This window comes from Heloderma suspectum, chromosome 3 (genome assembly GCF_057233095.1).
Source record: "Heloderma suspectum isolate Gila_16-S chromosome 3, 16-S_ref, whole genome shotgun sequence".
Lineage (NCBI taxonomy): Eukaryota > Metazoa > Chordata > Lepidosauria > Squamata > Helodermatidae > Heloderma > Heloderma suspectum.
The window spans coordinates 33,022,768-33,129,041 of NC_139460.1; the positions used below are offsets into that span (position 1 = coordinate 33,022,768).

A 106,274-nucleotide genomic window follows, 5' to 3' on the forward strand; every position below is an offset into this window, starting at 1 on the left:
GATGGCTGTCCAGCCTCATCTTGAATGCCTCCAGTGTGGGAGAGCCCACCACCTCCCTAGGGAATTGGTTCCATTGTCGCATTGCTCTAACAGTCAGGATGTTTTTCCTGATGTTCAGCCGGAATCTGGCTTCCTGTCACTTGAGCCCATTATTCCGTGTCCTGCACTCTGGGATGACCAAGAAGAGATCCTGGCTTTCCTCTCTGTGACAACCTTTCAAGTACTTGAAGAGTGCTATCATATCTCCCCTCAGTCTTCTCAGGGCTAAACGTGTCCAGTTCTTTGAGTCTCTCTTCATAGGGCTTTGTTTCCAGTCCCCTGATCATCTTCGTTGCCCTCTTCTGAACCTCTCCAGTTTGTCTACATCCTTCTTAAAGTGTGGCACCCAGAACTGGACACAGTACTCCTGATGAGGCCTAACCAGTGCTGAGTAGAGGGGAACTAGTACTTCCTAGGATTTGGAAGCTATGCTTCTATTAATGCAGCCCAAAATAGCATTTGCCTTTTCTGCAGCCACATCACATTGTTGGCTCATATTCAGCTTGTGATCAACAACAGTTCCAAGATCCTTCTGGCTTGTAGTGTTGTTGAACCACGTATCCCCCATCTTGTAACTGTGCATTTGGTTTCTTTTTCCTAGGTGCAGAACTTGGCATTTATCCCTATTAAATGTCATTCTGTTGTTTTCTGCCCAGCGCTCCAGTCTATCCAGATCACTTTCTTTATTTATTATTATTATTTATTATTGCATTTATACCCCGCCTTTTTTCCTCTTGCAAGGAACCCAAGGCGGCTTACATTATCCTCCTCTCCATTTCATCCTCACAACAACAACCCTGTGAGGTGGGTTGGGCTGAGAGTCTGTGACTGGCCCAAAGTCACCCAGTGAGCTTCCATGGCCGAGTGGGGACTAGAACCCGGATCTCCCTGCTCCCAGTCCAACACTCTTGCCACTACACCACACTGGCTCTCAATTTTGTTTCTGTCTTCCAAAGTATTGGCTATCCCGCCCAGTTTTGTGTCATCTGCAAATTTGATCAGCATTCCCTGCACCTCCTCCAAGTCATTAATAAAAATGTTGAAGAGTACTGGGCCCAGGACTGAGCCCTGTGGTACCCCGCTCGTTACCTCTCCCCAGTTTGAGAAGGTCCCATAGATAAGCACTCTTTGAGTCCGATTCTGTAGCCAACTATGGATCCACCTGATCGTTGTTTCATCTAGCCCACTTTGAGCTAGTTTGCTCATCAGGATATCATGGGGCACTTTGTTGAAAGCTTTGCTGAAGTCGAGGTATATGATGTCTACAGCGTTCCCACAGTCCACAAGGGAGGTTACTTGATCAAAAAATGAGATCAGATTTGTCTGGCAGGACTTGTTTTTGACAAATCCATGTTGGCTTCGAGTAATCACTGCATTGTTTGCAAGGTGCTTCTAGATGGATTGCTTTATCATCTGCTCCAGAATTTTCCCAGGGATTGATGTCAGACTGACTGGTCTGTAGTTCCCAGGTTCCTCCTTTTTACCCTTTTTGAAGATAGGGACAACATTAGCCCTCCTCCAGTCATCAGGCACTTCCCCCATCCTCCATGATTTTTCAAAGATAATAGACAGCAGTTCTGAGAGTTCTTCTGCCAGTTCCTTTATTACTCTAGGATGCAGTTCATCTGGCCCTGGAGATTTGAACTCATTCAAAGTAATTAGGTGTTCCTTGACCATATGCCTATCGATCTCAAGCTGCAATCCTGCCCCTTCAGCCTGTACTTTGCCTTTGCCAGGGGGGTCATAGACCCTCTTTCAGGAGAAGACTGAGCCAAAGTAGGTATTGGGCACCTCTGCCTTTTCTTTGTCATCTGTTATCATTTTGCCATTCTTATTTAATAGCTGAACAACCATTTTTTTCCTCTGTCTTTTACTATTCCCGTAGCTGAAGAAAGCCTTTTTGTTGCTTTTAGCATCCCTTGCTAACTTCAGCTTGTTCTCAGCTTTAGCCTTCCTGACTCCATCCCTGCAATTCTGTGCTACCTGCCTGTACTCTTCCTTTGTTGCTTGGCCTTCTTTCCACTTCCTATATGTGTCCTTTTTTGTTTTCAGGTCATCCCTAAGCTTTTTGTGAAGCCACATTGGCTTCTTCTGTTGTCTTCCACCTTGTTGGAATTGGTTGTAATTGTGCCTTGAGAATTTCCTTTTTTAAAAGCTCCCACCCATCTTGGACTCCTTTTCCCGTTAGAGTCGCTTGCCATGGGACCTTACTGATTATTGTTCTGAGTTTATTAAAATCAGCTTTCCTAAAATCCACGGTACACGTTTGACTACACTCGGCTTTTGCTTCCCTTAGAACCAAGAACTCAAGTATAACATGGTCGCTTTCTCCCAGAGTTCCTGTAACTGCTACTTTATCCACTAAGTCATCTCTGTTGGTTAGGATCATGTCAAGGCTAGCCGATCCTCTAGTTCCTTCCTCTACTTTCTGTAGGAGGAAGTTATCCTCCACACAAGTCAGGAATTTCCTGGAGGGGCCATGTTTTGCAGAATTTGTCTCCCAGCAAACATTGGGGAAATTGAAGTCCCCCATTACTACTACATCATGCTTCCTTGAAACATTGGCTATTTGCTTTTCAAAAGTTTCATCCTTGTCTTCTCCTTGATTGGGTGGCCGGTAGTAGACTCCGACCACCAGGTTACTTTTATTCTTTGCTCCATTTATTTCAACCCAGATGCTCTCGATGGGGCTACCAAGCTCCTCCTCCTGTATTTCTGTGCAGAGATATGTATTTTTCACATACAGTGCAACCCCACCTCCCTTTCTGTTCCTCCTGTTCTTTTTTGAAGAAGTTATATCCTTCAGTTGCTGTATTCCAGTCATGAGAGTCATCCCACCAAGTCTCAGTTACACCTATCAAGTCATAATTTCCCTCCTGTATTAAGAGTTCAAGTTCGTTCTGTTTGTTTCCCATACTCTGGGCATTAGTATATACACATCAAAGACCATGTGCTTCATAGTCTGGCTTTCTTCCTACATGTGTCTGAAGACTATTATTGGGCGCTATCAGAGCTGTTCTCTCCGTTGCAGTGCATGCGCCTACGTCCATTGTTACCCCCAACATTACATCTCCCTTCCCCGTCGGATTCAGTTTAAAGCCCTCCTGATGAAGTTCTTCATGCTGTGGCCAAACACATTCTTCCCATCCTTTGTGAGGTGCAACCCATCCCTTGCCAACAGCCCATCTTTCAGGAAGTATAGCCTGTGGTACCAGAATCCAAATCTCTCTTGTCGGCACCACCTTCGTAGCCAGTCATTCACCCGGAGTATTTTTCGTTCCCTTTCTGTCCCTCTTCTAACTACTGGAAGGATGGATGAGAAAACTATCTGGGCCCCAAATTTCTTGTTTCCTTCCCAAAGCTTCAAAGTCTGATGTGATTTCTTCGTAGCTCCGCTTGGCGGTATCATTTGTTCCCACATGGATGAGAAGAAAGGGATACCTGTCAGTGAGCTTTATGAATGCAGGCAACCTTTCAGTCATGTCTCTAATTCATCCTCCTGGGAGACAACATACCTGGCGAGTCCACGGGTCTTTGCGACATACTTGGGTCTCGATCCCACGCAGCAAGGAGTCTCCCACTACTACCACTCTTTTTCTTGTAAGCCTGGGTTTCATCGCCTCTGTTTGACTGACCTTCAGCCTCTTGCTCACTCTCATGCAGGTTCCCCTGTGATTCTTCCTCTGCAGGCTGTCCTCCAGTCTCATCCGCAAGTACCTGGAATCGGTTCCACTGCTTCCACTGGTGCAGAGTGGCGTCTAGTTCTTCTTCTCCTAACTGTCACCCTTTTCCAAGGAGTATCCTCTACTCCATTTTTCTTCACCTCAGCATTTCCCACTGCCTCACCTTGCTGTTGCTCTTCAAGCTTCTGGTCTGCCCTTTGCTGCTGTAGTTCCCCCATTCTGTCCAAGAACTCTTCGTGTTCTCTTATTCCCCGGAGGGTCGACAGTCGCCGCTCCAGTCCACTTACTTTTTCTTCCAGCAGCTTGATCAACTTGCACTTGTTGCAGGTGTAGGCCATGTTGTTCTCAGGCAAGAAAACAAACATGGCACACACCTTGCAGGTCACCACCACTGGAGAGTCCTGTCCTTCCATTGCCTCTTTTCCCTTTTTGTGTCTAGCTTTGTGATTGTTTTAGACTAGCCTGTGCCTGCTCCTCTACTCAGTAGAGGTTAAAAGCAGAGTCCCACTGGTGTGGAAGTGTGTGTTACAAGACAAATGAAAAAAAGTTAGTCAAAAAATAAAATGAAAAAAAGAAAAAAAATGTTAGGGGCCTCCCCCTTGACCTCCCCTGGCCAACTCCGGTTTGCTCCCCCTGTTCACTCACTCTGTTCACTCGCTCTCTGGGAGCTTGCTTGCTTCTGTAGTCCCTGGACCAGCTGGAGCAGCTTGCTCTGCTCTGCTGGGAGGCGGGAAACAGACTGAAGCTTCCCGCCCACTCAGCTGCTGGGAGTACTCAGGCCACACACCCCCAATTCAGTTGGAGCTCTCAGAAGCACCAGGTGAGCTCACAGCCACTCAGAAGGATAAAGGGCAGCCCCCTGGGCTTCCTGCAGCCCACTTACCTCTTAGCCTCTTTCTCCTTTGTCTCTTCTACCACTGCAACTCCCCTGGCCAACTCCTGTTTGCTCCCCGTTTGCTCGCTCTTGTCTTCAGCCCTACCTACCACAGTCCTCAAGATCTTCTCCAAAATTGAATTTTGCCCTTGGGCTTGACATTCCTGCCCTAGTTGGTCATATCCAAGTTTGAGAGAGAGCTTTTATATCTACAATTTACTGATGTTCATCAGTCAAAAAATGGGGTGTACAAGAAAGAATGGAGCTATTTTTGTTTCTACTCTGTATTGCATGTCTTTAGCTGCAACTCCCCCAAGACCTAGCCATGCTTTAATATTATTGCTTCAAATGAAAATTCCCCCCTTAAATCAGGTGGGCAACATGCAGGCCATGTGTACCGCCCCCCCATGTGGCTAGCGGTGCTGAACTTCATAGCTTCAAAACCGATTTTTTGTTTTGCTGGTGCAAATATTGAAATTCTGGATCTTTTTAGACAGCCTACTGCACAGTCTCTTGCTATTAGTTGAGAGTCTGACATAATCAGGCAAGTTTATTTTTCTTAATTAAGAAGCTTGTAAGAGACCTATAAAAAAGCTTTGCCAAATATGATCATGTTTCTTGACAATGACAGAAGCAATAAACTGTCAAAAGCAAAGAGAAACTGAAGTTTTACTGTTGCTCGCTTGCCTTTTTGCCCTTTTGTCTAGACGTTACAGCAGATGATGTAGTCTGGAAATGTGACTCTCTAGTAACAGGCTGCTTCCCCTTTGCCCATAACAAAGCTATGGCCAATTTTAGTTTTTCATGTTGAATATGATTTTAAAAGCTTTCTACCAATAATGCTTTTTTTTAGCCCAAGCTCCACATTACAAACTTACAAAACATCTAATCCTCTAAAACCGTTTTTACCACTGACAGTAAAGAGCATCCTTTTATCTGCTGCTCTGTCAGCTTTAGGATGGCCTTGGTTTAACAACTAGAAAATCCACCTGCATTTATAACTTTGTCAGCAGCTATTTTCCATTAAGTAGGCAAATTAGTAACTGCAGCTTACTTGAATGGCTTTTTTTTTTTTTTTTTAACACTAGAGTCAAGGGTAGACCAGGAAATTTCACATGGATGTTTATAATTGTTATCGTTAGTAACTTAACAATTCCAATCAAAACAGGGTATTTGGGCAGGGTTGAGGCATTCACTTTTAATGTTGACAACTGGGAGTTTTTAAAGAGTCGGTTCAGTCAGAATAAAGCACCAAGGCAGTGCTGGTTTAAATATTTGTTTTGTACCTGTTAAAAGTAATGTTTTGTAATTTATCAATGGTGCACATTCTTCTTGCAGGGCTACAGTTTGAATCAGTTTCTAGGAAGGGCTGGCTGGTATTATGACTTGAGAGAGCCACTTTAAAAAAAAATAAATAGGAGACTACAGCTTCAGTTGGTATAGATCAGCAATTGCAAGGTATGGGTTTAGCACCACACATTTCACATGAATGAAACAAAAAGCACAGGAGCAGAACAGCTATGAGCCAGAGGCAAAACAGCAAATCAAAAGCTTCCTTAACAGAAAAGTTTTGCTGGCACATTTAAAAGTAGATGAAAGGGAGTCTAGCAGACGACTGCAGAGTTGTTGTCATTAAGTCATGTCCGACTCTTCGTGACCCCATGGACCATAGCACGCCAGGCCTTCCTGTCCTCTGCTCTCTCCCGGAGTGTGCTCAAATTCATATTCATTGCATCGGTGATGCTATCTAGCCATCTCATCCTCTGCCGTCCCCTTCTCCTTTTGCCTTCAGTCCTTCCCAGCATCAGGCTCTTTTCCAGTGACTTTTCACATTAGGTGGACAAAATATTTAAGCTTCACATACCAATTGTCCAACTCATTGTTCTGGGCTCTTTCAAATCGAATTCCATTATAAGCAAATACTTCTGCTATCTCCGCTCTGGATGTAATCAGATCAATCACTTCTGATGTAGGAATTGAAGATTGTAGTGATTATATCTACATGAAACACTGCTCTGAACTTTCCTACTTCCAATCAGAACATATCAATGACTTGTAAAGAACTGGGGGAGGGAAGGATGGACAGTTTTCGCTCTTCCCCACTAGAAAGTATGCAGCAAATTTTAAAATGGAAAAGGAAGCATCCTAGTAGTGGGAAACACAGGTATAAATACTATCTAGGTGTTGATACCAGGTTCCTCCAATATATTCTTCCAGCTCCTGCCATCCTTATTTTTTTTTAGGCTAGTAAGTAGAATATAAGCAGTAGTTTGATCACCATGGTCCAAAATACTAATAATGTATGCATGCATTATACATTGGGCCAGTTTGCATGATCAAACAAGCCACTGTGGCTTGTTTTGATTGTGTGAACCAGGTCATTGACTTCATTCCTGATTTCTGTGGGCAGAACTCTGCTGTCAGAATTGAGATTTCTGACCTCTCCCAGTTGCAGCTCTCTCCACCCCACATTTGCTTCTGAGAGTTGGGGAAATGGTGCAAAGCCACCTGAGATATGATGAGACAGCAGCAGAATGGGGGAAATAATCAGGGAATAGCTCACCACCTTGCACGAGTGGAAGTGGCATCCAATCACATAGGGCTTTGGATCCAAACTATTGTGTATAGATATACTGCCAACAGCCAGCTTAGCCAATGGTGAAGGCTGATGGGAGTTGCAATCCAACATCTGGAGGGCCACATGTTCCCTCTTCCTGGTATAGGCAGATCTCATCACACAGCAAGAGCGTATTGTCCTGTCATTTATCTAGGACAGCAAAAGGATAAAGATACCCTTCAACATAATCAGGACAAGGCAGGAAATAGCAGAGGATTGTAGGGAAGAGAGTGTTCAGGCTGACTATAAAGGGGTACGCCTTATTCAATAGAAATCTACCAATGCATTCAGAGCCAGAAAAGTCCACATTTAAACAAGTATTTCCCCCCCTCTTCCCCACTCATGTAAGGTTTGAATTTTATACACAGGACCCCTCAGTTGATCAAGGTGAGGGTTTTGGAATCTTTTGAGGTGGAGAAAGGACACACACTACCTATGTAGGTGAAAGAAAAAGATTATTTGACAATGAAGAAACAAACAGCTGAGCCTCAAGGAGTTGAAAACTGAGGTTTGAGTGGCAGTTCACTTCTTCATAGAATACTAGGGTTGGAAGGTGCCTATGAGATTGTAGTGGTTAGTTAATTACAATCAGTCATTAATAAAAATGTTGAAGAGCACTGGGCCCAGGACTGAGCCCTGCAGTACCCCACTCATTACCTCTCCCCAGTTTGAGAAAATCCCATTGATAAGCACTCTTTGAGTCCGATTCTGTAGCCAACTGTGGATCTACCCAATTGTTGTTTCATCTAGCCCACTTTTAGCTAGTTTGCTAATCAGGAGATCATGGGGCACTTTGTCAAAAGCTTTGCTGAAGTAGAGGTATATTATGTCCACAGCATTCCCACAGTCCACAAGGGAGGTGACCTGATCAAAAAATGAGATCAGATTTGTCTGGCAGGATTTTACCTAATACCATAAGGGTGCAATCCTAAGCATGTTTAGACAGAAATAATTACATCTGCATAAAGAGGCCTAGAACTAAGCTACCAGTCCATCTATTGTAGTTCCCACCCACTTTTCCATTTTGAGGATACATAACCTACTTGTAGAGATGTCCTTGGGATAAAGGTGCAATTCTCTAACCAGACTACATAAGTTGATTGCTAGTGGATGGGTTTCCATAGTTGTTTAAGAAATGAAGGTTTACTTCAAGGGCCATAGCTATTGTTTAGTACAGATAGTTTTTCTTCAGTTGATTATGTTCAGAGTCTGTTATTATAATGAATGCTGTCCAAAGACACTGTAGACAACTTGTAACTTTTTATGAGTTAGGAAATTGATCAACTGTGATTGAGGTGATTATGTAGAATACGAATGTGCCAGTATGTTAGCTGACAGCATAATGCTAAGCTTGAAGAATGCAGCCATTTTTATTATATTTATATTCTTTATTAAATTTTAACAGTTGAGAGTAGTGAGGAGAGAAAATCATTTCAGTTGGACCTATTGTCAAATTGTTTAGAAAGAAGTAACTGTTATATTCAGGTATTTCCCCATGTAGTTCTTTCTTCCTATTAAGCTTTCTAAACTTTCCAAAACAGTTTTGGATGTGGTAGTCCCAACAAAAACGCAAGTGTTCTTGCTCAATTCACCCAGAATATTCTCTGCAAATGGAATAGTGAAAGAAATCAGTTACATTATAATCTTGGTCCCATCTTCAGCAAAAATTGTGACATCTCTTGAAATATGCCTAGGCACACTCATTTTGTAATAAACAGCCATCTTGGTTTCAAAATATGTTTAAGAGAGCAATCCTGTGGTCCCTGGGAGACACTGCTATGACCTTGGGAGAGGGACTCTTAATTTCTGAGCCCCCCCACAGTGACTGCAGAAAGAACCGCGCTGGCTGCTTCCTGAGGTCGGAAATGTGGCCTTGGAGGGAGGAAAACGGGGGCATTCCAGTGGGCGAGAAGGAGAGAGGAAAGGCCAGGATACAAGAAATCCTATGGCCTTTCCAGCCTCGGCCAAGCAACCTGTCTAGATGGGCTGAAAGATCCATCTAGAGGAAAAACATTTAAAAGGAAGATGGAGAACTGAAAATGGCTGCCGTCGTTCCTCCTGCTCTTCCAGAAGCTGCTCAGCAGGGCATTGGATGCATGGAAGCCTCCAAGACCAGAGGCTTCCTTCTAAAGATACCTTTTCCGGACTTGCAATGCAATCTTATACATGTCTACTGACAAGTCCGGTTTGTTCAGTGGGGATTACTCCCTTTTGGGGATACTGAAATACTTCACACATCTATTCTTTACCCAGCCACTCAAACCCCTATTCATCCTTTCCTGCAAGAAAACTGGATCAGTATCTAGGCAACAGGGGCTAATTTGGATAATGAGGTTTTCAGTGGCCACATCTCATCCTTCTGCTGCCTTCTCCAGGGGGAACTGCATTATTAAACCTTATCTCTTAAATTCCAAATGACATTAGCAGTAGATACTAATCCAAGTAGGGCTTCTGACAACTATGTCTGGTGGCAGGAAAGTATCCAGACAGCTTGCCTTTCTTAAATCAACAGTAAATATGCCATGTGGCAAGGTGGGTGAGAGCCCACACACAGCAAGACACAAAGATAAAAGAAGAGAGCACTGCCTCTGGGTGCATACCACAGATGTACTCACTAACAGGCCTTTGCAAGCAACCGAGTGTCTCAGATGCTCTCATGTGAAGCGGGCCAGCCCTAATATATCTTGTAATATACTAGTTCCACCATCTGTCTGGAAGAGCCAGCCATAGAAGAAGTGAGGGAAATACACCCCTATGCTCAAATCTCACCTGTTTTCTTTGTTCCCAATACCAAGAATAGGCCCTCTTTCAAACTGTGTAGCAATTCTTTCATTAGTCCTCTTTTCCACTGATAAAGGTGCTTCTATGTTTGGATTGTATTTTGATAAAATCTAAAAAGGAATTTAAAAAAGAAAATGAATTACGAACATCCACACTTCCCCCCATTTTACACTTTTTTCACATAAGATAAAAAATATTTTTGCTAAAAAAAGGCTGAATTCCAGTGTGAGTTACAGGTAAGTTCAAGTATCCAACCTGAAAAATCTGTTTTGGGATCACAGTTATTTCAGGAGGTGGAGGAGGAGTACTGAACAGGTTACTGTAGTCTGATATTGCTGGAGGAGAGGGTTCTTCAACACATTCCAGATACCTGTCTGAGTGCAGAACAGATGCAACAGTGCTTTTTATAAGATCTTTATTTGACCTCTGAGCAACACACATTTGCTGTAGAAAAGAGAAAAGAATCACAATGTTCAAATACTAAAATACTATGGTTACACTTAAAAAAAAAATCAAGTAGTTGTCATTTGAAGATCCTCACCATTAAGGCAGGCTACACAAACCTTCCTATGAATTCAGGATAGGACAGGAAGTCCCATTAAGAAACTCATAACATCTACCAAAGAATTGTTGAATGCTTACTTCAGATTCTATTTTCAGAGATTGTGTATTTGGTAGAGGCTTTTCTGTTGTATGATTAGATGCAACTGAATGGTTACTCTCTGGGGATTTTGGTGAAACGGTGTTCTTTCTGTGGGGAATTTTCACACCAGGTGTGCAGAATGCAGGTATAGCAGGTGAAGCCATATAATCATAATCTGAAAACACAATGTTTGATTGGCAATTTTACATGGATGTACATGAATCTGAGAGTTCAGTTCTGTTAGAATCTAGCCTGGCATAATAATTAAAAATATTTCTTGGCTGCCTTTCAGGGCAGATGCCCTCCCAAGGCAGCGTATAACAATAAAACACATAAACCAATACAATATTAAAAGCTACAAAAACACAATAAAACAGTAACACAATAAAAACTGTAATAAAAGCCGCAATAACAAACAACAACAAAACCAGAAGTAAAAACAGCAACAACTAAGGGATCAAAATGCAGGTCTGAAGACCATACTTCCACAAATGAGAAGTTTTCACTAGACCCAGAGCTTTAATTAGAACACACTGGAAATGTCAATCAAAGATGGCTATCCATTTTTGATCCAACAGCAGAAGCCTGCCAACCTGCCTCTGAACAGCTACATTTACATTCAGGTAATGAAATCAGATTGCCAGAAAAGTCCCCTGTCCCTCATCCCCCATCTCCTCAGTTCTGAGGCTCCTTAAAGCAATAGCATCTCATTATGGAAAAATAAGTAGCTATTCCAATTTTACTTTTCTGCAGTTGTACATGGACTGTCCTATGGCTTGTGCACGTTCTCTTTTCACTGAAGGAAATAATAAGCAACTAGAACAAGAGATGCAGGATCTTTCCTGACCCCATGAGATTAAACTCAGACTTCTTGCTTTGGTTATTCATTTCTCACCACAGCAAAAAAAAAAAAAGGAGCTAAGGGAGGAATGTGCCAACCAGAGGCTCACTTCCTCCTCAGGTAAAATAACTGGGATGGAAAAAGAGTGGTGTTATGTTTGAGCAGCGCTCAACAGATTTGTATACAAGTCAATCGCCACAACTTTTGTGATGAGGGAGACCAAGAATAAAGTTTCGTTGCAGCAGCAGCTTCAGTTTTGACTGAATCCTGTTTCAGGAGCACATGACTCCCCTTTTATGCCAGCTTCACTAGTTTCTGGTCCATTTCTAGGCCAAATTCAAAGCACTGGTTATGACCTATAAAGGCCTAAACAGTTTGAGGCCAGACTACGTAAAGGACTGCCTCCTCTGCAAGAGGAAGAAGCCCTCGTGTGTGTCACCACCATCTGAAACTCAGCTGGCAAGTACACCTTCTCTGTGGCTGCCCTTAGGTTGCGGAAATGCCTACTAAGGGAAATCCATCTGGCCCCCTCCCCAATGGTATTCAAAATACCTTTGCATTCCAATAAGCATTTGGTTTGTTGGATCTGCAATTACTTTGTTATGGGTTTGGCTGTTAAAAAAAAATTCAGGGAGACGGCTTGGAGTATCTCTGAGGATATCATGCTTTTACAGGCCCCCTTTGGGTCACTCTTCGTTGTTATGAAGAATGTATTTCATTGAAAAAAAATATCTACTTTTCAGTGAGTCCTCCTGGAAGTAAACATATCACAGTTCATTCTGAAAACAAAGGACTTACCACACAATTTATTTGCTTGCTTAGGTGTAGCAAGGTTCTTGTTTGGTACTGATACCACTATTGAGCCACTCAAACAGTGCCTAAGAAAGAGACAAAAATATTGTCATATCCATGAAAGTGTATTTAGCCTTATAACCAACAGGATACTGTGAGCAGCGTTCAAGTCGACATGAACGTTAACATAAATTATGTTGTGCTAGCATAGGGGATCTCTAGCACAACACTAATAGCATTAGTCGGCACACTGGGTTTTCTTGGGAAGTGTTGTTCCTTACTCTAGTGCAATGTAGTTTACATTAGTGCTCATGTCCACCTGGATACTGCCCTGTGTTTATGTTCCCACAAAGCCCCAAGTAGAATGCTGTGGTAAGCTAGAGCTGGTTGAGGTTGTGAAGAGGAGATCCTATCAATATGTGTCTTTTATCCATCACTTCTTTCAGTAGCTGTCGATGGGCGGGTGGGGGAAGCCAGGCAAAAAGCAGATTTTTTTCTCACCGTCTCTAGCACAAACGTCTATTCCCTGTTCCCTACTTACCCAAGCCTAGGTACATGCAACTAAAATAAACACATATTTTTCCTTTTTACCCCACCTCCATCACCCTCCCATCTCTCTGCTGCCTACCTGGTACTGGATTACAGATTGTAGGCCCCGCAGGGCAGGGACATGTATTCTTATACTTCATAAAGTTCTACGCACGCTGATGACGTTATCACTGAGCGCAGGAGCAGGCAACCAGCAGCCCTCCAGATCTTGCTGAACTCCCAACTCCAATCAGTCCCAGCAAGCATGGCCAATGCTCAGGGCTGACCCTTCTACTACATGAAAACAACTACCTTTCAGCTACATGGTGAGGGCGAGCCTATGCCCCCTTGATGATGTCTGGGGGACGCAGGATATTTTGGTTTCCTGAGCTTGGAACCAGGAAGTTGCAGCCCCTACCACCTCCCAGCCAGTGCAGAAAGAACTGCGCTGGCTGCTGCTACGAGGTTGCAAACGTGAGTTTGTAGGCTGTGAAAGGGGTGTTCCTGGGGCAAGGAGGCTGAGGTCAAGGGGCTACGAGGTATCCCCAGCCTCCTTCCCTCCCCCTGCCTCCATTTGACAGGCAAAATTGCCCATCTAGCTTAAATGCAGAGTGGAAGGGTTACGAGTATCCAGGGTGCATCCCATAGGATTGCGCCCTAAATTGCAGGGGGAGGACATCTGGGGGCATGGGCTCAAGTGCCCATCAGTATGCAAATGACACACGGCTTGCTGTCTTGTTTCCTTCTAATGATCCTAGTGAAGCTGTAGCACTCTTGAATGAGTGTCTGGAGGCAGTTTTGGGATGGATGAGACTTAATCCAGAGACAAGACAGAGGTAACCGTGGGTAGGGAAATCAACCAGCCCGGACAGAGGAATACATCTCTTCTTAGATGGAGTTGTACTCTCCCTGAAGGAGCAAATGCACAGTTTGGGAGAGCTTCTGGACATGACCCTAACTGGGGAAGCTCAGTGGTAAAGGATCACAGCTGGTGTACAAGCCTATCTGGAGAGGGCTGTTCTTGCCTTGGTTATTCATGCTCTGGTGACATCCAGGCTGGACTACTGTAATGTACTCTATGTGGGGATGTCCATACAAACAGTATGGAAACTTCAGCTGGTACAGAATACAACCACTGGGCCATCAGCTCATATGACACAGATATTGCACTGGTTGCCAGGGGCACTTCAGAGTTCAATTTAAAGTGCTGGTTTTAACTTTTAAAGCCTTAAAAGAGTTGGGCCCAAGTTACTTGAGGGACGATTTCACCCGTATCAGTCTGTCCAGGCTCTGAGGTCATTAACAGAAGCCCTTCTCACTTGCCTGTCACTAAGTGTGGTTAGGCTAAGTGAGTACAAAGGAGGGGGCCTATTATGTGAGTTTTACCGTTGTATGCTGCCTTTCAGGACTCCTGCCCTGAAAGGCAGCCAAGAAGTATTTTAAATATAAAAAAATAAATTTGGTAGCGGCCTCAAACCTCTGAAGTGAGCTTCCACAGGGGGTTCATCAAGCCCCTTCTTTATAGGTCTTTTGGAAAGCTACGAAGACCCACTTGTTCTCATTGGCCTTTTCTTCATTTTGAGGCTTTGGGTTGTATTGAATTTTATTGTTTTGTATTGTTTCTTACATGCTGCCTTAGAAACATCCTATCCTTAAAGGCTACCTAAAAATAATGTTAAATAAATAAATGTCAGGAGCTAGAGTCTAACACCTGGAAGGGCCACAGATTGCCCATTTCTGATCTAGAGGTTTGCAGCAAAAGTCTCAACCCTTCACCCACTAAATACCTCTGCATTTAACAGTGTAACATTTGCAAATACCACCCATCGATTACTTCAGAGATGGAGGTGCAATGAGATAAATTAAAACCCCAATATTCTTACAAAGGTTCCCAAGGATGCTACTTACTTAATGTTTTTTGCATTGTTAAGCAGGAAGATTGTTTGGTCTTCCACTAAACTCATGGTTTCATCATTCAAACACAGGTCACGTCCATGGATACGGAAGTGTTCTGTCTTGGGCGATACACATGCAGAACCACTGACCCTTGGCTCTTCTTTCAGTGCGTGTGCTTGGGGTGGAGGATGCACTGTGGCTGAAGTATTTGGGAGCGCATATTTTGAAAGCCCAAAATCTGAAAGCTGTGGAATTCGCAGTGGACTATGAGGTCCAGATGATTTTCCAGGACAATCTAGGCTTTTTGGCTCATCTTGCTCATGCATGGTAGACTCAGGGTTGATTTCAGCTTCATCCTTTATTGCTTTATTAAGAAGAAAGTTTGCTCATAGTCTGAGAAATAGCCAGTATTTTAAAATACAGAATTTGTAGTTAGGCATATTACAAGGAATGGCCCAGCACAGATAACACATTGCCTATCTCCTAATTACTGGTAAAAGAACAGAAACATGCCTACAGGCATGGGGGCTTCCTTGTCTTTACTTCTCCAATGCAAGTTCTACCCTTCTGTCCCTACTATAGCTTGTTTTAACAATGGTATAGGATAATTTCTGTACTGACACTGGCTATGGTTAACATTAATTAGATTCCCTTGTAGCTAGGTTTTGCAAACCCTGGTTCAAACTTCAGTATGAGGGAAAATCTGGTTACTGTTAACCACAGGTTAGCATTGATATATACTATTTAACTATGATATAGTAAAGTATAGTAGGGAAAATACATGGAGGGGGGGAGGACAGCAGTATGAGAATCTAAAGCATGTTCCCTTTCTCCTAAATGTAGTTAAGAGACCAAGAACATTACTCTACTGAATTCGATTTAGCAATGCTTAAAAACAAACACCTGACTACTTGTGCAAGAATGGTCAGGCATACGACTGATTTTATTTCTATACTGCCTTTCTGAAGCCAGCCAAGATGATTAAAAAAACATTCAGAAAATAAAAACATAGCAAGACATTAAAAACCAGAACAATGTCAAAAGCTATGTTAAAAAGATGCAACCTGACCCCCCCCCCCCCGTGAATGTAGAGAAAGTGGGTACCAGTCACAACTCCAAAGGGAGTATGTTCCAGAGTTTGTAAGCAATCCAGAGGGAAGCCCCTTTCTGCATGCCCAACATAGAGGGCTCTGCAAGCGAAGGTGTCTTCAGAAGGGCCTGTCCTGCTGATCTTAATAACCAAGGTTCATACTGAGATAGGTAGTCCCTCAGATAGCCAGGCCCTATGCCGTTTAGAGCTTTAAAAGGTTGAAACCAACCTTTTAAACCAATTAGGCCCAGAAAACAACTGGTGACCAGTGCAGATCTTCCAGTATTGAGATGATACCATCACAACACTGTGCATCAGTTAGCAGCCAAGCTTCTGCATTTTGCACCAATTAAAGTTTCCAGATGCTTGTCAAGGGTAGCCCCATGTAGACCGAATTGCAATAATTGCATGGTGTATCCAAGGCATGGATAACTGTTGCCAGATCAGACTGATTCAGCAATGGTTGCAGCTGGTGTCCTAGTTGCAGTTGTGCAAAGGCATTCCTTGCTACGCCTGCCACCTAAAAATCCAAGAACATAGGACCCAGGAGTGCTCCCATGTGACAAACCTGAACTTTCAGTGGGAGTGCAACCCCATCCAAAACAAGTTGAATCCCAATCCCAAGCCAGATGTTCTACTGACCAACAGCACCTCTGTGTTTGTGCAACTCTAAATCCAGCTAGCAATACATGTGCAGAAGCCTAAAAAGTATTTTAAAGCATAAACTGAAGTGTATAGTTTACATAGCTTCAATATTTATGCATACAGCTATAAAAGATGTTAAACTCTTCATTAAAAAAAATCCAAACCCACTCCACCCTGGAATCTTAAAACCAGCAGGATGATTCTGAGTGCTACAGAGAACAAAGCAAAAATACTAGCAATTTTGAAGCTGAAAGCTCTATCTCTTTCTATTTGAACATACCTAATATATACTTTAAGAAATGCACACAAATAGATAAGCAAAATGCGGAATATATTCAAAAATCAACAAGCTGCTTAGATTTGGAAAAAAGTTACCTGCATCTTTGTCAACAAGTGGTTTGTAACCATATTTCTGGAACAAGTCTCTTATTTTCCCAAGGTCAGTTGCATTTCTTTTCATCAGAACTTTACTGGCTTTTATGAAGTCATATGTAGTATCTCTTTCTGAAGAACTCTTACAAACAGTATTATCAGCATCACCCTTGGATTTAAAAAAAAAGTTGAGTTTTAGCTAACACTGAACAGTCAATTTAAGTTAGCAAGTGTTATGACAGTCTTAGCACACAAGGTTCTGTTACAAGGTTGTTTTAATTATTCCCAACACAAAAGCAGCAACAGAACTCTCCCCATGCCCAACTGCAGGGTGGATAAAAATGGGTTTTTTAAAGTAGTGTTTAATTTAAATTCAATTTTTTTAAAAAATATAAAATCTTTTCTTTAAAAACTAGGCTAATATTAAATAATCGTTAACAAGTTAGCCCTATGGTTAATCTCTAAACCAAATCAATGCCTCTACCAGAAAAATTGAAAAACACAGTTTTTCTATGTAAATTAAGAACCAATTTGATCCTCTCTCAAATTTGAATATTTACACTGGTCTAGTCTACTCAAGGAGTTTCCTTACTTCAACCTATCAGTCATGGGCATTTCATTTTTGTTTGCCACTTTGTTTTTGTGAGAGTTGGGTTATGTTACAGAAAGAAACCTAGAAAGAAAAAGACAAGTTTGCCCAGTGCAGGTTCCTGTATTCCCATATTTAATCTCATAAACTGTGATGTTGATCATAAAACCAATCCTATATGGGAATATTTAAAAGACATTATTCTATACGTTAAAAAAAGAGAAAAGCATATAAAATGTACAGAGTGTGACACAGAAGTACAAGGACTGGTTGTATGAATGAAACACTGTATATAATATTATAACTCTAAGTTAACATGGTTTAGTGGTCACATATACACATTGTTTAGAAAGCTTATGAAGTAGTATCAATTGGAAATATGATTAAATCGGCCTTTTTTCTTGCCAATTTAAATCATGATTAAAATCACCTTGAATTAAATCAGTATACCATGCCACAAATGGTACTTTTTAATTCCTGTACAAATCTAATATATGAATGAATGATATACCTCCAGGAGGATCAGGGGCAAAAGTATACATTTCTGATGAACTGATTATTTTGGAGAGGATTAAAAATATATTTTCCTACATATTTAGGGTCATAGCTGACCCCAGATGGGTATAAAAATAATGTTTTCCTTACTCTCAACCACTTCACAAATGTAGATAAGTAAAACATCAGTTATTGTGAGACACCCATGATCCCTCTGCCAAAATAGCTTGAAGGTGCAGAAAGGGCGACCAAAATGACCAGAGGAGTGGAACAATCCCTCTGAAGGACTGTTAACAGCATTTGGGGCTCTTTAGCTTAGAAAAAAGGCAAGTAAAGGGGGACATGATAGAGGTGTGTAAAATTATGCATGGTGTAGAGAAAGTGGATGGGGAGAAGTCACACAGCTTATCCCTGTCTCATAATACTAGAACCGGGGTCATCCAATAAAGCTGACAGAGAAAAGAAAGTACTTCTTTACACAGCACATCGTTAAACTATCGCCAGCTTGGATGGCTTTAAAAGCGGATTAGATAAATTCATGGAGGACAAGTCTATGAATGGCTACTACACATAACAGCTATATATTGCCTCCAGTTATCAGAAGCAGTATGCCTCCTTATACCAGTTGCTGGGGAACATGAACAGGAGGGTGCTATTGCACTCATGTCTTGCTTGTGGTTTTCTCATAGGCATCTGATTGGCCACTGTGGGAACACAATGCTGGACCAGACAGGCATTTGGTTTGATCTAGCATGGCTCTTCTAACCTATCTCTTTATTTCAAAAATCTGCAATGCTGACTCTAGCTCCTCCCTTGGAATTTCAATTTGTATTCCTGACAGAATTCCAAGATACAAACTAGTTTAAAACTCTCATCCTATTTTAGAGAGAAAACAGATATGCAGAAACCTAAATGCAATCTTACTGTGCAGTGAACATTGAAATAGAAAACAAGCACTTATTTATAAGTAATTGTGATACAACATGAGGGGCTTACCCAGCTTCCCAAGTAGTAGGAATTTACAGGGTTGGCTTCTTTACAGAATCTGTTCCTTAGACCCATTCACAATAATCAAGACAACTAAATAATGCTGGATACACATATAAACAAATAAAATCTTTTCAGATTTGGATTTTGTAAATAAAACACTATATGGTATCCACTGTAAACATAAAAGTGGGCTATGCAGACAGAATGGGTCATATCCAATTATGGCTTTGTGCTAGTGGAAAGCAGTTCTGTTTGTGAAAAGTGGATGGCTGTGCCTCCTGGAAAGTTGATTCCGAGTGTTGGGGAACCCAGAAGATATGGCAGGGAGGGCTGCAGTAGGTTGGGAAGTTCAGCAAAACTCAGATGTCCTGCTTTGGGTGACTAGAAGAACTTTCCACTAGTGCAAAGCCACTACTGGATACCACACAACATAAGTTAAAATTCACATCTATTGACTTCCAGTGAAGTGGAACTTGACGCACCTAATACATAGCCAGTGAAATTACAGAAAGAAAAAACATGTCCCATAATAGAATAGAAGAGGAAGAAGAGGACCAGGTAAGATGTACCTTTAGTGTCCTGACTTCAGAGTATAGTTCGTGTAAATATCTCATTGGAGAATCATCTTCAAATTCTTTGTGACATGTTTTCAAGACAAAAAAGATTTAGAAAGAAAGCACAATCCAGTACCTATATAAGATATTCTATAGCACATGACATCAATACATTGTTAAAGCTGAGGTTTCAGCCTAGCCAGTGGCTAGATGGGACACTGCATGGGAGCCCCATGGAAGCCATGATGAGCCTCCCAAATGAAGGGCAGAATGGAAGTATTACATAGAAACACAACCATTCTTATATTTAAGACACAGTTATCCCTGGTGCAGACACTGTTCTTATCTAACCATGGTTTGTTGCCATAACTCTGGTTAAAATCCCAAATGCACAATGTCACTATGATTTAGGTTGCTAAGCTAAACCCTACCCCTGGAGCCATGCATACATAGACATCAGTGAGACTTACTCATCTTCTTGCAAGGACAGACTGGGAAACTGCCTTAACCACAGTTTCCTCCCAGCAGATGTAGCATGGTTCGCAAATCCACTTTAAACCATGGTTTCACATCTTAATTTGCAGCCAATCCTTAACCATGGCTTAGGTATTCAGATATAATATTTAACAAGTTTATTTACCCACAGTTGTATTACATCTGCATAGGTCTCATTTTACATCTCATTTTTTGATCAAGTAACCTCCATTGTAGACCGTGGGAATGCTGTAGACATCATATACCTCGACTTCAGCAAAGCTTTCGACAAAGTGCCCCATGATATCCTGATGAGCAAACTAGCTCAAAGTGGGCGAGATGAAACAATGATCCGGTGGATCCACAGTTGGCTACAGAATCGGACTCAAAGATTGCTTATCAATGGGACCTTCTCAAACTGGGGAGAGGTAATGAGTGGGGTACCGCAGGGCTCAGTCCTGGGCCCAGTGCTCTTCAACATTTTTATTAATGACTTGGAGGAGGAGGTGCAGGGAATGCTGATCAGATTTGCAGATGACACAAAATTGGGCGGGACAGCTAATACTTTGGAAGACAGAAACAAAATTCAAAGTGATCTGGATAGACTGGAGTGCTGAGCAGAAAACAACAGAATGACATTTAATAGGGATAAATGCCAAGTTCTGCACCTAGGAAAAAGAAACCAAATGCACAGTTACAAGATGGGGGATACGTGGCTCAACAACACTACAAGCGAGAAGGATCTTGGAATTGTTGTCCATCACAAGCTGAATATGAGCCAACAATGTGATGTGGCTGCAAAAAAAGGCAAATGCTCTTTTGGGCTGCATTAATAGAAGCATTGCTTCCAAATCCCAGGAAGTACTAGTTCCCCTCTACTCAGCACTGATTAGGCCTCATCTTGAGTGCTGTGTCCAGTTCTGGGCACCACACTTTAAGAAGGATGCAGACAAACTGGAAGGGGTTCAGAGGAGGGCAACAAAGATGATCAGGGGACTGGAAACAAAGCCCTATGAGGAGAGACTGAAAGAACTGGGCATGTTTAGCCTTGAGAAGAGAAGCCTGAGGGGAGATATGATAGCGCTCTTCAAGTACTTGAAAGGTTGTCACAGAGAGGAAGGCCAGGATCTCTTCTCAGTCATCCCAGGGTGCTGGACATGGAATAATGGGCTCAAGTTACAGGAAGCCAGATTCCAGCTACACATCAGGAAAAGCTTCCTGACTGTTAGAGCAATACGACAATGAAACCAATTCCCGAGGGAGGTGGTGGGCTCTCCCACACTGGAGGCCTTCAAGACGAGGCTGGACAGCTATTTGTCAGGGATGCTCTGACTTGGATTCCTGCACTGAGCAGGGGGTGGGACTCGATGGCCTTGTAGGCCCCTTCCAACCCTACTATTCTATGATTCTAGGTCTAAAAAACATGAACCAAGCCAAGTCCCATCCAGAGAAAGTTAACTGCAAACAATTATCACTGATTCCCAAAGGAGTTAAGTGCAATTAACTTTTCTAGATCAGGGCAAGCATCTATTCACCTGGTTCCCTATTTTGCAAGTGGCAACTGTGCTGCTTGTGCAATCACAGGCCAGGGAAAAAAGAAAAGTCGCATAAGTTTACAAAACGATATGGATTCCAGAAAATCCTGCAGAATGGGTAATAACTGGTAATTAACTAACCACTACAATCATGAGCTGGTTATGTAAAACTAGAATCCTAAAACATGTTTTCTTTTAACCTAGCTATAGGGATGGACCTGACTTCCACTGATGATGACTAATCCTTCAGAGGCTTCGACACTTACAAGAGCTCTCGCAGAACACTCTGTGTGGAGCACTGTAGAAGTCCAGCGTGCCTTAGGATTTAATGGGACACGGTGGCACAGCCAAGTCTGGAGGCAGAACAAGTAGTGCGCGGGAGGGGGCACCATTTCAAACTGTTAACAGTCCATACACAGAGCTGGGAATAGAAAGCCGAGCACGATGCTTTGAACACTTGATACTGACACATCCCAACTACAGCTTTCTGTGTACTTGATTCTGTAGTGGAAAGCACAACTAGCAGGGTGGCCGGCGAAAAGAACCTGTATGTTCATTTGTCTGGGGAAGCTAGCCATATAGTTATACTGGAGACTACTGCAGCTGAAATAGCCCATAGATCTGGACTGAGGCAATGGTGATCACTGGGACTGCAAACGTCCCAATTTCACAGTCAGAATGCACCCTGGCTCCCCAAAAGAAATGGTACATGCTATATGTCTCATGAAACTAAGCAATTATTTACGGCTATCTTACCTGAGTCATCACCGTGGAAAACTTGCTTAAACTGCTCAGCCTGTTTCTCCAAAGTGACAGCTACGCTTCGCAGTTTGTTGAAAAAGCTTCCTGTCACATCCATACTGGGAGAAAATATACCACTTCTTGCTGCTATCAGCATAATTTGCAGAAAGAATATAAAGCAACTTTTCAACGAAATATGTAAATGCACAACAGTTCAGAAACAGATCTATCTGGTTTGTAGGGGCCTTCCCCATACCATTTTATCTGACCCCTATACATTGTATGAGCTTAGGTACACCCAACACTGAATCCTCCCTCCAAGCTGCGCTTCTATCATGGGGATGCTGCATTTCCCCCCCAACCCTGGACAAACCATGTTTTGTACCCAAGAAAGTGAGAGAGTTCCCTAACACAGCATCACTATACTGATTACCATGTAGAAGGCAGTTGTGTCATGCAAACCACCAGATATTATCTGTCATCCTTTGTTATCATTCACATTATACCATCTCTACCTCCCATCAAGAAGTCTGTGACATTTTTGTGACAGTCAAATCTAAGGCCAGTCACAAAAATATACCAGCTACATCTTTATCTGGACAGAGATCGCCTAGCTACAGTTATCCATGCTCTGGTAACCTCTCATCTGGATTAGTGCAATACATTATACAGGGGGCTGCCTTTGAAAATGGTCTGAAAACATCAGCTAGTCCAAATAGGGTAGCGAGATTGTTAACGGGGCCTGGTTAATATGAACATATTTACACCGATGCTTGGTGATCGGCACTGGCTGTCAGTCCATTTCCAGGCCCAATTCAAAGTGCTGGTATTAACTTTCAAAGTTGTAAATGTCTTGCGGCCAGGCTACCTGCAGTATCGCCTCTTCCCATATATACCTGCCTGGATCGTAAGATCATGAGGCCTTTCTCTGGGTGCTCCCACCAAATTAAGTGAGGTGGGTGGCTACTGCCTTTTATGTTGTGCCACCGCAGTTGTGGAATGACTCACCTGGCACCTACATTGTGGCCTTCTTTGGCATCAGGTGAAGATCTTTTTATTTTCCCAGGCATTTTAGTCTTTCAGCTTCTGTGGTTTTTAAATGTTATTGTATTTTAAAGTCCTTACACTGATGCTGGTTTTTATTTTGGTTTTATACTGTAGCGTTAAGCTTTTAAAAGTGTTATACTCTGTTTTACTGTGGTGTATTTTATGGTTTTAATTGTTGTGAACCACCCAGAGAGCTTCAACTAATGGGTGGTATAGAAATGTAATAAATAAGTGAATTTGGGGGGGGGGGGGTGAGAGAGAGAGAGAGACAGACAGACACACACACACACACGAGAGAGATGGGTTTTCTTCACAGGGAGCTTTTATCATGGAGCTGTGCAGGCTCTTTACATGACCGCATGACCCGCCAGGGCATCTCCCGCACTAAATGCCCTTTGTTCCGTTTTTTATCGCAGATAATGAGCTATCAAATTACCCCGTTGTGGTTGTGTTCAGCTTGCCTGAAAAGAGGAACAGAGGTAAGAAGCAAACAAGAGGAACAGAGGTAAGAAGCAAACAGCTGTAAGAAGCAGACAGAGATCAATATAAGATAACGGAAGACTCAGATTCACTCAGATATGGTGAGAAGTGGAAAAGGAAGCAGGTGAAAAAGGGAGTTGTGAAGCGGAAAGCCCCCTTTTAAATGCAGAATTTTAGGCTGCTGCAGAGATGCCCACGGTGCTGTTATATCACTGATAACTAATGATGATTTTGTACCAAGTGTAGTTGACAATATTATTTCCCCTTTGAAAAAGAGTTGCAGAGAATACTGTAAGCTTATGAGAAGCTCTCACTCCTAATGAAAGCAGAGCAGTTGTAGCTACAACTCTGGTAGTGTTCCCCATTGGAGACTTTGATGCTCCCTTTGTGCCACATACACATGTTAACGCAGAATAAAACATGGAAGAAAAGTTAAATGTATATTATAGCAAATATAAGTTATATACTTGCGTTGCAGACCAATTTGTGAGCCTTGGGGCAGAGATTATGCATTTCACTCATGTACAGCAGACTTTAGATCTTTTATAAATAATAAATTATGATGATTTAAGCAAACACTGACCTAAAGTATGCCACAATAAATTAAATTAAAAATAAAATTATAACTTCCTTTAAGAACCTATGACTACAACCTTATATACATTTTCCTGGGAATAAGCCCCATTGAACTCTACTTTAGAGCACACATGTATAGGTGTGCATTGTAAGAATTGCATTGCTCGATCAAGCCAAGGCTTGTCCAATCCAGCATGAGGAGACCAACCAGAGAGCCGAGAAGGTCTCAAACCAGCTTTCCCTGTTTATCCCCAGCATGTATCTGGTACCCAGAGATGCTGATTAGATTATAATTACTACTACTACATTTATATCCCGCCTTCTTTTTCCTCTTGCAAGGAACCCAAGGCAGCTTGCATAGTTCTCTCCTTTCTATCCTCACAACAACCCTGTGAGGTGGGTTAGGCTGAGAGTCAGTGACTGGAGTTTCTATTATTGTAATTATTTACAGCATTTATGCCCCACCCTTTAGACAAAAAGGTTCCTTTCTATATAACTATCGTTCTCTGAAGAGTCATTGTTAGACCTACCCTCCATGAATCCCTCCACTCCCTACAAAAAGCCAATATAAACACCTCACGCTTTCCACGCTGTACTCTAAAAAGAAGGGGCCACACGCCCCTGCCCCAGGCAGGGGGCAGAAGACGAAAAGATGCCATGGTGACCACCTACACCCAAGACCTCCCCCGCTGCTACCGCTTCCCTCCATACACAGGATCGTTCGCTAACACGGATTACGGCCCCCACCCCGCCTGCGAACAGGCACTGAAAAGGTGGGGGAAGCCCACGGCCGTACCCGGAGGCGCGGCGCCCCCGCTTCGCAGACCTCCCCGCGGGCTTGTCCCTCCGTCAACTGCCGCCTCTCTCTCACAGCGACCCCGGCGCCAGCTTTGAATCCCTCGCGAAGGAAGGCCCCGATTGGCCACTCGGACAAGGGCCCGCCCGGCCGCTTTTTTTACCGCTCCGCTGCGAATTTGTGCTCTCGCGAGAGCCGCGACTTACGGCTCCAAGCCCAGCCGACTCTGCGGCGCCATTTTCCTCTCCTGGAGTCCGCTGAGGCGAGGCGAGGCAGAGCGGAGGGTCGTCGGTGAGTTCACAAGCCGTGGGAAACGTTCTGAGAGAACTGTTAAGGAAAGGGATGGTAGCTCTGGCAGCCCCTTTCCCTACGTTTAAGTAGGGGCACGGAGTATCAGAGGCAGTGTGCCTGTGTGCACCAGTTGCCGGGGAACATGGGCGGGAGGGTGCTGTTGCGCTCATGTCCTGCTTGTGGGTTTCCTGTGGGCAGCTCGTTGGCCGCCGTGTGAACAGGATGCTGGACTAGATGGACCCTGGGTCTCATCCAGCAGGCCTCTTCTTACATTCTTAAGTAGCAGGAGAAGGACTTCCTGCTGGAGGAATCAGGAAACAAAGCCCTACGAAGAGAGACTGAAAGAACTGGGCATGTTTAGCCTTGAGGAGAGAAGACTGAGGGGAGATATGATAGCACTCTTCAAGTACTTGAAAGGCTGTCACAGAGAGGAAGGCCAGGATCTCTTCTTGATCATCCCAGAGTGCAGGACACGGGATAATGGGCTCAAGTGACAGGAAGCCAGATTCCGGCTGAACATCAGGAAAAACTTCCTGACTGTAAGAGCAATATGACAATGGAACCAATTCCCTAGGGAGGTAGTGGGCTCTCCCACGCTGGAGGCCTTCAAGGCGAGGCTGGACAGCCATCTGTCAGGGATGCTCTGACTTGGATTCCTGCATTGAGCAGGGGGTGGGACTCGATGGCCTTGTAGGCCCCTTCCAACCCTACTATTCTATGTTTACGGCAAGAACTTGCTTTGAGCCTCTGTCCTCCAAGCTCGCTCGACCGGTGGGCTGTAGGGGCAAAAGGAAGCTGATTTCAGCCGTGTGTGGGTTCCTTTCCCCCTGGTAGAATCCCGTGGGAGCTCAACTAATTTATTGTGCAGTGCCATTTTATGTACATTTATGTGGAATAGGGGGACTGGAGCAGGAAGAGGAAACTCCAGTTGGACGCCCCCCCCCCCCCCAGCAGGGCCATTCCGGCAGCCCCGGTCTGCTTAATTTTTTTCCTCTCCATTCCCTTTTCCTTCTGTGTCGAGTCTTTTTAGATGGTAAACCTACATGCAGAGGCTTTCTTTTTTTGCTGATTGATTCCAAGCCCTTCTGGGAGCCTTTCCCCCCCCCCTCAGGAGCAAATTTAAAGATAGAAATACTTTAAATAAATAATAACTTTTGTTTACTTTTGTTTACTTATAGATACCTTTTATACCACTTTCATTAAAAAGTCCTAGGGTGGATTTCATAAAATGTAAAGGGCGGATTAAATAGCTCCAAACCATGGGGCTTACTCCCTAGTAAGTGTGCTTAAGTTTGCAGCCTTAAATGTACAAAGGAACAGTTGGGATATTTTAACAGTTGAGCACCCAACTAATCTGAATTAGTGATCCTGAGTATGCAGTCTTGCTTGAGAATGTAAGAAGCATGTTCTGGATCAGACCAAGACTTACATAACTGAACCATTCGTTGCAAGAATTCCAGCTACTGCTGTGCATTAACTAGTTGGCCTAGAAACTAGTGGTTTTATAGTAATTTAGTTTCTTATTTCCGCTTCTCCGAGTGTTCCTGGATGTTCAGCCTGGCTGAGCAGGTTCACATGACCATTTGACCAGGTATAGCTTCTTAATACTGTCCAATTACTCTTATTTTCAAGCATCTGCATCTATTAAACGTTGCTCCTATTTTTGAGTTTGTGCACTAAGAAAAAGGTGTTTTCTTCTCCATCCACCTATCCAGATAGTAATTTTTTTTCATTGTAGCTATTGTGTTTTTTAAAAAATATAATTGTTATGGCCAGTTCTCTGACATGTTTGGAAGCTGTTGCAGAGCAGGTTACTGTAGCTGAAATTATACAACGTATAGAGTGTTAAGAAATAGGGGAAGGTGAGCTCAGTAATTCTTGGTGTAGGGCGAGATGCATTATATAAATGATCAGGGAGAGGCTGAGCATTTTCTCTTATGGCCAAACTAGATGACATGCCATTCGTGAAATTAGTTGTGTGTTTTAAAAATGAAGGGGGTGGCCTGATCCAGATAGGAGCCCTGGCATGAGAGGGGTAGTGTTATGGATATGGCCTTTGCTGAGTGTTTTCAATCTATAGTTCCAGTATTTAGGAAGCCTTTGGCTGCCAGTTAACTACCTATAGTTGATCAATACACTTCAAAGAAAGCATACACCAAAAAATTGTTTTACAAGGATTCAGTTCTGGTTTTGTACTAACAAGAGTTTGTAAAGGAAAAATATTGTTTTATCTATTTTCATTTTTATTAGAAATATACTTGTAGCATCACATCAAATGTAACTTGCATAAAATGATATAGAAACATTTTTGTTGTTAAACAGAACTTTGCTAAGATTCTTAGATCTTAGTAGCTGAACAGGAAATAGAATTTCCTAAACATTTCTTGTTCTTAGGCTTCTAGTCCTAATAGCTTAAAAAGGAGAGATCTCAATCTAAAGTGCCAAGGCCTGATGAGCTTCTAATAAGCTTTTGCATTCTAAAATCAGCACATATTTATACCTTTTTGTGTAGAAATAACCTCATAACTAATATTATCTACTGTCATAAATTAGGGCTCACAGTTTTCATTGTTATTAAACATTCCTGAAAAATTAGAACATACAAAAAAGGCTTACAAATACGTCTTTCAGGCTAGACACAATAAATTTTGAGTAATACCTTTGAGAAGATAACTCCTTATTCAAAATTTGCTTATTAAACTTAAGTGTATAAATTTTGCTAGACATCTGTACATCAAGCTTTTTGATGTGCATACCTTACAGTGTTTTTGCTCATTAATAGGCAAAAACTTTAAGCACACTTTTGACCTAGGATAATACATTCTCACACCTGTTCATCACTCAAATAACTTTTTGGTCAAGTGATAGGGCTTTAATACAGCATTTTCTCTTTGGATACCATCCAGGTCAATCTGATCATTACTTTTTATGCCAGGTACCCAGAATTCATTGTGAACCTGTATCTTCCATTTAATACAACTACTACTTTTTACTTTTTTATGTTTTCAAATTCTTAATTATTCCTCATTAAACATTTAGCATTTGCATTTCATAATGCATTTCATAATAAGGCATCCTACATTGTTTTAAGATAGGTGCACTAGCATTTTTTCAGTAGTCTTCCCAGCAAGTCCAATAAAGCAAAATCAATGATTTCCAAAAAATCCAGGATAGTAGGAGGCTTTAACCCACCCACCCACCCCCCGTGTGGTTCCACTGTGGATTGCACTCCCATTTACTCCAGTGGGAGCTTTTTTCTAAAGCAAATAGGCATGAACTGCAATGGGGGGCAAAGGGTTAAAGTGCCTCTGTCCTCACACCAGGGTCTCAATCCAGTTTATGGGCCCCATGCCTACAATATACTTTTAAAGAGCCATTCACTCAGTTGCAAATTGTGCAAATGGCATCACATCCAGTTTGGCCCTTAATTTCAGGAATCCCTTGTGCAGCTTCCTATGTCAATAGCTAGAAGTTAGTTTTTCTAATTCATTACCACCAGGGCCTTTAACACATCATTCTGGGCTCTAGCTGCTAACTTGTTAATAGAATACTGACTTGTTGCTTTTAATAAAATGTTCAAATACTCAAAGATAATCTTGTTTATTCTAAAAGATATGTTTCTGACTATCGTGCTGCTTCGGAACAGAATTCCTGGGGGACAATGGATTGGTAAAAACAGACGACCAAGGTTTGTTTCTGCTCTAGTGAAGCGCAATATGATTCGGAGGCTGGAAATGGAAGCTGAAAATGAATATTGGCTGAGCCAGCCATATATGACGAAAGAGCAGGAGTATCACCATAATGTGGAACGCAGATTTGCAACACGGCAAGCACTCATGACTGCCACAACATCCAAGTTTCCAGACCACAAGTATGTTACAGAACATCTAGAACATCTTAATGTGACCAAGAAATGGACAAGCTCTTGAAGTACATAGACTGGCTTTTCTAGTGGACTGCCTGCATCCACTCTACTATTTACATCTGACTGTGGCAAACATCAGTTATAGCAAGTCCTTGTAAATAAATGCATTGCTCTTCATTTCATTTGTTATATTTCTATACTGACAGCCAAAGCTCTCTGGGCAGTTCACAAAAATTCAGCTTTATCTCTTATTGAATCAATTTTGTTAGCGCATAATCTTTCCAACTAAGTTATGCATGCGCTTTTTCTTCTAAAACTTTAGTAATAGTATTCTGTTTGGAAAGGATCCCCCTCTCTTCCAGCTGGGAAAGAAAAAAAGAATGTGCATTGTTCTGGTGGTGAGGTTTGCTCTAGCGGCAGCTGCATATACAAGGCACTATCCAGCACTGCTGCTCAGCTTATGCTATTGATGTACAGCTAGCATAAATCACCAGTGGTATGGCAGTAGTATACACCAGTGCAGTGGGTTTTCTGGGGAAATGCATCATGCCAGCTTATGCTATTGGTGTACGAATAAAGGTCGCTTATGCCAGTGGCAAGTCAACAGGCAGTGTTGGATGCTGCCTGCAGTGCTCTTCCTGCCCGTAATATAGCTATCAGTCTCTTTAGCAAGTACTGTTTCATACCAATTGTAGGATTGTGATGGGGGGAAAGGAGAGTGGTAGTTAACCCACATAGATGGGGAGAGCAATCCTGTGGCCCCTAGACAGAGTCTCGGGGGGGCCCATAGGATACGTTGGATTGTTGGATCTGAGGCTGGAGACAGCGCTTTGATCTTGGACCCAGGAGTCCGAGCTCCCTCCATGGGAGCTCCCCCTCACAGCTGGCATAGAGAGAACTGCACCTGCTGTAGAGGCAGAGGAGGGAAAGTGGGTGATTCTGTGAGTGGGGAAGGGAGGAAACCTTTGACCTTTTTACTCCAAGCTGCAGCTGAGCTTCCCCCCCCCAATTTTTGATGACAATTAATGATGTATGTTCAGATTTATAGGGGAAGTCTGCCCTTCGCTGAAGTTTTGAGCAGCGATTCAAAAGTTAACAAGCTTTTTTCTGCCCCAGGAAATCCTATGGCAGTAACTATTGGCAAAGTTATATCTGGCATACTCAATTTAACTCTGAAGCTAGAATGTTGCCAGTACTCCAAGGAAGAAGTTCCGTTATAGAGAGCTTCTGTATGTAATGCCTATTTCTTTATGGAGTGTGACCTCTTAAGGTCAGACTACATGTTACTGCATGGATTGGGATCCTAGAATGGGGGCAGTAGGGAGACTTTAATCCTTCCTCCTGCCCCTGCTGTGGTCCCAATTTGGATCAGGCCCCTGATGGTCTTACAGGCCCCTTCCAACCCTACTATTCTATGATTCCATGCCTCCAATTTGCATTGTGTAAAAGGCATCCTGTTATAATGTAAATTGCAAGCAAGGGACAAAGGGTTAAAGTCCCTACCCAGCACTCTATGGTCCTGAGCCATATGAGGTCCCCTAAGTTTACTTTTGAATAAAAAAAAACTATATCTTTAAAATAACATGCAGTTTGACCCTCAGAATTTGGGAGGGATGGGAATGCAGGGAAGGGGTGTGTGTGTGTGTGTGGAATAGAGCCTCACACCACTTTTCTGAAAGCAGAAATGCAGCACAAGGGCCCCAATCCTTTCTCTAGCTTTAGTAGGAAAAGGACATGCAAGGATTGTGTCTCATATTACGAGTGTATATTACACTGAACGCTTGTTTCACACTATGTGCACTCTGTGAGAATCCAGCCCTAATCAGTCAGTCATTCTCATTGTGTGTAAACTCTACATGCAAGGAAGGGAAGTGGGGATGAGCTCACTAGCTTCACCCTCTTTCTTGCTGATCGCATTGCTTTCTACACATGGTGACTGTCTGCAAAGGACAGCTTCCTCTATCTGTGGAAGTTCTCCCTGAGATTTTAGAATCTTGATTCTTGAAATAAAATCATGGTTATCATTAATTCAGTATTTATAATCCCATTTATCATATAGGCAAACTTGCAAGAAAGCAGATTCAAAATCTTGGGGAGAGGATGGGATCGCCTAGAATATAATTGTAAAGAAGTTTTTAAAAAACCAAGGAAATACAGTGATCAAAAGACCTGCTTGTTTAAGACCAGAATTAAAGCTTATGTTGGCTCAAGCTCCACAAAGCTAGCAAATTGGAAGCTAAGGCTAATGTAACAGACGTGCCCCATGTTCAATGATGTGTAATGTCACAAACTGTGCTTGCTTACAACTTATTCTACAGGCACCTGCACTTTTCCTTGGTCAGCAAAGATTGTCCTGTATTGCCTTATAAAGCATCTAGCCCTATTGCTAGAAGAGGGCTCCCTCTCACTATTTAATCCATCCTACCAGCTAATGTCAGCAACAACCTGGCATGGGTCGACTCACCGGATTCCTGTAGCAAAACACTAAGGCAAAGGTGCTTCATAAGGTAATACAGCACCAGGACATCCGTGTGGGTGCACGGAAGCTAAGTCATAAGAAAGCTAAGACACCAGCCTTGGCTTCCAATTTCCTGGCTTTGTGGAGCTTGAGCCAACATGAGAGAGCCCGATTTTGGTTCTAAACAGGCAGGTTTTTCTGATAATTAAATACCAGTTGAATTCAGATATCTACTGCATCTATTGTCCATCTGGGCTGGTGTGTTCTTCCCCTTTCCCCCTTCTGCTCCGTCTCTTGAGTTTAAGCCTAATCTGTTTCTTCTCCTATGCCTTCAGGGTAAGATGTTTCTCAGAAGCCCTTCTGGTGACAGTTGGGGAGGGAGGAATCGCCACTGGAAGCTAGATGTTAGTTATGAATACAAAAAGAGCAGCTATGCCAATCTCAGTTCTTCCCGCTGAAGTTATCATAACAGCATTAATTAGCTTCCCAATGTTTTCTGTGCTAGTCCAGCCAAATCCTTTCTGGGATGAGAAGGTTGTGTGAAACAATTTCTCCATATGACTGTAGTGCCGCCTAGACCAACTGTCCTGCTTACCATAAAACCCACATGGCAAGTATGACTTGGACAAGTCAAGATTGTTGACAGCAAGTGAAACAACAGCACAATCCACCTTGCAGGATCAGACATTTGGCCCAATCAGAGTGGTGCTGTGTGTCACAAGAGTATTTTCTTCCTTCATAGGTTCCACAAGCCATTAACTCCTTCCAATAACTTTTTTCACTTTAGTAGGTTGCTTATGCTAAAGGTAAAGGTGTCCCCAACCAGTCGTGTCCGACTAGGGTGCGGTGCTCATCCCCGTTTCTAAGCCCAAGAGTCAGCGCTGTCCGAAGACGCTTCCGTGGTCATGTGGCCGGCATGACTGAACACCGAGGTGCACGGAATGCTGTTAGTGCAATGTAATTTACATTAGCAGTAGTATTGAATTGGACACTGCCCTGGGATGGTAACTGGAAGGAAGATTTCAGGAACACAAAAGGGAAATAAAGTCTATCCTTCTTGACAAAGGTGGATGTTTGACTCTAGGCGGGGGTGTCTTGGTAATGGAAGGTCACAAAAGACCTCAGGGCTCCCATTAGCCAATTATTACCTGGTACAGTGTTCCTTGACTGAATTAGGAAGTGGAGGAAATGTGACTTGAAGGGTTCCCAGACCAGTATAGAAGGCTGAAATACTTTTCCACATTCAGTAGATGTAAAATTTCCAGAAATCTTGATGCTGTGGGAAAACCCAGTTTTGTGTTTTTTTTCCAGGAAAACATGGAAAAATAAGCAATACTTTTGTGTGCTCTTTACAGATCCAAAGTCACTTTGTTGCTTTTAAGAGTCTTCCACAACCTGGTGCCCTCCAGATATTTTGGTCTTCAGCTCCCATCAGCTTCAGGCAGCATGGGCAATGGTCAGGAACACTGGGCATTGTAGTCCAAAACATGGAGAGCACCAGGTTGGGGAGGGCTGCTTTAGGAGCATAATGCAGCCTTTCTGTACCTAAAGTTATTTTATGTATAACTATTCTGTTTAAAAACTTTAAAAAGTAAATTCAGTAAATGTATAACTATTGTTTGAATAGATTAGAAATACATTAAATGACTGCTACATCAGAAACACTGAACTCTATAGAACAAAACCCAAGCTGTCAAGAATGCACAATGGTGACTACTCACATGTTGGGAAACTGAGCATAAATGTCTGTCAGTTAGATCATAGAATAGTAGGGTTAGAAGGGGCCCACAAGGCCATCATATGCAGAGTACATCATGAGAAACGCCGGGTTGGATGAATCACAGGTCGGAATTAAGATTGCTGGGAGAATTAACAACCTCCGATACGCAGACGATACCACCCTAATGGCAGAAAGCGAAGAGGATCTAAAGAGCCTCTTGTTGAGGGTGAAAGTGGAGAGTGCAAAAGCTGGTTTGAAAGTCAACATTAAAAAACTAAGATCATGGCATCTGGCCCCATCACTTCCTGGCATATAGAAGGGGAAGAAATGGAAGCAGTGACAGATTTTATTTTCTTGGGCTCCAAGATCACCGCAGACGGTGACTGTAGCCATGAAATTAAAAGACGCTTGCTCCTTGGGAGGAAAGCTATGGCAAACGTAGACAGCATAGTAAGAAGCAGAGACATCACCTTGCCGACAAAGGTTCGTATAATCAAAGCTATGGTTTTCCCAGTAGTAATGTATGGCTGTGAGAGCTGGACTATAAGGAAGGTTGAGCGCCGAAGAATCAATGCTTTCGAACTGTGGTGCTGGAGAAGACTCTTATGAGTCCCCTGGACTGCAAGGAGGTCCAATCAGTCCATCCTAAAGGAAATCAACCCTGAGTGCTCTTTGGAAGGACAGATCCTGAAGCTGAAGCTCCAATATTTTGGCCACCTAAATGCGAAGAGAAAACTCTCTGGAAAACACCCTGATGCTGGGAAGGACTGAAGGCAAAAGGAGAAGGGGACGGCAGAGGATGAGATGGCTAGACAGCATCACTGATGCAATGAATATGAACTTGAGCACGCTCCAGGAGAGAGCGGAGGACAGGAAGGCCTGGCGTGCTATGGTCCATGGGGTCACGAAGAGTTGGACACAACGACTGAACAACAACAAGGCCATTGAGTCCAACCCCCATAAGATCAATAGTTTTATTAAGGAATGAAATAAATAGCTGTTGGGAATCTTACAGAGAGGATTAAAAAACATTTTTTCCCCATGGCTTCATTATTTCTACACATTTTACATCTCTAATATTTCTGTAAAAGTGTTCTTATTACATCGTTTTTAGAAATCATTTTGGGTGGAGGAAAGGCTCGGTAACAATATAGAAATACTTTGTCTTAAATTCTAAAAGAAAATATTTCATAATTCAAAGCTGTTCTAATTTTTTGGAAAGACATTGACACCCCCCTGTAATTTTCTGGGCCTTCACATCTCTAGGATTGACAGAACCTGCAAAATGCATCCTGTCCTAATCTGTTAGCCTTTGTTAGCTAACACTTAAAGACAAAACAGAGACCTTTGAGCCAAGGTGATTGTGTGGGGACGTAATAGTGGAAATGGTGCTGTTGCAACACCTTCCCTCAGCTGTCTTCTTTTGAAATCAGACACATCATGTAAAGAGTCCAAATTAAAAGCCTTTCTTTTCAAGTAATGTTCCCACTCATTTGTACCAATACAAAAAAACGGATTAATTAAAAGGAAATGGTATTTTGATTACCACCACTGATTAGAAATATAGTTCACAACAGCCAGCTTATTTTCAAGGTATTTATTTAGTTTCTTTTGCATTCATTGTGTCATAATCCATTAATGTATCACCACTTTGGCAAGGAAGGGCTTCAAGATGATGCATTATTTTTCTTTATAATTAAGACATGAATGGAAGTTTGCACTTTTATATACAAAATACTCAACATGACCTAAAATTATTACGTTGGTGGAAAATACACATGAAAGATAATACAATGCAGTTAAAAATATGAAAATTTCAGGCAAAGTGATCTGAATTCTTCTATATTTAATTATTTATAAAAGCCCATTTAAAAAGTCACTTTGAAATATTAAACTATTAATGGCAACATGTTTTCTTTGTGCATAGGAATATTCCTATCTGCAACATAACAGAGGCATCATTCACATTATACTATATCTTCTATGTAACCTCGTACCAATTTGAACGTGAAAACTTGCAAGCTTGCTTTTAGTACAATGGATATAACTATATTTAAATAAAATATCTCCATACACCTTTGTCATAAATACAGTGCAGTGTATCTGACATACCCACTGGCAAACACAGGTTGTGGCAACTCTAGATAAACTAAGGGCACCCCTCTTATGGTCATACAATTTACACTGGGCAGGAAGGGTGGTGGGAGATGCAGTGGACAGTAGTTCTGTTATACACTACAACTTGCAATCCTAAGCTATGTACTTGTAAGTTATCTCCACTGAAATCAGTAGGACTAATAGGTAAATTTAGGATTGAGGTAAAAAAGTCTGCAATCCTTAAACCACTCATCCTAAGGTTTCCCTGGCGTAATTCCAGAGTTCTGGGAGTCCTCGGAATGGCAACATAATGTAACCTACAGATCTGATATAATTTCCTAATTGTTTGGTACCATGAAACAAGATCCTGATGCTGCCTTAACATGTGATCAGGTTATGAGCCATTCATCTCACTGCTGGATGATCTTCTAAAACTCATCTAGTTTGTAAACATGTCAGACTCTTCTTACCATTTACAAGATTCAAGTAACATCTGGAAAACACATCGGATAGTAAGACTAACTGAAAACATGCTTTTACAATACAGATGGCAAAGGAGGCCTTGTTAGGTAGCCAAGATCTACCTTCACATTGTATATTACAGTTGGCATTTTATGAGAAGATGCTTAGACCTTCTTGACTGACTGACTCATTCAGTCACAGGAGATACCAATTGTTAGGGCATTTCTTCTATAGAGAAAGCTGGAGATTTGATTTTTAAAAAGTCAGTTTTAGACTTTTCTAGTTGTTACGGTTTCTTTGAGTAAGAAGCCACAATTACTAAAATATACTTTTTTTCCTTACACTTCTCACTCCCAAACTGCAACATAAAATGTAACTTGTAATAGCACTCAGCAAGTACCTTGATAAAATTAGAACTCAAAAACAACTGGTGAGGGACTTCCCATAGCAGCAAGGAATGTATCTACGCTTGCAAGATGCAAGATTTATTTACTAGTATTAAAAAAATGTGCATACAGTAAACTGTTTCCAAGTACACTGATCCTCAAATCACCAGCAAAATGCTTTGATGAGAAGGGTTTGAAATAAAACCTGTAAACATATTTTAGTATAATCGGCAAACTTTACACAGTATATTCTTTGGTATAATGTTGTGATACTGGTAAGATACTCTATGTATTAAATACATTTTAGATACTGTGAACAAGTTCTTCTGATCCAATATACAGTTTCGCAAGTCATTTATGGGACCTTTTCAAAGTGGTTTAAGGACTGCAGAATAATCTAAAATATTAAGTATTGACAATTTTTAAAGTTACTCCCATAACAACAATGAAAAAAGGGAATGTGTTATCAGAAATGTGCAGACATCTAACATCTATATAAGTGCAGATGGGCCTTTATTCCTATGTACACTTTACAAAGAGAACCCTGTCACCCATTCAATTTCATGTACTCCGTGTTTGTTTATTACAAGAAAAAATTTGCTGCTGTAATTGGGTTATTGACAAATACAGCTCATAAGTGCATGATTTGGCTCCCAAGATTTACACAGTCCCATTCTATTCCCTCTTGAAGCCATTGAGGGTCCAGGCATAGGTATTCAGAACAGGACAAGCAAAGCAGAGTACTTGCCTGAAAATTTAAGAGGCCGAGCATTTGTACCTAGCTGGTACAAAGAATTGTGGGGTCACTATGGGCCAGATGGGTCATGTGGGCGCAATCAGCAGACTCACTGTCTATTCATCCCCATTGGACCCAGAGAATCCTGGGTATGGGCCCAAATCCCATTATCTGAGTAAAGGAACAGGAGTTAATGTTAGCACTGAGAGTCCTGAGCTTGATCATACATTTAGTGCATGAGAGCATAGGATCCAGTGCTTTGTGACCAAGTTCAGGTTAGTCACAAAGGCAGCATAAACATTTTTAGCTCTTCCCTTGTTTTACAAACTAATCCAGAACAGCCAAATCTATGAAATATGCAACACTTTTGCAAACTGAATTTACTTCGCATATAATCCCTCTTCCACCACCCCATTTATGTCATCTAAGATTTGCAGAGTGGGCCCAATTTCTTTCGTATGCATCACACATCAGAAAATTTGTATCAAAAAGCTTAGAGATGTTTTTATGGAACTTCAACAAACTGAGGAGTCAATACACAATTTATGATAGGGGAGTAAAATGTAAACATCAAGACAGAATGATACACAATCACCCCCATACAGCCAAGGAAGAATGTCATAGCCCCCCTCAATCTCTTCCTTGGAGTAGAGGTAACCAGAGCTCTGCTTGGAAGGTGGGTTGGTGGGGAGGGAGAGGAAGCCTCATGCACACTCAGCTCTTGGCTGGATACTTATGAGTCAAGCATAAAATACTTTGCTGCCCTTACGAGAACTGACCAAGATAAAAGCCTCCACAGTTGTTTGTAGTATTACTGAAATTATTTGTTCAGATAGTGATTTCTGTCTAAAGAACAAGACTTAGAGCCGAGGGTCAGTGAGAATGTTGGAGGGATAGTAAGACCCTGGACAAGAAAACAGGTGCATTAGAGAACAAGATTCTCTTTCTCCCTTCGATGCCTTCTTCCCCACCTTACTCCTGGTAAAGATCCTTGTGAAATCCAGCCCCACAAAGAACAGTACATAATCTGCTTCCTTTCTCTTAAAAGAAAAAGAAGCAGATGATCTCTGGACTTGGTCTGAAAGCAGACTTGAGGAATCAACTGGCTTCAGAAATGATTTGTAAATTGGGATTATCAGTCAAAAAGATTTAGAAACAATATTCAGGTAAACATTCCTAGGATGGGAAGGGAAGAATTCATTTTACTGATATGGCTTAGATTAAATACTTTTTAAAGAAATTAAAAGGCTCTCTTTAAAAAAAAAAAATCTAAAAAAGAACTGAGAAAACTAATTCTCCAGACTAATGTACCAAGCTGCCAGTGGACCCTAATTCTGAAGCAAACAAGCAAATGGAAAACCTTGTCTGATTCTGTATTGCAATAAAGCAAGCCTGAAGGAAGAGAACTTCAATATCAGAGGGGACTAAAAAGCCAGGGTGTTAGGTTGCCTGTTTAGTAACACCTACCAGTACCACTTGTTATCTGATAATGGTAGTGGAGAAAGCAAAAACACATCATGCCACTAGTTCACCACATGGTGTTTGAGCCACACATAACTGTACTGTGCAGTTTCAAAGGCCAAGTGCGATGGTCATATAGCATACTTACTTCCCTCCCCGACCCAACCTTCCTCCCCCAGACTTGCTATGAAATAACTCCTGCATGACACTGGCATGCATTGCCTCTCATGTGAACTTTGCAGAATCGGTTCCCTCCACCGGAGTGCAGTTGGAATGCATAGTTGCTGCACTTTTAGAGTCCTGTGCACCCCTGCAGGGCATTTCATGATTTGGCCCTTGTAGCGGCTTAAGTTCATGTTGCAAAAATGCACATCAAGAATCTTAAGGCATCAGACTTCCTCTTCTGCAAGTGCTTATCCAGTGGATACTGTCAAGGATTTCATTTTTCATATCCTGTTAACATGCTGGCACTGTTCCATTGATATATCAGTGTCTTCCTTACAAAATTAAGTAATATCCAAGCACAAATGTATTGTAGAAACCTATTTGGAAAACAAATTAGTGTGATATTACATAAAGGTAGGCAGAGAGAGGAAAAATACAAGGCTGAACTACCTATCCTCCATTCAAAATCTATGCATTTTCCTTGTATGAACTGTTGTCTATAAAGAAGTCTTCCCCCCCAAATACTGAAGCACATGAGGGACATGTACTTGCCACACTCACAGCCTCGATCAGCTTTGCCTTGACAAACCAGCAGTTGCATTACAAACTAATTTCTGTCCAGACAGAAGCTGCTTCCACTCTGTGACTGAACACTTGGCAAATAAGAGTCTTCCACCTCCTCTCGTCTTCCCAAGTGTCCTTGCAGCTTTCTCAATCTACTTTGTGCTTTGGAGATAGCTGTACGATCAGTGTCATGTCATGTCTAAAACCAGTGCTTTCTGATGTCTCAGCTAGCCTGGTAAAGCCTTCCCCTTAATCCTAGAAGTGTGGGGACCGATTGTGGTTATTGCATGCTAAGTAAGAAGCAAAGGGGACAGTGTACATGCTTACAGGCACTGACTGTGTTTGCATGACACAACAACCCATTGTGGGTAACAAGCCACAGTGGGTTGTTGTGTCATGCAAACCTGGACTGCTTCCCACGGGGTTGCTTGTTTGTGGGCAACAAGCCACCCTAAGAACCCATGGCTTGTTTTAAAGGTTGTTCGACTTACCCACTATGGTTTGGCATGTCATCCAAACCTGGCACTGCCAATCCATTGTGGGCTGCAGGCATTGGCGAGCGAGCCACTTGGCAAGAGTGGCAGAGATCCCTGCCGGAGTAATCTTGGCCGTGAATGAGTGACAGCCCCTCCAACACTGCCCAAGCGGCACTTTGGAAGGGCTGTCACTCATTCACTAACCCCTGCCCCTTTTAAAATGTTTCCCTGGCAACATTTGTGCTAATGGGGGCCAAAATGATTTATTATTATTTTTTTGGCCCCGGTAATGTGCACAAATGTCCTAAGTTTTTTATTATTTTTTATAGGGTTTTGCAGTTGCACAACTCCGACTGTCCAAAATATATAGGTTTACCTTGTCTGATACATTGTATGTTTCAGCTGTCAAACATGCAAGGCAGCTGAGGAGACTGTACATAGGCTGATTTGACAGCCTTTGACAGTTGACAGGTGAGGAAAAGGGGTCAAGATCACTCCCTCAGGAAAGTGATCCACAGGGTTTTAAGTACTGCCTTGACCCTTGGGGCGCCCTGCTTTGAATCACCACTTGCACCAATCTCCAGCAAGTGTTTTTCACATAGATCTACAAGCCACCCCCTTTTTCGCTCCTGTTTGCATTAAACACGGCTATATTTGACAGCTGTCAAAGGAGCTGTGAAAGGTTGCCTTGGCTAGTGTGAACAGGAACGAAAAGGGGGTGGTGTGCAGATCTCTCTTAAAAAGAGTCTCTATGAAAAGACCCGACCAATTTTTAGAAACAAACCTGAGGACAGTTGTGCACATTGCTGGGTCTGGAAAAAAATATCAGCCCCTATTTGCATAAATGTCGCCAGGGGGAAGATAAAAAGCTGGGAACTGCGACCAGGTCATGGTTCCCACAGGGAGGGGGACTTGGCAGCAGACCAGACGGGTTCTGCCACCAAGTCCCCTTGGATACTTGCTGGGGCCAGCAGGAGGAAGGAGGGGAGAACAACCTACAGTGAGCCCAATTGTCTGTTGGGCTCACTGTGGGTTCTTCTGATCACAACCCACAGCGTGTGGCTTATCCACCAGGGTGGGTTGCCGTGTCGTGCAAATTCACCCTCTGTCCAGGTTTGGACAATCATCAGGGGAAACACAGCATTGGTTTCCCCTGCCAATCGCGCAACCGGGATTCACCTAATTACCTGTGTTGCCGGTTGCTGTGCTGTTTGAACCTGGTGCAAGCGTAGTGCATTTTCACCCACCCTACAACTCATGGCTTGCAGTGTCCACTGTCTTCTTCCTATCTTTGGGGGCTATACTACAGAATTAAAAGCAGGTGCCAAGCCTCAGATCTCCTCATATTAAATCTATGCTTAATATGGGTGACAGCAGATGACGCATTCTGGCCAGTCTAAGGCAGTAGTTGGCAAAGGGCAATCTAGCATCTTCTATTTTAACCACAGATTGCGGTATCTTCCACCTCTTACTTGCCATGTTCTTTCTTTTAAAGAGTACTACTTAAGTCTAGGCTACTTAAGTCTATATTTCTGATGCATCATCCATATTTCTTTTTCCTTTTTTAAGGTTTTTGGAATGAAAACAATGTTATGTTATAATCTTTCAAAGTCACTATTAATTTCTATTTCTGAGCAGAAATTATCTTACCTTTCCCACCAGACCACTGAGAGGGATGAACACTGAAATCAAGATCAGCTCTCCAATGAAACTATAATATGTTTTTTTATACCTTAAAAGAAAGAAAATACCATGGTATAAAGTACATATGCTTCATATGATAGAAATAGTAGGGGACAAACAAGCCAGTATCTGTGTTAAAACCTGTTCATGTCTAAAACCAAGTACTCTCCACATTTTATTTTAAAACCAGAATACTGAAATACTGTTCTGTAACAAGCTATTAGAATCAACTGGTTAACACTCAATACCTGATTTAACATTTTCTTCTTCTGAACTGGTTTCCACCCACTGGTTTTCACTGGCCAGCAATCGATTTTGAGACTCACTCAGTGGCCTAGTAGGAAATGGCTGACTGGGACCAGAGCTGAAAAGCAGAACTGCTGTCAGAGGTTGGATTCTATCACACCAAGGGTTTACCCTTAAAGTTCTTTCTTAAATAAATTCTGGGGAACTGCACAATATACACAAACATTGCTTCAGACATAACAAACTATGGTTTGTTGTTACATGAGGGAACTGGCACGAGCCTGAGATTTGCACACTCCCCCTTCCCTTCATGCATGATGGGAAGAGATTTAACGCTTCTGTTCCTGGTTAGCAACAAACCACAAACCTCCTCCCCTTGCACATGAAGGGGAGGCAGCCATGTGCAAACCTGAGGTTCAGGCTGGCTTCCTTGTGCAGTGACAAATCATGGACTGAGAGAAAGAAGTATCTGAGAAATATTCATATTCGACCACAATTGTGGCTTTCTCCAATAAATTTTCAGTCATCTTCAATGTGTGTTTTTCCTCACTTCACTGAAATGATGGAGTAAAATAAACAAAAGCAAAACACAAGTGGAACAAAAAGCCCACACCTTTTGGCAGGTTCATTTTGGCTTGAGACAGTAAGTTGCTCTGGATCCATAATCACCAGGCGTGTTGGAAAGTTACAGCCATCTCCTAAGCTGCAAAGTAAAATAAACATGACATCGTAAATTTTTACTTAGCATGCTAACTATTAAAAGTTAGCACTAATATACACAGTGGATTTTTTAAAAATATATGAAGTGGGAGAAAGGTACTTAGCACATTCAAATGGACCCAGTAAATGTAGATACTACATTACCCTGCAGGGGGCTTAAGTTGATCAAAAAGTAGAGTAATGGTTTGTATAGCAGAAGGTAAGTCCCGTTTTCAGTACTGAAGGCTATACTTCAAATTTTACAGGAAACAGGCAATTTTAGCTGCATGTAATCTGCACATAATTTTTATAAACATCATGCAAGCAAAATGCGAACTTGTTCAATAACACACCTGCAGTTTCTCTTCAGATGTGAAAAGCTCATGCTTCCACTTGAACAACACAGAATGCATGTGTTCAAACTGATAGAAGGCTTGGGCAATACTGTCCTTCAAATCCTAAGAATGCTTGGATTGCATATCTTGTGCTTTTATCAGTAAATTGCATGCAGCCTGTTTAACTCCAGAGTCCACTGTAGCGTTTTGTGAATGTCTCAGTCTGGTCTTAACAAGAGAATCATTTTCCTTTTGTTTTTCTTAAATTTCTGCACTATTGCTGAAGAAATTATACTTGGCTAAGTGAACTGCTGACAACATCTAGTAGGGCAGTGTGTCCCCCCCCCCCCCCCGCCAATTCAACGTTCTTGCAAACATGTGAGTATATTTCTAGATAGTACATTATTTCCATTTTTCCGTCATGGTAACTGTGCTCTATCAGCCCTTGGATTGTCATCATCTGCAGTATAACTAAAATAGACACCTTTTGCTTCAAAGTGTGGTCTACAAGCTGGGAATGCTAACTATGTGTGGCTTAGCATAATGTCACTTTTTTTTTTTTTAAGGGAAGTTGTCCAAATGATCTGAAAGATCTGCAGTTCAGAACCAATTGTGACCAACTATTTTTGCTCTTCGTGCTTAAAAATACCCAATTACTAAAGCCATAGAAAAACCTGGCTGTGCCACTTACTGTTTGTCTTCAACGAATTTCCTCCTTTTATTATATTAATTTATTTAAAATATTTCTAAATTGCCCTTCATCCATGGATTCCACAGCGATGTACAACAGACATAAAAATTATTCAAGCAAAATACAAACACAGTAAAACAACATTCTTCGTAAAAATAACAGACCAAGAGGCAGCAAAAGACTATAAAAAGTAAGCCCACTTTGAGATAACAACACCCTTAATGTCTAGGCAATGCCAAGGCAAATATGAGTATCATATCCTGGTGCCAAAAAGATCATACTGTCATACCTCTTTGGGGAAGGTATTCCAGAGCTGGGGTGCCACCACAGAAAAGACCCTCTCCTTAGTGCATACATAATGTGCTTCCACTAAGGAAAGCACTCTGAGAAAGGCCTCAAAGATCTTAAGTCATGGACTGGTATTGGAGGAGACATTCCTTCAGGTATTTGGGTTCCAAACCTTTTAGAGTAGGAGTGGGCCAATGCTACCTTCTTTCTGAAACTGGCCCTGTAGGTAGGAATAGAACCACTGTATTGCCCACACCAAACCTACACAGACAGTCCAATAAGATAACTTGGTTGATTGTATCAAGCATTACTGAGAGGTCAAGGAGAACCAATTGAGTTGATTCCCCATCTCTCTCCCAGAGATAAACCATCAGGGTGACCAAGGCTGTTTTGATGTCAAAGCCAGGCCTAAACGTGGATTGAAATGGGTCCAGATAATCAGTTTAATCCAACAGCGTCTGGAGTTGGACTGTCATGTCTTTCTTAAGTGCCTGCCCAAGAAGGGGCTATTTGTAACTGCGTAATAGTACAATTCTTCAGGTCCAGAGAGGGTTTCTTAAGGAGCGATTGCACAACCTTCTTCTTAACGGTGGCTGGGACCACTCGCTCTAAGAAGGAGGCTTCAGTTGAACCAGAAATGCAGCCTGGCCCTACTCATGTTTACTTAAGATTTATGTATTACTGTGTTAAATGGGGCTCACTCCTAGGTACGAGTGCAGAGGATTGCAGCCTCTGAATAGTAATGCAAAAGAAAAGAAAAGAAATATCTGTAGTGAACATTTACAAAATTCTGTCCACAGCAAACAACTGGAAATCTAGATCTGTGTGGGGTGGGGACAATTTTATAAAAGGCAGTGTTGTCTAGGATACAGAGGGATTAAAAGTAAAAACAGAGATACAGTACATATGAAGAACTGTGCTGGATCAGACCAAAGGCCTATCCAGTCCAGAATTCTGTTCCAACAGTAGCCAACCAGATGCTTATGGGAAGCGCTCACAAGCAGGACATGAATACCATAGCATTCCCTAACAACTGATCTTCAGAGGCATCCTCCCTGGAGGTAATATATAAGCAGCCACCGATAGCATTACCCTCCATGAATTTGTCTAATCTCCTTTTAAAGCTGTCAAAGTTGGTGGCCATCACTAGGTCTTGGGATAACAAATTCCACTGTTTATGTGCTGTGTGAAGAAATATTGAACCATTCAGTTTCATTGGATGACCCTAGATTTTAGTATTATGAGGGAGAAAAATGTCTCCCTATCCATTTTCTCCACATCATGTCTCCCCTCAGTCTTTTTTCTAAACCAAATAGGCCCAATGTTGTAATCTTTTTTCGTAGCAGAATTACTCCACCCTCCTACTAATTTTGGTTGCTCTTTTCTGCACTTTTCCAACTCTACAATATCATTTTTGAGGTGTGGTGACCAGAACTATACACAGTATTCCAAGTGTGGTCATACCATAGATTTATAGAAAGGCATGATAGTGGCAGACTTCTTTTGGATTCCTTTTCTAATATAGGCGGGTGATGTGGTAGGCATAAATCATGTCCTGAAGAACAAGTATCTAGTTAAGAGGGCTGGATAAGGGATATTTTAAATAAACAGTCTGAAATGCTCAATATAGAACATGAGCACTACAATGTAGCACTCAGAACCATGTTACTTCAAGGAATCACTACGATTTTCAGGAGAGGCCTTGTTGTCTGCCTACAGATTTCCATTTGGGAAGTGACATGGAGTTGGGCCTTCTCTGTAGTGGCACCCGCCCTGTGGAATGTTCTCCGCTCTAAGGTGTGTCAGGACTCAACATTGGCATGTTTTAGGCATTTTTTGAAAACATATTTGTTTACTTGACCTTCTTCCAGCCATCACCTATCTTTGTATGAGCCTCATGGTATTGTGTGTCTGCGTGTAATTTTTGTTTCCTTTTTTGTTTGTATACTTTTGTAAACCACTTCAGGGTTACAAATGGGCAGTATATGAATTTTACGAATAAACGAATAATAAATAAATGTGCAGGATCTAACCTGCATCTTCTCTGGCTCCAAAGTGCATAGAAACACTAAAAAAAGCAGATCAGCTATACGTAATGCAATTTAGCTCTAAGCAGACAAGACATCATTTACTTTTGCACTCAGGTATGTTAATTTTTCTGGAAATATACAAGTTACAATTTTAGAACTCTTCAGAATTTTAGGTGCTTTGTGAAGTTTAGTCAACTGTTTGCTACCCTCACCAAACTCTAGATTTTACTCTTAAGAACTCTTAAAAACAGGCATATGTCATTTAAATAATACCTTGTAAAAATGGGTAGCAACCAGTATTTTTTCTCATCTCCAAAAACCTGTCGTAGGTTTTTACTGCATCCAAGAGAGAAGCCATTTTTGTCAGGTCCGTTTCGAAACATGGGTGCCCGGAAAGCTTCTGTACCACACATAAAAGGGAAAACAAATTACACAAACGGTGAAGGCAGGAATCTCTTTGGTAACAGTACACTAGGAGCAGCAGAATACAAATATATCCCTAACAATCATTAAAGAAACCAATGTCATCCACAAGACCACATTAAGTTAATAAAACTTAATCTTTATAAACCACCCAGAGAGCTTCAGCTATGGTAGAGAAATGTAAATAAAAATAATAATTTGAAAAACTATTATCATCAATTCTATTTCTTTTGACCAGACAGTTACAGAACTCAAAAGGCAATACAAATAATTAGGTTAGGAAATGCTTTCATGTGTTTGTCCAGTAACCTTTCCTAATAGTGCAACGTTTATCTTAGCCAGCAATAAAAAGCAAGTACGTCTTTTCTTCCAAACCCTTTGGAATTATTGAGATCATTATAAAATATCCTACTGTGTATCCACAATAGTAATTTCCCTTGGGTGTAATCCAGACGACTGCCTGGATGAGCTCCTTTAGATGGATTTCCCTTTAAACAGCAGTCCCATGTGCAATACTCAATAAGCTGCTTTTGAAATTTGGAGGGCGTTTTAAAAGTGGATTTTGTGAGATGGCGTGAAAATCTGTTTTGAGGAAGGAAGAAAGAATCAGAAGAACTCTTCCTCCCACCTCCCCAGAAGCCCATGTTTGGTGTGACTTAAAGGATGTCTTACTTCTCATAACGATGCAGCCCTTTAGTTGTTTCCTGAACCAGGTTGAAAGGGAACTTGTTCAAAAAATGCCTAATTACAGGGTCTGTAGCTGGAAGGAGCAGGAGCCACTCTCAACCACAAATATGGTGCAGTACCCACGCTGCCCTTGCACTAGTGGGAATGACTGCTAGTGCAATGGGAAGCTAGCGCTTTATAGGGCAACTGGAAATTAGTTCCAACTAGCTCTTTCAGAATGGGAGAAGTGAATGAAACTCCTGGAAGGGAGCTCCGCTAACCTCCCCTGTTCCAGAAGTGCTAGTTTGAGCTATTTTCCAGGGTTGTGCTAGGAAGTGCTGGCTTCCCATTGTGCTAGTGGTCATTTCCGCTAGCACAACCTGATTGGCACTGGCAGACTGCCAGCATTGGATATGGCCTATGGTGACTTTTTTTAATTGGTTACAATTTTACACACACTTACTAGGGACCCATCCCTGATAGGACTTAGTTATGAGTAACTTACTTATGAGTAACATACACAGCTGTCAAGCTTACTGGGCCATCTTGGGCCAGTCATAAACTCTCAGATTAATTTAGCTCATAGGTTTGTTGTGAGGATAAAGTAGGATAACTCTGAGCTGCTTGGAGGAAGGGTAGGATACAAATGGGAATCATCATCATCGACTAACCTATTGTTGATCTGTTTTTGCCAACTAGCCAGCAGTGATAGCTAAAGAGTGACAGTATGCTGATGAAGAACATGGCAGCCACAAAGAAAAGGAAGAGAACATGGAATTTTGCACGTGTGTCTAGCAGTTCATTCTGGGGGAAAAAATAAAAGATTAGTATAAGCCTAATTTCATCAGCTTTCTGTTAAACTGCTATTGTCTTACAAAGCTGTTTCTCTGAATTACAGCAGGTATTACTATATATTCTGCCATTTTTGGCAGAAAGACGGGATATACATTTAATAATAAATACATACATAGATTTGAACAGTGCTATGAGCATATTTAACATAATTTAGGTCACATGAAACCATTATATAACTGCAAGCTGCAGGACTACTTATTACCCTGTGACAGAGCATACGGATACTTTTTTCTCCTTCTCTCATCATACTAGAACCCGAGATCATCCCATGAAGCTGAATGGTGGGAGATTCAGGACAGATAAAGTCCTTCTTCACACAGTGCATAGTTAAACTATGGAATTCGCTAACACAAGATGAAGTGATGGCCACCAACTTGGATGGCTTTAAAAGGGGGTTGGACAAATTCACGGAGGAAAAGACTATCAATGGCTACTAGTCCTGAAGGCTATGTGCTACCTCCAGGACCAGAAGCAGTGAGCCTATGTACACCAGTTGCTGGGGAACATGGGGGGAGGATGCTGCTGCACTCATGTCCTGCTTGTGGTTTCCTGGTTGACAGCTAGTTGGCCATTGTGTGAACAGAATGCTGGACTAGATGGACCCTTGGTCTGATCCAGCAGGGCTCTTCTTATGTAATGAGTGTCACTGTAAAAGTGTCTGGGGAATGTCATCTTTTTAAAATGTTTGTATGAACTGTAAGTGCTGTTATACTTCTGATCTTATTTTTTCATATATTCTCCTTCATGTAATTTAAACCCCATGGGAAGATGTAGTGCAGAGTGTACACACTCTAAAACCTTGTTTTCAAACTGTGGGAGAGCCCCCATGGAGCACAGGCCAACTGGAAATGGGGGCATGACGTTCTAGGCAAAGTGAGGATATGGGGGGCAGGTAGAGCTTCCCTCTCAGGCATAAATGGACTTTCAGTATGAAATGATCTAGTCAATGTTATTTGTAAGTAACAATACGGCCCATATGTATCAACTAACACATCTTTGTGCATTTGATAGCACACTGTGTTTGTACGTGATTGGATCTTCCACAGAGTTAATGGACAAAAACACAGAAGAGGAAAACTTGTCGCCAGATCAATGGTTGCAAAGAGGATCAACGATAAATTCACTGTTCAGAAGAAGAAAACAGCCAAAACCAGCTTAACTGACTGGACTTCAGCTTATTCGATTTGTGTATTACCTCACTTTATGAAAGACGAAGAAAATTGGAGAATTGATAGAAAAGGATAATTAAAGTTATTAGGGGCACAGACCATGTTTTATCCAGATGAAGTAAGGTTTAAGCAGTTCTGGCTTTTTCACACAGACTCCCAGGTGAGGGAGGAAAGATTGATAAAGAGTTTATTAACTTGTGAGTGGCATGGAAAGAAACCTGAGGAAACCTACCCCATATATAAGAATTTAAGTGTAGCTCCCCAACATTTGAGGACTCCTTTAGTAGCAAAGGGAGAATTCAGCCCTCCCTTCATTCCCATATTAATTGCTACGGGGGAGACCATGCACCAAAGAACCATGCTGTCTCCTAGCACAAGTCTCCAATCCCTGCGGTCAATTCAGAGCTGAAAGGAAGGCTCAACCACCTCCCTTTGTCCTTAAAGCAACTGTTGGAAGTGAGGGAATTGGGCTGGAGGAATGTGATGGGGAAAAAATACCTTGAAGTGGCCAGTAACCTGGCCCCAAACCTGTCAGGACACACCAATGTTCTGCCCTTACCACCTAGAATAGGGAAACTGTAGGCAAGAGAAACCTGGCAGGGGAGGGAGCTGTACTCATTTGTCTACATCGAACACAGTTCCCCTTCATTCCTGACAAGATAGGATAGAGCATACAAGAGTGTCACAAATATTTTAAAGCTTAAAGTACTTTGACAAGACTGGGCCTCAAACAATTTCCAAACAGCTACACCTCAGGGAATCCAGTATATAGTAAGGCTCTGTAAAGAGGCAAACATTGTAGGAAATTGTTTATGGATTTTTTTTAATGATGTCTTCTTTATATTGAGTGCAAGCATCATTTGGTGAGAAAAAAGGCCTCTGTATTTTTTAATCTAGTTTAATTCTCTTTCCACGTATACTGAAATTACAGAAAATTCATTAAATAGTTAATAGTTTAATTACAATAGTTATATGAGTTCAAAAATCATTCTTTTCAAAAGATGTTTAAAATAGAAAAGGGAAATGAACTTGTCTCTTCTTAGATTTATATAGTTTTAACATCCATTCAACTTTCTGTCAGCATATCCAACACACTTCGGAGCACTGATTTCTGCCTTAGGTTCTTTACAATATATTTTAATTAAATCAAAATACATTTTTATTTATTTTAGAAATATATTATAATCTTGTGACCCGCTATCAGAAATGAATGTACAAAAGGCACACCAGAATAGACTTCAGCTTAAATTGCATTTTACCTTAGGACAATTCTCAGCAGATTTCCTGCGGCAAAGCTTTGTGCAAATAAAGACAATTTATTAAATAGCTATATCCCTTTGATGCTGGTGTTCAGAAACAGTAAAAACGACGTTAGAAAAGTAATGGTTTTTGCGTGCACAAGGTGTCAAACGTGCAGCATTCAACAGCAAGAGGCCTTATTCTACATTCACTGAGTGGACATATAAAGGTGAGCTTGTGCTTGCACAATGAAGTTGAAGTAAAGGTTCATCATTTTAATGGTATGGATTCAGGAAACACCATTCAAATTAGGGGCTTTATCCATTGCGCTCTAATTTTCAATATTTCAAGATTACCTTGTAACCAATCTGTGGTATACAGAATCAAGAAACCTCCTGGAACTTAATGTCTACAGTGATGCCAAGTTTGAGTTGAAATTTGTTACCCAGCTATATTTCAGAACGTTGCGACAGCATGGTTTTCTGGCCGCTATTACACTTTTCTTAGAATGAATTATTTGGAGATTATCACTAGTTTATAGCGCAATATTTAGTTCTTCATATGACATTTTATTGGAGATGTGGGTGGGCAATGTTACAATGTATATTTTTGGTCTTTGTTATACCTTAGATTAGAATTAAAGCACTACATCAAACATCTTAGCCTAAATCCTTTCCATGGATCCAGAGAAGCCACAGATCTCCTCATGCCTTTCAGCAGGGGTGGGAACCTATGGCTGTTCAGATATTAATGAATTACAATTCCCATCATCCCAAATCACTTGCTATGTTGACTGATGGGAATAGGAGTCCACCAATATCTAGAGGGCCACAACTTCCCTAACACATTTTCAAAAACATTTACATTCCAAAAGTTTTAACCAAACTATTTTAACACTTCCTGGTTGGCAAAAAATTAGTGAGTCAAAATTCACATATCTGACAAAGTGAAGGAATTGAGAATAGCTAAACTCATCTCCTGAAAGAAGAGCAAAACATAGAACAGGAGAGACACGCGTGCGCACGCAGACACACAACAGTGAGCAGCCGCCTGGGGAATATGTAAACAAGTCTTCAGATTCGTCAATATTGGTACTTCAGAGCTGTATGACCAATATATTACTACATGAAGTAATCTTACAGCTGACCGTCTACTGCTTGTAGCAACCCAGAGATGGATATCTCCTCATTTGTAATGTGTGTGATCCTCTATCACTGTTATAGTTGTATAACCTCCTAAACTTTTTTTAGAATTTTCCCTATAGTGAACAGATTAACTGAAAACAGATTTTTTCTCACACTTGAGTGGCATCAATTTCATCAGAAACTTTTATCATTTCTGCTTCCAAGGTTATCAGAAACAGAAGTGTGGACACAAGCAAGCCAAAGCTGGATTGTAAGTCCTATTAATTTCAAACGTGAAATTAAGCACATGCATTATTCTGTCCCACAGCAATTTTAAAATGCTTCATTTGGACTGGATCATGCCCTGGCAGCTTTCACTTCAATTTCAATCAAACTGAAATTAAAAGAGAAATAGATTCAGATGCTCTGAAACTACCTTTAAAAACACTTCCTTGGTTATTGAGTTCCACCTTATAAGGGTTCTTGCTAATCAAAAGTGATAGAAATGACTGGCCACATATGAAAATGAAGGTGCCACAAATGCCTAGAGAATGAAAGCAGACCAAAATTCTCCTACATTTAATGTTTAACAATAGACATACAAAATAATAATTTTCTACAACAAATTAGAATATAAGAACAATCCTAAGTACATCTCTATGGGCACTTTCTTATTGTCCATGATCAAATGCATTAACATGTAAAATGGGGAAGATACTTTTGAAAATCCCAGTCCTTTAAGCTTCCTCAAATGTAATAGTTAAACTAGGTTCTTTTTTTCTTTTATAATATAAAGGAATTCTACAAACGAAATTAGAGCTGGTGATTAGGGATGTTGGAGAAATCTACAATGGAACCAAATGAGTTCAGATTTTGATGAATCTGACTGGCAGATTCTGCAGTGGACTGGCTACTCCCCTGTTGGCGGATTCTGCCTACTTGCACAACGTTTTTCTAACTTTCCCGATTTTGCACAAATCTCATCCTCAAAAAATACGTATTTTTTAAAAAAACCAGACAAAGATGCACCTTTGTCACATAGCCACATTTCACGATAAAGCGTGAAAATACACATTTGGGGGGATTTTGTGCATTTGGGGGGAATCTGCACATTTTCAGACATGCACATTTGCGCAAATTCAGGAACTAAAAACATCCGATTCCACCAATGGGTGGACTGCAGAATGAAAGGCACTTGACAATCCACAAAACACAAACGGATGGATTTTATACAATCTGTACATTCCTACTAGTGATACGTCTATGAAATTCTCAGACAGTTCATGAATAAAAGTGGAGTACAATCCATGCTATATTTAATACATAGATGAAAAGGAAGGAAAGGTTCCTCCTGTGCAAGCACCGGGTCATTACTGACCCCTAGAGGGACGCCGCTTACGCTGGTGTTTTCATGGCAGACTGTAGCGGGGTGGTTTGCCATTGCCTTCCCCAGTTGTGACTACTTTTCCCCCAGCAAGCTGGGTACTCATTTTACCGACCTCGGAAGGATGGAGGGCTGAGTTGACCTGAGCCGGCTACATGAGACCTGGCTTCCGCTGGGATCAAACTCAGGTCGTGGGGAGAGTTTCAGTTGCAATACTGCCGCCTACCACTCTGCGCCACACGAGGCTCTAATACATAGATGGGAAAACAATCAAAGCCACCCTGCGAGGGCTTTTGCCCTGAAAAGTGGCCTACAAATAATGAAGTCCTGTGTCAGGGTGTTCTCATGCCATATGGATCACCTCTGGAGATTCAATACATTTCCCCCCCCTATCATTCCTAGATTAGTCTCAGGCAAGTCTCAGGCACACCCAATGCTGGGAAGCACAGAAGAATGTTGCAAGCAATGACATCACCCACCTTTCCAGAGATGGAAAGAGTGCAGTCTTTCTGCACTCATGAACAGCTATGCCTTCTTCCTCATTGTACCCATTTAGCCAAGCTAGAATATTCTACACTTTCTTCAGCACTAGGTCCTACTCATGAGCCAGCATCCAGGGGCAGGGGAGGAAAAAGCAGAAAAGCCATCCCCTTGACATTTGGTAATGCCAGAAAGCAAAAGTGGTGCCAAGGACAGAATGCTTGGTTTGGAAATGCATCCCCCCAGTTTAAGCTCTAGTTGTCAGAATGTCCTTAGGGAAAGCCTGTCCCAGTTCAGACATACATATCTCAGCTTAATATGCCACCCCTTCTCTGCTCCCTTCTCTATATACTGCAATAATGAGTAAGTCTTCAATTAACTACAGTTTCCCATTATGTTCAAACTGGGAAACTATGGTTACCAGGTTTGGACCATGGCAGGATCTTAAACCAACTTCAAAGTGTTATTTAAGATCTCAGCTTGTTCCAATATTGATAACCATAGTTTCCCGGTTCTGGCTTATTATAGCATGTGAAGAAAATAACCTTCTTTGCTTCCTTCGTGGGTTGTAGGGTGGGTACTAAGCTGGCCCCACCACACTGTGTTTGGACAACACGCCAACCTGCACTGCACCATGGGTAATTATGTAAATGATAGGTATCCATGTGGCACGAAAAGCCATGCCATGATGGCTTCTTCTCCCTACGCAACCCTCTGAATCTAGTCACTGTGAGGATGTACTGGCTTATTATAGTATGTGAAGAAGGAAGCAAAGAAAGGACAGCATGCGCGGGCACAAGGCTCATATTTTTATTAAGCCAAAGTATGTACATCCGAACCAGTTCTATATCTCTCTGTGCCTAACCTGAGTTAGAGAAGGTGCTGTGAGGATAAACAAGGCAAGAACAATCAGCCCTCATGAAATATTAAGATATTAGATTGACTTGATCAAAAGATACATTTTCCTTTTTTATATGTGAAGCATGCATACACAAATAGTTTACTGAGATCAGACATTTATGTTTTGGCATATTTAATGTGAGAAATTCTCATATTAAATAAGAAAATATCTCAGTATTCTATGGATGTTAGCCAGCTCTTTTCAGAAGCACAGCAGTACAAGTCCATAGCATTAAAACAACATGCAATATTGGCTTGCTGTGGCATATATTTTGGTAGGCTACAGCTGATTTGATAGGTATTCGTTTCAAAGAGTGATTTAATATAAAGTTAATTGTGCTACTGGACCAGAGCAGTGAAGATTACAATAATGAATCTATTGTGAAATTAGGTGAGGGCAATGTTGGTATTTTTTAGTTATAGGTTTCCTTAAAATATGCACAAAAAGCCCATGTAAGAGATGTGATCCATAAGATAGCAAGTTCTGCCCCAGAGTTTGCCGGCTCCAGTGAACATAAAACCGTATATTAATAAAGTTTATGAAACGATTCGGTAGATTTTCATTGCTTCAGCCACCTCAATAATGGGTTATGATGGTGGTTATGATGATGGTTATGTAGTATGTCAAAAATGAAAGCATGGTGTTTTTATATCTATTAGACATACAAACACATTTACTTTGAAGGTCTAATAAAAAAACTTACTGTCCAAAACTTTATGAAATACTGCAGAACTGTAGCAGCAACAAATAGACAATACAGGAGGGAATAAAATAAAAACAGGAGGAAAAACTTGTAGTTAGAAAATCCCACGCAGTTATTCACCCTAGAAAAGAAAGCAAACATTGCTAAGTAATCCTCCTTCCTTCTAGAACAATGGCAGGCATAAAAAGGACATATTTCCTTGGTCTGCCAGAGAGTATTTAATAACTTAGGAAAAAAAGTTTTTGGAAAGTAACTTAAAAGCCTGAAGTGAAAAAGTTTCCTTTTAGGCCAGGGAAGTTAGCTCTCTCTCTTTCCAGAATGCTTGAAATCAAGATTTTAAAAACAGTCCTTTGCCAATTAAACATGCTAGAAATGCTGCTTGTTAATTATGCACATATGTATATATTTTTTTTGTATAATTGTTTCCATTTCCCAATTCTCTCTCTCTCCCTCTCTCATTCTAATTATCTTTTCTTTTTTTTACTCTACAACCATTTTTATTTCAAACTCTAAGCTTTATGAAGGACAGTACTATCGTCATTCAGCACATAGGAACTGTCACCAGATAATGTTAATAATAATATTTCTTGCAGTGTGACACTGTTCCTATACAAATCAATGGCAAAGTTTCCATTAATTTTAATATGACATGATCGTAACCATAGGTTTTTATTTTGAGAATTCCCTCCCAAGGGAGGCTAGGTTTGCTCTCTCTGTGTCAGGCAAAGACTGCTTTATTCAAGAAGGCCTTTGGCCTGGAAGTGGGTCTGTTGGTTTGGATGCTGTTTTTATTGGGTAATTGTGATGTTTTTATTGTATTTTAATGTGTTTTATTGTTTTAATTTATTTTAAATTGTTTTTGTAAGCCACCTTGAGTGCTATTATTTGGTATAAAGGTGAGATATAATAAATAAACAAACAAACAAATAAACAAATAAATCCTGTTATAGAAATCAATCTAATCTAAATTTAGACTTTGATAGTGGACCAACCCACACTGATGTAGCATCTAGATTTCCCCACTCCTAGTTATTCCTGTTCCTGACTCATCTTGTAGCATAGACAGCAGTAAGTGGTTTAGTTACTTCTCTCTGCATGTGCACAAAATCAAGAACAAAAGAAAGGAAAGCATACCAAGGACAATGATGATCCATTTTCAGTACACATCTGAAAAAAGAAGAACAAATTCAATCACTTTAAAGATGATGTAAAAACACCAATGTGTATTTTCCAGCAGGCATATCTAATCTAAATCCTGTTAAAGCATTTCAACATCCAGGAAAACATATTATCACAGCTGCCAAAACTCTGAAATGAAACATTATAAGGCAGACACATGTAAGTCTCCCATAGTCATTCTTTCCCTTTCTCACTCCCTCTTTCTCTCTTTATGAAAAATAGCCAAGGCAATGTGAGCGTAGGAGTAGCTAAGAAGAGAATGAAAGGTGGTTGCTTAACCACTTCTCTTCCACAGCCGTTTTCCCCGCTCAATGTATTCTTCCACCTGGGGAGGCACTTATATATATGGGTAAACACACACATGTTTTCCCGTGTGGGTGGAAAAGTAGCAGGGGGGGATTGCACAGAAAAATTGCTAGAGGAGAAAGAGGCAAGCAGCCCCTTTCTACCTACCCTTGCCATTCTTCCATTCTTTCCTAGCCTCCTATGGTCGCTTTTCATTTTAAACACACACAGAGTTCAGAAGACTGCCATACAAAATCCTTAGCATTCAGCCAAAGCATGCCAATTAATCTGTACAAATGGCTAATGCTTTGCAACACACTGCTTCCACAGATCACATCCTTCTTTCACAAAACATTTAAAGTCCATGTTGTTGTTGAGTCGTTCAGTCATGTCCGACTCTTCGTGACCCCATGGAACATAGCATGCCAGGCCTTCCTGTCCTGCGCTCTCTCCCGGAGCGTGCTCAAGTTCATATTCATTGCATCGGTGATGCTATCTAGCCATCTCATCCTCTGCCGTCCCCTTCTCCTTTTGCCTTCAGTCTTTCCCAGCATCAGGGTCTTTTCCAGGGAGTTTTCTCTTCGCATTAGGTGGCCAAAATATTGGAGCTTCAGCTTCAGGATCTGTCCTTCCAATGAGCACTCAGGGTTGATTTCCTTTAGGATGGACTGATTTGACCTCCTAGTAGTCCAGCGGACTCGTAAGAGTCTTCTCCAGCACCACAGTTCGAAAGCATCAATTCTTCGGTGCTCAGCCTTCCTTATTGTCCAGCTCTGACAGCCATACATTACTACTGGGAAAACCATAGCTTTGATTAGACGGACCTTTGTCGGCAAGGTGATGTCTCTGCTTCTTACTACGCTGTCTAGGTTTGCCATGGCTTTCCTACCAAGGAGCAAGCATCTTTTAATTTCATGGCTACAGTCATCGTCTGCGGTGATCTTGGAGCCCAAGAACGTAAAATCTGTCACTGCTTCCATTTCTTCCCCTTCTATATGCCAGGAAGTGATAGGGCCAGATGCCATGATCTTAGTTTTTTTAATGTTGAGTTTCAAACCAGCTTTTGCACTCTCCTCTTTCACCCTCAACAAGAGGCTCTTTAGATCCTCTTCGCTTTCTGCCATTAGGGTGGTATCATCTGCATATCGGAGGTTGTTGATAATTCTCCCAGCAATCTTAATTCCAACCTCTGATTCATCCAACCCGGCATTTCTCATGATGTACTCTGCATATAAGTTAAATAAGCAGGGTGACAATATGCAGCCTTGTCGTACTCCTTTCCCAATTTTGAACCAATCGGTTGTTCCATCTCTGGTTCTTACTGTTGCTTCTTGACCCTCGTACAGGTTTCTCAGGAGACAGGTAAGGTGGTCTGGTACTCCCATCACTTTAAGAATTTGCCACAGTTTGTTGTGATCCACACAATCAAAGGCTTTAGTGTAGTCAATGAAGCAGAAATAGACACTTTTCTGGAATTCTCTTGCTTTCTCCATGGTGCAGCGAATGTTGGCGATTTGATCTCTAGTTCCTCTGCCTCTTCTAAACCCAGCTTGTACTTCCGGTAGTTCTCGGTTCGCATACTGCTGAAGCCTAGGTTGTAGGATTTTGAGCATCACCTTGCTGGCATGTGAAATGAGCGCAATTGTGCGGTAGTTTGAACACTCTTTGGCGTTGCCCTTCTTTGGAATTGGAATGTAAACTGACCTTTTCCAGTCTTGTGGCCACTGTTGAGTGTTCCAGATTTGTTGGCATATTGAATGCAGCACTTTAACAGCATCATCTTTTAGGATTTTAAATAGCTCAGCTAGAATACTGTCATCTCCGCTAGCTTTGTTGTTACTAATGCTTCCTAAGGCCCACTTGACTTCACTCTCGAGGATGTCCGGCTTAAGTTCAGTGACCGCACTATCATGGCTATCAGGGACATTCAGATCTTTCCTGTATAGTTCTTCTGTGTATTCTTGCCACCTCTTCTTAATCTCATCTGCTTCTGTTAGGTCCCTGCCTTCTTTGTCCTTTATCATGCCTGTCTTTGCACAAAACGTTCCCTTGAGATCTGCAATTTTCTTGAAGAGATCTCTAGTCTTTCCCATTCTGTTGTTTTCCTCGATTTCTTTGCATTGTTCATTTAAGAAGGCCTTCTTGTCTCTCCTTGCTATTCTCTGGAACTCTGCATTCAGTTGGGTATATCTTCCCCTTTCTCTCTTGCTTTTCGCTGCCCTTCTTTCGTGAGCTACTTGTAAAGCCTCATCAGACAGCCACTTTGCTTTCTTGCATTTCTTTTTCTTTGGGATGGATTGAGTTGCTGCCTCCTGAACAATGTTACGGACCTCCGTCCATAGTTCCTCAGGCACTCTGTCTATCAGGTCTAATCCCTGAAATCTATTCCTCACCTCCACTGTATATTCATCAGGGATATGATTTAGGTCATACCTGAATGGTTTAGTGGTTTTCCCGACGTTCTTCAATTTAAGCCGAAATTTTGCAAGAAGCAGCTCATGATCTGAGCCACAGTCAGCTCCAGGTCTTGTTTTTACTGACTGTATGGAGCTTCTCCATCTTTGGCTGCAAAGGACATAACCATTCTGATTTCGATATTGACCATCTGGTGATGTCCATGTGTAGAGTCGCCTGTTGTGCTGTTGGAAAAGAGTGTTTGCTATGATCAGCGTGTTCTCTTGGCAAAACTCTATTAGCTTTTGTCCTGCTTCGTTTTGGACACCAAGGCCATGCCTGCCTGTTATCCCGGTGATTTCTTGACTTCCTACTTTAGCATTCCAATCCCCTATGATGAAGAGGACATCTTTTTTTGGTGTTAGTTCTAGAAGGTGTTGGAGGTCTTCATAGAACCGATCAACCTCAGCTTCTTCGGCATCAGTGGTTGGGGCATAGACTTGAATTACTGTGATGCTGAATGGTTTGCCTTGGATTCATACTGAGATCATTCTATCATTTTTAAGATTGTACCCCAGTACTGCTTTTCCCACCCTTTTGTTGACTATGAGTGCTACTCCATTTCTTCTAAGGGATTCTTGCCCACAATAGTAGATATGATGGTCATCTGAATTAAATTCACCCATGCCTGTCCATTTTAGTTCGCTGATTCCCAAGATGTCGATGTTCAATCTTGCCATCTCATGTTTGACCACCTCCAGCTTACCTTGATTCATTGATCTGACATTCCAGGTTCCTAAACAATATTGTTCTTTACAGCATCGGATTTTCTTTTCACCACCAGACACATCCACAGCTGAGTGTCCTTTCGGCTTTGGCCCAGCCGCTTCACTCTTTCTGGCGCTATTTGGAAATACCCTCTGCTCTTCCCCAGTAGTATATTGGACACCTTCCGACCTGAGGGGCTCATCTTCTGGCATCATATCTTTTAGCCTTGTGATACGTTCCATGGGGTTTTCTTGGCAAGAATACTGGAGTGGGTTGCCATTTCCTTCTCCAGTGGACCACATTTTGTCAGAACTCTCTGCCATGACCTGTCCGTCTTGGGTGGCCCTGCACGGCATAGCTTATGGCTTCACTGAGTTACGCAAGCCCCTTCGCCACAACAAGGCAGTGATCCATGAAGGGATCCATGATGCTATTAAAGTCCATAGCATGTTCTAAAGCAGACTGTTACAACCAAAAAAGGCATGCATGTTTCTCAGCACAATGAAACTCTGCAAACATATTGAGTGGGAGGTTATTTTACTAGTAGCTGTAGCACAAAATTAGAACAGAGGAATATAGTGCTAAGGAATGTAGTGGGACATACATTGCCACTAAAGCACAGTAGTTAGGAGAATGAGGAATAAGCCAGGAAATCTCTCGCTCAGATCTCACCTCAATGATAAACTCAAAACACTGTAGGAGATAACCGACTGATCTCCCAACTTAAAAAAAAAATGAAATGCGGCTACGAGTGTGTGTGTGTGTGACTATTTGTTTGGAGCAGTGGCAGGGAGGGAATGTTTAACCATTTCTCCATGTATTCTTTACATCAGTGTTCCCCAATGCAGCACCATGGAGACTTGCCAATGCACCCACAAAACGGCCCAGAGACATTCTTGAGAAATGAAGATGGCGGGTAGTGGGATCATCAGCCTACGCTTTACTTTAGTAGTGCACCTGACCTCCTTGGAAAAATGTGAAGAAGAAAAAGGGCCTCCCTCCTTACAGCTACCACCCAGTAAGCTTTTGTTTTTTGGTGTGTGTGCGCGTGTGTGTGTGTGTGCGCGCACGCGCGTGCAGAGGAGAGTAGACCAATCAGGACTGTGGCAGGGAAGAAAGCAGGGTGAAGGTACTGCCTCTGGTAGAGGGCAACACAAAGTGGGGTGGCATGGGGTCAGGCCCAGCTTACACTGCAATCTCTCAGCCGGTGGGGAGGGGTCAGAGAACCTGAAGGCAGGCAGGCTGACAGAGCTCTCATCAGAATTCTGTGGACTACCCTGGGCTGCATTCTCAATTTCACCATGAAGAGTTTGCACAGCTGAAGAGAGTCTGGCTCACCTCTCTGTGTGGGGGAGTGGGAATCAGCGCGTACTTCTCCTAACCAATTATGAGTTTGTTGGCATGAGTGCAATGGGCAAAAGGGAAGGAGGGCAGTGCTAACCTGTTACTTCACTGCTTTGGGTAAGGTTGGGAGAAGCAGCAGAACTTTTCTTTTGAAAACCAGAAATCACCTCCCAGTAACTGGGAGAACTTCCTGTGTACTTTGGCTAGGGAAAAGACATGCTACAACCTCCCTAGTCTTTGGCTCACAAATGTAACTTGCTGGGGTCTGTTTGCCTTGCTCAGGGGGTTGGGGCAGGTCAGGAAACCCGATATGTAGGCTAGAGTATGGGAAAAGGCTCTGTGGAACTGCCACCCTTAGAAGGGTGGAGAAAGGCAGATCAGAGAGAGGGAGCAGTGGCAGGCAGGCAGGCAGGCACACACGGAGATTTATTTATTATATGTATTTATTTCATTTCTATACCACCCAATAGCCGAAGCTCTCTGGGCGGTTGATGGATTCAATCAACCCTCAGTTCATTGTGAACTGAGGGTTGATTGAATCCATTGAGATGGATTCAGTCAACCCTCAGTTCATTGTGTGGTGTGCTTTTCACTGCACATACATGGTGAGCCTTGCAGTCTTCCCCTTCTAATGCTGCCTTCTCTTCCTCTCTTCTCTTTCCAGCCAGCTTTTTGGGGCAGGGCAGAAAAAGACTGATGGTGCATGTGTTTGTTAGCTTTGGCTACTGGGCAGTATAGAAATGAAATAAATAATATGTGTGCAGAATTAAAAATGGATCCTCTTCAATTTGCATGATTTTTACACAGGATCCTTCGCAAACCACCATCAAATCACAAAAACATGGATCTGGGACACTCCTGATTTTTTCCAAGGGATCCCACCAAATTACAGTCAAATAATAGGTCACCTTTGTGACCACAGATGAGTTCTTTGTCGTGTTTGTTGTTTTGTAGGCATCCCATATAAAAATCAGGAAGATACATGAGGTTCCAAGCCTTGGATCCATCTTTTTGTGCCATGGTGGCACTGACAAGGACTGGACCTGCAAGGGTTTTTTGTGCACTCTAGCCACCAATGGGTCTGGAGGGTTTGGAGAGATCCCATTTAAAATTGTGCAAATCAATGATCCATTTTTATTTATTAAAAAACTAACTGGCCATGTTACCACAGCAGCTATTCTGTGGCTGGCCATGGTCCCCATGGCAGCCATTATGACCTAAATCATATCCCTTATGAATATACAGTGGAGGTGAAGAATAGATTTAAGGGATTAGACCTGATAGACAGAGTGCCTGAGGAACTATGGACGGAGGTCCGTAACGTTGTTCAGGAGGCAGCAACGAAATCCATCCAAAGAAAAAGAAATGCAAGAAAGCAAAGTGGCTGTCTGATGAGGCTTTACAAGTAGCTGAGGAAAGAAGGAAAGCGAAAAGCAAGGGAGAAAGGGGAAGATATATCCAACTGAATGCAGAGTTCCAGAGAATAGCAAGGAGAGACAAGAAGGCCTTCTTAAATGAACAATGCAAAGAAATCGAGGAAAACAATAGAATGGGAAAGACTAGAGATCTTTTCAAGAAAATCGGAGATCTCAAGGGAACGTTTTGTGTAAAAACGGGCATGATAAAGGACAAAGAAGGCAGGGACCTAACAGAAGCAGATGAGATTAAGAAGAGGTGGAAAGAATACACAGAAAAACTGTACAGGAAAGATCTTAATGTCCCTGATAGCCATGAACTTGAGCTGGACATCTTCGAGAGTGAAGTCAAGTGGGCCTTAGGAAGCATTATTAACAACAAAGCTAGCAGAGATGACAGTATTCCAGCTGAGCTATTTAAAATCCTAAAAGGTGATGCTGTTAAAGTGCTGCACTCAATATGCCAACAAATTTGGAACACCCAACAGTGGCCACAAGACTGGAAAAGGTCAGTTTGCATTCCAATTCCAAAGAAGGCAATGCCAAAGCGTGTTCGAACTACCGTATAATTGCGCTCATTTCACATGCCAGCAAGGTGATGCTCAAAATCCTACAAGCTAGGCTTCAGCAGTATGTGAACCGAGAACTACCGGAAGTACAAGCGGGGTTTTGAAGGGGCAGAGGAACTAGAGATCAAATCGCCAACATTCGCTGCATCATGGAGAAAGCAAGAGAATTCCAGAAAAACGTCTATTTCTGCTTCATGGACTACGCTAAAGCCTTTGATTGTGTGGATCACAACAAACTGTGGCAAATTCTTAAAGAGGTGGGAGTACCAGACCACCTTACCTGTCTCCTGAGAAACCTGTACGAGGGTCAAGAAGCAACAGTAAGAACCGGACATGGAACAACCGATTGGTTCAAAATTGGGAAAGGAGTACAACAAGGCTGCATATTGTCACCCTGCTTATTTAACTTATATGCAGAGTACATCATGAGAAACGCCGGGTTGGATGAATCACAGGTCGGAATTAAGATTGCCAGGAGAATTACCAACAACCTCCGATATGCAGACGATACCACCCTAATGGCAGAAAGCGAAGAGGATTTCAAGCCTCTTGTTGAAGGTGAAAGAGGAGAGTGCAAAAGCTGGTTTGAAAGTCAACATTAAAAAAACTAAGATCATGGCATCTGGCCCTATCACTTCCTGGCATATAGAAGGGGAAGAAATGGAAGCAGTGACAGATGTTATTTTCTTGGGCTCCAAGATCACCGCAGACGGTGACTGTAGCCATGAAATTAAAAGACACTTGCTCCTTGGGAGGAAAGCTATGGCAAACCTAGACAGCATAGTAAGAAGCAGAGACATCACCTTGCCGACAAAGATTCGTACAACCAAAGCTATGGTTTTCCCAGTAGCAACGTATAGCTGTGACAGCTGGACTATAAGGAAGGCTGAGCGCTGAAGAATCAATGCTTTCGAACTGTGGTGCTGGAGAAGACTCTTACGAGTCCCCTGGACTGCAAGGAGGTCCAATCAGTCCATCCTAAAGGAAATCAACCCTGAGTGCTCATTGGAAGGACAGATACTGAAGCTGAAGCTCAAATATTTTGGCCACCTAATGTGAAGAGAAAACTCTCTGGAAAAGACCCTGATGCTGGGAAGGACTGAAGGCAAAAGGAGAAGGGGATGGCAGAGGATGAGATGGCTAGATAGCATCACCGATGCAATGAATATGAACTTGAGCACACTCCGGGAGACAGCGGAGGACAGGAAGGCCTGGCGTGCTATGGTCCATGGGTTCACGAAGAGTTGGACACGACTTAACGACTGAACAACAACCACAATATTTTCCTCAAAGTTCCAAATGGGTCCACAGGCCCCAAAATGCATGGGACCCCTGGTTTACCCAATCAAAATCACATCTCTAAGCTGCAGTTTGCCCTGCCTAACCCCCACAGCTGCATTTCAGCTGCAGTATGCTGATGACACCCAGCTCTATTTTTCCTTTACGTCCAATTTGGCAGAAGAGGTTCTCTACCCAGTATTGTCTGGGATCAACAGTAGACTCAAACTCGATCTAGATAAAACAGAGATAAGGTTGGTGGGTGATTCCTCTGCTCAGGGAGGTAGTGTTCAGCTTGTTCTAGATAGAACAGTAGGGTTGGAAGGGGCCTACAAGGCCATCGAGATTGGGTATTGCTCCCCCTAGAAGAGGTGGTTTGCCATTTGTGGGTGCTTCTAACACCAGCTTTGTCACTGGAGGCAAACGTGGTCTCCAGTGCATAGGGTTCTTTCCACCAGCTAAGCCTGGTGCATCAGGTACAGGCCTTCTTCAACAGAGAAAACCTGGCCACCGTTCTCCATACTCTAGGAACCTACAGATTAAACTACTATAATGTGCTTTACTTGAGGATGCCTTTAAAGGTTGTTCAGATACTGCATTTTTTTTAAGAATACAGCCACAAGAATAAAGGTGGTAGTGCTGTACAGTGGTAACATAATCTTGCATTGGCTCCGAGTCCATTTCTAAGCACAACTCAAAATGCTGTACGTTAAAGCCCTAAACTGCTTGGGGCCAGAGTGCCTGACAGAGTGCCTTCTCCAACATAAGCCTGTCCATACCCCAAGGTGTCTTGGGAGGCCCTCATCCACCATACAAGGTGAAGCAGGTGGTATCAGGCAAGAGCACATTGTTGTTTGCAGTACTCTTCCTCTGGAAAACTCTTCTCCAGGGAGGCTTGTCTTGTGGCTAACTCTCATGTCTTTCAGGCGCCGGGAAAAGATCTTTTTGTTTTACCAGGCTTTTAAACTCGCAATTTTATTGTATTATTTTATGATGCTTTCTACTGTCTCTTGTTTATTACATTTTAAAATTGATTTTAGTTTGTATTTTATGAAAAGCACAGTGGAAATATTTATACTGAAGGACTGCATAGAAATCTTGAAAAGTTTTCTTGCATAACATGTAATTCTGCCCTCAGGCAAACTACTTGCTCATTGTGGTTTAATGATGACTATTAACGGTTGAGAAAAAAATCACACACACACCACCTAGCAATTTAATGCTGGTGATTATGTATGCTTTTCTAGATTTTATTACCATGCTTAACATTCAAACAAAGTGGTCGCATTTGTGTGTCACTTTATGCCAAAATTATGGCTTAATAAACCAGGATGTAAACAGGCAGCATGCTGGTACACCCAAGCCCATTTGCTCCCACTTCACTCCTCCCTTTGTGCAAGCAGGCAAACAAACCTGGAATTGGATGGCTTCTCATGGCACTTGAACCTGGGATTATTGCTCAGTGCAGCCTTCCCCAAGCTGCTGCCCTCCAGATTTTTGGACCACTTCCATCAGATGCAGCCAGCATGGCCAATGGTCAGGTGGTATTGTAGTTCAAAACTTCTGGAGGGCATCAGATTACATGCACTAAGCCAGCCCTCCCCAAACAAGCCAGCATTCGTAAGTACAACCCTAGTTTAAAGCTATCTTATCAATCCTGGCTTATTTGGGCACACCTAAACCATAACGCTGCATTCAGACGCTGAAAGAAGGGATTGCCTTCCTGGTTAATTTGCCCAGTCATGCAGAGAAAGGAGTACTGGGAGTGAATGGGCTACATGCATCAGCATGCTGCTCATTCACATCCTGGTTTATTAAGCCATAATTTTTGGCTTAAAGTAATACGCAAATGCAGGTAATGTAAGCCTATTATGGAAATATTGCAGTAGGCAGGTGCTCAACCAAATAAAGCTTATTAGAATGATGTAGAGATAATCAGTACTGTCATGGAGTAAAGGAGGAGAATGAGATTCTAAATTATTTGTTTGCTTCTATTTCACATCTCCCTTATTCTCATTTTGTGGGAGAAAGAATGACTCATGGTTACATGCAGATCTGCATTAACCTTATTTCTGATGATAACACAGCTTGTACAAACCCAAGAAAAATATAATTTGTGATCAGTTCCCTGTTAAAAATCAGATTTTTGTGCAGAAACACCTTGTATCTGGAAAAAGAACATTGTGGCTTCAGTCTTGAAGATGAGCTTGCCACTAAAAACACAGAGATTCTTGAATCCAAACAAATCCATCCTACCCCAGAGCTGACAAATACTCACAGGTCACAGGCAGAACAGTGGTGACATCGATCAGGCTTGATTAATTGGCATCTGTCGCAGTACCTTATGGCTAAATTAAACATTTTAAAATAAAGGTGTTAAATATGAACATAAGTTTAAAGATTCAGAGTATAGAGCATCTCTACTTTTCATACTACGATTCATTACATCTCAAAAACTAATGAGTAAACAGTGACGTCAGAGTTCTGCCAACAGCTTGCTTAATCAAAAGACACAAAATGTAGAATCACAGAACCATAGAACAGTAGGGTTGGAAGGAGCCTATCAGACCATCAAGTCCAACCCCCTGCTCAATGCAGAAATCCAGGTCAGAGCATCCCTGACAGATGGCTGCCCAGCCTTGTCTTGAATGCCTCCAGTGTGGGAGAGCCTACTACCTCCCTAGGGAATTGGTTCCATTGTCATATTGGTCTAACGGTCAGGAAGTTTTTCCTGATGTTCAGCTGGAATCTGTCTTCCTGTCACTTGAGCTCATTATTCCGTGTCCTGCACTCTGGGATGGTCGAGAAGAGATCCTGGCCTTCCTCTCTGTTACAACCTTTCAAGTATTTGAAAAGCACTATCATATCTGCCCTCAAGTCTTCTCTCCTCAAGGCTAAACATGCCCAGTTCTTTCAGGCTCTCTTCATGGGGCTTTGTTTCCAGCCCCCTGATCATCTTTGTTGCTCTCCTCTGAACCCTCTCCAGCTTGTCTGCATCCTTCTTAAAGTGTGGTGCCCAGAAGTGGACACTACTCCACATGAGGCCCATGTATTTAAACTTAAACCTAACAACAGGAATGGAACATGCACATTCTGGACAGATAAAACATTAGCTGGAACATCAGAATATGAACTAGTGCTGTGCCGAAAATTTCGATTCTTCTATTTTCAGCATTTCGTGGGTGGTGGGGGCAAAACGAAAACTCTGGCGAAAGAGGCTGAGAGAGGTGAAAATTTTGAAACACTTTCTCCTTGGGGAGGAGGATAGGATTTCAGCATACCTTTTTAAGTGCAGGTGTGGCTGAGGGGTCTTCTATTTTTTTTAAAAAAAAACATCCCCTGCACTTGCAGGAGCCCAGGACTCTTAACCAGCCCAGCAGCTCTTTCTGAACTCCTTGGAGACCATGTGACCTTGCCCTCTCCAATAAGCATTCAGGAAAGGCTCCAGGGCTTCAGAAGCTTCTTTGCAAAGCATGAGCAATTGGGGATTTTAGAGATTTAGAAAAATTCTGCTCTTCCTTGCAGCAACACAGAGCAAATGAGGTAAGTGTTTTTCTAAAGTTCCAAAAGTCCCATTTGTTCTTTGCAAAGAAGCTTTTGGCAAAGAAGCTTCTGCAACCCAGGAGTTCTTCCTGAATGCCCATTGGAGAGAGCGAGGTCATGTGGTTTCATGGGAGTTCAAGAAGTGGTGCTGCACTGGCGAAGCCTCTCCGTAAAGTGTCTTTTGCTGGGGGCGTTTTTCAAGACACACACAGAAAAAGAAGAAAAAAGAAAGAAGATCCTTCAGCTACCTCCCAAACTTAAAAAGGTATGTCAAAACCCTGTCCCCATCCCCAAAGACAAAATTCTCTGACATTCTCCCCCTCCCGGCAAAAGAGGCAGAAAAAACAATGCCTCTTTCACGGGGAGAGAAAAAATCCTGAAAATAGGAGGCAGAACTCGGCACAGCACTAATATGAACACCATCTTTTTTCTGCTGCTATAGATAGACATAGGTCGTCTTCTTGAATTTAAGAAATAAACATTCATGTAAAGTTCGCTTCTAGAACTGGTTTTGTTTTAGAAAACCTGTTTATATATTGGTTGTTCATAGAGAGACAGGCTAGAACCAGAGTGAAGAACTTGATGATTCATCACAGTGAGGCAGTTGAGACATAATGCCACACTATGGTTTGCCATTACGAGAATGAATGGGCATAAGTCTCAGCTGGGCACATTCCTGACTACACTTTTTCCCTTGTGCATGCCAGTTACTTTCCTTACTGTCAGGTTCTCATCATACCACAGCTTTCCATTTTGTCTAAACCCAGGAAACCATGGTTTCCCACTAATTAAGGGTGCAAACCATGTTCAACCTGTGCTTTCCAATCCTGGTTTGCTGGGTTGGCAAGCTACGGTTTGCCAAGAATTCGGAAGCAAGGGAAACAATCAGTACACATGCTCACTTCTGCTGAATAGAGCCAGTAAAACTTGGTAATGTCACTGTGGCCATAAGACGTTCTTCAAATACTGGTATTATTTATAGGCTCACCTCTTGATGTTGTGGTAGTATAGACAGGCAGGTCTTTAGCAGCTCTTCTCAGAATTTCCTGCTGAGATTCTGGTCTCTCTTCTTTTTCATATTGCTCTTTATCCGTTTTGGACAAACAGAACTGAAGGAGAGGACAGAAGCATGATTTTCTCTCTCACATGTTAGGAATGTTTAGGTGATAAATATAGAATGCTTTCTCTATGTTCAAAGTAGAAATGTGGAAGAGAAACAAAAGTCTTTACAAGTCCATTTCAAAATGCTACTTTTAAAAAGTGATTAACATTGGAAGGGATAGAAATACAAAGGAGTAAGGATTAGGACTCAGGTTGCAGCAGGAAACTAAATGAGCCAGCAATTCAAGTTACATGTCAGCCTTAAAAGAGCTACATGGGTACTTCCAGATGGAGGGTTCCTAACTAGCCTTTTAAAAAACGCAGGGCAAAGAAGAAGCTACTAATTAAAGGTACAATAGTAACCCCCCCCAAAAAAAACCACACCTTTAGCACTTTGCCAATCCATGCTGAACAGGTAGGCACTGCAGTTTTGTTTTAAGACAAATGGCTACAAGCAAGTCCGAAAAAAGATGAGAAGACAACATGGAAAACTCTGAAAAGCAATGGATTATTAATACTGTCTGGATTCTTCAAAAAATGGAGTGAACAAAAGTTTTTTGTTCCAGACTCAGTACATGGCTATCCAGTACATGGCTAGCTACATGGATAGCTCTGGAAACCTCATCATCTGCACTGTTGCATAATGTGTAGAAATACTCCAAGAACCAGCTTACAAACTGGTTTTCAGGACTAAGGTTGCCACCTTGTTTCTGGCCTTGCTCCTAAATTAACAGCAGAGCTTGACACACAGAAATTTAGCAGGTGAAATTCCATTTCTAAGAAGGTTCCCTGCTAATTTCTGATATATCAGTCCACTGTTAAAGCCACAAGAAGGGGAGAGGCATTTAGATAAAAGAAAAAAGTTAACTCTGTTAGGATGTAATACAAGAAAATATATCCAGGAAGACAGAAATAGGTGCTATAATCTAAAGTTACTGTAATTATACACCCAGACTGACTGAAGGACTTACTCAATTGATAAAATAATTTACTTTAAGAGCAAGTGGGCATATTAGCCTAGAGTAAAAACAACATCATGTGAATATTCTGGCTGCTAGTCAAGAGCAAGTGCCTTACAAAGAAGGTGTTAGATCAAACAAATCATTTACGTAGATGGGAAATCTTAACACTTTAAAACACGGTCTGGTGAAACTTCCACCACCACCCTCAGAAGATACTGACTAATTCAAGAAAATATTTCTTGAGGCAATACTCCGTTTATATACCTTTAAGCAGGGGTGTTGCTAGGTTCTTAAAAGATCTGGGGCATAGGCCCATAACACAAATTTGCAAGCACGTATCTAATATATGTGCGTGTGTGGTGTGTGCATGCAGTGTGCTTGCATGTGTGTACAGATTACATACATACATAAGAAGTGTGCACTGACCCCCCACCCCACATCAACTCAGACCCTGATTCAGCATTTTGGAAAACAGTCCGCTTCTGCTCTGGCCAATTTGTAGTCGGACCACTTCAGCTCAGCACCAAACCTGAGTCAATGTTTGGAAAAATGAGTCTTTATGCTTCCTGTTGACTACCATGGGAAATTAGAAAAAAAACTGTAACTTTTTTCTCTTGGTCAGAACTGGATGATAATTTCAGGCATAGTAGCCCCCTAGAAGGGGATTACACCTGCCCAATGTCAGGAAAAGAGGTGCAGGGTTTATGTTTTGATTTTCTTTTAAAGGGAACTGTCAATAACATTTTAATTCCTTGGAAGAATTGGATAAAAATTTCAGGATTCATTGCCCCATCAGAGGAGATCATATCTGCCAAATTGCAGAATGCTAGCCGCAAGGTTTTTTTTGTGGAAGGGTGGCCTTGACATTTTGGGGTCTCCAAAAGAGGACAGACTTATCTCCCTATGTTCCTTGTGGACCATTGTTCTGAAAATTACAGACAGCCTACAGTTGTCCTCAAGTAAGAAACCGGCAAAGTTCAGAAGGATAGGTGCAGCAGTTCATGTGGAAGGGGAGTTCTCCAATTTGGGGGAGGAAGTGATTTGCTTTCTCTTCCATTCACCCCTTCCCTGATAGTTTTTGGGTAAATTTGTATGAAAATGCACAGGTCATTAGAGGTGACCCCCAGGCAAGAAACCTGCAAACTTTCTGAAGGATATACATGCATACAAATTTAGAATGACTAGAATTTATTTACATTTCACCAAAATTAGCAACAGGGAAACATGGGTGGAAAGGTGATACAGAACTCATGTCCTGCTTGTGGGTTTTCCCGTGAGCACCTGGTTGACCACTGTGTGAACAGAATGCTGGACTAGATGGCCCTTGGTCTGATGCAGCACGGCTCTTCTTATGTTCTTAAATATAGAGTGCCTCTGAGTATGTGCAGAATGCTTTTCTTTCACCACTGGGCACCTAGATTCTCCCCCTAACAATTCTGTTCTCCTCCATGCAACCATCCCTCCTCATCCTACCACCCTCCAGCAACTCTTCATAAAAACAGATGTCTTGTTTCGTGCAACTCCTCTCTACCTCCTCCTTGTTACGCACAAGCTCTCATTGTATCTTCCTCCCCATAACTTCACTTGTGCCAAGACTTCACCAGGATTCAGCCAATGAGTCTGTTTTCAAAACTAGGGCTAAGTTATGGAGAAACTCTGGGCATGTACTAAGTGCCTTTCCCTCACCACTGAAGCTAGAGTTCATGCAAAAAAAACCCAAAACGACAAATGACAAAACATGCATAGGACTGAGCTGAAAGGGTAGTCAATTCATTAGATGGAATTGGGTAGGCACTGTGTTAAGCTTGCAGTACCATGCTCACAACTCAGGACTTATTTCAGAACAGAACATCAAGGGGCAAACCTCCCTGAAAAAGTAACTTGTGCTGGAATCCTATGCACACTTTCCTGAGGGTAAGCCTCATTAAACATAATGGGGCTTCTCAGTAGGCATACATAGGATTGCATAAATTAGCAATATTTATCTCCCCTCCACTTAAAAAACAATCCAAAGACTCCTTTTTTAAAAATTAAAGCTTTCTGTTCATAGGAACATAGGCTGCCTTATACTGAGTCAGACCCTAGTCCACCTAGAATTGTTGACACTGACCGGCAGCAGCAGCTCCCCAAAGTTTCACGCAGGATTCTTTCCTAGCCCTACCTGGAGATGCTGGGGATTGAACCTGGGACCTTCTGCATACTGACGTGTGCTCTGCCACTGACCTACAGCCCTTCCTATTGTTGGATAATGGCAACTGAAAAACAAAACAGCCCCAGATTTGTTTCTCTGCAACCATGTGAACCCACTCTTCTCAAAGGCTTGAGTGAGGAGAAGGAGAAAAACCAGCCCTCTTGTCTGTTTGTATAAAGTCAAATAGCGTTCAGAACTTCTCTTGCCCGCCAAAGAGAAGTTTCTTTAAGAATTCCCCAAGATATGCTCTGGGTGGAAAAAATAAGTGAAAGAAAGAACAGGATAGGGGAGGGAAGAAGAAAAGAAGGTGATTGGAAATGGGGGGGGGGGGCAGAGAGAATTCCCTAAGCCAAGTGGCTCCTTTCAGAGAGATAGTACTTCAGAGGAATTTAGGAGGCTGTGCAGGGTTTGCAAGGATTGCATGTAGTTAAAGTAACTTTATGAGGTGAGGTGGTGGAGGGCTTTTTCTAGCTTTTTTAAAACTGTAGAGCCTGTTTAAAAGCCTTAGCAGTTCCTTGATCATGATGCCACATAGTCCTAGCCCTCCTTTTGGAATAATTTGAATTCTACAGCTATTTAGGAGAAATTAAAGTGGAGGGGGAGAAAGAAGTTTGTGGAGGCTGATTGGATCCTTTGCTGTACAGAAGCTACTAAACTTCTGCAGAAGCAAAAGGTTCCACTTCGGGGCAGTAAAATCAGGTGCTGTGTGAAATACCAGTATTTCACATGGAGCTCTTTCTTCCATTCCTTCTCACTGTTCAAAATTTCATTGCAGGCGAGCTCCCAATAGTGGGCATGTAAGAGTAGAAAAGAAAAGTAGGGGGAGAGAGGTTTTTTGCACCTAAAAAACAAAACAAAAAAACCCTGCACCAGAGATTAGGGATAGTGACCTCCTAACGGTCACCTTAAACACCTTCTGATTAGGATCTCTAATCCTCTGGGTGACTTGACAGTTTTTACTTTTTGTTTTAGACTTTGAGAAAAGGAAACTTTATGCATGGCTAGCGCAAAAGCCACTGGACCTAACTGTCTGAAATTTGGTAGGTTCAGTCAGCTCCATAGGGCTTGCTAGGTCCCCAAATTCCACGAATTTATGTGGAAGCACAAAGAAATTATAGCTCTTTACTTTGACAGATTTTCTTGGAAAAAGCAAATTTTACCTGTGGCTAGCACAAAAGCCACTGGACCTCACTGCCTGGAATTTGGCATATTCAATCAGCTCCGTGGGAGCTACCATACCTCCAAATTTCATGTATCTATCATACAAACTAAAAACAGTTATGGCTGTTTCTGTTTTCCACTGCAAGTCAATGGGAAAATGTAAAAAACATGGCAATTAGGACAGCTCAAAAGATCCAGGGCACAGCTCAAAAGATCCAGGGCCTGTGCCCAGGTGGGCCTATATTGAACGACGCCCCTGCCTTTAAGTACTAAGGCAATCACAGAATTGTTCTCCCTAACAATGGGTTGGGTCCAGGATCTGCCTTCCACAAGAGGAAGGGCTCAGTTTACGGAAGGTTTCTTCACCCAATTTTTGGGGATCCCACCATGCATTCCACACCACAGCTCTCCCCATTCAGCAGGATCTCCTGACTCTCTGTGTAGCTTTGTCAGAGGGCTGGAGGGAGGGGGCAGGGAAATTCACTTCTATCAGTGCAGTTGATTCAGCCTAAATCTAGGTTCAACCCAATATCTACATTTAAAAGAGCATTGAGAGCCAGTGTAGTGTAGTGGTGAGAGTGACGGACTGGGAGCCGGGAGATCCGGGTTCTAGTCCCCACTTGGCCATGGAAGCTCACTGGGTGACTTTGGGCCAGTCACAGACTCTCAGCCCAACCTACCTCACAGGGTTGTTGTTGTGAGGATACAACGGTGAGGAGGAGGATAATGTAAGCCGCCTTGAGTTCCTTGCGAGAGGGAGAAAGGCGGGGTATAAATGCAATAAATAAATAAATAAATAAATAAATGAACCTACAACACCACAAAAAACTAGAATTATTTCAAACAAGGTCCAAAATGCTTTTCAACTGGAAAAAATCTGTTTGATTTATTGTTTTGTTTCTTTCCTCTAATTCCAGAGCATCAAATAATACCAATTGTTCTTTATTAGGAAACATAATGTTTCAATACAACAGCAACTGCTGCAATTTGTTTTAAGATCACAGGATGCCACACTATACAAGAATAGCAGTTTCAATAAGCTAAAAATATATTGTTCTATACTGGGAATACTTTACATTAGGTAACTGAAAGAAATTGGAGAAAACCAGTTTGGAGACAAAGCCATCCTAAAAAAGAGAAAAAGGGATATTCTGAGCAGAGAGTATGTTCTTTAGATATTGATGTGTCCTTTTATCAGTTTAAAATATTTTCTTTGATTAAAGTTAAATTAGAAAGCATCTTTCTATCAGCAAGATGGGTATTTCTTTACTGCTAGCTTAGAATACATAATTCCTCCTAATAATGAACTTGGGTGGCAGAATGCTTATCAGTTTGAAAGCAAAACAGGCCACCTCAAAATAAGGTACTAATTTCTATATACTCAGGAGACTCCCTAGGTACACAGTTTATAAATGAAATGAAAAATAAAAATTTAAAACCAGAAACACAGTCTGACAAGGACTTGTTTGCTTCATGGATGTACGCAATGTTGAAGATTCAGTTGTTGGGGCAGGGGAGAAAAGAAAAGTGAATTTGCCTGTTCCAGCCTTAATACCTTATTTAAAAATATCCTGTAGCTCAGCAGAGGAAAGACTCCAGAGCACTGGAAAGAAGGTATTCTTTCCCTCTTCCCTCCTGATACTCTCTCCCTTCCCAAGAGGCCTGAACAGCACAATAACGGCACAATCCTATTCAGATAGGGAGCCGCCCCCGAACTCGGAGGCAACCACCTATCCAATGCTGGGCAGGAGAAGCACGGAGGGGATAGTTCCCTCCACGCTTCTCCTACACTGCATTTTCAGCTAGACAGCCAATTGTGACAGTCGAGCTGCGGGAGGGCTGAGCAGGGGAGGAGACTGCTGCATGACACACTGGACTCCCCGGAACGCCCCCTGAAACGCCCTTCAGCTGTTCTGCGCTCCTCTTGCGAGCGTGGAGGACGGGGCTGTTCCGCGCTGCCTCTGAGGCAGCGCGGAAGTCGGGGGAGGTCAGTTCTCTGGGAACCAACCCTGGAGCGCGGGCCCTGAGGTTGGTTCCCAGAAAACCAGATATCCTATGGCCATCTAGCCGCTGACCAGCGGCCATAGGATTGCTCCCTCCAGGTCCTGTTCCAGGAACACTCCAGTTGGGGGCTTTGGGATACACTGATATTTTGTATTAGCTCTCACCTGTTGATCCCTAGTAGCAAAGCTATGGCATATAAACTGCAACACAACCTGACAGTAAAAAGAGCAGCTAATGAGAATTCAAGTAGGCAAGAAAAACTGCAACATTACCAGCTTTCATTTGCAAGCTGAAAAAGAATGTCAAATTCTTAATTTTCCAGGTATTTATGATTTTGTGGACCAACATATCTTGGAATAGTCCACTGGTTCTGGTCATCCTGAGAATGTCAGCTTTCACTGTTAAAAAATTACATTTCTAGTATTCATGGCTGTGAAGATACGCTTCTAAGTCTTCAGATGGAGCTAGTAAAATCTTAGGCGCTGTGGAGTGGGAATTGCCGAGAAGGACTGAAAACAAGTGCCCTTAAATAGCACATGGACTTCCCCGTTAGAGCCTGGTGTAGATGTAACCTTCCTGATCTCCTAACCATGCTTGAGAGCTGAATGTGCTTTAGTATTGCACATTCCCTCCCCTGCTTCCAAATTTCCAACCTCTTTCTATAGCTTGATTGAACTATGGGTTAGTATTATGCTAGCTATTTTTAAACCAGATGACCTTATAAAAAGAGCTTACAAGCGTACTTTAAACAGTGGCTTCAACAGTACTCTTTACAAGGGTAATCCTGGTTAGTGTCAGTGCAGATTTAACACCACACCATCTTTAAACAAAACCAGAGGGGTTGGGATTTGTGTGGGAAAGAGCAGGGGGAGGTAACATAAGGGTCCATGGTTAGGAGACCAGGAATGTTATATCCGCGATATGCTTCAAAGATGCAGAGTGGTGTAAAGTAGCCAAGCAAACACGAACAGAAATAGGTGACGGTATTTGTTACCTACATACAAGAGTCAAATGTTTTAGTTCAGAGAACACTCTGGCCAATAGCAAAGGCAATCTGTCCACTAGAGCAGAGAGGGTAGATCCCAACTTTGCAAACTTCCCACCCAGTCCCAATTGCCATCTTGACTGTTCTGGGCTGGGCACATGCTGCTGCACATGTACAACACAGGCAAGCAGTCGGCCACCTCTGCAAGAGGTGCAGAGCTTTATGCAAGCTCTTTGCCCCTTTCTCACTGGAGTGTAAGTTTAACAGGCACTAGGCAGGGCATGGGGGAATACTGACCTGTCTGGAAGCCTTATATGGGCATAGATGCCAACCTCAGGTAAATAGGGACTGGGGAGAATAGTGACAAAATGGGAAGGAAGGAGAGTGCCCTACATCCAATCACCATTTCTCACTGATCTTAAAGCATTTTTCAGAACCGATCAGCTGAGCTCTCTCAATTTTTTCTTTGAAATTCTTCCTGGCACCTGGGTGGAGCAGCTTAGCTTGCTAAATTATATTGCTCTCCTTCCCTTCTTTCTTTCTACTCTTCTACAACAGCAGAAGAGGCTGAAGAGTGCATTTTTCTGCAGCAAAGGTCTCTTTTTGTGTAACTAGTTTGTAGCTCTGTGTGTGTGTGCACGTGTGCATGCATGTGTATTACTTAAGTGTAAAGTGTGTGTGAGTGAGGGGGGAACAGGTCGAATACAAACATCAGAGGAATGAGGAAGCTAGGTTTGGCTATTTTTAATTGCTATTTTAATCCTTTCCAGATTTTTGTTGTTGCTCTTTTTAACCATATCTTTGGGATCTGGGCTATTTCTGTTTTTGCATGTCCCTCTGGTGGGTCTGGGTGACTTTTATCTATTTCTGGAAGTCCCTCTGATTAGCCTGGATGATTTGTATTTATTTCTGCCTGTAGTATGTGGATTTCTGCTTGAGGTGTGGATCCCCCCCTCCCCCCAGCTTTTGGACTCATGAGCTTAAATTCACTTGGTTCGGTTTCCTTCTCAGTGCAATGTGGGTTGTTGCTGGAACAGAAAAATGTGGCTCCAAAGGAATGTTTTTGTGAGACTGTATCGATGATGATGATGCAAAAAAATGAATTTTTGATACACTCAAAACTTGCTGCCCATGCTTTCTTTTGAGTAATCCAGTCCTTTTTTCTTCTGATTATGCATGCATGAATTAGATTTCTGTACTGTGCTATTTTTTGCTGTTACTTCTCAGCAGAGGAGTGGTTTGTGGGATACCTTGTGGTGAACGTGTGAACTGGGTCACTGTGTTTCCCACAGATAACTGCTCTGTGCCTTGGCAGCTATGCCATGGGGTTCCACAGGGCTCTATTCTATTCTCCATGCTGTTCAACATCTACATGAAACCACTGGGCGAAGTTATCTGTAGGTGTGGGCTAAGGTGTCATCAACATGCAGATGACCCCCAGCTGTGTCTCTCCTTTTTGTCAAATCCAGGTGAGGCAGTGGCTGTTCTGAATCAATGTCTGGGCATGGTAACTGACTGGATGAGGGCCAATAAACAGACCCAATCCAAACAAGACGGAAGTACTCTTAGAGGGTGATTTGTATGCCTGGCTAAGTAATGTTCGACAAGTTCTAGAGCGGGTTGCACTCCTCTTAAGGATCAAGATCATTGTTTGGGGTGCTCTTGGATTGAGCATTCTCACTAGAGGCACAGGTAAACTCAGTGGCACAGAGCACCTTTTATTAGCTTAGGCCGACATTCCAACTTTGCCCTTATCTGGAAAGTGACAGCCTAGCTACGGTTATCCATGCTCTGGTAACCTTTTGTCTGGATTACTGCAATGCATTATATATACATGGGGCTGCCTTTGAAAATGGTCTGAAAACTTCAGCTAGTCCAAAATAGGGCAGCAAGACTGTTAATGGGGACTGGTCAATATGTACATATTATGCCAGTACTTTTCCATCTGTACTAGATGCCAGTCAATTTCCAGGCCTGATTCAAAGTGCTGGTATTAACATTCAAAGCCTTACACAGCTTGGGGCCAGGTTACTTGAAGGATCATCTCCTCCCATATATACCTGCTTGGCCCCTAAGATCGTCCTCAGCGGTCCTTCTCTGGGAGCCCCTGGCAAACGAAGGGAGGTAAGTAGCTACTAAGGAGAGGACCTTTTCTGTTGTGGCACCCCAGTTGTGGAATGAGCTTCCTAGAGAGGCTCGCCTGGCACCTATGTTCTCTTTCCAGGGCCAGGTGAAGTCCTTATTTTCCCAGACATTTTAGTCTTTCAGTTTCTGTTGTTTTAAATCTGTTACTGTACTTTAAACCATTGCACTGCTGCTATGTTTTATTTTGGTTTTTATTTTTATTTTATACTGTAGTTTTAAATGTTTAAACTTTAATTTTATATTTTATCTTGCTGCATTTTATGTTTTTAATTGTTGTGAACAACCCAGAGAGCTTCGGCTATTGGGTGGTATAGAAATGTAATAAAAAAACCAAACAAACATAGAAAGGGGTGGCATTTAATACTTTTAGTTGTGAGTAGACAAGTTAAATATATTTATTATTAAGCATAATGGGAAATTATAATATTTTTTTTATTTATTAAATTTATTAATCGCCCATCTGGCTGGTCACCCAGCCACTCTGGGTGATGTACAATAATAAAAACAGTTTAAAACAATAAAATTCTACATTAAAAACACCGTATTTCTAAAAATACCCTAACCCGCCCCAAATGCCTGCCTGAACAACCACGTTTTTAATGTGTGGTGGAAGCTCATTAAAGAGGGGGCATGGCAGAGTTTCCTAGGGAGGGAGTTCCACAAAGTGGGGGCCACCACAGAGAAGGCCCTCTCCCTCATCCTCACCAGTCTAGCTGTCCTGGTTGATGGGACAAAGAGAAGGCCATCCAAGGCTGATCTTGTTAAGTGGCCTGTCTGGTGTTGCTGGAGGTGCTCCTTAAGATAGGCTGGGCCGGAACTATATAGGATTTTAAAGGTCAAAACCAACACCTTGAATATGGCCCAGAAAACAACTGGTAACCAGTTCAACTCCTTCAGCACCGGAATGATGTGATCTCGCCGGCGGCTGCCTTTAATCTGGCGAGCTGCCGCATTCTGCACCAGCTGCAGCTTCCGAACCGTCTTCAAGGGTAACCCCACGTAGAGTGCATTACAGTAGTCTAAACGAGAGGAGACCAGGGCATGTACTACCGATGGGAGCACATGTTCGGGAAGGTAGGGGTGCAGCCACCGTATCAGATGGAGTTGATACAGCGCTGTCCGGCTCACAGCTGACACCTGAGCCTACATGGACAGCTGGGAGTCTAAAATGACCCCCAGGCTGCGGACCTGGCCTTTCAAGGGTAGCTGTACCCCATTCAACACGTCAACATCCCCCAACCTCCTCTTGTCTCCCACCAAAAGTACCTTGGTCTTGTCAGGGTTCAGCTTCAGCTTATTCCTCCCCATCCAGCCACTCACCGTCTCCAGACATTTGGATAGGGATTCTACAGCCAAGCTTGGTGAAGATTTGAACGAGAGGTAGAGCTGCGTGTCATCTGCATATTGATGACACCACACCTCAAACCTCCTGATGATAGCCCCCAGCAGCTTCACATAGATGTTAAATAGCATCGGGGAGAGGATGGAACCCTGTGGCACCCCACAAGTGAGCAGCCATGGGTCTGAAACCTCCTCTCCCAGTGCTACCCTCTGGTACCTGCTGGAGAGGAAGGACCGGAACCACCATAATATGGTGTCTCCAATGCCCAACCCCTCCAGGCGGTCCAGGAGGATACCGTGGTCAACTGTATCAAAAGCTGCTGAGAGGTCAAGGAGAACAAGGAAGGAGCATTCACCCCTGTCCAGAGCCCTCCTCATATCATCCACCAAGGCGACCAGGGCCGTTTCTGTCCCATGCCCATGCCTGAAGCCCGACTGAAATGGATCTAGATAATCGGCTTCTTCCAAGTGTGCCTTCAACTGCATCGCCACCACCCGCTCAATCACCTTGCCCCAAAATGGCAGATTCGAGACTGGGCGAAAGTAGTTCAGAACTTGGGGATCCAAGGAGGGCTTTTTTAAAGAGCGGTCTTTTCACTGCCTCCTTGAGAGCTGATGGCATCACCCCCTCCTCAAAAGAGGCATTTACCACCACCCTGATCCCCTCACCCAGCCTCTCTCTGCAGCTCATAATGAGCCAAGATGGGCAAAGATCAAGTAAGCAGGTGGTCAGCTTTACAGATGAAAGCACCTTGTCCACTTCCTCAGAAGGAAGAAGCTGGAACCTATCCCACAAAACCGGTTTGCCACAGACCGCCTCTTGCTCACTAACTGTATCCACAGCGCACGGAATAACACTCCTAATCCAATAAATTTTATCTGCAAAGTGCCTTGCCAAGGCCTCACAGGAGGCCTTAGAATGCTCCAGCCGTTTTAATTTAATTTTAAATTACCAGATTAGTAAACGGAACAACAAAGTCTTCTACTTGAATGCTGCCTTACTGTATTACTACATATGGAATAACTGAACAATTAACATTCAAATCAATGAAATCCAAAGTTAGCCACAGCAAGATGTTTATTTTATAAAATAATCTTATGATTTTCATTCACAGCATCACTATGTTGTTTCTTTAATGGAAACAAAAAGCAAGCCATGTCATACTTTAAAGCAAACACCAGTAGCAAAAACAATTCAGTAGAAAGAGTGGCGTCACTTGCCAATGTTAACATTTACCTCATTGGAAGGGGAGGCGGGAGATGTAAAAATAGTCTTCCAATAGGACCACACAAACATGACAAACGACAGATGAAAAATCACAAGGTAGACAACTGCAATAAAAATAAAACACAAATAAGGTTTCAGTGAGTCCAGCTAAAAAGAGCAAACATAATTAAAAAATGCAATGGCTTAGGGTGTAAAAAACTTTTATTCTTCTTTACTGTATCTGCAAAATAAATTTGGGGAGCCTATACAGAATAGCAAATGGCATGCTACTCTGGCCAGTTCTGAACAAAGCACTATAGAATCATACCTGGGAGAGATTCTATCAGTGTGGATAAAAATAGACTTTTTGTTTAACTTAAGTCAGATTTTTAAACACACATTAAATTTCAAGTATAGGTAAGATTCTACTTTTAAAAATAGTCTGGTTTAAGGTATTAGAACCTAATGCAAACATGTTGAAGCAAAACCTAAATTTATATATTAAAAATTGAATCCATGGCTCAGTATCAAATAAACCAGCTCAGTTCAGACATTAGGCATCATACCAAATCATGGCTTATGAAGCTTAACAATAATTTAGTATGATGTCGAAACTGGCAAGCCATGGTTTGCAAGTGGCTGGCAAACCAGAATCAGAAGCCATGGTTTGAAGTGGGCTTGTAGGCAATGGTTTGTGCTAATGGGCCAGTTTGCACAATCAAAATAAAGCACAGTGGCTTACTTAAGGCACCGTGGCTTACTTAAGGCACCGTGGCTTACTTAAGGCACCGTGCTACATGGGGTGTTGTAGGGTTATTGGAAGGCTGTTTTCCCCTCCAAAAAGCCACTCTGCCCATGTTCGGATGACATGACAAACTGTGGCAGGCTGGTGATTATGAAAATTGCATTCCACATGCGCCCGGCATGTGCTGTGATTTAAATAAGCCACAGTGGTTTATTTAAATTGTGTGAACCACGTCAGTGTTATTGGGCGCTTTTTATGGATTGACAAATCATAGGGCAGTATCCAAAGCTGCCCATGTGCCAGCAGGACCCACCACTGGCACAATGAGAAGCTAACGCTTCCTAGAGCAATCCTGGAAATGAGCCAAAATGCTCATTTACAGAACAGAACAGGTCAGCGGAGCTCGCAGAAGAGAGCTCTGCTAACCAGTTCCATTCTGGAAATGAGTGTTTTGCCTTGTTTACGCGGTTGTTCTAGGAAGTACTACTTTACTGTGTCAATGGCATTTGGTCTTGCTGGTGCAACACAACCAGTGGATGTGCAAGGGCAGCTTAGCATACTGCCCGTGGCTGTTGCTCCACCTCAAGAGGCCACTGCACCTGGAGATGGGAGTGCCAAACAGACAGAAAACAGACACAGAAAAGGAGGTCAAACAATGATTTTCCTGTAGTTTGGAAGCCAAAACTATGGTATGGGCTGCACTAAGCAATTGTTTGACAGCTTGGTGTGATGTCTAAATTGAGCCACTGAGTTAAGGGCTGCTTTCCTATGGAAACAATGAATCATGGCTAAAATATCTGCCATTTGAGGTTAAGCATTATAAATATGTCTCAGTAGATCATATACTATATTTATTATTGTAGGCTTTGGAACAGGCAAGTTATCACAGACATTTAGATCCAGCTGCTGCTCCAGGATATGCTGTCCGGTATCACACCAGGATCACTCACTGAGTCTGTCTGGGCGATCTGGTACTTCCAATGTATATCGTCTTAACCATCTGGTCTCTGCAACTGGCTCAGTTCTTAAATTACAGATATTTATGACTACCAACCAAATGTATAGCCCATGGAAAAACACTTATCTCCAAAAAGCAACTATTAACCTTGTTTTTGGAAAATTCTGGGTACTTAGTCTAGTTGTCTTGCTCACAGTTTCTGCGTGTATACAGATTAAAAGAGAGAGGCAAACAAATCTATATTGTGAAATAAAATATAAGTTGTGTTTTGTATATCGTTATTTCCTCTTCTAATACAGCTTTGACAGAAGACATAAGCAAAGTGTAAAGTATCTACTAATGGTATACAGTACATTGCTTATTTTCTAAAATAGTGAACATGTACTATTTAAGAAATAATATTTATCTTAAAATATATTTAAGAAATAATATAGGTAGCATAAAGGTTCTACTTAGTTGTAAATCAACATGTTAATGATTATAACAAGCAATTACGATGCACCTATTTAGAATAAATATTTATAGAGTGCAAATGGAAAGTCTGATACAAGTCAATGATTTCTAAATCACCTTGAGTTAAGTCAATTCACTCTGCATCCTAAAGGGCCTAACATGCATGACAAAAAAGAACAGGATTAACTTTATTGTCAGATGTTCATTTGAGTGCTTCGTAAATTAAAAAATAAAAGTGAAAAAATCAGAAATGTTCCTAACATATCTATTAACTAACCACTCCTACAGTTTCAGGATTGTGTTTGGTTGTCATAAACAATATATTCTGCTACACCAGTAGTTCCTGCAGTGCTAAACCAATGCCTCCCCATTTCTTTATGAGTCCCCTTCGGCGACAGCCAAAGACAGCAGACTTAAATCCATTTCTAAGTTAAATATTCCCAGTTCCTTCTTTTTGCTCTCATACATTTCCAGTTGTCTTGTCATATGCCCTCCACTGACTTCTCTTCAATTTGTATGCATCCTTGTTAATGTAAAGCAATTTTTAAGAAGTGAGAACACATGCCAGATGGAGAGTTTACACATATGAATTTGGGGAAAAGCACTGCCTCCCCCTTTTTTATATAATATGCTACTATGAATGCTCTTTGTATGAAAATATGTGTGCCGTACACTTGATAGGATTTCCAGTATGTTCTCTTAGGGCCAAACTACAGGTTAGGCTTATTTATGTAAGGTATAGCTATGTCCCCCTTTTTACCTTTATGAATTGCAGGTGCACATGCATGGGGGTAGTCTTTAATGAGAATGCAGCATGTGGGGAGGGGAGACTTCTCTCTCCCCTCTCCAGTGGAATCAAAACTAAAATCGCCTCCTGCTCAACATTGCTAGAATGCTTAGGAAAGGTTTCCCAAGGTTTCCTAGTGGTGCCGAGGGGGGGGGGGGTCTAATCGCATCAGGGAAGGGAGGCTTATCCCTGTGGACTACATTCTTGGTGAGGACAGCCCAAGGCACCTGAAATTAATATAAGTAAAAAGTGAGATGTAGCTACATGCTAGCCATTAAGTGCAAGTCCTGGATCAGTGCCTGAACTCAGTAATGGGCTGGATGAGGGCCAATAAACTGAAACTGAATCCTGGCAAGTGGAAGCCCTGTGCGTGAGTGGTTCCCGAGTCCAGGAGATAGGCTCATTGCCCATTCTGGATGGGGTTGCACTCCTTCTGAAAGATCAGATCCATAATTTGGGGATACTCCTAGATCCATCACTGTCACTAGAGGCCCAAGCAGCCATGGTGGCTCGGAATGCCTTCTACCAGCTTCATCTGGTTTGCCAACTACAGCCTCTTCTGGACAGGTATAGCTTGGCCGCAGTGGTACAGGTGCTAGTAACCTCAAGACTGGATTACTGCAATGTACTCTATGTGGGGCTGCTCTTGAGGCTGCTCCGGAAGCTGGAGCTAGTGCAGAACACAGCAGCTCAGCTGTTGTTAGGACCTGTCCCTTTTCAGCATGTAACTCCTTTGCTAAAGGAACTGCACTGGCAGCCTATTCACTACCAAAATGCAGGACACAAAATAATGGGCTCAAGTTATAGGAAGCCAGATTCCAGCTGAACATCAGGAAAAACTTCCTGACTGTTAGAGCAATACGACAATGGAACCAATTACCTAGGGAGGTGGTGGGCTCTCCCACACTGGAGGCATTTAAGATGAGGCTGGACAGCCATCTGTCAGAGATGCTCTGACTTGGATTCCTGCACTGAGCAGGGGTTGGACGCAATGGTCTTGCAGGCCCCTTCCAACCCTACTATTCTATGATAAGGTTTTAGTACTAGTGTACAAAGCCTTAACAGCTTGGGACCAGGATATCTGACAGAGCGCCTTCTCCCTTACCAACCATCCCGGTCACTGAAGTCATCAGTGGGCATGCTCCTGGTTGTTCCAGATGGACCTATGGCATGACTGGAGTCCACTTGGAGAAGAGCTTTCAGTGTGGGGGCCCCCTTTCTTTGGAACTCCATGCCTCTGGAGGTCAGGCAGGCACCAACAGTGGGTTGTTTCCGGCGCCTCCTGAAAAAAGAACTGTTCCAGGAGGCATTCCTTAATTGACCAGCCATGGTTTCTATTGGCATTCTGTTTTTGTTTTTTTAAAGCATGATTTTAAGGTGGTTTTTAATCTTGTTATTCTTTTACTGTTTTATCTTTTGTGTTCACCAATTCAAAATCTGATTTATATATAGAGCGGTATACAAATATTGTAAATAAATAAATAAAATGTGCAGTTTGGCCCAGAGTGAACTGTCCATGATTGTAATGGTTCAACTGTATTTCTGATTGCAGATTTTTTACTTATAGAAGTGAACTACTTCCATTTAACTTCTACAGGAGAGTCCCATAAGCTGATAGGCACCTCCATAACTTGATAAAAATACTTAGGAAAGGGGCAAGACTTCACACAGAAATGAAAAAACCACTGCCCTGCAGGATCTTGCTGTATTTCCAGGACATAGAGTGACCAAGAGTGAAACTGTTGTCTAAATAGCATTATAACAGAAATGACCAAGAGATTTTCAACTTGAAACTAGTTCTCTTTTATACTGGCCATTTAACATGCTGTTTTACAGGCATAAAATAGCTGCTTGTTGACTGAAGCATCTACCAGTCCAATTATATTTGGAACAAGGAGAAATTGGTGGTGTTTATGGCATACCAAGAGTAGTAATGCAGAAAAGTAAAATCTTACATTACCTTGAAGGAATTCAGGAATGAGATACAATGACAATAACAATTCATATTTAAGATTGGTGCTTAAAATATAGTTATGGTGTATTATATGGTTTTTAAATTGTTATTAAAATTGACGCTATCAAGCCATTATCTGGGAAAGATCAGTATTAGTCTTGTAAAGATTAGATACTCTTTCTAGAAAGTATTCCTCACCTAATCTCAGCCCAAAGTGGGCTAGCAATCACACAAAAACCATAAACCTATTGTCCGGCACCGACATCACACATGCACACAAACAGCCCTGTGCAACAGTATAGGCAGCTGAGATCTGGCAAGCCTAGGAAACCCATGGTTCAGAAGATATCTAATAGCACTGATGCTGCTGTAACAGGTTAGGGCAGCTGTAATCCTGGCCAGGAATGGGGCAGGTCTGGTTGCCCAGGATCCCAGGTATGCCTGGGGTTTACCAAGGCTTAGCTGCCTATCCTGTCAAGGCAGGCTCACATCAGTTCCATATCTTTATGAGTTACACCCTATGAAGTTAAGAACAAAGTTTGTCTTTTCAAGAGTTCCCCCATCATTTAGTCTGCCAAGTGCAGCCAGTTCTTTTTGGCTTTACTGTTCCTAATCCAACCTGGTTTCCTAAATAGGCATATTTAAGATACATTAAGAAGATGATAGAATACTAATGAGCAGGCTTGCTATTACCTCCTAAATCCAGGACTTGCTGCCCTGCTGTCAATCATGGACGACTTTCAATTTCTAAGCATCTGCAGAAGAATCTTAGGCATGGTGAAAGAAAGCACCCTCTGTAACTAATTGATGGGGGGTGGGGGTGGGAAAGGAATCTCACATGGTGTTGAATATTTCATGTTACTCCTTCAGTCGCATTCTCATATCAAGGGAGAAACTGTTGACCTACTTTCCCAAGCTGATAAGGGATAAAGGTTTAAGAAGATATACATTTAAGCTTCAGCGCAATCCCAGAAACATTAGGGGTTTCCAACTCTTCCAAAGGCATTATGCACACACCACTAGCTTGTCCTATGACTGCCTTTAAAAAATAGTTATACAAAATTTTAAACTCTCACAAGACGATATTACCAGAATGGAAAGTAATGCTTAAAAGCTGATTCTGAAACTGCAAATGGCACATTTTTAAGAAATTTGATTTTTTTAAAATGGAAAAGTCATTAACTTTGAGATTAAGAGTCTAACCTAAGTACAGAGTCCACTCCCAAATCGGGGTTCTAAATTTCAGGATTTATGAGGATGACCTTGATTATTAAAGTGTCTAAATCCAGATTTAATTCACAAAAACCTAGTTTAACTTCAGCTAGGCAATTAATCATTGTATGAACTCAATTTCAAATGAATTTAACTGGATTGAGGAGTGTGTCAGCAGCAAAACTACTGCTAATCCTAGTTTACTAGGATTTTCCATGGAGCATCCTGCCATAATTGCTTCTTCCTTGGAGAGGAATTCTGAGGAAGTAGTACAGGGCCCTGGTGACTTGGCACATGCAGAACTATAATTCTCTCCATCCTGTTCGATTACTATAGAATCAAGAACCCTACTTTAGAGGTGTAGCACAGAATAAAGGACTGTTTTACCACAAGCACTACACTACAGATCTATATGCAGGGTTACAGAAGAGAGCTATGGAACAGAAAGAGGAAGAAATCATACAGATAAAACTAGAGTGGTTCACAATATTAGACCACTGAACAGGAAGAACAGTGACAGACTTCACAAGCAGGAGGAAGAAAACAAGTGACAAAATTAAGCTGACTGGATAGGTAAGAAAGCTAAATTAGCACTATAGATCAGAAGATACATTTTGTAAGCAGTGGTAAGATTTCATGCAGATGGACACACACTTGTTGAGAATGAATCTAACTAGCATATCAAGGTAATACTGAAATCTGAAAGTAGAACACTTAGAAAATACGCATACCAGGGCTTAAGCTAGTGAAATAGTGCTCTCTCGTAGGCAGCCTTCAACAAACCCACTCACCAACAGGCCAAGGGTGAAAAATCTTTGATCTTGGCAGCAAAAATGCTCCGGGAAGAATGATGCATTACCGCAGCTAAATTAGTCTGCCAAGAAAATCTGGGGTGGATTTTTGTAAGAGTCTGTTCTCTAGTTCTGAAGGGTCATCCCTTTCCCCTCCCTTCCTGGGAATATTGCAGATTCAGGGCAGTGGCAGCTGTGGTGGTGGGGGGGGGGGCTGGGCTCCACCGTTTTCAGTTTCTTTCCGGTGCTGCTCAGTATTGTGTTTTAGCTTCTCTCCCTCTCTGTGTTTCATGCTGCTTCCCGACACAGTCTCTTTTGCTTCTGTCCACCAACACTGTCCTCCTTCTGGAACTCAGCAGCAACTACTGCTAAAGAACCCTTGGAGCCCGAGCTTTCACTCCTTAGCTTGATGATATATTCCTTCCAAATACCTCCCAGTCTACAAATCCTGCCCCTACATTCCAATTGCAAGTAGATTTTTCAAGAACAGGAAAGGTTTGCTTTGTTAATTGATTGACTGGATGGGAGAAGTCTTCCTTTTACTTCCCTCGGTTGTTTAGTACCTGCTTCCTTCCCTTCTTTACTTCTCATCCTTTCTCTGTTTCATAACTCCACTTGCAACTGGCTCCTCTCTAATTCTACTCTTTTCTACATTAGAAAGGGAAAAAAACAACCAAGGCTGATTAAGATAAGAAACAAACAAAACAACAAAAAAGACTGAGTTGTGAAGGGAAGCTGCTGCAGGGAAGGAAGAAAAATGTGGAGTGAATTTTTTTGGGAGAGAAGGAAATACTATGTCTCCTAACCTTTTTAACCCTGGTTTTTAAAACAGGTGCCTGTGGCTGGGGAACCAGGGGCAATGTTTAATTTTCAGAAAAAGACCTGCATGGGACAAATCAATGTATGCCATTAGCTCGTCCCCTTAATTTGGTGGGATGGGCAAGCTGCCACTTGTTGGGTGGAAAGGAAACACATTCTGTATGTGTTGAGAGACACTTGCTGGACAGAATTATTTTTGGCTACTATGCCTAGAAATAATTTGTGGAACCCTGTTCCTAGGAATTGTAATTTTGTGAGGAATTATTCCGTCTGTGATGAGAATTCTCAGCATCCAGATCAAACTATAATTTCCAGAACACTTTAGGGGAAGCCATGGCAGTTAAACTAGTAGAAAACATGTACAAGTGTGTAGTGTAGCCATGCAGTCTTGGGAAGCGTGTTTAAAGCAGTAACAACAGAAAGATCATTTTTTTTTAGCAATACCTTACAGGTAATCAATTGAACTTTTGCTGTTTCACGCTACTGATCAACTACCAGGGGAAACAGATTCTTTTCAATAAACACCTTCTGAAGACTAGCTGCCTCTTTCTATGTTCTTCACAGGCATTTCCCCCCCACCTTTTCTCTCCTAATTTCTTGTAATAAGATAGCAACATGCAGAGCAAGTGCAGGTGAGCAACCACCAGGAGTCTCCAAATCCTCTCTTGGGAAAACTAACCAATCCCAAGCCTGACAGGTGGTGGCAGTCCTGAAGATGCACTACTTCAATGTTTGAACGGCCAGATGTGTGTCTGCTAAACTTGCTAAGGACATATTTTGCTGATCAGTTTCCCAAGGCTTTCCAAAAAGCAAGTCTGCTGAGAAAAGCTGACAAGTACCTGGCCATTTTTCTCTGAAATAAATCCATGAACACTTCTTTTAAAATGCGTCATAGCTATGTCACTTAACTTTATCTCTGTGTTAATTCCAATAATTTCAAGATTGCATTTATACTTTTATATTTATAATCAGTATAAATTTTATAATTTATTTTATAATTTATTTTATATTTATAATCAGTAACTACTCTTGTAATACTTGTTTATATCTAGGGATGTTGGAGAATTCCACCACAGACTCCAGTGAGGCTGGATTCTAAAGAATCCATGGTGGAATGGACTACCTCCCCGCCACCCCCTGAAATCCACGGAACGGACCTACCTGGCGGCGGCTCCGGGTCATCTTCTGGGCTGCTGTGGCCGCAAATGGCGGCCACTGTAGAGGCCGCCATTTGCGTCCCTGCCAAGCCGTGATAGGCTACGTAGATACTTACGTAGCCTATCACGGCTTGGCAGGGACGCAAATGGTGGCCAGCGTAGCAGCCGCCATTTGCAGCCGCAGCCTGGCTGCAAATGGAAGTCCGGCTGCGGCTGGCCTTGGCCGGCGGCTCCATGGCCTTGTCACAGAGCGGAGCCAGCTGGGGAGGATTCTGGGGGGGAGGGACGGATCGCCTCCCCCCTCCCACGGACCCCAGTGGACGGAGGTAAGTGGGGTTTCATACACCCCTATTTACATCTCTCCTTTTATTTCCCCAATGCAAGGAAGAACACACATGCATACATGGTATAGGGACACAGACCAGACCAGGGGAAATTTGTGCAGCAACGCGGTCCATGTAAGTCTACATAAATGGAATTCCAAAACTCAAACAAAAAATCATTTAAACAATTTAACAAGGTTAAACAAACTCAGATATGTACTCTATGTATGTACAGAAACCAAGAAAACAAAATGTAAACATTACTTTGTATAGAGAGAGAAATATTCCTACCTTTTTCTCCAGTTGAGGTAATTGTAACTAGGGAAAAACAGAAAAAAACTAGAATGAATATACCTGTAGTCTTTTAGAAACCAACAACATCAATAAAATATGAACAAAGCTGATCTAAACATATTAGGGTAACCCTAGAGAAAATGCATTTTGCTCTTCTCCAAAGTCCAAGAGCTTAGAGAAAATCAATACGTATGTTCAATAAAACGTGCACAAACTCCTTCACAAAAATTGGTTCATCTATTTAGCTAGGAAATGGGGTAATGATAACAGCTATGCCCATTTTAGTTCTGGGAGCAGTGTGGGAGAAATGGCTTTGTGTATGTGTGCTCCTGACAAACAAAAGGAAATGCAGAACACACAGTTCTCTCAATTTTATTTCACTTTGCCTTCAAGAAAATGAGGCCCAGGAAACTTGAGACAACTAAAGTAGAAAAAGCTGTAATATGTTGGTAAGGGAGCACTAGCGGATAAAGGGCTGAAGCCCTAGATTCAAAGCCAGATAAGACCCAGATATACTTTGTGTCCTTGAACAAGCTCTCAGCCTTAGTATCCCAATTTTGATTATTTTGTGGCTTAATAAGCAGAGATGTGAATGAGCCTTGTGAGTGTACATCCAGCCCCATCCTCACCTCATCTTGGTGTGCCACAACTATAATTTCCCATTTCATCCAGTCTGGGAAACTATGGTTACCAGGTTCAGAACAGCCAAGATCTTAAACCAACTGCAGACTCTGGTTTAATCTCCTGGTTTGTTCTAAGCCCAATAACCACAGTTTCCAGGGTCAGATGAAATTAATTAAGAACACAAGAAGAGCCCTGCTGGATCACACCAAGGGTCCATCTAGTCCAGTGTTCGGTTCACACAGTGGCCAACCAGCTGTCGACCAGGAACCCACAAGCAAGGCATGAGCGCAACAGCACCCTCCCACCCATGTTCCCCAGCAACCGGTGTACATAAGCTCACTGCCTCTGGTACTGGAGCTAGCACATAGCCATCAAGATTAGTAGCCATTGATAGCCTTTTCCTCCAGGAATTGTACAACCCCCTTTTAAAGCCATCCAAACTGGTGGCCATCACTACTTCCTGTGGTAGTGAATTCCATAGTTTAACTATGCGCTGTGTGAAGAAGTACTTCCTTTTATCTGTCCTGAATCTCCCACCAATCAGCTTCGTTGGATGACCCTGGGTTCTAGTATTTTGAGAGAGGGAGAAAAATGTCCCCCTATCCTCATTCTCCACACCGTGCATAATTCTGTAGACCTCTTATCATATCTCCCCTCACCCTCCTTTTTTCCAAGCTAAACAATCCCAGCTGTTGTAACCTTCTCTCATAGGGGAGATGCTCCAGCCCCTTGATCATTTTAGTTGCCCTTTTCTGCACCTTTTCCAGCTCTACAATATCTTTTTTTAGGCGTGGTGACCAGAACTGTACACAGTATTCCAAGTATGTTCGCACCACAGATTTGTATACAGGCAGTGTGATGTTGGCAGTTTTATTCTCAATCCCTTCTCTAATTATGCATAACATGGAGTTTGCCTTTTTTACAGCAGCTGCACACTGGGTTGACATCTTCATTGAGCTGTCCACCACAACCCCAAGATCTCTTTCCTTTACCTTTACCTAAAGATAAACTAGCTTCCTTCCTTGTGACAACATTTAGCTAGTTATCATTCCTGCATCCTGCTTCTTCTCTAAGTTTGAAAAGTTGTGCTTTGCTGTGATCTCATGGAAGATTTTAATCTAATGATAATTTACTTGTCATTCCATGTGCATGTATGCTGAGAAGAAGCAAACAGCAACTGTGAAATAGAGCATATGGTTTATTCACACTTCCCTAGAGTATGGAAGTGAAATGTACCAACAATAATCAGCGTTCCTGAAAGACGCAGTGAACCAAGTTTGGTGCTCAGGCTTTATTATGGCATATTTTTCATTTGCCCTTGCTGAAAAGAAGCATTCAAAATACAATTCTTTTTCACCAAGTAAGTGCCACAGCAAAATATTACTAAGAATAATACAATAGCAGGCGATTTGGTCCTGTAAACTTGCATTCAATAATTTGTGAGCACAAGGTTCTTTCCCTAAAGTTTCTTTGGAATGAAATAGCTGGAACACCACTGAACAGAACCATATGCAAATTTGTCTATATAAAGAGCTCACTCCCATGTAAATGGATATAGGAGTGCAGCCCTTAAATGAAATTTCCATCAGCTAAATTTGATAAAAGGTACTCTCTCAGCTTAGTGTCATTGAATACAACAGTATTCTAAAACTATATGGAAGGGATTACCCCAGTCCTAAAGTTTTTGTGTTCTTAAATATATTAACAGTCACTATGCACACCTTGGAAACAGAAACAAGATAGTAGTTGATACAGTGCTAGTTGCTTGTATATTTATTTTAAAAGCTTCCAAGGCAGCTATTTCTATTCTACTCTTTCTAGTGATGCTCAGTATAGTCCTTTTATGTATAGTCCTTTTGACGCATCGTTTTTTCAGATTATCAACAATATATATTTTAATTGGCTAGGTACTCATCAGCTAGGAAGTATAAGAGATAAGATAAAGCATATTTGTTTATCACAGTACAACTCTAATTGCTGTTGATTTGGCCAACATTGGCTCCAAAAGAAGTGTGCAAGAGCAGTGGTTTTGGGGAGGGGTACAGTCTCTGGTGGAGGCAAAATTGGCCCCTGGACCCACAGAAATTTCTCACTCCTGACTTAGAGGGTGGTATATGTGTGTATCTTTTGTATTACACTGGACTTTAGAGCAAACAGGAAACACTTCAGCCTTCTCTAAAACTGAGATAAGTGCTTCTCCCTCCCTGATGTTCTCTTTGCATGTCAGCCACTTGTAGTGCTGAGCTTTGGTACAGGCTGAAGCTTATATCTTGCTGAACTTTGGTGTAGGCATAACAGACTTCCCCACAGTTCTCTGCACTTTGTGGCAGGTGGAGAGGATCTATGTGCTGGTGAGTGGATTTGTGGAGACCTGCTCACTTGTTCTAATCAACAACTACTACATTTCTCTGTTCTGCAGTCCTCGTAATGTGCTGCGTCTTTTCGCTCCAGCTCCTTGATTGTGGCTTACTGGTTCTGGTCCTGTGCTGGGCCAAGCATCTGACTTGGCTGAACTTCAGTTCTAGCCCCTTTGCCAGCCTTGACTGTGGCATGGCTTACCAGATAACTGGTTCTGCAACCAACAGCGAAGTGAACAAGGTATTTTTAATATAGATTTCAGTTACTGCTGTTGGCATGGTCTTGGACTAATATAGCATGGCAGGATTAAACATATGCAGTAGCAGATTCAACATGCTAAAAATAACTTTAATCTCATGTGGAAGACTGGACAGGAAAATTACCATTGCCAACACTGCGGAATCAATTTAGCACACCTAATTTAATACACCTAACTCAAAACCTAATTGGGATATTATACTATCACTGGTGCCCTCCAAGTACGTGTTTACTTATAAAAGGAGCCTAAACACCAAGCTTAGCCACCCAGACAAGTACCATTATTAGCAGACGATCAGGGAAGAACAAGAAACAGTTAAAATAGCTTCAGCAGAGTGGACAGTGCTAAATGTAATACAGAGTAAGTAACATTTACTTATTGGCTCCATCTAACATGGCCCAAAGCAGGCATAAAAGAGTTTAAAAACTAACTGTTGCATTGGTAAGAGATTATTCCAGTAAAACATAATCTTAAATTTACTAAGAATTTAGAATCTAGAATCATCTAGACTGAATGTATTAAATTGGTCTGCTAATTCTTAGGAATAATTCATAACTTACAATGTGAAGGGAGAGAAAGGATGCCAAAAAAAAAGCCCTGAGTTAGCCAAAACATTTGAAAAAAATAGGAAAAAAATAAGTTTCTTTTCAAAATAAAAACAATCACAACTGAACTGGAATGTCTCTAATGTTATTTTCATAGCTATATGAAAATATATATCTATATCTAATGTTATTTTCATATCCCTATATGAAGGATTTCTCCTTTCATATAAAAAGATTAAACAATGTTTCAAGTCATGTTACTTATAGAAGAAAGGATTCTAAGTTTTGATCAAAGATTCTCAAGAAAAATTAGAACAAGTTGGATTTACAGATGCACAATGAGCAAGATAAAAGGAGTATTTCAAACAATATGCTTATAAACAAAGGGAGGGTGTGAAAAGATATAAATCAAGATAATATTTACCTCCAAATTAAACAAAGAGCAATTTTAACAGATCATGGAATAAAATAAATAAAAGTAGGAGGGCTTATCCCCCATGACTTCTCAGGCTAGTACACTGAGGGCACATTGTTTCCATAGTCTACAGCAGAGGTGGTTAGGGAATGTTTTGAGAAACATTCTCAATGTTTCTCAATGGTGGGTGGGGCCAGGGAATCTGATGGCCCCACCAGTGAGCCCAACACAGCCAAAATCGCTGTCTCTGTAATGCCTCCCCACTGTCCAGCTAACTGGCACTGCGAACTCCTCAGCTGTTTCCAACGACAATCAACTAGACAAGGAGGAGGTGCACTGGAACAGCAATTTTGGCTGCAGTGGAATCACAGAATGGGGACAGTGACTCCTGGCTCACCAAAGCCTCTCTGGTGAACCAACTCTGAGACAGCTTCAGAGGAAGAGGAGGATTTGGATTCCTCAGCAACTCCACTCCCACAGAAGACACAGGGCAACCTGAGCACTCTTGCTGAATGGATGCTTGGCCTGAGCTCCCAAAGAACCCATCTGACCCCAATCCCGAGCCCTGCCATGGTTCCTGACTCTCCTCCCTTGCCCAAGGCTCTTCAGAGCACTGGCAGCAACAGACCAGGTGGTCATCATTGGAGCATCCCCCTCCAGCAATCCAATGAATAATGCTGTCCCTGCACTACTAACAGCAGCACAGGAACAGCATTTTTTTCCCAGCCACTCCGCTGATGGCTAATCAGTTGGACAGTGGAGAAAAGTGGGCAGGCCTCCCACCTGCAGCACAAAACCTGAATCCACAATCCTTAGGGATGTCATTAACTTGAACTGTTTCAACAAACATTTATATTGTGTTATTTTGGGGACAGAAAGATTCTACTCATCATTTTGATGATGACAGAGTATAAGTTCAAGAATCAAGTTTCCTCTGACTTTAGAAATTTTAACATGTCCAGCAAAAGCATGGTTAAAAAAAATACCACAAGGTAAGAATTCTTTGTGCAGAAATATATTAATAAGCACAAATGTTTGATTAATAGTAACATGCTCTGTCCTTGCTGTACACACTTGCTGTAATTCTATAGCTGTCACCAGATCCTACAGGTTAGGGGAAACACTATTCTACTTCTGTAGGATCCATTACCCTGGGAATTAGAAGAAATAGTATTCAGATTCAACTAAGAATACTAATGTCCTGATTTGTTCCTTAAATATAGAACCAGCCACCACACATCTTTCCATTAATGGTAGATCCAAAAGAAATTATTAAGCTAATTATAACATACAATACGAGTTATGTTTAAGACACAAAATATACTAAGCAATACTATAGACAGCAGAGGAAAAGGAGAAACAATCCAAGCCTACACTTCACAAATATTGTGATTTTCTTAGCAACCATCTCTGATACTGATGCATATCGAGCATTTCTAATCTATCCAGAATTTGTATGCACAGGGAAGGTCTGTTTACAAGGACATGCTCAGAGCATTCTCTCCCTAGACCAGCCTTCCCCAACCTGGTACCCTCCAGATATGTTGGATGACAAATCCCAGCATGCCCCAGCCACTATTCCATTCCATTTTGACCAGTGACAATTGTACTCTCATGCAGCTCTCATTAAACTGCAGTGAGACTTCCTCTCCAGTAGATTGTGCCCAACATCTTTTGTTCATTTCCAGTCCAACCTGGATTCAAGCCAATGGCACTGTTCTGAAAGTCTTGGCATCATTTTACCCACCCTGAATCATATGGATTGCACACACAAATATTTGATACTGAATAATTTCTGACAGGCTTAAAGGTTTATTTTGGAATCCAAGAGACTGGAAGGCTGGTTTTTTCTAGGAATGACCTAAGTGCATCCCAAACAACTTAGAAGTGACCTGCCGCTTTGGGGCATAATCAAGGCAGCTGCCTAGAAGGAAGTGACACAGGTACATTATACCTGCATTTCAGGCTTCTTCCCCTGAATTATAGCAAATCACATTTTCCCACATGTAAATGTTTTCCACTCCAAGATACCAGTAGAGTAAAGAGCTATGTTTCTTTTGCTTCCTCCCACTTTTATCTTGCCTTGAAATTCCTACTTGAATGCAGCTTGTTCATGTCATGAACTGAATATTGCACTGCCAGCTTCAGCTGGTTTATAAACTGTTTTTGAGTAATCACAGTGCTGTGTAGAGACAAGAAGAATCACACAACTGTAATCACTTTTATTTTACTTGCTATTTGTGCAGCAAAAGTATTGAACACTTTGGGAGAAACAAGCTCTACATTTAAAAACAATTCCTCCAATATAATCTATTTAAGTTCACCAAGTTTGCTTAGATGGCCACTAGGTTATTTTTTAAAACCCCACTTAATAAATGCTCCTTAATAAAGAAGACAGAGAGGGAAATACCAGTCTAGGGAATGGGAAATGAATCAGACACTAATGGGGATACTAAGCTGAGTATCCTGTCTAATAGAACCCCCAGATGTTTCCTATTCTGCTAGACATTGTACTAACAAAAACACACATTTTCAAATTCCTAGGGAATATGCTGCTGCTTCTAGCCAACCTGCCTCTACTTTTCTAACATTTTAACAATCTTCTTCCTATAGAGCCATTAGCCTCCACAAGTCTGATATACAAATAATAGAATTCCAACATGCATAAGTAACCAAACAATGCTCAACCTTCGTACCAGTGTATCTGCCTGTCACACAGATGTAACACCATTACAATGCTGTGTTAAGATGCCATATCCTCAAACTGAGAATACTAGCAACCCAACTCCAGTATCTTACTCTTTTCACCAGGTGAGGGATGCTTTTCTGAAGTGGAAATTGCACAGATACATAGAGCCAGTTTTTTGCCACTGTGGTTCATACCCAAGGCAGCTGTCTAGAAGGAAGTGAGATGCATTATACTTGCTGTGCCCAGGCTAAGCTTTGTTGAGTCACTATTTAATCATGTGACCATGTGAGCCAATGACACTTCACCTGGCACTATAAACTCTTTCAACTTAGCAACTTGCCTCCCCAGTAAAGATCAACCTGCTGTTGACTGTGCGCCCGCTTAGCTGCCCACCCATGTACCTTATTTCTGCTTGAAATCCTTGCCTACCATGCTGCCACTCCCTGCACTTGGTTTTCTGCCTTCACATGCTGCTTTGAGCGCTCTTCTGCCCACCCTAATCAAAACTGGCATGCCCAATTGCCAGCCTCGATAATACAACCATTAGCATTGCGTTTTGCAATAGTGCACTAACATTCCATCCCAAACACTTATGTGGTACTCCAGTAAAAAAGGATTAGAATGCTAGACCAGCGCTTGGGCCTGTGTAGCATCACACAATGTACAAGCTACCAACCAAAAAGTAAAATACTAGCCCCCCCCCCAAAGTAGAGGTGTGTGTGTGTCTCTCTCTCTCTCTTGAAGTCATTTTCCTGCCAAGAGAATAAAGCATTTAACATTCTAAGCCATTACAAAGTTTCAGCAAAAGGGGAATAAAACCTGTCTCCATTCTTGTTTTGTCCCTTACTGCAAAATACTCACATTAATCAACCTCTGCCTAGAACTTTTATGCGTCACAATAAAACCAAAATGTCAAGCACTTTTATTATAAATGGGGGGGGCACCTCATGTGCATATCACATGCAATGATTTTTGACTGCTGCATAGAAGAAAAGCAAAACAAGGAAAACATTTCCCTGCTATTGAAGGTCAGATTTTCTTTCTCAATAACATCTTCTATATTAAAATCTCATGGAGAAGTCATAAAATATATGAAAATAATGGGGCACTGTACTGAGCTAAATATCCTAACTAGGATGATAGTGGGAAGAAGAGCCCTGAACCCCTGATAACAGGCTAGAAGATTTAGCACAGCTTTTCCCAATTTGGTGCCCTCCAGATGTTTTGGACAACAACTCCCAACATTCTTGATCATTAGCCACAATGGCTGATGCTGGTGATCTAGCCACACAGACTTCCAATATCACTAATGTATGTTATAGTACTTGAGAGTTCAGAGTACATCACTGAGTTACATAGTATGCAACTCTCTCATGCCTGTGCATCCAATTCTGACTGATAAAGGGCAAGTGGAAAAAGGTGGTGGTGCGTGATCCTAATTTCCTTAGATGGCACTGAGGCACACAATGTACTATTTATTTATTTTATTTATTATTAAATTTATTTATCGCCCATCTGGCTGGTCACCCAGCTACTCTGGGCGATGCACAGAATACAACAAAACAGTTTAAAACAATAAAATTCTACAATAAAAACATTTTCTAAAATACCTTAACCCACCCCAAATGCCTGCCTGAACAACCACGTTTTTAATGCACGGCGGAAGCTCATTAAAGAGGGGGCATGGCGGAGTTCCCTAGGGAGGGAGTTCCACAGAGTGGGGGCCACCACAGAAAAGGCCCTCTCCCCCGTCCCCACCAGTCTAGCTGTCCTGGCTGATGAGACAGAGAGAAGGCCATCCGAGGCTGATCTTGTTAAGCGGCCTGTCTGGTGTTGCTGGAGGCGCTCCTTAAGATAGGCTGATAGATACTACAGGGTCAGATCAGAATTTTTCAGTTCTGACAGCCTTAATTATATCCACAGATTTCTGGGTGTAGCAGGTTGCCCACTACTGCTCTTGGACATTCTGCTTGATGCAAGATAACCTGCTGAGTATATTTTTATGTTGAGATCTCATCTTTAAAATAAGTGGCTGGAGCAGATAACTTTCATTCTCCTTCCAATCCTAGAGTTCCAATCTTAATATTCCAAGATGGCTAAAAACTCAGAAAAAATATTTTCCTTTGTTTAGACCAATGGCTGTTTAATAATAAAGTTTCTGAATGCAGGAAATATAAGATGCTTACACAGCTTATCAGAGAGAGTTAAAGATTAAAAAGCAGTAATAAAGTACAGCAAAATTATTCTAGCAAACAGTCCCAGTATATACAAATTTGACTTTTTTGACTACAATTATGTATCACCACACATACTTTTTACCACACAATGCCATCTTTAGCTCTTCCTTCGTACTCATCATAACCCACTATTTTTATGAGGCCTTACCCGTAGCCCCAAGTCCACATCCCCAACTGAAATGAAGTTGAAGTATATGCAACAGCCAAGTCAAGGAGGTGCCTGTTGTATCTGCCTCTGACTGAGAAAGCTATGATCTTCTTTGACTAGTCACCCCAGATTTTGACAGGGAAGATTAATAGTCACAATATTCCTTTGCTATGGTTACCCTTGCCATTCACGCTCCGTTGTCTTCCTCACTACAAAATGTGGACTATAAAGCCCCTTGGCCAGTTGTTATAAAGCCAGTTGCTACCTTTTTGAGGTTCCCATGCACACATCACTTACTTACTAAGCACTAGGGAACCCATCATTTTTTTTGTTTTACTGAAGAAATATACATGGCACAATTTTGTTCCTGCAAATGTATGTAATTTATGCTTTTCATGTATCTTCAAACAGAAAAAAACAGCATATTACATATAAAAAACATGGCCTGGTTCAGATGTAATGATCTAGTTCAATAAACTATGCGTTAAGAAACCAAGATCAGCTCCTGGTTTAAAAGCAATATTTTGTAGGGAGGCCAATTCACAATTTCCCCAATTCAGATGTAATGGGAAACTGTCATTTATGAAACCAGGAAATCTCTTGATGCCCATTTGCTGAGGAAAAGCAAGGAAGATTTACATGGGTATGTGGCTTGTTCCTGGTCTGAGGCCATTATGCCTGAATCAAGCCTATATATCAAACTGCTTAGAGTCTCCATGTAATGTCAGACACTGCATATATGCAAGAACAAGAGTTTGAACATTATTCCAAGCTATAGGTTTTGTGCATTTGTTACTTAACTCAGAAAAAAAACCACACTTTAAAAAAAATGCCTAAGTGAATCCTTCCGGAATTCTGCCAAGAGCTTCATAATGCAGGAATATAGATAAGTCTTGATTCCTGAAAGCATTAGGAATATTAACACATATTGCGTGCTAAATAACATATCTGTTAAAATAGTTTATTCCTATATGAGGGCATGTAAGCACTAGTACTACCACCTCACTCCCAGCCTCAACATATTGATCCAGCTCTCTTGCAAAGTGCCCACGTGTGTAACGGCTGTATGCATAGCACCCTCTCTGTGCAATCTGTACTCTGTATTAGCAGGATGGATGGCACAGGTGTGCAGGTTGTGCATGCACAGATTCTGTTCTGAAAACCACATCAACACATAAAGGTTAGGAGTGAGGCAAGTAGGCATTATCCCAAACTCCCCTCCATGCACTGAATAATTCCTGTTTTGGTTGACTAAATGGAGCTACTGTGTTTGAAGCTATAACAACCCTGAAAACAGCTCATCATTATTCCTATGTATACAGATCAAGAACTGAGGCTGAAAGCTGGTGGCCTGGAGTGAGTCACTAATGGAATTCATAACTGAGACAGGATTTGAACACTGTTCTTCATGGTCAACATCTTACACTGAGTCCACCGAGAAATACCAGTTTTGCTAAGAAGTGTATAAGGCAGAGATAGGCAATATTTACAGTTAATACTGAGCTTTGCTGGAGCTTCTGCTGGTGCTTTGGCCACACTCCTGACACCCCCCAACATCATCTGGCCTGCAAAGGGCTCCACCCTAAAACTGCTCCCCAACTCTGTATTACCTGAAGCAGTCTAACAGCCCAATCTTTGCTTGTTAGCCACCAAGTTCAATGGGCCATTGTTCCATACCAACATGCAAAGGATCAGGCTGCAAGCCTAACTATAGTTCCCTGGAATGAAGTCCCATTAACTTCAGTGTCAATTTTACTTCCAAGTAAACGCAGTTGGGGACTGTATTACAAGTCTATTTACATTTCAAATGCACTAAGTTTTAAAACTAACAATGAGACGGATGTGACTATTATGCTTTTATTTTAAGTTATATTTTGTGAAACAAGAATACTGAGCCACTTTTTATTTTATTTAAAAATGTTAGAGGAAAACAAATAGGAGGTCAGTGAAAATATTCTAATACTTCAACAGGGAATGAACTCACATAGTGTTATGCTCACCTCGAGGATGATGACTGAATTAATGCAAAAGTTGTTTAAGTAGAAGAGCAATCAAGGCAAGAAGCTCATTTTGAGGGGAAAACACGGAAAAACAATCCAACTCCTTTATTTTGGATTAGTTTGAACAGTTAGCAGTTCCTAGTTCTGTACTAGTAAACACTAAAGCATATTCACAACTCAACATATAAATATGAATTAAGATGGTTTTCAAAAACTCACCCTTTGTGGATTTTTTGTGTAGACAAGTGTTGTTAAAGTGAGTGACTAAGGCTGCAGTCCTATACACAGTTACCTGGGGGTAAATCTCATTGAACTCAATGGGACTTACTTCTGAGTAGATACATATAGAACTGCACTTTAACTTTCAGTAAATGATCTTGAGTAGGCACCCATGAACAGAAGAGGTAAGAGACTAGAATAATGCTGAAATTCTTTTAAAATGTTTTAATTGTTTAATTATGGGGTTTTATTCTTTTATCTTGTTCACTGCTCCAAAATCTTTGATATAGAGAGGTATATAAACATTGTAAACAAACAAACAAACAAAACCAACCACAGGAGCAAAATTTAGGGTGCAATCCTATCAAAATAGGTGGCCGCCTCCGAACTCGGAGGCGGCCGCCTACCCTAAGCAGGGCAGGAGAAGCACGGAGGGGATCATTCCCTCCACGCTTCTCCTGCCCTGCTTTTTTGGCCAGACAGCCGATTGCAGCTGTCTAGCCGCAGGAGCACAGAACAGGAAAGGCAGCTGCTGTATGACACATTGGAAGTGTTGTACACGCAGCTACGCCCTCCCCACCCTGGAACGCCCCCAGCCATGCCCCCTTTTGGCCCCTCTGCGCACCTCTTGTGAGGGTGGAGGCCAGGGCTGTTCCACTCTGCCTCAGAGGCAGGGTGGGAGTGGGGGGAGGTCGGTTTTCCAGGAACTGACCTTGGAGCGCAGGCTCCAAGGCTGGTTCCCGGAAAACGGCATATCCTATGGCTGTCTAGCCGCTGTCCAGCGGCCACAGGATTGCTCTCTCCGCTCTTAAAATCTCTTGTTTAGCCATCACTGGTTTCGCAATTCTAATTTTCTTTTGGGTGGAGCACTTGATGCTAAGCTTCACAACCAACCAGAAGGACCAATTAACAGACCCCTCCTGGACCATCAGTCCAGGAACCTTAAGGAGCAATGACAAGCAAAGCACACTGAAGCACTGTAGCAGTGGTGAAGTGCCACTGCTCCCTTCTGCAGCACTGGGCTCAAATTTTGTCCAGTGAAAGGGGCTTGCAAGAGCATTTTAGCATCAACTACGGCACTACATACTTTGTTTAAATGATAGCCTTAAAGCTGCTCCAAGGATTCAAGGAATCCATAATGGAGCAAAGTCTTACAAGAAAAAGTGAGAGCCCAAGGACTTTAGCATCTTGCAATATACTCAGTAACAACAGCATTTACGTACTCACAAACAGACATCAGTTATCTGCCAGCACTACAAAACCTACGATGAAAGAAAATAATAAAGAGGCTTTAAGCGTGCCCTATGAACACCTACTTGGGAGTAAGCCAGGACTTACTTCTAAGTAAACGTGGATAGGTTTGTCCTGTCACTATGCTATGAATACCCTGATGCACTCACAATCAGGGCTGCAGAAGGGTGGATTTCCTGCTCTGCTCATGCACTTAGCGTGGAGATTCTAATCCATATTAACGATTAAAAGTACAGACTGTTGAGCGCGTGTAGGGAAAATGGTAAGTTTATCGGTCCTTCCTGCTTAAGGAATGCAAAATATCCTGGTGGGATCCTAAGCCTGGGGCACCCGATACCAAACTGCAAGAGAAAAGGCGGGCAACAGGTCTCCCCCAAAATGCATAACCACTGGGCTGGTCCTCAACGCTACTCAGCAGGGACAGAGGGAAGAAGCGAGAGCGGAGACAGGCAGAGCAAATTTGGGGGCAAGGGCAAGCTCCAGTCCTCACCCCACGGCCATTATAATGTAAGGGTGATATGGTGCTATAACCCTTGTCCCCCTAGGACGGCGAAGGGGCATCTCAGGAAGTGCCTTTCTCGGCGGCCGCCAGTCAGGTCGCGTCGCGCCGCCCGGCTTACTCACACACACACAGCTCCACTACGTAGGCGTAATAGGACCAGGCCACGACCAGGGCGATGAAGGCCACGGGCACCCACGCCAGCACCTTCTGGCAGCACTTGAGGACGTGCGACGGCGCCATCTTCCTCGCCGCCGAGCCGCCGCCCGCAGGAGCCATCTGTGCTGCCGATACTGCCGCCGCCGCCGCCGCCGCCTCTCAGCTCGCCGATGCGGCGAAGCTTCCTCCGCCAGCCCGCCGGCCCGCCCCCACCTTCGCTTGCTCGCTGGCACGCTAAGTGGGCCGGGCCGGGCCGGGCCGCCTGCCTCCTTCGCAGCGCTTCCGAGGGCGGGAAGAGAAGGGCTGGGAGCCGTAGGAGGGCGCCACGGCTGAAGCGCGCAGCGAACGACGCTGCCTCGGCGCGAGAGGGGCTCAAGCTCGTGAGGCGGCGGGGAGTTGCCCTCCTTCAGGCTCGTCGCTGCTCATTCGGACCGGCTGCCTCCCCTTGCCCGCTTCTTCCCCTTATCGCCGCCTCATGAGGCACCCCGCCGTTTTTCCTCCGCCCGGAGAAAACCCGTCTCGGCTCCCACCAGAGCTCCGCTTCCCTACCCTCCACACGTGCACAAGGTCACGGCGAGGCAGCCCTGTCCTTGCCTTCCACGTGAACGGATTCAGAAGCGAGCCCTCCCTCGGTTCTGCAGTCCCCACGATCATAACGCTCAGAACGGGCGGCGATTGTCGAAACGTGTGGAAAGAGCCACCCGTGGTCCGCCTTGGCGTGAACTTGTGGGGTGGGTGGGGGGTTAGCACCACTGGCTCGTGGGGAAGGCTTTAACCCCCGCTACGTGAAATAGTCACGAGTACGGTATTTAAACCAACACTTCAGGCTCGACTCTCTTATTTCCGGTGTGTGAGACACTGAAATAACGTCCCTGGATATAACTGTTGTTGTTGTTCAGTCGCTCAGTCGTGTCCGACTCTTCGTGACCCCATGGACCACAGCACGCCAGGCCTTCCTGTCCTGCACTCTCTCCTGGAGCATGCTCAAGTTCATAGTCATTGCATCCCTGATGCTATCTAGCCATCTCATCCTCTGCCGTCCCCTTCTCCTTTTGCCTTCAGTCTTTCCCAGCATCAGGGTCTTTTCCAGGGAGTTTTCTCTTCGCATCAGGTGGCCAAAATATTGGAGCTTCAGCTTCAGTATCTGTCCTTCCAATGAGCACTCAGGGTTGATTTCCTTTAGGATGGGCTGAGGCTGCAACAAATCTATACTAACTTACCTGGAAGTAAGTCCCATTGATCTCAATGGGATTACTTCTGAGTAGACACATATAGGATTGCAGCACTGTTATTTGTTACTAGCAGAATTTATAGACCACCTGTCATGGCAGGCTTTTAGAGGATACCAGTCAGGCAGCTAGACAAGTCCCCACCAACATACAAAGCCAGTGTCATGCAGTAATTAAACTATGTTGTTGTTCAGTTGTTAAGTCGTGTCCGACTCTTCGTGAACCCATGGACCATAGCACGCCAGGCCTTCCTGTCCTCTGCTCTCTCCCGGAGCGTGCTCAAGTTCATATTCATTGCATCGGTGATGCTATCTAGCCATCTCATCCTCTGCCATCCCCTTCTCCTTTTGCCTTCAGTCTTTCCCAACATCAGGGTCTTTTCCAGGGAGTTTACTTTTCGCATTTGGTGGCCAAAATATTTGAGCTTCAGCTTCAGTATCTGTCCTTCCAATGAGCACTCAGGGTTGATTTCCTTTAGGATTGACTGAGGCTGCAACAAATCTATACTAACTTACCTGGAAGTAAGTCCCATTGATCTCAATGGGATTACTTCTGAGTAGACACATATAGGATTGCAGCACTGTTATTTGTTACTAGCAGAATTTATAGACCGCCTGTCATGGCAGGCTTTTAGAGGATACCAGTCAGGCAGCTAGACAAGTCCCCACCAACATACAAAGCCAGTGTCATGCAGTAATTAAACTATGTTGTTGTTCAGTTGTTAAGTCGTGTCCGACTCTTCGTGAACCCATGGACCATAGCACGCCAGGCCTTCCTGTCCTCTGCTCTCTCCCGGAGCGTGCTCAAGTTCATATTCATTGCATCGGTGATGCTATCTAGCCATCTCATCCTCTGCCATCCCCTTCTCCTTTTGCCTTCAGTCTTTCCCAGCATCAGGGTCTTTTCCAGGGAGTTTTCTCTTCGCATTTGGTGGCCAAAATATTTGAGCTTCAGCTTCAGTATCTGTCCTTCCAATGAGCAGTCAGGGTTGATTTCCTTTAGAATGGACTGATTTGACCTCCTTGCAGTCCAAGGGACTCGTAAGAGTCTTCTCCAGCACCACAGTTCGAAAGCATTGATTTTTCGGCGCTCAGCCTTCCTTATAGTCCAGCTCTCACAGCCATATGTTACTACTGGGAAAACCATAGCTTTGATTATATGAACCTTTGTCGGCGGTGATATCTCTGCGTCTTACTATGCTGTCTAGGTTTGCCATAGCATTCCTCCCAAGGAGCAAGCGTCTTTTAATTTCATGGCTACAGTCACCATCTGCGGTGATCTTGGAGCCCAAGAAAATAAAATCTGTCACTGCTTCCATTTCTTCCCCTTCTATATGCCAGGAAGTGATGGGGCCAGATGCCATGATCTTAGTTTTTTTAATGTTGACTTTCAAACCAGCTGTTGCACTCTCCACTTTCACCCTTAACAAGAGGCTCTTGAGATCCTCTTCGCTTTCTGCCATTAGGGTGGTATTGTCTGCGTATCTGAGTTTGTTGAGAATTCTCCCGGCAATCTTAATTCCGACCTGTGATTCATCCAACCCGGCGTTTCTCATGATGTACTCTGCATATAAATTAAATAAGCAGGGCGACAACATGCAGC

The 106,274-nt window shown here is 42.3% G+C and overlaps 3 protein-coding genes across 16 annotated transcripts; 1 reads left to right on the forward strand and 2 right to left on the reverse strand.

Annotated features, from left to right (window-relative positions):
- Positions 1-7,533: 7,533 nt before the first annotated feature.
- SKA3 (spindle and kinetochore associated complex subunit 3) lies at positions 7,534-25,151 on the reverse strand. 12 transcript variants are annotated; one of them, XM_084842860.1, is made up of 10 exons: positions 25,079-25,151; positions 22,195-22,298; positions 18,882-18,975; positions 16,805-16,970; positions 14,707-15,058; positions 12,277-12,356; positions 10,637-10,812; positions 10,250-10,438; positions 9,983-10,104; positions 7,534-8,817 (listed from the first exon to the last, which is right to left on the reverse strand). In XM_084842860.1, exons 3-10 carry the CDS (start codon positions 18,945-18,947, stop codon positions 8,802-8,804), a joined length of 1,167 nt encoding a protein of 388 aa, XP_084698986.1. In that variant the 5' UTR covers positions 18,948-18,975; positions 22,195-22,298; positions 25,079-25,151; the 3' UTR covers positions 7,534-8,801. The 12 variants fall into 12 exon arrangements, 8 of the variants coding, with proteins under 8 accessions (XP_084698986.1, XP_084698984.1, XP_084698988.1 ...); XM_084842858.1 differs by lacking the exon at positions 18,882-18,975 and adding an exon at positions 19,445-19,509; XM_084842862.1 differs by having other exon boundaries at positions 22,195-22,323.
- A 176-nt stretch (positions 25,152-25,327) lies between these two features.
- MRPL57 (mitochondrial ribosomal protein L57) lies at positions 25,328-31,259 on the forward strand. Of its 2 annotated transcripts, XM_084842867.1 has the most exons (3): positions 25,328-25,369; positions 26,909-26,960; positions 28,982-30,803. In XM_084842867.1, exon 3 carries the CDS (start codon positions 28,984-28,986, stop codon positions 29,296-29,298), a length of 315 nt encoding a protein of 104 aa, XP_084698993.1. In that variant the 5' UTR covers positions 25,328-25,369; positions 26,909-26,960; positions 28,982-28,983; the 3' UTR covers positions 29,299-30,803. The 2 variants fall into 2 exon arrangements, with proteins under 2 accessions (XP_084698993.1, XP_084698992.1); XM_084842866.1 differs by lacking the exon at positions 26,909-26,960 and having other exon boundaries at positions 28,982-31,259.
- Positions 31,260-35,001: 3,742 nt separating this feature from the next.
- Positions 35,002-103,654, reverse strand: ZDHHC20 (zDHHC palmitoyltransferase 20). Of its 2 annotated transcripts, XM_084842864.1 has the most exons (13): positions 103,410-103,654; positions 90,038-90,064; positions 80,578-80,672; positions 68,439-68,559; positions 66,186-66,255; positions 55,810-55,842; positions 54,676-54,796; positions 47,492-47,624; positions 46,005-46,131; positions 42,302-42,391; positions 41,691-41,806; positions 41,410-41,491; positions 35,002-39,096 (listed from the first exon to the last, which is right to left on the reverse strand). In XM_084842864.1, the coding sequence occupies exons 1-12, from the start codon at positions 103,561-103,563 to the stop codon at positions 41,454-41,456; spliced, it is 1,125 nt and encodes a 374-aa protein (XP_084698990.1). In that variant the 5' UTR covers positions 103,564-103,654; the 3' UTR covers positions 35,002-39,096; positions 41,410-41,453. The 2 variants fall into 2 exon arrangements, with proteins under 2 accessions (XP_084698990.1, XP_084698991.1); XM_084842865.1 differs by lacking the exons at positions 90,038-90,064; positions 103,410-103,654 and adding an exon at positions 82,821-82,857.
- Between the last annotated feature and the right edge of the window lie 2,620 nt (positions 103,655-106,274).

Coding starts and splice junctions, on each gene's coding strand:
- SKA3 (XM_084842856.1), bottom strand. CDS start 22,336: ATGCTGATAGCAGCAAGAAGTGGTATATTTTCTCCCAGTATGGATGTG. Junction 10,439..10,636: donor CTCTGAAAATAGAATCTGAA/GTAAGCATTCAA, acceptor TCTTTTCTACAG/CAAATGTGTGTTGCTCAGAG. Junction 10,105..10,249: donor TCCCAAAACAGATTTTTCAG/GTTGGATACTTG, acceptor ATTCCTTTTTAG/ATTTTATCAAAATACAATCC.
- MRPL57 (XM_084842866.1), top strand. CDS start 28,984: ATGTTTCTGACTATCGTGCTGCTTCGGAACAGAATTCCTGGGGGACAA.
- ZDHHC20 (XM_084842864.1), bottom strand. CDS start 103,563: ATGGCTCCTGCGGGCGGCGGCTCGGCGGCGAGGAAGATGGCGCCGTCG. Junction 80,673..90,037: donor TACCTCAACTGGAGAAAAAG/GTAGGAATATTT, acceptor TTTTTATTGCAG/TTGTCTACCTTGTGATTTTT. Junction 54,797..55,809: donor ATGGATCATCATTGTCCTTG/GTATGCTTTCCT, acceptor TTTCTTTTCTAG/GGTGAATAACTGCGTGGGAT.